This window comes from Semicossyphus pulcher, unplaced genomic scaffold (assembly GCF_022749685.1).
Source record: "Semicossyphus pulcher isolate SPU_LCO1_2020_fin unplaced genomic scaffold, fSemPul1.0.p SCAF_17, whole genome shotgun sequence".
Taxonomy (NCBI): domain Eukaryota; kingdom Metazoa; phylum Chordata; class Actinopteri; order Labriformes; family Labridae; genus Semicossyphus; species Semicossyphus pulcher.
Window position 1 is genome coordinate 26,273,004 of NW_027211681.1, and position 144,179 is coordinate 26,417,182.

The window sequence follows — 144,179 nt, forward strand, 5'->3', positions numbered from 1 at the left end:
CTCAGCCATTCGAGCTTGTATCCATTGACTTCCTACATCTGGATAAGTGCCGAGGTGGATATGAATACATATTGTTAATAGTAGATCATTACACGCGCTTTGCACAAGCCTACCCCACAACATCGAAATCTGCCAAGACTGTTGCTGATAAAATATTTAATGACTATGCACTGAAGTTTGGATTCCCTCTGAGAATTCACCACGACCAGGGAGGTGAATTCGAGAATCAATTGTTTGCACAGCTGAAGAAAAATTGTGGAGTGATGGGCTCTCGAACCACGCCGTATCACCCACAAGGCAACGGGCAAGTGGAACGGCTAAACAGAACACTGCTACAAATGCTAAGAACGCTCACAGAGAAACAAAAGTCAGATTAGAGAGAGTCATTGTCTAAGCTCATCTACGCATATAACAGTACCAGATGTGAAGTCACAGGTTTTTCCCCTTTTTACCTTCTGTTTGGCAGATCACCAAGGTGACCTGTTGACTTGTTATTTGGTTTGACCCCTGAGACTGGAACTGCTGATCATCGAGAGTACATGAAAAAGTGGAAACAACAGATGCAAGAGGCTTATGAGATCACAACAGCAAATGCAAAGAAATGTGCTGAAAGGAGCAAGAGGAATCATGATAACAAAGTCAGGAGTTCTGTTTTGCATGAGGGCGACCGTGTTCTCATCAGGAATATGACACCTAGAGGAGGGACAGGAAAGCTCAGGAATCACTGGGAAGATTGCATCCACAAAGTAATTCGTCAGGTGGGAAAAGACATGCCCATATATGAAGTGATACCTGAGCAAGGCAAAGCGAGAGGACGTAGGATCCTGCACCGTAACCTCCTGTTGCCATGTGACCATTTACCACTAGAAATTCAGCTGAAACCAGCTAAAGTGAAAAGACAAATCACAGCTCAGACTCATCGAGGCAAAGATCAAACAGACCAAGAGACAAACGATGATGATAGTGATGATGACGACTATGGGTACTATCTACTCAGACATCAGCCTGTGCCACAGCCCCAAGTCCACACAGACAGAGAGGATGCTGATGAAGGTGTCACACAGCTCGTGGAGGATGTTGAGCCTGAGCATCAGGACATGCACCAGCTGGAGCAGGACACAAGAGATCCACTGTCAGAAGAGGACATGTCAGTTCAAGAGGAGATTTCACTGGAGGAGAGAATGCCAGCAGCAGAGTCACCTGTTCAAAGTGAAGATCACAGTGTGGATGAACAACAGTACCAGCGACCAGTAAGAGAGAGACGGCCTCCAAGAGTCTTCACATATGATCAGCTCGGCCATCCCAGTTGCTGTGGCACCGGACTCCCAGATTACATGATGCACTACTATCCTCCCGCATCCTATGGAGCCATGCAAGCAGCAAGTACATGGACAGCTCCAGTACAGCACTGGAATTATCAGCCTGTTGTTGCACCGGGCTACTGAAAGAAGAAGACTCACTTACACACACACCATACACATATCATACACTCATTGCTGGACTGTTGGACACTGAGTGTTGATACACTTACACCTCTACATTATACACTCTTTGATGGACTGTTGGACACTGAGTGTTGATACACTTACATACACATATCATACATTCGTGGATGGACTCTTTCACAAACTGAGTATTGATGCAACTACATACACACACACTCATGGATGGACTGTTTCATGGACTGAGTGTTGACATACATGCACATATACATACCTTATACAGTCATAAATGGACTGATGGACAAGCAGAGTGCTGATACACATGTGTAACACACTCCTGGACTTTGAATAACCGAGTGATTGTATACAGACTGTAGAATGATTGATCTGATGATATTATGACATAGGTAAATGCTTTAAACATTACTCACCTGTTGGTTGAGATGTCGGGGACGACATCTGTGTTGTAGGGGAGTGTGTCATGGTTATAAAGTTGTGCATGATAAAAAGACCAAGCTTATGGCTGAAAACAATAATTCATGGTAAGATTTGATTAAAAACAATGTAATTCATGTTGTTCAAAGTGTAACATAATAATTCATTAGGAATAGTGATTAAAAATGGAATAATTCATTGTTTCATGTATTCTGAGCTAAAAGGGTTAAACCGTTGTTAAAAAGTAATAATAATTCATTGTTTCATGTATTCTGAGCTAAAAAGGTTAAAATGATGATTGATCATCTGTTCCGTGTTTAACTGCTTTTGCCTCGCAGGTCCAGAAACGACAACAGAGACAGTAACAACAGTAGTAGATAAAATAGTTTATTTTCTATCAGTTTTTGTTTACAATCTTTTACTTACCTTTTATGAGAATGCATTTGCATAAGTTATGTTTAAAAACTCAATTGTATTCTTCTATTTTCTTTGTCAAGTCTGTGGCGAATGTGCTGCACAGCGATCGATTGTTGATGCCTTTTTTTTGGCGTGTTGAGAGAGAAGCATGAGAGAAACGTGGCTAAAAAAGAAAATACACTGAATGGCGGCAAACGTGTGGTGTTCTTGTAGTTTTTCACCGTTTTTACTTTATCATTTTCCCCGGCAACGGGGCGTAACACTCACAGCTGAGTTTTTGGTGTTAAGTTTCTTTTTGTTATTATCGTGTTACTTTGTTTTCTTATAGATTCGTATTTGGTCTCTATCATTTAATTAGTTATTAGGTTTATTTCTTTGTCTGTTGGGTGTGAGTGTGCGTGGTGTAGTATCATTCTGTTTTAACTGTACAATCCATCTGCCTGAGTGTCCCATCACACGTGGTATTATAATTTTGTTTTCTTCTTTTCCAGGACAGGAGCGGGTGTAGCGTGCGGCAGACTCCCCCCGGTGGTGGTTCCCCTCTCACTTCCCTGAATTTGGTGTGGCACGTGGTGGTTAGTAGTGGGTTTATTTTGTTGGTTGCTTTGCTTTAGTCTGTCCGCCAAGCTAAGCCTTAGCCCTGTTCCTGCCATTTGTGTATGCTTTTACCACAATTTACAGTGCTTTGTTATTTTGACACTCAGGCCGTGCATTTGTGACATCTTTGTGTTCTTTTAGACCTATTCAATTATTTGAATTAATAAAACTTATTGTATGTGGAAGTCCGTCTCTCGTCCTCTTTAAACATATTGGTGTAACGAACCTGTGTGCTCTTCTAAAGTAAGAGTGGTTATTGTATTTCCTGGGGTGCAATTCCCCAGGTGGCGTTGCCTGGCTATTCTCGACTCTTCTCACTCCCTCCCTTCGGCCACACACATTTATTAGAGGTGTGGAATTGATGCAGCGTGAAGTTGGCGATCATGCATCGATGCAGGCAGTGACAGAACGTAAAGTTTGGGGAGATTAGCGGCTGCAGCACCGCGAGCCAGTGGCGGATTTAGCAATATGGGGGCCCAAGGCGAACACAGGCATGGGGCCCTCCGCATCCTTTGTTCTCCACCTTTTTCAATCCTTATTTATTGAGAGAGTCTCCTCAGGGAAATTCTGAGTGTCAAAAGCTTTATTTTCTGTATTCAGGTTTATTTTTATGCCCCAGTTTATGATATAAGTGTCATTATTTTTGTAAATGAAAACAAATTAATTCAAATAATAAATGTCTGGTACTTCAAGCCTGAATGTCACATTCTTGCAGGATTTGAAGGGCCATAATTCACATGGTAGTCTAATGTCGTCCATGCAGAGAGAGAGCTTTACTTCTTCACTGAAGCTGCTCTCTCTGCCTCCTGGCAGGATTATAATGACTTAGAAAGTTTTTACCATAATCAGAGGATTCACTTTACCTTTTATTTCAGCCAAATTTTATTTTATGTTTTGCTGAAAAGCAATTGCAGTTATACTTTTTTTCATGGTGAGTTTTAAAACGGACAATAAATAATGAAATAAATAATATTTCAACATACTGTGCACTAACGGACCTGAAGAGAGCGAGAGGGAGAGAGAGAGAGAGAGAGAGAGAGAGAGCACAAACATAAGAAAAGAAGTGCAGACATAAGTGGAAAACTGGTCATTTGATGATGAAGCCTGATGTAGCTCTGTGTAACTCTCAGGTTTATCAGTGAAGTTTGAACTAAACTGCAGCCTGGAGTCTCTGTTAACAGTGACGGACAGAGTGACGGAGTCAGACGGTGTCCACGTTTAATAATGGCCACAGTCACAGAACATCATATGAGTCTGTCCAGTCTTGATTAAAATCTCTGTTGTTGCTGTCAACTTTTCTCATTTTAGAGCACGCCATGTCTACTTTTCCCTGACTCACTTCTTTTCTCCCTCTGTGTCTTTAAAATAGATGCGCTCGTCAAAACTGTAAATAGGTCTCGGCCCAAAAACAATGCCATCCAGATCCGAATAAAAAAAGCATGGTCGTTAATTGTTTGGTACGGACATGAAAACACACTGCCTTTATCTGGTAGTCGGAGTCCATCCAACATAGTCTCACAAAATCCTGTGGGAAACACTGACCATCCACTTGTTAACTTTTGGCTCAGTGCATGATGGGTGAATGAACATGCAAATAGATGGTACTAATACTATAATACTAATATACTATATACCAGTGATGTGACCAAGTCATTTTTGCTCAAGTCCCAAGTAAGTCTCAAGTCATTTGGTCCAAGTCTCAAGCAAGTCTCGAGTCATTTTTTCAAGTCAAGGCTAGTCACAGGTTATACCAAGTCAAGTCAGGTCCTTAGTTAAGGCAAGTCAAGTCCAGAGTCAAGTCACTTTTTTTCCACCCAAGATCCAGCACTCTTACCTGTAGTCTCCGGTCTTTATAAAGAGAAAAGACAAGGTGTTAGTGGCTCATCTAATAATGATATTATTGGCCAATTTATATAACCTGTTCAAAAAGTATGACAATGAATTGTATCTGTATTATCTTGGCACAGACGCAGCCATGATGACGGGCTACTTGAATGCCATTTCAACTAACTATATTCAGAGGTTGAAATCAGTGAGGAAGTTACAGTTCAGGAGATTATTGTCTAATCTATAAATGTGCTCAAGTAACAGGAGGGAAGCAGGAGTTTGTGTTAAGCACACCAAGACGCTGAACAAAAAATGGAGGGAAAAACATGAACAAGCCCTGACACAGACATTATAAACCAGCGAACAAAACTATTTCTTCTCCAGTTACTTTTCTTTCTTTGCAGAGCAAAACCCAAAAAATACATAACATATAAAATGCAAAGCAGAGGATATATTCAAATATAATGTTACCAACATAGACAGGTATACATACAAAACAACTAGGCCCATTTACTGCAGTAAGAATAAAGAAAGCAGCAATGAACGCTACTTTGTAATGTAACGGTAGTATAAACAATTTAAAATGAGTGTACAAATAACGACAATAGAGGAAATGAAAAAGTTAGAAAATAAAACTAGTTTAGAGCATTGAAATGATTCTCCTTCAAAGCCCTGGAGATGGTGTGAAGATGGCTGGGTTTTGTTTTAGTTCACAATCTATTACAATCATTCATAAACACTTTACGTATCTGTTACAGTTGACTTAAATGCTAAGTCGTACACAAAGCATATACTGCCATAATTAGTATACCTGCGTTCTTGAACTAGCGTTTCCTGAGGAATGTGTTTTAATACTCAAAGTGGTTTCTTTTAAGGGTCTCCATGGATGAAAGTAGACTAGAGGTTCCTTGGTGCATGCTTTTTGGGGGGTTTGATGACTGTACTGTACAATGCAGCTGGATCCTCTGCAGCTTCCTCCCTGCTGGGTCTGAAGGAGAAATACATTGAATGTAGCATGTTAACAGGACAAAAGTTAAAAACAACATTATGAGAATTACAGTTCTTTGATCTTTTATAATATAATGTTGTAATGTGACGTGTTGTTTACCTCTGGGCTGTACTGGCACTGTTAAATTTCACAGCAGAATACTCAACCATCTCTTCTTCTTCTTCCTTCTTTTGTTTCTTGTGTCTTTTGGGCTTTGCTGGTGTGACGTTGGAGTAGATAGGATCAGCCTGCTCTTTGGAAAAGTTGACAGTGGCATATTCAAGATCACCCTCCCGCCTGGCCGTTTGTATCTGTGGACATTGGACAAATAGGTTCAATTATTTCTCTGTAGATGGAAATCTGAAAGACAGAATTTAAGGCTTGTGACACTTACAAAGACAGAAGTTAGAATTAATCAAGGCAAAAAAGAAAAGGGAGCTAGAGATTTGTATGTGAAACCAATGGTTTTATTGGTGTTCCAGTTCCTGGTCATTAATAACAGATGATAAATAGTTGTTATTTCTTCGAAGGGCAGTGATGACATTTTGTAGAACCAGTCTGACCCACTGTTCAAGTCTCTAGCTAGGTCTTTCATCCCTCAGGTCCATGTATTTCTGTAGCTCTCCAGGATTTGTAATTGTCCATCCGTCCAACAGATCCACTCATTTTCGCAACGGTCTTCGTCAACTGCTCCTGCAGCAACTTGCTCACCTGTTCTTCTCTCCTCAACTACCCACCACAGTATCTACACCAGCCCAAATCTACCTACTCCTGGTGTGTCAATGAATACTTTTACATGTATTAGAATTTTCGACCAATATTATCATATTATTATGATCATATTCCGACTCTGTTATGGGTCATGGTCCAGATACCTTATTCATATTGTAGCATTTTATAATTAAGATAAGTGGGATATGGTGATATTCAGTTCTAGGGAGCATTATCTGGGCATTTAAACAGCACATTCAACATATCTGTCCAGATCAGGTTCAAGACAAACCAACAAGCCTTCAGTTTGCAAGGATTGGCAATAGGCTCCAAGTAAATGTGAAAAACTGTGGAATATTATTTTTCCATTAGCCATGTAAGCAGCTTAAAAGGGATTGTCTTTGTTGGAATAAGACCCCGTTCAGACCTGGTATCAACATGTGGTCTTCGTGATCAGATCACAAGTGGACAGACTTAACTACAGGTCTGAACGCTCCCAGGATGGATTGAAGACACATTCAGATTTGATTACTCAGGCCACATACGGAAGTGGTCTGGGACACATTTATCCACATACGTCTAGTAGTGTGAACGCACACGTGTCCTGGGTCACATTAAGCACCACCCACTTTCCCCATATCCACGGGAACGATAACGGGAGACCTCTCCTTTCATTCCTGTCTGATGTAACATTTATCCGCTGTGTCTCTTAAGAATCGTTTTTTTCTGTGTGTTAATCGCGCGGATTTTTCTGTCTGTCTGTCTGTCTGTCTGTCACTGTTAACAGAGACTCCAGTCTGCTGTGTATCATACATTTGATAAACACAGAGCTGAGGAGGAACATCAGGCTTCATGATCTATTTCCACTTGTAACAAAGCTTTTACAGAGTGAATCCTTGTAGGCATTCCTTTTTGGGCTTAAATTGAAAACCGAGACACAAAAAGATACTTCCTTCTTTGAATTTATGAACTTCCTCACCTGTTCTCTGTTGTCTGGTCTCTCAACAGGCTCAGATGGATGCTTGGAGGCCTTCCTCTTTCTAGTAAGATATATTTAGAAAGTTAAACCATGGCAGTAATCTCAGTGGTATCTAATGCTTTTTGGTGAAACAGAACTGCTCACATGATCCATAGGAGGACACAGATGAATATGATAGCGAGGAAAATAGCAGAGACTGTGGCAGGAGCAATAAGTTTCCACGCTCCTGAAAGAAACAGTGATCATATTAAAAGGCTGACAATTGATTCGGGTCAAGCAGAAAGTTACCCCATTATATAATAATACAAACATATTCTTCCAACTTGATGTATTTTCTTTTGATGAAATTACAAAATAATGACCAAGACAAAAGTCAAACGTCCCTGATGCTGTGAAACCCTTGTCGAAGTCCCTGGATGGCATCCTGGATTCATATTGGAATTCTTTAGTTCCACATGGAGACTTCCACACTAAACATGGAGGAGGGTTATTGGGAAGAGTGGCTTTCCCAAACTGAACCACAGTGGTGGTTGTCATTGGACTGCTGTGCTAGTCATAGATTGGCCATAACAAACACAATATTTGAGCATAGGGAGGTTCATTGGTGCACTTGGTACCATAACACCATCGGACAAAGATCTATGGTTGCCTTTGTGGTTCCGTAAGATGATTCTAATCATGAAGGAAGGCTTCAAGCTTGGCTGACCTTGGGGTCTCCTGAAGCAGCAGGCAGGTACTAGGAGACCAAAAGGACCTCTGACCCAGAATAGGGAACTTTAAGGGGCTCCTGAGCCTGACCAACACATCCTCTGTTGGGTGAAGCCTAAGAGAGTCTAAGGACATGGGGGAAGTCCGACTTAGTATATCCCTAAAAGCTAATCAAGGCTGTTGCAAGTTCCAGGGGGTAGATGAGACATTGTTGGGCTGTCTTGGATGGCACACCTTGGGAAAAGTGTCAGACCGGGTTTTGGTTACCAATTTTTAAAAAAGGAGGACCAGACTGTATGCTCCAATTACCGCGATCACAAAAATAATATATACTATTTGGATATTCCAAATTAGGCCTTCCAAATGAAGCATCTTCTGATTCAGACATTTGGGTTAAGATGATACTTTTCCAGTTTTAGAAACTTTCTTTGGACTTGTCTTCAGCCCATTCTGAATATGTTTTTTGGGTTCTTTTTTGTTTGGAATTTGACAAATTACCAGAATATTTGTACATGTGGACATCGTACTGTCAGTCTAAGCTGTTGAGGCAGAAGGACAAAGTTGGGCTTCCAACTTCACAGATTGCTGGAAGTGCTGAATCAGGAGTTGACAATCAACATTGGCCTGTTTTAACCATAACAAGATCTTGCTGAACTTATGTAGTTTATGTTGTTAGCATAAAACTCAGATCATAACGTGTCGATTAATCTTGTTATTTAACAGGACAACTGTGTGCTTCCTCCTTCACATATGGAGGAGCTGTCAACATCTTACTTATACTGGAGTATGTCTGTGTGAAACTTACCCGCCACAACAGTCAGATGTACAGTGGAGTTACTACGTCCTCTTGTGTTCTTGGCTTCACAGTAATAATTCCCACTGTGTTCAGGTCCTGGGTTGCTGATGGTAAAAATGTGTCCTGAAGCTTTTGGTGAGTCATCATGCTCCTTGATCCAGGTGTAATTAGCTGGTGGGTTAGCTTCACTGCTACAGGTCAGAGTCACTGAACTGCCCTCCTCTATCTCAGCAGAGGGACTCACTGACACAGAGGGAAGCTTTGGAGCATCTGGAGGACAAAATATAGAGAGACAAACTCCATTAATATTTGAATGAATGATTTAAAGAACTTTTGTTCCATGAAAAGAAGAAAAGAGTCGCGTGGCTTACACTGGACATCTACGAACAGAAGTGAAGAATTGATTTCTCCGTAATTATTCGCACACTTGCAGTAGTAGTTCCTTCTATCATCGGAGCTGATGGAGGTAAAATGATAACTTCTCTCTGGTCCTAGAGGCTGTGTTTGGTTCTCCCTGTACCAGGTACATTTAGCTGCTGGTTTAGCATCACTGCTACAGGTCAGAGACACTGTACTGTTCTCTCTGATTTCACCAGAGGGGCTCACAGACACATCAGGAACCTTTGGAGCATCTGGAGGAGATAAAAATTAAATGAATAATGTGGCCTTCAAGCTGGGCCAGCTCAAGGCGTAGGCCATATAGGCAGTGAGCTAAGGCACCACTTTCTGGAGGCGCTGGTTTAGCGGGCCATCTGATGATCCCACAGCATGCTGTAATGAAATAAAGAGACAGCAGCAGAAAGAGGGGAGAGAAACAGCAGCAGATAATGGAGAAAGAGAGACAGCAGGAGCTGATACGAGGTAAACAGTGAAGACACTGCATGAACTGTATCTGAAAATGAATAAGATAAGGAAAAATATTTTAATATTACAATAAAACAATGGAAACTTTTTCAAATATAGTTAATAAATTAACTTGTCTAAAGTAAAATAAAAACGTTTTTTCAGGTACAAATTTAAATGACAACAATGTTTATCAAACCAAATTCCTGGTATGTGTAAACCTACCTGGCAATAAACCCAAATTCAGATTCTGATTTAATGTAATTAAGGTTTAAGGTAAAATGGCCTCATCCAGGTTGTTCAGAGAAGATCCCCCCGACCTCCATACCAAACAAGTTCCCCTTCCACCTCGATCTGTATAACACTACCAATCAATAGATGATGTTTGAAATGGATAACTGATTTAAAAAATGGCATGCAATATGAAAACCAATGACAATAGATGATTTGTACCTTCAGTGTCGGCATAATAATCTGTTCACTCACATTTCACATCAATTGAAACGGATTCAGATTCACTTCTCCCCAGCTGGTTCTGAGCTGCACAGTAATACTCTCCAGAGTCTGAGGCTGTGATGGACCTGAAGTAAAGTTGTGTCCCTGGGCTGCGAGGTTGATGTTCCACATGTCCATTCTTCTTGTGCCAGGTGTAAGTAGCTGCTGGTTTAGCATCACTGCTACAGGTCAGAGTCACCGAACTGCCCTCCACTATCTCAGCAGAGGGACTCACTGACACAGAGGGAAGCTTCGGACCATCTGAAAATGCATTAATAAATTAAAATTAAACAAAAACAGACATGAGTAAAACATATAAAAACCAAACATAAATAAAGACAACACTCATGTTGAATTTGATTGATTGAATAGTGAAGAACTATTTTAAGTAAGTAAACATCTTTATGTTGCTTTTTGTTTGAGCTGTTTCACTCACGTTTTACATTTAAAGAGATGTATTTAGATGTTTTTTCCCCGTGCTTGTTCTTAGCTTTACAGTTATACTGTCCAGAGTCAGAGGCCTGGATGGACCTGAAGACAAACTGTGACTTTTTAATAAGAAGTTGATCCCTCCAATGTCCAATCTTCTTGTACCAGGTGAATTCAGCTTCAGGCTTAGCATCACTGCTACAGGTCAGAGACACTGTACTGTTCTCTCTGATTTCACCAGAGGGGCTCACAGACACATCAGGAACCTTTGGGGCATCTGGAGGAGATAAAAATTAAATGAATAATGTGGCCTTCAAGCTGGGCCAGCTCAAGGCGTAGGCCATATAGGCAGTGAGCTAAGGCACCACTTTCTGGAGGCGCTGGTTTAGCGGGCCATCTGATGATCCCACAGCATGCTGTAATGAAATAAAGAGACAGCAGCAGAAAGAGGGGAGAGAAACAGCAGCAGATAAAGGAGAAAGAGAGACAGCAGGAGCTGATACGAGGTCAACAGTGAGGACACTGCATGAACTGTATCTGAAAATGAATAAGATAAGGAAAAATATTTTAATATTACAATAAAACAATGGAAACTTTTTCAAATATAGTTAATAAATTAACTTGTCTAAAGTAAAATAAAAACGTTTTTTCAGGTACAAATTTAAATGACAACAACGTTTATCAAACCGAATTCCTGGTATGTGTAAACCTACCTGGCAATAAACCCAAATTCAGATTCTGATTTAATGTAATTAAGGTTTAAGGTAAAATGGCCTCATCCAGGTTGTTCAGAGAAGATCCCCCCGACCTCCATACCAAACAAGTTCCCCTTCCACCTCGATCTGTATAACACTACCAATCAATAGATGATGTTTGAAATGGATAACTGATTTAAAAAATGGCATGCAATATGAAAACCAATGACAAGAGATGATTTGTACCTTCAGTGTCGTCATAATAATCTGTTCACTCACATTTCACATCAATTAAAACAGGTCCAGATTCACTTCTCCCCAGCTGGTTCTGAGCTGCACAGTAATACTCTCCAGAGTCTGAGGCTTTGATGGACCTGAAGTAAAGTTGTGTCCCTGTGCTGCGAGGTTGACGTTCCACATGTCCATTCTTCTTGTGCCAGGTGTAAGTAGCTGCTGGGTTAGCATCACTGCTACAGGTCAGACTCACAGAACTGCGCTCCTCTATCTCAGCAGAGGGCCTCACTGATACAGAGGTCCTCTTTGGAGCATCTTGAGATGAAAAAAATATATTTTGAACACAATACGGAAATTTCAATCTACAAATTTACAGAAGGTCAGAGCTGTCTCTAGTTGTTGGGTTTGCCAAGTAGCCAAAAGCCAGCATGAAGAAAGAACACGTGAGAGAATTAAACCTCAGCGTCTATAAAAGCACGATTCATATAATCTCATTATCTTTCATCCAGGCCTCCACCTAAATGATGTCTCATCACATTCTGCTTAACAAATCCGAATGTTGGATGGATAATGTGCTGTATAGTTAAAAGAGTGTGTCACTTTCTCACTGCCACAGTGCAGTAAACACACAGTGAACCACTGAAACTACAGAAAAAAGCGAATATAATCAGCAAAGTCAGCCTGAATGTTTCTTTTTTTAAAGGGTTGTTTCACTCACATTTCACATCAATGCTGGTGTATACAGATGTCGTCCTCCCCAGCCTGTTCCCAGCTGCGCAGTAATACTTTCCAGAGTCAGAGGCCTGGATGGAGCTGAAGACAAGCTTTGCTTCTTTACTGAGAGCTTGATAACCACGTTCCTTGTACCAGGTGTATTCAGCTGCTGGGTTAGCATCACTGCTACAAGTCAGAGTCACTGAACTGTTCTCAATAATTTGACCAGGGGGACTCACAGACACAGAAGAATCCTGTGGAGCATCTGGAGGAGAAAACATCTGTTTTAATGTCATGTGGACATTTTTATGCTTAAATTGTCAATACTAACATCCAAAAACTGATCAAATATTAGATATACATATCAGACATACAGGTATATTAGATGGAGCCATTTCCCATGAACATAAACACAGAAACATAGCGCTGTGTGGCATCACTTTGTGACAATAGATGATTTGTACCTTCAGTGTCGTCATAATAATCTGTTCACTCACATTTCACATCAATTAAAACAGGTCCAGATTCACTTCTCCCCAGCTGGTTCTGAGCTGCACAGTAATACTCTCCAGAGTCTGAGGCTTTGATGGACCAGAAGTTAAGTTGTGTCCCTGGGCTGCGAGGTTGACGTTCCACATGTCCATTCTTCTTGTGCCAGGTGTAAGTAGCTGCTGGGTTAGCATCACTGCTACAGGTCAGAGTCACTGAACTGCGCTCCTCTATCTCAGCAGAGGGCCTCACTGATACAGAGGTCCTCTTCGGAGCATCTTGAGAAGACAAAAATATTCATTTTAACACAATACAGACGTTTAAATCTTCATATGTTCATTACAGAAGGTCAGAGCTGTCTCTATCTGCTGGGTTTGTTTGGCTTTCTGGTTCAGGAGCCAATAGCCGGCATGAAGAAAGAACACGTGAGGATTAAACCTCAGTGTCTTTAAAACCACAATTTATATCATCTATTATTTTTCATCCAGGCCTCCAACTGTTGTTATATTCAGCTGAATAAATCAGAATGTTGATGGATAATTTGCTGTATAATTAAAAGAGTGTGTCACTTTCTTACTGACAAACTGCAGTAAACACACAGTGAACCACATGTCTTCATGTCCTCTAAGATTAAGTATCTTTTATTTTCTGATCAGACTGCAGATTCTCACAGACTGTAGCTGCTTTGAAATGTGAACACTTTGTAGGTTAACTACAGATTAATTTAGCAGTGAAGAATCTTCTCGTTCACCAGCTGCATGCTCCACTACCAACCACTGTCTCACCAGAGTGACTCACTAACACAGAGGGAAGCTTGAATGCATAACCCTGAACAGCGGAGTAAATCTGGGCGCCAACAAAGACTGAAACTACAGAAAAAGGGTCATTTCACTCACATGTCACATCAATGTTGGTGTCTCCAGAGGTCCTGCTCCCCAGCCTGTTGGCAGCTGCACAGTTGTACTTTCCAGAGTCAGAGGCCTGGATGGAGCTGAAGACAAGCTGAGCTTCTGTGTGGGGAGGCTGTGGGACATTTTCCTTGTACCAGGTGTAAGTAGCTGCTGGGTTAGCATCACTGCTACAGGTCAGAGTCACTGAACTGTTCTCAACTATTTGACCAGGGGGACTCACAGACACAGCAGGATCCTGTGGAGCATCTGGAGGAGAAAACATCTGTGTTTTAATGGACACTTGGATGCTTAAATTGTCAGTACTATGATCCAGTACCAGATCAAATATTATTATCAGCTGCACAGTAACACAGCAGAATATAAGTTGTGTTAGTGACACTGTGGATAAGACTCACACACTGCAGGAGAGCGGCATCGCTCACGTCCTTTAACAGCGCAGGAATATCTGTTTTTATTATTAACAGAGACTCTAAGAGAAGATCTCTCTTCATTCATTTTCACTCCATTATTGAACCAGACAAATGAGGTGTAACTGCTGCTGTGACACCTCAGGTCTGCATAATCCCATGATCCTTCCACCTTCACCTGCAGGTCTGAACATAAGAAAGAACTGAAATGTTATTTCAAAATAAACCAATAAAGTTCACAGATACAAACAAGATACAAAGCAGTGTTTACAAAAAACACCAATTATTCTGGTGAAACTGTTACCTGTGACAGACAAAGTGACTCCAGGTGAACCACTAAAACTTCCACGTGGTTGGTTTGTTGTGAATCTGAACTTGTACTCAGCTGAGTCGCTCTCTCTCAGGTCTGTGATTCTCAGAGTGCAGTCGTTCTCATGAAAAAGATACTGAACACGACCTGTGTAGTCTGAGTCTGTTCTCACATCCACAGGTCCATAATAATTCTCTTTAGTAAACCACAGGCTGCTTTGAACTTCAGTAGTTTGTTGATTCATTGTGGATGGGTATGTGTAGGTGCAGGGTATGTCCACTGTTGATCCTTTTAAAGCACAGATCTGAGTGGAAGAGTAAGTCACTCCAAAGCTCTGAACCACTGTAACACAGAGCACATCAGGAAGGAGAATTAAATTCATAACAACAGAGAAAAAGACAGAGATTTCATTAAGGTACTTCTTGTAGGGAGATCCAGAGGCTCCGATTTTCACTTTTTTTTTACTGTTCAAGCCAGGCACGTAGCTGTAGGCTGAATACGGTTTCAATTATCTGACTACTCCACCAATACAAATGAAATGATTCTTGTTCACCACATGATGATGATGATGATGATGATGATGATGATAGGTCAGATTGTTTGAGTAGCCGTGCACTTTGCAAATGCCAGATTGCGAGCCGCCCCTCCTTCTTTCACAGAGGAATGTTTCTGTTCAGAGGCCTACTGTCAGCTAGACAGCTGTTTTTAATGTAGGTTGAAATAAAAATCAGTTTGCTTAAGGTTGTCACAAATAGACGTGAGGAGGAGGAGAAAGTTCCGCCATCATTCTCAACACGACACACCTTCGCCAGCTTTCTCCTCAACGAGTGCAGCCAAGTAGCAACGACAGGGCTGCTCATTCAACCCTTTCCCCCGTCAGCAGCAGCATGTGATTTAGCACTCGATTCTCCAACGACGACATTTACTCACGACACACAGCGCTGTAACTTCAATCTCTAGACACGCCGATAGGATCGGTCAGAATCTAATTACAATTAAATAAAATGTGTTTTCTACACACCCGAAAGGTCCAACACAGGCGGTCGAGGTTCATACAGTGAAATAGTCTGAAATATGGCTGCATGCATGTGCGTGCTTTGTGGGCGCCGTGCCAGGCTAGGTTCACATCTCAGATACACCCCATTTCACCGATAAATCACTCGCGGTGACTTCGACTCATTAGGAGTCGCTAGTACTTCGACGGTCAACTAGCACGAGCACAACATACCTTTGATGCTATATTTCAACAAACGTTAATATAATAGCCTGAATGAATGTTAAATATGGCAACGTCAAAGAAAGAACTCACAGCAAAGCCTTTTAAAAGCTCCTGTGAGGAACTTTCTGTTTGTGTTGGTTTGGCGCCCCCTGTGGACAAAGCCGTACCTCTCATCTCTTTGCTGATTTTGTCCTGTACATGCTGAAGTTGTGGTTTTTTGACAAAACATCTCATCCTGCTTTCTTTAACAGTCTTACGCCGGGGACACACCGGACGAGGAAGCGCTGCGAAGCGCCGCGCAACGAAAATCGCGCACGAGCTGGAACACTTCCGTTCACACCAGACGTGCATTTCTCCGCGCCGGTCGACAAGCGCCTCTGCTCCTCAGCTGTCGTTTACTCACATTCGGAGCTGTTTTTTCATCATGCTCTCTCTCTCTGTTTGCGTGTGTGTTTTGACACCCTGCCCCCACCCCCTATAGCCAGGCCACTTTGTGTCTCTCTCTTTGTGTGTGTGTGTGTGTGTGTGTGTGTCTGTGTGTGTGCGTGCGTGTATCTTCATCTCTCTCGCGCTCTGTTTAGATACTGACAAATATATAAAAGCACACAAATATAACATCGCATTTGTCAATCGCTGTGTTTTATTTTGAAAATTGTTTGAATTTTGAAAATTGACCGGATTCTCTCGTTGTTTCATGTGTGACTTCCTGCCAGGATTGACGCGATCGCTCCCGGCTCGCGCAAAAAATAGACCAGGCGCCGAAACGATCGCTGCAGGGCGCGAGCCGGCCGCAGAGGTGCGCGCCGCGGCGCTTCTGATGTGAACGACACAATCGGTGAACATGGGCGCCGAAAGGAAACGGGCTCCGCTTCTCGGCGCTTAGCTGTAACCCTAACCCTAACCCTGGAAAATGTAGACAAAGGCAGCGTGCAGTCAATTGCCTCGTCTGACACGTCGTCCTCGTCTTTAACCACAGACGTCAGGTAAGGAGCAGATATGACACAGATCTGTGTGTTTCTCATGCCCTGTACCTGGCTCAATAACGTCGCGATCTGTACGTATTCCCGCGCACAGTTACTATACAGTATAAAATAGGTCTACGTCTCTACATGCTCTGAATGGCACGGGCAGGAGCTGTAACCTGCGATCAGTTCATCATAGTTTCTAATAACGCAGCGCGGGGAGGACAGACGTGGACCTGTGTGCTAATCACGCAGGTCTTTCTGTCCGTCTGTCCCTGTTAACAGAGACTCCAGTCTGCTGTGCGAGAGCTGAAGAGGAGCATCAGGCTTCATGATCAAACGAAGTTTCATGATCAGACTGATGTTTTTTCATCACTTCAGTCCGCGATCACCCGCTCCCTCCCTCCCTCCCTCCCTCCCTCCCTCCGTGCCCCTGGTCTCCCCCTCTCAGCGCTGCGAGTCTGCATCAGGTTTTGTTATGTGACAGTTTTAATGTTACTGAGCATGTTGGTGCCGGTGCACCTCCATCCATACGCTTTAATTAATGATGCTGCTGCGTCTGTCAGCTGTGTTTGTGTGAACATGTGGACCGCCGTGCCAGGCTATGCGATGAGCATAGCAAATCTTTGCCTTTGTGCCTGTGATGCATAAGGCTTGTAGGATTAAACTTTGGTGCATTCAGGCAAGTATAGTTGTAATGGCCTATTTTGGTTAACAAATGCGATACAGAACCTATTAAGTATGATTGGTCTCGGACGGGCTAGACCCACCTGATTTTCTCTTTGCCCACCCACACTGTGATTTCTGCCAACGCGCTGGTTCAAGCAACTTGCTGCACCTTAACAAACTATTTGAATCACATTTCACATTGATTAAGTTCTTCTCAGATCCCCCCCTCCCTCCTCCCCATATTGTTCTCAGTCAACTCACACACTGCAGGAGAGCGGTATCCCTCACGTCCTTTAACAGCGCAGGAGTAACTGTTACCATAAGCAGACCTTCTAAGAGAAGATGTCTCTTCAAACATTTTCACTCCATTACTGAACCAGACATATGAAGGATTATCAGCCACATTACAGCTGCTGTGACACTTCAGGTCTGCGTAGGTCGATGATGATGATCCTTCCATCTGCACCTGCAGGTCTGAACATGAGAAGAAAGAAGTGAAATGTTATTTCAAAATAAACCAATAAAGTTCACAGATACAAAAAACCCACAAAGATAAAGTAGTATTCACAAAAAACACCAAATATTCTGGTGAAACTGTTACCTGTGACAGACAAAGTGACTCCAGGTGAACCACTAAAACTTCCACCTGGTTGGTTTGTTATGAATCTGAACTTGTACTGAGCTGAGTCGCTCTCTCTCAGGTCTGTGATTCTCAGAGTGCAGTCGTTCTCATGAAAAACATACTGAACACGACCTGTGTAGTCTGAGTCTGTCGTCAGATCCACAGGTTCATTGTTTCTCCTCTTAGCAAACCACAGGCTGCTTTGAACTTCAGTCGTTTGTTGATTCATTGTGGATGGGTATGTGTAGGTGCAGGGTATGTCCACTGTTGATCCTTCTAAAGCACAGATCTGAGTGGAAGAGTAAGTCACTCTCCAGTCAGTCTCCCCCTGTACCACTGTAACACAGAGCACACCAGAAAAAACATTAAGATCATCACAACAGACGAAACACTCGACAATTACCTGTACAGGTGTTTCAATAAAGAAACCGGCTCCATGACTTCAATACATTTCCCAAAACTAGGTGGCAGTAAATCTTGAGTCTGAGGAAAGTGATGCATTTCTAAAGTGGTTGTTATTATATAATTTATTATTTTATTATTAAGGCACAGTAACACAGACATATAGAAGATCAAAGACAAAGTGTTAGAGATCAGGAACGCATGGAAACATCACACAGACAACAACCCGACCGATGTATCGGTCAGCTAGAGATGTTTCGGTCCTGAGCGATTCGTTCAAAAAGAACGAATCTTTTCAGTGAACGGAATGATCCGTTCACTTCCATGCATCAAATTCGTTCCTTTCGTTCACTTGGCTCCGCTCGCGGCTCTCCAGTGCCTCCCTTCTTCTTTTAGAAAACCAGACTGATAGATGTTAGCACGAGCCAATTGCCTTTTAGAGGAGGCCTGTTTGTATCAAATCAAATGTATCAAATGACCATCATTGGTTAGGAGAACGACTGAACGTATCGCTTGACCGAATGTCTCTCTCTCTCGCTCTCGTTCAGTGAACGAAGAATGGCCTTTGGAACGAAGGTGGATTAGGTGCATCTGTGCATACAAGTCAATTCACAGATGTGTAAACCACTGACAGATGAACACAAACTAAACTATGTTTATTTATTTAGAAATTATAATGTCAGAAGGTTTTGTAATGGGCAAGTTGGGCCAAGTAGACCAGTGAATGTAACGGGAGCCGTCATCGTTCATGAACGAGTGAGAGTGAGGGAGGAGTGACAACAGAACTGCGTCTGACTGAGCCTTTTAAAGGAGCGCTGTATGTAACACAAAGGTATTAGATATTAATTGGTTTAAAAAATGGGAAAAAACACAAATGTTTTGTTATCGTTCGTTAATTTTTTTTCATACAGCAGTGTTGGGGGAGACTCTGATTAAATATATTACATCCTAAGGCCCTGTGATATACAAGGAGCCTCATTCACCTCCATTAAACTTTAAAAACAACATAGAATAAAAACGGTGACGCAGACTCGCAGGGCTGAGAGGGAGAGAGCACCTGCACAGAGGGAGGGAGGCAGCGGGTCAGCGTGGACTGAAGTGATGAGGTGATATAAAAGTTTGATCATGAAGCCTGATATCATCTACAGCTCTGTGTAAAATATATGTAGTACACAGCAGACAGACAGAAAGACAGACAGATCTGAACACAGGTCCACGTTATTAAACGTCTGTTCTCCCCGCGCTGCGTTATAATGAACTGCTCGCAGGTTACAGCTCCTGCTCGTGTCATTCCAGCATGTGGAGAGACGTACTTTATTTTTTATATTAATTGTGTGCAGAAAATAAAGACAGAACGCGACCTTATTGTGGCAACCAATCAAGATCAGTCATTGTTATTCTATTCTATTATTATATATATTATTGATCACATGATCCTGAGTGTGAGTGCGATCTCACCTGTTTAGGCAGATGATTTAACACTGCATTGTAATTGGGAGATCGGTGGTGTCTAGGCCATTGCCTCTGTTAAGGGATGATTTTCTCATATTAGAAGCATATTAAAATTACAATGACCTGGATTACTGAGAACCTTCACACTAGCAAATACAGTTTGAGCGCAGAGGAGGGGCGAATGACCGGGTCCTCTCTCGGTCGTGAACGAACGAAATGAGTCCCAACAGGTCAGACATTCTGATCCTCGACCACGACAAACTAAGGCGGCGGGGGTATATCTTGCACACATCAGCAGTTCACATATGTTTACAGCACTGATGAACACAAACACAATTTTGTGTTGTTATATTGTGATGATTGAACAAGAAGACCAGTAATGCAACGGGAGCCGTACCGTTCATGAACGAGTGAGAGTGAGTGAGTTACGGGTAAACCGGAAATGTCACTGAACGACCTGGTGAACGGATGTAATGAACGAATCTTTCAGCTGAACGAGATCCGAAGATCCGGGTCACTGAAGTGAACGACAGCTGACATCTCTACGGTCAGCTGATTTCATCTGCTGATCATTGCATTTTGCAGAAATATCAGTATCAGCATATATATCATCCAACATGCTCCACTATTAATGACTTTCATTCTTGCAGTGCTGTGAGACAAAGTCATTACACCTCCTGACAAGCAGAGGGTATAACGTTTGGTTCATCAACAGGAGTACCAAGCTCCAAGTTATTCCACCATAATAGAGCTTGAGTGAAGAAATGTAACAGCTTCCTCACTCATGGTTATAAACCAGCACAAAAATGACAATTTCTAACATAAACTTAACAACTTAAACTACTCAGTCAGCACTAGGCGGCAGGCATGATGGGAAATGAGGACGTCCCTATCGCTGCCAGAGTGCGCGTCACAGCTGAGCAGAGCAGCACACACAGCGAAGGGAAGCAGCATATTATCTTTCCCATACAGAACGAAACATTGTGAACAACAAACTCACGTTAAAATCACAGTAATCAGCCAAAGAAAGCTTGCTTTCAGCGCACCGCTGTTTCTACCCTCTGCGCATCTAAACGGCACAGACGAGATTCCGTGTGTACAGTCTGGCTCTCAGTTAGTTTGAAGTTCGATAGTAATGAAGGTACAGGAGCTTTAAGCTCTATTTTCTGCTAGTTTCACAGCGGTTACGCTCTAAACAACAAGCTTACACGTCTACACCTCCGTACAACCCCGCAGGAAGAGACAGGGTTTTGTTTTAATAAGCCATCGTCGCGCTGCTGCCAGGTGTGTGCGTCTGTCTACTCCGCCCTCCGTCACACCTGCAGCTCCATACAGCAGTGAGACCCACGCGGACTGTTCTCATTCACAGAACGGCAAATGAAGACGTTTTGTGAAGTCTATTTCAAGTCTCATGAAGAAGTTCAAGTTACGGTGCTACAGACAGACAGAGAGCAGAGCAGAGAGACAGCCATGTCACCGTGATGCTACGTTTTGACTGAGTCCCGACCTGCGGACTGTTGGCTGAGCTCCAGACCTCTGCCCCGCGACAGACGGTCCATAGATCGTCCAAAATGCCCCAAACAGAGCAGAATAATAGGAATAGAAACACAGACGAAGGGCAGATCCTCTGCAGATACAGACACCAGCTCACACTTCTCCTGGATTATGATGTTGATTAAGAGGGAATATTTAATATGGAAAATCCTGCTTATTTAGCCTTTTATGACTATTATTAACAGCATCAGTCTGTCAAATGAGCTGGTCTGTGTTTAGTGACTTTTATCTTCAGCAGCACTGTGTGAAGGTGGGAAAGGTGGGTTCATTATGTGTATTTTAGTGTTATACTCACTTCTATTTAATTTGATCATTTATTTTAGTGCTATTAAAGCTGCTACAGAAACTCTATTTTATCTAAATTTTGTATGTCATGCAAATGTGACAATAACTTTTCAGATTTTGAATGTTATTCTTTTAATTATAACATATAATACCTACAATGAACACAAGTCCAGTATCGGTCAGGCTCTCGCAGACGTCAGTAAGTAACTTGATGCGCTGGCAAAGTTGGTTCCCCTTCTTCTCATTAAGTAAATACAGACTTCCGTAACTTAACTCTTAAGTTACTGAATCCTTCAGATGTACCACTGACAGCTCCAGCCTTACAGAACTACTCGTCATGTGCAATACTCCAAACCTCTCAAAAGTTCATGTAACATGATGCAAACAGATGTTTCATGTGTGAAAACATGAAACGCATCTAAAGACTTTGAAACATGAGGATACAGAACAATCTGTAAATACACAAGTGAATATGCTTTAAATGGTTTGTATCATTTAACGTCATATCTCACATTAAATCCAGAAAAGTGCACATTTAGGAAGTCTGTTCTTTTATAAAATGTTTAAAAACATATGAAGCCTGTTCTGAATAAGCTTAATAAATGTCTTACAATGTAAATGAGGATGTACAGTACCTGGCACAACGAGAAGGACGATAACCAACCCACTTGCTGCTGCTGCTTTTAAACTCATAGCTGCTCCTCTCATCCCTGTGTGACTTCAGAGAGAATAAAACACATCAGCAGGGACGGTAAAGAACCTTTGCAAATACATATCAGTCATATCAATGGATAATTCTACTTACAACAGGGAGAAGATGTTCTCTTCACAGAAAATGCTCCTTTGTGGTCATCAGAAGGCAGAAGTCAAGCTGTAGAAGTTGTCTGACTTCCTTCCTCTTTACATCATTAATCTGCATGAAAGAAGGTTCTCACTGACGTATTAATATTGAATAATAAGCAATATATGCTACTACCAATGCAACCCGGCACCGGATAAGCGGAAGATAATGGATGGATGGATGCTACTAAAAATGTTGGCTGAGCAACAATTGGACTAATATATCAAGTCATTTTACTGTAACTAACTACATCAGGTCACAGTCATTGCAGATTAAGAACAAAAGTAACACAAAGATCAAATGTGTGAAAATGTAGCCAAAGAAATGTGTGAAAACCGCAGCTGATGCAGAGGAGAAGTTACTGGGTGTGTCTGCGGGTGCAAACTGACAGAGCTCCATGTTGACAGAGATGTCTCTCTGACACAGGAAGAGATGCACGTTTAATCATGGTCCCAGGGTAAGGCAAGGGTTCGTTTGCACCAACCTGGTCTCACAGAAATTGTAATAGTACTTTGCACATGCGATGCACGCTGGCTCATAAAGAGTTTTTCCTCTTTATACACTGTGAAAGAGTTGTATATAAATTACCTGGCATTATCAGCAGATCTTGGACACAATCAATGACTGTTTATAAAGATGGACGACTTGTCTCCCCCTCCTCTTGTTGTAAAAAAAAAAAAAAGAAGCCAAAATACACAAAGTACAGCCCCTCATGCTACCAGAATAACACATCTAACTTACCAGAAAAAAACGGCAAAGATCCCTCAGAGGAGCTCAGTCTGCAGCAGAACAGCTTCTTGTGTTCTCTGGGGGGTTTTGGCTTCATTTTTGTACAACGTGAGGAGGTGGAGTCCATCTATATATACAGTCATTTGTTGTTGTTTCCCCCTTTTCACTTCTCAGTTTCTCTTTCTTCAGCATCTTCCCAATAATCAAAGTTTTATCTGACCTAATCCTTCAGGGACATATCTGAAGCTCGATGTCTCATCTCTCAATAGTAGAACTGAAAAAGCTTGTGTTTGGCTTCTCTGCAGGCAAACTCAACAACTAGCTAAAAGCATTGTGAAACATTATAACCTAATAAGGCTAAAGCTAACGTGGCTAATGTGTTAGAAGTCATTAAAAGTGAAACTTGCACATCCTGTATACGAGGAAACAGTGGAGCGGCTATCTGACAAAGTCGGCTGTTTGTTTCGTCTTTTTTTAAACAATGAAGATGGACATTTCTACTTCCTTATTAACAATGTGGGAAAAAAGTAAATAAATAAAACCCACTTACCATCTAGCGGTGGGATCGCACGGTTCAGCACGCAGGTGATCCGCGGACTGGCGTAAAGTTTAACATCATGGTGTGAAGGAAAGTTTTACTTACGTTAAATCCCTATTCAGAGGTACAGTGACAGGAGACAACAAAACATGATGTTTTTGCACCGATGCACATGTGGCAGGTTGAGTGCTGCTCCACCTCCACTCAATCAATACCACCTGTGCCTGATTGCGCAGCGGTGCCACCTGTTATTAGTCGCGCTTTCGCGGGTGCGCACACTATTGCCTGGCGTTCACTGAGAGAGGGCTTGCTGGCGTGCTCCGGTTGTTTGCCCCGAGCGGGATTTGTACGGTAGGCGAGTGTTGCTATACTTATAGACTGATTTTATTGTGCATCATGGTGTTACAGCTGCGGTGATTTTGTGACTCCATAGCGTTGTCGGCCGTGTTGATTGGTGCCGTTTTGTGAGGAGGTTGAGGAGTGTGGAGTCTGCTCTCTGCCCTCACCAGGAAAACCGTGAAGGTGTTTTGGGCCAGGGGTTAAGCTCTCTTCGCTCGGGTAAGCTGGCTCTTTTGTTAACGACGTCTGCTGGCTTATTGTCGTCGTGTTGAATTTGTCCTGCTCTCTGTCCTGCTGTAGCTGCTGAGGCCACAGTTTGTCTCTCCTCTTCCCCCTGCGCTCGGTGTGGGGCTGCGCTGCCACGGCTCGGTGACGCGGACTACCAGCTGGGCATCGTGAAGGACGGCTGTCCACGGCCCCCCAGCCCTGGTGCGGTCGCTTCGTCTCCGCCGTCTTCTTCTGCTGCTGCGTGATCTACATGTGGGTTAAAGGGACACAGTAATTCTGCCGTGTGCCCACGCAGCTCCGGGTTTTCCATCCCACCACAACTCTTATTGATTTGGTTAATTCCTTTCTGTCTTCGTTTATTTGGGTTTATTCGTTTGGGTTAAATATTTTCTTTTGTGGTTTATTTAGTTTAATATTCAGCTGTTGTGTTCGTGTGCTTATTGAAAGGGAATATTATTCCTGGTCCCTGCTCACAGCTGAGTTTTTGGTGTTAAGTTTCTTTTTGTTATTATCGTGTTACTTTGTTTTCTTATAGATTCGTATTTGGTCTCTATCATTTAATTAGTTATTAGGTTTATTTCTTTGTCTGTTGGGTGTGAGTGTGCGTGGTGTAGTATCATTCTGTTTTAACTGTACAATCCATCTGCCTGAGTGTCCCATCACACGTGGTATTATAATTTTGTTTTCTTCTTTTCCAGGACAGGAGCGGGTGTAGCGTGCGGCAGACTCCCCCCGGTGGTGGTTCCCCTCTCACTTCCCTGAATTTGGTGTGGCACGTGGTGGTTAGTAGTGGGTTTATTTTGTTGGTTGCTTTGCTTTAGTCTGTCCGCCAAGCTAAGCCTTAGCCCTGTTCCTGCCATTTGTGTATGCTTTTACCACAATTTACAGTGCTTTATTATTTTGACACTCAGGCCGTGCATTTGTGACATCTTTGTGTTCTTTTAGACCTATTCAATTATTTGAATTAATAAAACTTATTGTATGTGGAAGTCCGTCTCTCGTCCTCTTTAAACATATTGGTGTAACGAACCTGTGTGCTCTTCTAAAGTAAGAGTGGTTATTGTATTTCCTGGGGTGCAATTCCCCAGGTGGCGTTGCCTGGCTATTCTCGACTCTTCTCACTCCCTCCCTTCGGCCACACAGTTATTAGAGGTGTGGAATTGATGCAGCGTGAAGTTGGCGATCATGCATCGATGCAGGCAGTGACAGAACGTAAAGTTTGGGGAGATTAGCGGCTGCAGCACCGCGAGCCAGTGGCGGATTTAGCAATATGGGGGCCCAAGGCGAACACAGGCATGGGGCCCTCCGCATCCTTTGTTCTCCACCTTTTTCAATCCTTATTTATTGAGAGAGTCTCCTCAGGGAAATTCTGAGTGTCAAAAGCTTTATTTTCTGTATTCAGGTTTATTTTTATGCCCCAGTTTATGATATAAGTGTCATTATTTTTGTAAATGAAAACAAATTAATTCAAATAATAAATGTCTGGTACTTCAAGCCTGAATGTCACATTCTTGCAGGATTTGAAGGGCCATAATTCACATGGTAGTCTAATGTCGTCCATGCAGAGAGAGAGCTTTACTTCACTGAAGCTGCTCTCTCTGCCTCCTGGCAGGATTATAATGACTTAGAAAGTTTTTACCATAATCAGAGGATTCACTTTACCTTTTATTTCAGCCAAATTTTATTTTATGTTTTGCTGAAAAGCAATTGCAGTTATACTTTTTTTCATGGTGAGTTTTAAAACGGACAATAAATAATGAAACAAATAATATTTCAACATACTGTGCACTAACGGACCTGAAGAGAGCGAGAGGGAGAGAGAGCGAGAGAGAGAGAGAGCACAAACATAAGAAAAGAAGTGCAGACATAAGTGGAAAACTGGTCATTTGATGATGAAGCCTGATGTAGCTCTGTGTAACTCTCAGGTTTATCAGTGAAGTTTGAACTAAACTGCAGCCTGGAGTCTCTGTTAACAGTGACGGACAGAGTGACGGAGTCAGACGGTGTCCACGTTTAATAATGGCCACAGTCACAGAACATCATATGAGTCTGTCCAGTCTTGATTAAAATCTCTGTTGTTGCTGTCAACTTTTCTCATTTTAGAGCACGCCATGTCTACTTTTCCCTGACTCACTTCTTTTCTCCCTCTGTGTCTTTAAAATAGATGCGCTTGTCAAAACTGTAAATAGGTCCCGGCCCAAAAACAATGCCATCCAGATCCGAATAAAAAAAGCATGGTCGTTAATTGTTTGGTACGGACATGAAAACACACTGCCTTTATCTGGTAGTCGGAGTCCATCCACCATAGTCTCACAAAATCCTGTGGGAAACACTGACCATCCACTTGTTAACTTTTGGCTCAGTGCATGATGGGTGAATGAACATGCTAATAGATGGTACTAATACTATAATACTAATATACTATATACCAGTGATGTGACCAAGTCATCTTTGCTCAAGTCCCAAGTAAGTCTCAAGTCATTTGGTCCAAGTCTCAAGCAAGTCTCGAGTCATTTTTTCAAGTCAAGGCTAGTCACAGGTTATACCAAGTCAAGTCAGGTCCTTAGTTAAGGCAAGTCAAGTCCCGAGTCAAGTCACTTTTTTTCCACCCAAGATCCAGCACTCTTACCTGTAGTCTCCGGTCTTTATAAAGAGAAAAGACAAGGTGTTAGTGGCTCATCTAATAATGATATTATTGGCCAATTTATATAACCTGTTCAAAAAGTATGACAATGAATTGTATCTGTGTTATCTTGGCACAGACGCAGCCATGATGACGGGCTACTTGAATGCCATTTCAACTAACTATATTCAGAGGTTGAAATCAGTGAGGAAGTTACAGTTCAGGAGATTATTGTCTAATCTATAAATGTGCTCAAGTAACAGGAGGGAAGCAGGAGTTTGTGTTAAGCACACCAAGACACTGAACAAAAAATGAAGGGAAAAAAATGAACAAGCCCTGACACAGACATTATAAACCAGCGAACAAAACTATTTCTTCTCCAGTTACTTTTCTTTCTTTGCAGAGCAAAACCCAAAAAATACATAACATATAAAATGCAAAGCAGAGGATATATTCAAATATAATGTTACCAACATAGACAGGTATACATACAAAACAACTAGGCCCATTAACTGCAGTAAAAATAAAGAAAGCAGCAATGTACGCTACTTTGGAATGTAACCGTAGTATAAATAATTTCAAATGAGTGTACAAATAACGACAATAGAGGAAATGAAAAAGTTAGAAAATAAAACAAGTTTAGAGCATTGAAATGATTCTCCTTCCAAGCCCTGGAGATGGTGTGAAGATGGCTGGGTTTTGTTTTAGTTCATAATCTAATAAAATCATTCATAAACACTTTACGTATCTGTTACAGTTGACTTAAATGCTAAGTCGTACACAAAGCATATACTGCCATAATTAGTATACCTGCGTTCTTGAACTAGCGTTTCCTGAGGAATGTGTTTTAATACTCAAAGTGGTTTCTTTTAAGGGTCTCCATGGATGAAAGTAGACTAGAGGTTCCTTGGTGCATGCTTTTTGGGGGGTTTGATGACTGTACTGTACAATGCAGCTGGATCCTCTGCAGCTTCCTCCCTGCTGGGTCTGAAGGAGAAATACATTGAATGTAGCATGTTAACAGGACAAAATAAAGTTAAACACAAAATTATTAGAATTACAGTTCTTTGATCTTTTATAATATAATGTTGTAATGTGACGTGTTGTTTACCTCTGGGCTGTACTGGCACTGTTAAATTTCACAGCAGAATACTCAACCATCTCTTCTTCTTCTTCCTTCTTTTGTTTCTTGTGTCTTTTGGACTTTGCTGGTGTGACGTTGGAGTAGATAGGATCAGCCTGCTCTTTGGAAAAGTTGACAGTGGCATATTCAAGATCAGCCTCCCGCCTGGCCGGTTGTATCTGTGGACATTGGACAAATAGGTTCAATTATTTCTCTGTAGATGGAAATCTGAAAGACAGAATTTAAGGCTTGTGACACTTACAAAGACAGAAGTTAGAATTAATCAAGGCAAAAAAGAAAAGGGAGCTAGAGATTTGTATGTGAAACCAATGGTTTTATTGGTGTTCCAGTTCCTGGTCATTAATAACAGATGATAAATAGTTGTTATTTCTTCAAAGGGCAGTGATGACATTTTGTAGAACCAGTCTGACCCACTGTTCAAGTCTCTAGCTAGGTCTTTCATCCCTCAGGTCCATGTATTTCTGTAGCTCTCCAGGATTTGTAATTGTCCATCCGTCCAACAGATCCCCTCACTTTCTCAACGATCTTCGTCAACTGCTCCTGCAGCAACTTGCTCACCTGTTCCTCTCTCCTCAACTACCCACCACAGTATCTACACCAGCCCAAATCTACCTACTCCTGGTGTGTCAATGAATACTTTTACATGTATTAGAATTTTCGACCAATATTATCATATTATTATGATCATATTCCGACTCTGTTATGGGTCATGGTCCAGATACCTTATTCATATTGTAGCATTTTATAATTAAGATAAGTGGGATACGGTGATATTCAGTTCTAGGGAGCATTATCTGGGCATTTAAACAGCACATTCAACATATCTGTCCAGATCAGGTTCAAGATCCTTTTTAATGTCAGCTCTGTGCATTGTAAACAAACCAACAAGCCTTCAGTTTGCAAGGATTGGCAATAGGCTCCATGTAAATGTGAAAAGCTGTGGAATACTACTTTTCCATTAGCCATTTAAGCAGCTTAAAAGGGATTGTCTTTGTTGGAATAAGACCCCGTTCAGACCTGGTATCAACATGTGGTCTTCGTGATCAGATCACAAGTGGACAGACTTAACTACAGGTCTGAACGCTCCCAGGATGGATTGAAGACACATTCAGATTTGATTACTCAGGCCACATACAGAAGTGGTCTGGGACACATTTATCCACATACGTCTAGTAGTGTGAACACACACGTGTCCTGGGTCACATTAAGCACCACCCACTTTCCCCATATCCACGGGAACGATAACGGGAGACCTCTCCTTTCATTCCTGTCTGATGTAACATTTATCCGCTGTGTCTCTTAAGAATCGTTTTTTTCTGTGTGTTAATCGTGCGGATCTTTCTGTCTGTCTGTCTGTCTGTCTGTCTGTCACTGTTAACAGAGACTCCAGTCTGCTGTGTATCATACATTTGATAAACACAGAGCTGAGGAGGAACATCAGGCTTCATGATCTATTTCCACTTGTAACAAAGCTTTTACAGAGTGAATCCTTGTAGGCATTCCTTTTTGGTCTTAAATTGAAAACCGAGACACAAAAAGATACTTCCTTCTTTGAATTTATGAACTTCCTCACCTGTTCTCTGTTGTCTGGTCTCTCAACAGGCTCAGATGGATGCTTGGAGGCCTTCCTCTTTCTGGTAAGATATATTTAGAAAGTTAAACCATGGCAGTAATCTCAATGGTATCTAATGCTTTTTGGTGAAACAGAACTGCTCACATGATCCATAGGAGGACACAGATGAATATGATAGCGAGGAAAATAGCAGAGACTGTGGCAGGAGCAATAAGTTTCCACGCTCCTGAAAGAAACAGTGATCATATTAAAAGGCTGACAATTGATTCGGGTCAAGCAGAAAGTTACCCCATTATATAATAATACAAACATATTCTTCCAACTTGATGTATTTTCTTTTGATGAAATTACAAAATAATGACCAAGACAAAAGTCAAACATCCCTGATGCTGTGAAACCCTTGTCGAAGTCCCTGGATGGCATCCTGGATTCATATTGGAATTCTTTAGTTCCACATGGAGACTTCCACACTAAACATGGAGGAGGGTTATTGGGAAGAGTGGCTTTCCCAAACTGAACCACAGTGGTGGTTGTCATTGGACTGCTGTGCTAGTCATAGATTGGCCATAACAAACACAATATTTGAGCATAGGGAGGTTCATTGGTGCACTTGGTACCATAACACCATCGGACAAAGATCTTTGGTTGCCTTTGTGGTTCCGTAAGATGATTCTAATCATGAAGGAAGGCTTCAAGCTTGGCTGACCTTGGGGTCTCCTGCAGGCAGCAGGCAGGTACTAGGAGACCAAAAGGACCTCTGACCCAGAATAGGGAACTTTAAGGGGCTCCTGAGCCTGACCAACACATCCTCTGTTGGGTGAAGCCTAAGAGAGTCTAAGGACATGGGGGAAGTCCGACTTAGTATATCCCTAAAAGCTAATCAAGGCTGTTGCAAGTTCCGGGGGGTAGATGAGACATTGTTGGGCTGTCTTGGATGGCACACCTTGGGAAAAGTGTCAGACCGGGTTTTGGTTACCAATTTTTAAAAAAGGAGGACCAGACTGTATGCTCCAATTACCGCGATCACAAAAATAATATATACTATTTGGATATTCCAAATTAGGCCTTCCAAATGAAGCATCTTCTGATTCAGACATTTGGGTTAAGATGATACTTTTCCAGTTTTAGAAACTTTCTTTGGACTTGTCTTCAGCCCATTCTGAATATGTTTTTTGGGTTCTTTTTTGTTTGGAACTTTGACAAATTACCTGAATATTTGTACATGTGAACATCGTACTGTCAGTCTAAGCTGTTGAGGCAGAAGGACAAAGTTGGGCTTCCAACTTCACAGATTGCTGGAAGTGCTGAATCAGGAGTTGACAATCAACATTGGCCTGTTTTAACCATAACAAGATCTTGCTGAACTTATGTAGTTTATGTTGTTAGCATAAAACTCAGATCATAACGTGTCGATTAATCTTGTTATTTAACAGGACAACTGTGTGCTTCCTCCTTCACATATGGAGGAGCTGTCAACATCTTACTTATACTGGAGTATGTCTGTGTGAAACTTACCTGCCACAACAGTCAGATGTACAGTGGAGTTACTACGTCCTCTTGTGTTCTTGGCTTCACAGTAATAATTCCCACTGTGTTCAGGTCCTGGGTTGCTGATGGTAAAAATGTGTCCTGAAGCTTTTGGAGAGTCATCATGCTCCTTGATCCAGGTGTAATTAGCTGGTGGGTTAGCTTCACTGCTACAGGTCAGAGTCACTGAACTGCCCTCCACTATCTCAGCAGAGGGACTCACTGACACAGAGGGAAGCTTTGGACCATCTGGAGGACAAAATATAGAGAGACAAACTCCATTAATATTTGAATGAATGATTTAAAGAACTTTTGTTCCATGAAAAGAAGAAAAGAGTCGCATGGCTTACACTGGACATCTACGAACAGAAGTGAAGAATTTATTTCTCCGTAATTATTCGCACACTTGCAGTAGTAGTTCCTTCTATCATCGGAGCTGATGGAGGTAAAATGATAACTTCTCTCTGGTCCTAGAGGCTGTGTTTGGTTCTCCCTGTACCAGGTACATTTAGCTGCTGGTTTAGCATCACTGCTACAGGTCAGAGACACTGTACTGTTCTCTCTGATTTCACCAGAGGGGCTCACAGACACATCAGGAACCTTTGGAGCATCTGGAGGAGATAAAAATTAAATGAATAATGTGGCCTTCAAGCTGGGCCAGCTCAAGGCGTATGCCATATAGGCAGTGAGCTAAGGCACCACTTTCTGGAGGCGCTGGTTTAGCGGGCCATCTGATGATCCCACAGCATGCTGTAATGAATTAAAGAGACAGCAGCAGAAAGAGGGGAGAGAAACAGCAGCAGATAATGGAGAAAGAGAGACAGCAGGAGCTGATACGAGGTAAACAGTGAGGACACTGCATGAACTGTATCTGAAAATGAATAAGATAAGGAAAAATATTTTAATATTACAATAAAACAATGGAAACTTTTTCAAATATAGTTAATAAATTAACTTGTCTAAAGTAAAATAAAAACGTTTTTTCAGGTACAAATTTAAATGACAACAACGTTTATCAAACCAAATTCCTGGTATGTGTAAACCTACCTGGCAATAAACCCAAATTCAGATTCTGATTTAATGTAATTAAGGTTTAAGGTAAAATGGCATCATCCAGGTTGTTCAGAGAAGATCCCCCCGACCTCCATACCAAACAAGTTCCCCTTCCACCTCGATCTGTATAACACTACCAATCAATAGATGATGTTTGAAATGGATAACTGATTTAAAAAATGGCATGCAATATGAAAACCAATGACAATAGATGATTTGTACCTTCAGTGTCGGCATAATAATCTGTTCACTCACATTTCACATCAATTGAAACGGATCCAGATTCACTTCTCCCCAGCTGGTTCTGAGCTGCACAGTAATACTCTCCAGAGTCTGAGGCTGTGATGGACCTGAAGTAAAGTTGTGTCCCTGTGCTGTAAGGTTGACGTTCCACATGTCCATTCTTCTTGTGCCAGGTGTAAGTAGCTGCTGGGTTAGCATCACTGCTACAGGTCAGACTCACAGAACTGCGCTCCTCTATCTCAGCAGAGGGCCTCACTGATACAGAGGTCCTCTTTGGAGCATCTTGAGATGAAAAAAATATATTTTGAACACGATACGGAAATTTCAATCTACAAATTCACAGAAGGTCAGAGCTGTCTCTAGTTGTTGGGTTTGCCAAGTAGCCAAAAGCCAGCATGAAGAAAGAACACGTGAGAGAATTAAACCTCAGCGTCTATAAAAGCACGATTCATATAATCTCATTATCTTTCATCCAGGCCTCCACCTAAATGATGTCTCATCACATTCTGCTTAACAAATCCGAATGTTGGATGAATAATTTGCTGTATAGTTAAAAGAGTGTGTCACTTTCTCACTGCCACAGTGCAGTAAACACACAGTGAACCACTGAAACTACAGAAAAAAGCGAATATAATCAGCAAAGTCAGCCTGAATGTTAATTTTTTTAAAGGGTTGTTTCACTCACATTTCACATCAATGCTGGTGTATACAGATGTTGTCCTCCCCAGCCTGTTCCCAGCTGCGCAGTAATACTTTCCAGAGTCAGAGGCCTGGATGGAGCTGAAGACAAGCTTTGCTTCTGTACTGAGAGGTTGATAACCACGTTCCTTGTACCAGGTGTATTCAGCTGCTGGTTTAGCATCACTGCTACAGGTCAGAGTCACTGAACTGTTCTCAATAATTTGACCAGGGGGACTCACAGACACAGAAGAATCCTTTGGAGCATCTGGAGGAGAAAACATCTGTTTTAATGTCATGTGGACATTTTTATGCTTAAATTGTCAATACTAACATCCAATAACTGATCAAATATTAGATATACATATCAGACATACAGGTATATTAGATGAAGCCATTTCCCATGAACATAAACACAGAAACATAGCGCTGTGTGGCATCACTTTGTGACAATAGATGATTTGTACCTTCAGTGTCGTCATAATAATCTGTTCACTCACATTTCACATCAATTAAAACAGGTCCAGATTCACTTCTCCCCAGCTGGTTCTGAGCTGCACAGTAATACTCTCCAGAGTCTGAGGCTTTGATGGACCAGAAGGAAAGTTGTGTCCCTGGGCTGCGAGGTTGACGTTCCACATGTCCATTCTTCTTGTGCCAGGTGTAAGTAGCTGCTGGGTTAGCATCACTGCTACAGGTCAGAGTCACAGAACTGCGCTCCTCTATCTCAGCAGAGGGCCTCACTGATACAGAGGTCCTCTTTGGAGCATCTTGAGAAGACAAAAATATTCATTTTAACACAATACAGACGTTTAAATCTTCATATGTTCATTACAGAAGGTCAGAGCTGTCTCTATCTGCTGGGTTTGTTTGGCTTTCTGGTTCAGGAGCCAATAGCCAGCATGAAGAAAGAACACGTGAGGATTAAACCTCAGTGTCTTTAAAACCACAATTTATATCATCTATTATTTTTCATCCAGGCCTCCAACTGTTGTTATATTCAGCTGAATAAATCAGAATGTTGATGGATAATTTGCTGTATAGTTAAAAGAGTGTGTCACTTTCTTACTGACAAACTGCAGTAAACACACAGTGAACCACATGTCTTCATGTCCTCTAAGATTAAGTGTCTTTTATTTTCTGATCAGACTGCAGATTCTCACAGACTGTAGCTGCTTTGAAATGTCGACACATTGTAGGTTAACTACAGATTAATTTAGCAGTGAAGAATCTTCTCGTTCACCAGCTGCATGCTCCACTACCAACCACTGTCTCACCAGAGTGACTCACTAACACAGAGGGAAGCTTGAATGCATAACCCTGAACAGCGGAGTAAATCTGGGCGCCAACAAAGACTGAAACTACAGAAAAAAGCAAATATAATCAGCAAAGTCAGCCTGAATGTTTATTTTATTAAGGGTTGTTTCACTCACATTTCACATCAATGCTGGTGGATACAGATGTCCTCGTCCCCAGCCTGTTCACAGCTGCACAGAAATACTTTCCAGAGTCAGAGGCCTGGATGGAGCTGAAGACAAGCTTTGCTTCTGTACTGACAGCTTGATTACCACGTTCCTTGTACCAGGTGTATCCAGCTGTTGGGTTAGCATCGCTGCTACAGGTCAGAGTCACATAATTGTTCTGTCTGATTTCACCAGAAGGACTCACAGACACAGAAGAATCCTTTGGAGCGTCTGGAGAAGATGATGTGAATATAGTTAAGTTAAAGTCACAGTATGGAGGATTAAGTGGCATAAAGTGAGAGGTTGCAAATTGCAACTAACTGATGACCTCTCCCCTCGCCTCACTGTCCCCTCCAAGCATGTTGGAGAACCTACTGAGACCAAATGCTAAAGGTCCTGAAAAAGAAATTGAGCCAACATGGCGGACACTGTGGTGGAGCAACTGCATCCCCTGTTTAAAGGGCTCATTCTAAGACAACAAATACACATTGATTCTTGTTTTCAAGTGATTTCACATGAGCAAAAACATACTGATAAGTAACAAAAGTAGGAGTGTAAATGTTTCACACTTTTGCTATAACTTGAAAATCCAGCACAGGACCTGATGGAGTGAGGGTTTCTTCTTCACACATAATGTCTTCAAGCAATTTGCTGCCACTGAACAAGCTGTTCAACTCACATTTCACAATTATGGAGACGTGTTGAGACTTCCTCCCCAGCTTGTTCTCAGCTGCACAGTAATACTCTCCAGATTCATGGGACTGGATGGACCTGAAGAGAAGCTGCGGTCCTTCACTGAGATATTGAAGGTTTTGAATTCCATTCTCCTTGTACCAGGTGTAAGTAGCTGCTGGGTTAGCTTCACTGCTACAGGTCAGAGTCACAGCCGTGCCCTCCACTATCTCAGCAGGACTCACTGACACAGAGGGAAGCTTTGGACCATCTGGAGGAAAATATATAGAGAACCTGGTAAAGAAAATTGTACTATGATTTAAGTAGAAAATAAGAGTTAAATAACAGAATATAAGTTGTGTTAGTGACACTGTGGAGTAAACTCACACACTGCAGGAGAGCGGTAATCCTCACGTCCTTTAACAGCGCAGGAATATCTGTTTTCATCATTAACAGAGACTCTAAGAGAAGATGTCTCTTCATCCATTTTCACTCCATTACTGAACCAGACATATGAAGGATTATCAGCCACATTACAGCTGCTGTGACACCTCAGCTCTACCTGAGTTGATGATCCTTCCACCTGCACCTGCAGGTCTGAACATGAGAAGAAAGAAGTGAAATGTTATTTCAAAATAAACCAATAAAGTTCACAGATACAAAAAACCCACAAAGATAAAGTAGTATTCACAAAAAACACCAAATATTCTGGTGAAACTGTTACCTGTGACAGACAAAGTGACTCCAGGTGAACCAGTAAAACTTCCACCTGGTTGGTTTGTTGTGAATCTGAACTTGTACTCAGCTGAGTCGCTCTCTCTCAGGTCTGTGATTCTCAGAGTGCAGTTGTTCTCATGAAAAAGATAATGACTAATACTCTTTAGTAAACCACAGGCTGCTTTGAACTTCAGTAGTTTGTTGATTCATTGTGGATGGGTATGTGTAGGTGCAGCTGATGTCCACTGTTGATCCTTTTAAAGCACAGATCTGAGTGGAAGAGTAAGTCACTCTCCAGTCAGTCTCCCCCTGTACCACTGTAACACAGAGCACATCAGGAAACACAATCAACATGCATGACTTGAATTATCACAGAGTCTGTGCTTTTCTTTGGAAAGTTTACTCTGTGGTCAGGTTGCTGCTGAGTTAAGTGTGAAAACTAAAGAGAAATGCAGAACACTGAGGCGTGAGAAACTGTACTGTGTGGTTCAGATGTAAGATGCTAAAAGATGAAGTTCAAACAGTGTCTTGAGACTTCACAGTGACACAAGTTCACCTTTCAAAAAACTTTACAATGATCAAAGTTTCTATTTATAGAAATAAAAACTGATCGTGCACCACATGAGCTGAAGCCTCTGCAACCAGGGTCGGCTACAGAAAAGAGATACAAAGGGTGTCAGGTTTTTAACGAGTAAGGAGGGAACAGTTATAAACGTGTACAATAATATTTTCAGTTTACAGCATGTACAAGTTTTTCACACAGAGCTTCTTTATCCAAAAAACAGGAGCAGAAGATGTTGATGTTGGACACATTTCTGTCTACAGAGTTAAACAACACAAAACCAATGTTTGTAGCGTTTCTTGCTTTCCTGTGATCAACATTTTCCACACTTTAACCCACATTTATCAGCCCACATTTTCCCAGAATCCCCTCTTTTAATGCAATGAATTTAACTGTAGATATAAGGTACCTGTCAGAGAGAGAAGGAAGATGACCAATCCACTCGCTGCTGCAGTTAAACTCCTCATTGCTCCTCTCATCTTTCTGTGTGACTTTAGGGACCAAAAAAGCAGATAAACTAATAAGTATACAGAAATAAAACAGAATGACACATATTGATTATTATTTTTACTTACAAAGATGAAGGACGTCGTCGTCAAAGATGTCTTTCTTCTGCAGTCAGTCAGCAGAAGACAGAATTGTGAGGCTTGTTTCCTTCCTCTTTACGACTAAAATACATCAGGTGTCAAATGCTAGCTAACACCTACATCACCAGGAAGTTAGATTGTTTTAAGCTAAGTTAAGAGAGACTTAAAAAAGACTAGTGACACAGCTTGTTGGTTTCAAACCTGTTTGCTGCATAAATCACAAGAAAAGAGCAAAAAGAGAAGAGGAAAACAGACGAGTTTAATTTCTTCTGCACTGCAGCAGTATGTGATAAAAAAAGGTCACATGCTGAGAACAGAGTTTATTTTAACTATTGATAAATATGTAAAATACACATGACTCACTCACAGTCGCTCTCACGCTGTATCACAAAGCACATATTAAACAACAATCACTTATATTGATGATCAATATTTACACATGGCCTCTACAGTTCATCTCTGTGTGCACTGAGGCAGGAGGCCTCACAGTCTGCAGGTGAGGAGAAGGAACAGGACTGATTGGACCTGTGAACCACGAGGCAGTGTGACTGAACAGGATGAAAATCAGACAGATTATTAAATATAAGAGAGGAGGTAACAATGAAGTGTAACTTTTGTCTCGCTTAGTTTCTTCTCTGTTCACTCTGTGGTCAGGTCGCTGCTGTTTGTAGAGAGAAGCTGAACACAGACGTGGAGAGACTCTCATGCCTGTTAGTTTGAACACAACAGAAAAAAACAACCAAACCTCAGAGTGTGCAACAAAATAAAACAACACCTCAGACGTCTGAAGAGATGGACACAATTGCAGGTAAGAGAGTGAATATGTTATCTTGGTGAACTGCTCCTTTAAAGCAGGATGTAGAGGGAGCAGTCAGGCTGATGAAGCCTGAATGTGCCACTGAAACTTCTCCACTAGAGGACAGTGAAACATCACATACTGAATCAGGACCCTGACAACATTTTACCTTCCAGCTCTGATTGTTGAGTCCAATTTGTTTAACCGTTTGAACTTTATTTGTTATGATTGACAACATTTGCATTTGAACTTGTTTACCACAGATACTTCATTCATAACCTACTCTGTTAGGATGAAGGACCCAGGTATTTTAAATGGACCAAGAGGAGGTTTAGAGTTCAAACATGACCTTCTGTGGTCTGTGTACCTTCATCTCAGCAACATCCCACATCATAATAAACACTGTGGCACATTTCATCCTGACAGACACAAAATGTGAGAAACAAGCAGAAGCTAAAGAACAGATCTGAGTTGTATTGTCTTGATAGCTGTTGAAGAAAATAATGCTTAAAATTGATGTGAAATTTACTTTAAAGCTGAATCCAAATCATTTAGCTCTCTAATGTTTCCGACCACAGAGTTTAAAAACAGATCCGTCACCTGTTGTGGACGCTGGCTGTTTATGTGAATCAGACACAGGAATACTTTGACCATCTAGCAAACTGTGGTTCTACTGAGCTTCTCTTGGATATAAATGTGTGACAATCTAAACTCTTAGCAAACCAGGACGCTGATCAGAATATTTTAAAGTATTTATTATTTATTAATTCAAATCAAATGTTACTTTAAAAACAATCAAAGCAATACATTTATTTTCACATGTAGTCACGTGAGATACAATGACAGTGAAATTTTATCCCTACAACAACTCTCAGCGCAGCATCGGGGTCACTGAGAACGCAGCCGGAATTAAATCCCACCACATGATCTCAATGTTTCCTACCATGCAGAGGTGGATGTAAAGATTGTCTTGCTTGTCTGTGTGATAATAGGATAGTTTTATCCTCTCCGCTTCTTCCATAATGTTTACTTTAATCTTTACATTGGAAATCTACGTCCATAGCAGAGTCTCTCCCGTCCTTTTCAGGCAGGGTTATTGTGAGAGTTTACCTGCAGAGAAGGCTCTCTCCTGCAGGTCAGACCCTCTGCAGACCCCAGCTCTCCCTTCGAGGTTCTTTTTTTTCCTCGTTTTTCTTTGTAATTACTGGTAATGGTGGTATACGGGGACATCACCTGCTAAACGTGGAACATGATTGGCACGCACCGTTCTTCCATCCTGGTTCTTTTGTGAGAGTTTACCTCCAGAGAAGGCTCTCTTCTGCAGGGGAAAGCCCATGTAGGCCCCAGCTCTCCTTTCGAGGTTCTTTTTCTTTCCCTGTGTCTTTGAAATTACTGGTAATGGTGGTATACGGGGACATGACCTGCTAAACAGGGACCGTTCTCCTGTCCTGGTTCTTTTGGGCCTCGTAGTCAAATATCATCACAGTGCAAAATTATTTGTAGAAGCACAAATAATACAGTATTTGCAAAACTTAAACATTAAGAGCACAAATGTAGCAGAGCGAAAAGAGAGGCTGCTGTAGAGGTCCTTAAAGGAACAAGATAATTACCTTCTAAAGGACAGACAAGCTTGCATATAAAGCAGTGATTAATAAGTCACAATGTCACACACCACCTAACCATCAGCTGATCTAAATATTAATGTTTGACACCTCCACATGATTCAGTTTAAGCTGCCATGGCCACATTCTTCTAACCCTTCTGCTCCATGCTGATGCTAACTCTCTGTGCTGCTGACTCGTACATGCTGAAAACTGAATATGAAAACTTTTGCAGTAGAAGGTAAATGTTTCCACTCCCCCTACATCCTTCACATCCTCGCTCTCCACAGTGAGTCATGCCTCTGGTTCATCTGCATCTGAAGAAAATCACATAAAACTAAAGTTATACTCGTAACTGTGACAATAAAACTGTAGTCGCACGTTTTTATTCGTTGCAGGAGGCTCTGACCTGACTGGACTTCACACCGTGTCTTCCTGCTCCTCTGCGTCTTCTGTCAGTGCTGCAGTGACGGCCTTCAAGTCTGAGACGTCCTCATACTCAGCACCAGAGTCTAACTGAAGACAGATGATACGATTTAATTAAGAATCTATTTATTCATGTTTCAAAGACACTCTCTCTCTCACCTCTATCGTCTCTGCAAAGCTCAGAGTCTTCTTCCTGGATTGAGTCAAAACACAAAAATGACAAAACTCATCACAGAAATTCACAACTATAAAACTAAAGGGAGTTAAAGGAGCTAAATGAAAGAGAGGTGAGTGAACTGGTGGATTTTAATGGTTTTACCTCGTCCACACAATCAGGAGAAGCAGAGGAATCACCAGCAAGAGCACCAGAGTCAGCCTGATGATGTTCATGATTAATGTGGAATTCCCTTCAAATAAAGACAGATATGTGATCAACCTCACTCCAACTGTCTGGGAATGAAGACAGGACCTTTTCTTTACATCAGTTATCAGATGCTACTTATTAACATCAATCTGGTCTGGTGCAGTGAACAGGTGTGTGTGTAGCTGAATTCAAAATTTTACCCGCGGCCACAATCAGATGTACAGTGGAGTTACTACGTCCTCTTTTGTTCTGGGCTTCACAGTAATAATTCCCACTGTGTTCAGCTGTGAAGTCAGTGATGGTGAAGATCTGTCCTGAAACTGAAGTTGAGTCTCCATTCTCCTTGTGCCAGGTGTAAGTAGCTGCTGGGTTAGCATCACTGCTACAGGTCAGATTCACTGAGCTGCCCTCCACTACCTCAGCAGATGGACTCACTGACACAGAGGGAAGCTTTGGTGCATCTGGTGGATTAGATGAACTTATTAATGACTGTGTGCTGATCTGATTTTTCTTTTTGTTTGGCAGTTCACATAATTTTTAATCTAGCATTAACTGGATGGCCCTGAACTGACTTGTATTTACTAAGACAACACATGTAGCACGCTGTGGTTCATACGTAATCATGGGGACCATATTTATAATTTTGACCAAGTTGAAACACTAAGGCTGCTTTAATACAGATGTGAAGACAGAACCAGGAACAGATGTGAATGGTTTTACAGATATAGACTGAGATGGACCCAGTATTGCAGGGTGTCACATAAAGCAAATCAATAATATTTGGGCCATCTTTGCCGGCAGTGTGATGTAGCCTTCAAGTGATCATTTTTGATCTGCCATTATTTGATGCACACTATCTAAATACACTGAAACAAAGCTGACCACAACACTTGCTATGTAAGTACTGTAAACTTTCTACAGCTACACTCATCTACAAGTCTCATCTAGTAGGAGTTGTCTTGTAGTAGAGGCACACTGCCTCTCAAACATCTACAGAAGTGAGAAGGCCTTACCTGCAAAGCCAATCCTTTCCTAACCAGATACAACACGACTGATTTCAGCCATATGTTCCTTTAAAAACTATATTCACTCACATTTCACATCAATGAGGACGTGTTCAGATTTTCTCTGTCCCAGCTCGTTCTCAGCAGCACAGTAATACTCTCCAGAGTCAGAGGCCTGGATGGAGCTGAAGACAAGTTGTGGCTCGAAACTGAAAGGCTGAAAGTCGGGATTCCCATTCTTCTTGTACCAGGTGTAATTAGCAGTTGGGTTAGCATCAGTGCTACAGGTCAGATTCACAGATCTGTTCTCCAGTATCTCACCAGATGGACTCAGCACTGAACAAACCTTTGGAGCATCTGGAGGAGACATCGACATGCAGTACTTAGAGATAAGAGCATTTTATCACACCAAGGGTTTCTTTTTGACTTGTTTTGTTTCTCTTTTTATATTTTTGTCACAGTGGATGCTGATCTTTTTGTTGTTGAATCTAAAAACTGTATAATTAATGGGTGAGGTGAGTCAACCTTTAGTTTAGTTTTAGGAATAAAAACCCAGTCTCTTTTTAAACACTTTCTTCATACTGACAACTGTGGCTTCATCATTGACATACATTAATACATTTATTTTAAAAAACTGTTCTGCTTATTTATATCTGCACTGTAGCTTCTATTACTGTAGCTCTTATATTTTGGCACCTGTTTTAGCGGTTTTTATTTTATCTTGAATTGTCTTGTTGCTGAAATGTGCTATATAAATACATTGCCTTGATATCTTTACAATATCTTTACTTTGCAGTGTGTTTTTAATCCCGAAACAGTGAAGTAAACTCACACACTGACGGAGAGGGAACATTTTCATGTCCTGTAACAGCACAGGAGATTTCTGCTTCCGGAGAAAACCGGCCTTTATAGGATCTCTCGTACACGGACATTCTCTGATTATTCTTGAACCAGATGTAGGAATAACGACCAGGTGGACTGCAGCTGCTGTGACACCTCAGTTCTGCCTCAACATCATTCTGGTGGAGTCTTATCCTGGTGACCTGTACCTGAAAAGCTGGATCTGAGAACAGGAGACATTACCATTATCACTGGTTTTAGGTAAACTAAATGATGGATGTAGCTACACATCAACACAACAGATACAATTCGTAGGAATCATAGCAAGCATGCAAAGGGCCTGTGTCCACATAGCATTTATTTCCTACAGAAGGGTGCTTGCAGGGTGCTGACAAGTATCACCTGTGCTGGATTTTACTGTCCAGCTCATTTGTTTTCTCACCTCTTTGTTTGAGGTTGTTCTTTCACTGTGAGCAAGAAACCAAGGATGCTGCCCTTCGTACTTTGTCTGGATGAGTTTAACTATGACCACTGTCACTCGATGTGGGTGCATGACACGATTCGTCAGAGACCAAAACACAGTGAACTTCACCTTGCCAAAATCTCTAACAAGACGGGACTGTTTCAGGGGGATCTGCTCCCAAATGCTGCTTTCTTTCTCTATAATGATCATTTTTTGGACATATGGTCCAGCTCGGCCAAATCAAGCTTCTCCTCCATCCTTCTTTCAGAAAAGATAGAGCTTCTTCCTGAAAAGTTCAGTGATTTTAAAATGAAAGTACTCAAAGTGCCTCAAAAAAGGCAAAGCCCTCTGAACAAAGACACTGGATGCTGCACTTTCCTCCAGGCGGCTGTATGCTCATGACCTAATCGGAAACTATTGAAAAAAGATGTGGGGTTTCTGAGAATAACAGGCACATACACAGGCCCTTAGTGTGTTTACTTATACAACAGTAATGTTAAAACATATTGATGATGGTCAACCATTATCACCATGTTCAGTATTCTTCAATGTGCAGGGTATTTTCATCAGTTTGTGTTTATGAGTACCTGTGACAGTCAGAGATGTACCAGGTAAACTGCTCCTCCATTCAAAGTATCCTGCTTTGAATGTAAAGCGATACTGGGATGAATCGCTCTCTCTCAGGTCAGTGATTCTCAGAGTGGAGCGTCCTCTCTCTGTTTCAAGGACCTGAAAACGAGGGTCCTCAGGTCTTGAGTTATGCCACCACTTTTGATTAGGTTCAGTAGTGAACCAGTGTTTTGAGTTATCATCATTTCTGTAACTGTTGTAAGTACAAGAAATGTCCACTGATGAGCCTTTTATGGCACAGATGCTTCTGGCAGTATACGTCACTCTGTTACAGCTTTTACCACCGACACCTGTAGGATAAAAAAAAAACTGTTAACCTCTTTTAAAAAAGAGCTGGTGAGGAGTCACAATAGTGGTCGGCATGTAAAAATACAAGTAGTTATAAAGCTCCACCAGATGCTGTTATGTTAGTAGCAAATGAAGTGAGGTAAACTCACACGCTGGAGGAGAAGCGAAATCCTCCTGTCCTTTTAAGGCACAGGAATAGCTGTCTATATAACTAAACGGGACTGAAAAAGATGAAGTTTTTGTTGTCATCTCTCGTCCATTTTTGTACCAGACGTAGGAGGAATGAGCAGGAAGAGGACAACTGCTTTGACACAGAACATTCCGGCTATTATATCTGCTGACCTGCACACTGAGATCTGGATCTTTAAAGAAGAAACAGTTATGTTAGAAAACACTGTCAACATACACAAAACATTGATGTAGTTATTTTTTACATGTTAAATCAAAATGTTACCTGTGACGGACAGAGTGACTCCAGGATCACCGGTATATCTTCCACTTGGTGTGTTTGTTGTGAATCTGAACTTGTACACAGCAGAGTCGCTCTTCTTTAGGTCTGTGATTCTCAGTGTGTGTCTCTGAAAGTTCCCATCGCTGTATGTCACACGAGTTGTGTACTTTGAGTCTGTTGTCAGATCTACGGGTTCTCCGTCTTGGACATTAGTAAACCAGATTTTTTTTTCAATTTTAGTACTTTGGCCATCTTTCCAGTATGGGTATGTGTAGGTGCAGCTTAGTTCCACTGTTGATCCTGTAACAGCACAGATCTGAGTAGCAGTGTAAGTCACTCCCCAGTCATCCGAACCCTGCACCACTGTAACATAGAGCACATCAGCTGTTTTTTATTATACATGTTTTTCATATAGCCCTGATGCTGACTGCTGACCAGTCCAGGGTGTACTCCACCTCTCGCTCAATGACAGCTGGGAAATCTAGAAATTATTCAGTTGTACATCAGAAATGATCATGCCATGTAACAGTTAAAGACGTACACACTCTCTGCAGCTAATTTTAAAAGCATAGAGGCAGGACAACGATTTAGAGGTTGCAGTGAAGCAATGTAGTGCAGCTCAGGCCTTTAAGACAGTACTTAGTGAACTGGATAAAAAAAGAGCTGAGGATCGAACATTTCAGAAGGGTGTAGTGCATGAAAAAAGTCTGCTGCTTTTCTTTCCGTGGCGAGGCTGCAGCAGAGTGTGAAGAGAAATGTATAACACTGAGGCGTGGTCAACTACTGCGATAGAGAGAGAGCGAGATAACAGCAGCTACCGGTGTTTAATTAAGTCACTTAAATGAGCTTTTATTTCCTGTGAAAAGTGTAATTATAAAAATATAGCAGTATTCAGAAATGAGGAAAAACGTCTCATTTTATTTCTGCATTGACTGGACATGTAACCACAGCTATTGTTAGCTTCTTCTGAAAATAGTAATTTGCAGACTGAGAGAAAACTCTCTCAGTCTGGGCAATGTTTGCATGTCACGACCAGTGGTGGACAAAGTACACAACTTCATTACTTGAGTCAAAGTATAGATACTCAGATATTCGTCCAGTACAAGTGAAAGTTGCTCCGTCAAATTATTACTTGAGAACTTACTGGAGAACTTACTCCTAAAAATACTTAAGTATTCAAACTACTTTTAAAAAAAATCTTAAAACATTGTATTTTCACAATGCATGAGTCCAGTGAAGAATACATGGGTGTACATTCTGCTATGTTCTGTTTATTTAGAAAACATTATTCACATTTTTAAACTCACATGTTACAGATTCACAGATTCGCAGCTCCAAAATAAAAGGAACAATAATAAGAAACACCAAAAATATCTGACGACCAGGGAAAATGTCAGCCGTAGCATCGTTAGCACCACTAAATGAACCGCCTGATCTGAGTGACCTTTGCTCTACTTTCAACCATGGAGACGCGTGAGGTACAGGTACGGCAACACCACTTAGACAAACCTCACGCAGAACTTCACGAACACGGTTTGTTGTCTTTTGGATTTCAGAAAAGAAAAGAAAATTCAGCAGCTAACTTCAGAGCGAAAGTAACGAGAACATTCGGTAACACTTTCTTTGAAGGGGTGTGCATAAGACTGACATTTTTAATGCAAAGTTGACATTGTTTGAGATCAATCTGAGTTAAATTTGCATTTAAAAAGGACATAATTGACCGAATGACACTTAATGACAACAGTCATGAACATTCATAAAGACTCATTCATGTTCATGGTTATGGTTATGAAGGTGTCATGTCAGTCTTACGCACACTCCTTCAAAGAAAGTGTTACCGAACATTCATAGTCAAATGAACGATATTTGCCTGTCAAATGTAGCAAAGTAAAAGTAATAATTTTCCCCCAAAAATAAAGTAAATCTGTAAAGTACAGATACCCAAAAAATGTACTTCCGTACAGCACTCAAGTACACACACTACGTTACTGTCCAACCCTGGTCACAACTCAGGGTTTAGCCGTCTCCTGGATGACAGCCCTGTGTTTGACCTTCTGCTTTACAAAGCACAGTAGGGCGGGACTATGAGGAACTCTAAAATAACCCTGTGAACCTTTGAAATATCTGAATTTTTTTGCACATAGATGCGTCAATATGTTCATCACTTAGTTGCTTATTTACTTACTCTGTCGGGCTACTACTGTGCATGTTTAAGCAGTGTTCAACTAAAATCAGCTGCCTGCTGGAAAGGGGGCTGATGTGAGCCATGAGAACAAACCAGAAAGCAAAGTCCCGACCCAATAACCAAAACAATACCGGTATAAATTCTGCCTTCAGGGACCTATCAGCCTTTAAATTGACGCTAGTGCTGCAAACGGTGGCTGAAGTTGAGTTTTGAAGATTGCAGCACGATCCATTCATACGTCATCCACTCAAACACAGCTCTACTACCTTTAACGGTAAACAGACTGCACTCACATAGCACTTTCCTCTTCTTGCGACCACTCAGAGCTGCTCTTACACTACATGTCACATTCACCCATTCACACACTGATGGCAAATCTCCATTCAGATGTATGCCAATTAATACCCGACGGCTCTGGCACCGGGAGCAATTTGGGGTTCAGTGTCTTGCCCGAGGACACTTCGACATGTTACTGCAGCTGTCAGGGATCGAACCCCCAACCTTCTCATTGAGAGACGACCGACTCTAGCACTGAGCCACAGCCGCCCACAATGGTGCACCATTCTTTAGTTCAGAATTGTCATAATATAAAGGTAGAAGTCTACAGAGTCTGCTGCTAACACAGGGTCAATTGTAAACAAGTGCACTTCAATTTACAGAAAGAAAAGGTCATTCTTGGTGTCGCAGGGATAGAAGCACATTGCATCACACATCAAATATTTAGTATTAAAACTGCCCTCTGAGTTTCTGTAGTGTGTTTCTGACTTACAGTATAAATATAAAAAGGTACAGTACCTGACACAGATAGAAGGAAGACAACAAATCCACTTGCTGCTGCTGCTGCTGCTGCTGCTGCTGCTGCTGCTGCTGCTGCTGCTAAAGTCATAGCTGCCGCTCAGGTCTCTGTTAGATCAGCAGGAAGATCACATGAGAAATACTGAATGTCAGTTTGTCACATTAGACATGTGTAGGCTACTAGCAAAAAAGGAGAATGTGGTCTTTGAAGGTCTGAGGTTGGTAACGTTGTGAAAAAACGTTTCAAGCTGTAAAGAGACAGGCCTGCTGCCTTCCTCTCTACAGCATCAATATGCATGAGCAGTCATATGACTGTAAATCCCCAAGTTGAAATGGAGAAATTGTTCTCACTTTTGTTATGCAAATGATGCAAGGAGTTCTTAAAATATACTGTAGTTTCCAGAAATGCCAGTGATAGCGTCATTTTGTGGCAAGTTGGGACTCTGAGTTCAGAATTAAAAAGCTTTTCTAAAATGTAGTTCAAGAAACGTCTCATTTAGTTCGGACCATTTTTCAAGACTGTTTACATATGGCAGGTAGCGTTTGATTGACATCTGCGTGGTTCATTAGCACAGCAACAGAACCTGAGACAATCAGCTTTTCGCAGCTCCTAAACAGTATGTGTGACCAGCCTGATTCAGAATTAAGAGGAAGCAGAAGACATCTGAAATCAATCAGTAACATATGTTTCACTTATGTAAATTATGATAAGTATACCCAATTCAAATCAGGAAATCAGGAAATTTTCAGAAATGTAATTAAGAATATTTATAATTTTAATTACTTGAACACTTTTTAGATACTAGCTTTTATGTACTTAAGACCGTTTTTTAACTAGTTAGAAGGTTATTGTGAATTTAGGCTTCCAGTGCCTTTAAAGCAATTCTTACCTTTCTGGCATTTTTACGCTTTTTTTTTGTAATCATAAAATGCTCCTAATAAGCGCAATAAAATGTAAAAGAAATCAACTAGGCGTTGAAACTCATCAATATTTAATTGTCATATATTTCTGATAAAAGTCTGACCAATCATTTTATTCGGTCCGAGTAAATTGATTTGCCGAGCTTCCTGTCCGTCATCCGTCGCCGCGTCCCTCCCAGTTGCTCCACTGTCACGGCTCGCAAGTCGCGCGCCTCTCTGGTAGAGCAGTAGAGCGGTGAGAGAGAGCAAGGAACGGAGAACTGACAATGACTGACCAAGGCGAGCCGCCACTTCCATCATCAGCTGCCCCCACAGAGAAAATTATCAGGACAAAGAAGACTATTTCACAAAAAGCTGCCTTAAAGAAAGAGCTTGATGCGGCAAGAGGCAAGACTGGAGTCAACATCGGCTCTGCTTTCCAGCAATGGAGGAGGCTAATGCAGCTACATCCGGAGCTAAAAAGAGATGAGATGGTCGCGGAGTTTCTGCTGGACAGGTACTTTTAGTTTGCCTAATCCTAGAACACCTTGTCTGGTGGTTCCGGGCCTCTCCTCAGCAGATTCCCCACTCTGCATCACCCCACGGCCCTGCTGCTCCTACCCTGGCAGCCCCTGGAAGGACCTGCCCTTCTCGGGGCTCTTAGACCTCCTGTGCTGGTTCCTGCTGTAGGCTGCTGCTGTCGGCCCCTGCCTCTGAAGATCCGGAACGTAGTCGGGATCTCCAACCACACTCTCCTCCAAGAAGCACCACAATTTAAAAAAAGAAAGAGCCTTTTACTTTGTGACTATATAACATAAAGTTAAAAGAAAAAAATGTTGAAGCTAAACGTCTGAACGAGGGCTAAAGTTAGCTACCGTTAGCTGACAAAACAGGTTCTCAACAAAGTTAACCTGTAAACAAAACTGCTTCAACTGCTCCTAATTTTATGACAAACGTTACCGGGACAATTCAGGCAAGGTAAGACGTTATGACAGCAAGAAAATATTAATTCTGCCGAAAAACGACGCATTTGACTGTAAACAAACAGGCGATGAAATGCTATAATTACGATAGTAACGTTGGTAGTTCGTCAGACTACAAAAGGTAACTAAACGTTACGAGGGAGGGAATTTTATTTTATACCACATGCAGAATTTAATATTATTTAATTACTGTTGGTTAGTTTTCACTTACCTGTGCCTCTGACTCTGACTCTGACTCCATTGACCCGTTTCACTCGCGCTACTTCTCTCACCGCACACGTCAGGGATGCATGGAGGAGGAGGGAGGGAGGGAGGGGAGCGTCAGAGGTCAGGCATGGGGAAGAGGGTGGGACTTTGAAGGGAGGCGGAGTTGTTCTTGTTCAAATTTTAACTAAGTGCTGAGGGACATGCCAGAAAGGTAAGAATTGCTTTAAGAGGGAATATTTAATATGGAAAATCCTGCTTATTTAGCCTTTTATGACTATTATTAACAGCATCAGTCTGTCAAATGAGCTGGTCTGTGTTTAGTGACTTTTATCTTCAGCAGCACTGTGTGAAGGTGGGAAAGGTGGGTTCATTATGTGTGTTTTAGTGTTATACTCACTTCTATTTAATTTGATCATTTATTTTAGTGCTATTAAAGCTGCTACAGAAACTCTATTTTATCTGAATTTTGTATGTCATGCAAATGTGACAATAACTTTTCAGATTTTGAATGTTATTCTTTTAATTATAACATATAATACCTACAATGAACACAAGTCCAGTATCGGTCAGGCTCTCACAGACGTCAGTAAGTAACTTGATGCACTGGCAAAGTTGGTTCCCCTTCTTCTCATTAAGGAAATACAGACTTCCGTAACTTAACTCTTAAGTTACTGAATCCTTCAGATGTACCACTGACAGCTCCAGCCTTACAGAACTACTCATCATGTGCAATACTCCAAACCTCCCAAAAGTTCATGTAACAGGATGCAAACAGATGTTTCATGTGTGAAAACATGAAACACATCTAAAGACTTTGAAACATGAGGATACAGAACAATCTGTAAATACACAAGTGAATATGCTTTAAATGGTTTGTATCATTTAACGTCATATCTCACATTAAATCCAGAAAAGTGCACATTTAGGAAGTCTGTTCTTTTATAAAATGTTTAAAAGCATATGAAGCCTGTTCTGAATAAGCTTAATAAATGTCTTACAATGTAAATGAGGATGTACAGTACCTGGCAAAACGAGAAGGACGATAACCAACCCACTTGCTGCTGCTGCTTTTAAACTCATAGCTGCTCCTCTCATCCCTGTGTGACTTCAGAGAGAATAAAACACATCAGCAGGGACGGTAAAGAACCTTTGCAAATACATATCAGTCATATCAATGGATAATTCTACTTACAACAGGGAGAGGATGTTCTCTTCACAGAAAATGCTCCTTTGTGATCATCAGAAGGCAGAAGTCAAGCTGTAGAAGTTGTCTGACTTCCTTCCTCTTTACACCATTAATTTGCATGAAAGAAGGTTCTCACTGACGTATTAATATTGAATAATAAGCAATATATGCTACTACCAATGCGACCCGGCACCGGATAAGCGGAGGATAATGGATGGATGGATGCTACTAAAAATGTTGGCTGAGCAACAATTGGACTAATATATCAAGTCATTTTACTGTAACTAACTACATACTGTATCAGGTCACAGTCATTGCAGATTAAGAACAAAAGTAACACAAAGATCAAATGTGTGAAAATGTAGCCAAAGAAATGTGTGAAAACAGCAGCTGATGCAGAGGAGAAGTTACTGGGTGTGTCTGCGGGTGCAAACTGACAGAGCTCCATGTTGACAGAGATGTCTCTCTGACACAGGAAGAGATGCACGTTTAATCATGGTCCCAGGGTAAGGCAAGGGTTCGTTTGCACCAACCTGGTCTCACAGAAATTGTAATAGTACTTTGCACATGCGATGCACGCTGGCTCATAAAGAGTTTTTCCTCTTTATACACTGTGAAAGAGTTGTATATACATTACCTGGCATTATCAGCAGATCTTGGACACAATCAATGACTGTTTATAAAGATGGACGACTTGTCTCCCCCTCCTCTTGTTGTAAAAAAAAAAAAAAAAAGAAGCCAAAATACACAAAGTACAGCCCCTCATGCTACCAGAATAACACATCTAACTTACCAGAAAAAAACGGCAAAGATCCCTCAGAGGAGCTCAGTCTGCAGCAGAACAGCTTCTTGTGTTCTCTGGGGGGGTTTTGGCTTCATTTTTGTACAACGTGAGGAGGTGGAGTCCATCTATATATACAGTCATTTGTTGTTGTTTCCCCCTTTTCACTTCTCAGTTTCTCTTTCTTCAGCATCTTCCCAATAATCAAAGTTTTATCTGACCTAATCCTTCAGGGACATATCTGAAGCTCGATGTCTCATCTCTCAACAGTAGAACTGAAAAAGCTTGTGTTTGGCTTCTCTGCAGGCAAACTCAACAACTAGCTAAAAGCATTGTGAAACATTATAACCTAATAAGGCTAAAGCTAACGTGGCTAATGTGTTAGAAGTCATTAAAAGTGAAACTTGCACATCCTGTATACGAGGAAACAGTGGAGCGGCAATCTGACAAAGTCGGCCGTTTGTTTCGTCTTTTTTTAAACAATGAAGATGGACATTTCTACTTCCTTATTAACAATGTGGGAAAAAAGTAAATAAATAAAACCCACTTACCATCTAGCGGTGGGATCGCACGGTTCAGCACGCAGGTGATCCGCGGACTGGCGTAAAGTTTAACATCATGGTGTGAAGGAAAGTTTTACTTACGTTAAATCCCTATTCAGAGGTACAGTGACAGGAGACAACAAAACATGATGTTTTTGCACCGATGCACATGTGTGTGCGTGTGGTCTCTGTGGTTTGCTATGGAGGAGGAGCTGCAGCAGCTCAGAGAACTAGTGGCACAGCTTAAAGCAGATAATGAGCAGCTGTCTTGGGCGAGGGACGCTTCCCAGGCCAGTTCCAGCAGAGCTGACCGCACTCCTATCACTTCAGGTGATAATCCTCCAGCTGCAGGGGCCAGCGCCACGGTCACTGAACGGCTGATTGTTATACCTAGAGACCGTAGATGTCCCATGTTTAATGGTAGGACAGGTATAGGTATAGTTGAGTGGAAAGAGGAGCTACAGGCATGTATGCGTGCCCGCCACCTGTCGGTTCGCAATCAGGCCTTCTTCCTCGTTGACCATCTGGAAGGGGAGGCCAGAGAGGAGATTAAGTATCGCCCCCGTGTGGAAAGAGAGGATCCAGCCAAGGTTTTGGCTATCTTGACTTAGCTTTATGGCTGCGTTCGGTCATATGTAACCTTACAGCAAACTTTCTTTTCCAGGAAGCAGCAGGAAGGGGAGACATTACTTGAGTTTTCCTTGGCTCTGATGGCCCTCATGGAGCGTGTCAAGCAGTCAGCACCTGATGCCCTGCCTAACGCAGAACTTCTCCTTCGCGATCAGTTCGTGGAGCACGTGCTTGATGGTGCCCTTCGCAGGGAATTGAAGCAGTTGGTTCGCCGCTGCCCTACTTCTTCTCTGCTTGATGTACGTGGAGAGGCCATTAGATGGGAGAGGGAGGGGTCCCCAAGGGCTGCTAGGGAACGTAGCCACTCCCTTCCTTCGGCCTACGGCCTACAGTACGGAGTACAGGGTAGTTCTCGCCCCGCCCCTCTTGTCTCGCCCCATGACTCAGAGTTGAGTGAGGTGAAGGGACTCTTGAAGCGTCAACAGGAACAGCTTGACCAGCTTGCCCAGACCATGGCTTCTTTGCAGACCCGTCCTTTTCCCCCTCGGCCTCTTCGCAACGGGCCTTTGATTTGCCGAAGGTGTCAACAGCAAGGCCATTATGCCAGCGAATGTGACGGGAAGCGGGTTCCCTCTCGTCCCCGTTCTGGCTCTGCCACTGGCTGATCTTCTAATGTGGCTGGGTTTTCCCGCTCCGCATTCCAGCCGGAAAACTGAAGCCCGCTGAGCTGGGGAGCCAAAGCTCAGATGGGGAGGTTGGAGGCTCACAACCAGATCTTATCGATCGAATAATGGCGCCCTGTCCACATATTGATGTTTTAATGGGTGGGGTCACTGTCCCATGCTTGTTGGACAGTGGGTCCATGGTGTCCACGATCCCTGAGAGGTTCTTTGTAGAACATTTCGCGCCCTGGGGCCAAGAGCGCCTTCGGTCTTGTAATTGGCTGCAGTTGCGGGCAGCCAATGGGCTTTGTATTCCTTACATCGGTTACTTGGAGCTGCCTGTGACATTGTGTGGGAAGGTGGTCCCTGGTTGTGGCATCTTGGTGGTGAGAGACCCTCCTGATGCTGCCTCTGCTGCCCCTGGGATCTTGGGGAGCAACATCATCCATCGATGTTATCGGGAACTCTTTGCAGTGTATGGTCCTGCTCTTTTTAACTCTCCCTCAGTGGTTCAAGCCCCAGGTCCAGTCCTTGAAGCCCTGCAACGGTGCCATCGGGCCGCCTCGGAACCTCAGAGGAACATCACTGGTTCCGCCAGGGTCCGAGGCAGACGGGCCACACGCATATCTGGCGGAGTAATGGAACTTGTGGCAACCACTTGTCCGAAGCAACTGGATGGTCAGACCGTGCTGTTTGAACCAGAGTCCAGCCTGCCAGCGGGGCTGCTGGCTTCCCCTTGTCTTGTTCGGGTTACCCGTGGTACAGCTTACGTCCCAGTGGTCAATGTGGGGACGACTGACGTCCTCCTCTATCTACGTACTGGCCTTGGCGCTTTAAGTAGTGCCCAGGTCGTCAGCTTGCCGGCCGGTGTAACCGAGGTGAAGCCCACTACAGCCTCAGTTTCTTCCCAGGCAGCTGCTGGTGTGGCCCCGGGCGGGGTAGAAGCCGTGGACCTGTCTGCTTTAGGAGAGCGAGAGCAGATGGAGGTGCAGGCTCTGCTGCAAAAATATCGTGCTGTTTTCTCCGCCCATGATGGTGATTTGGGTTGTACCAACCTTATCTCTCATGAAATCCCCTTGCTTGATAATGCGCCAGTGAGACAGCGGTACCGACAAATTCCTCCCTCTGAGTATGAGGAGGTGAAGGCTCACATTGATCAGTTGCTTGAAGCCAAGGTGATCCAGGAAAGCAATAGCCCCTTTGCTTCCCCCATTGTCCTCGTCCGTGAAAAGGATGGTACGTATGTGTGTTGACTACCGTCTGCTTAATAGCAAGACACGGAAGGACGCCTTCCCTCTACCTCGCATTGAGGAAAGCCTTGATGCCCTTGCGGGAGCTCGCTCGTTCACCACCCTGGACTTAGCAAGTGGGTACAATCAGGTCCCTGTTGCAGAGCAGGACAAGCCCAAGACGGCCTTTTGCACACCCTTTGCTCTCTTTGAGTGGAACCGTATGCCATTCGGCTTGTCCAACGCTCCAGGCACCTTTCAAAGACTGATGCAAAGGATGTTTGGGGATCAACAGTGCCAATCCCTGCTCTTGTATTTAGATGACATTATTGTATTCTCTTCTTCAGTCTCACAACACCTGCAGCGACTGGAGGTGGTTCTTAGTCGGCTGCAGAGGGAAGGCTTGAAGGTCAAACTTGAAAAATGTGCCTTTTTCCAGAAGGAGGTACGTTATCTGGGGCACATCATCTCCAGTCAAGGAGTTTCCACTGACCCTGCCAAGATCGAGGCAGTGGCAAAATGGCAGCGTCCCCGCCAATTGCCAGAGCTGCGCTCTTTCTTGGGGTTTGCCAGCTATTACAGGCGGTTTGTGGGGTTCGCTAAGCTGGCGAGCCCCCTGCATAAGCTAGCGGCAGAACTTGCAGGTGCCCGGTCCAAGCGAGTCTCTGGGCGGGATCTGAGCTCTTCATGGACGCCCCAGTGTGAACAAGGCTTTGAGGCCTTAAAGGCTAAGTTGGTTTCGGCCCCAGTGTTGGCCTATGCAGACTTTTCACAGCCGTTCATCTTGGAGATTGATGCGAGTCACAATGGCCTGGGGGCCGTCCTTTCGCAGGAGACTGATCATGGTGTTCGGCCGATAGCATATGCCAGCAGAGGCCTTCGACACGCTGAGCGCAACATGGATAACTACAGTTCCATGAAATTAGAGTTTCTTGCGCTTAAGTGGGCAATGGGAGAAAAGTTCCGGGAGTATTTGTTGGGGCACAAATTTGGTTTTCACAGACAACAACCCGTTGAGCTACCTTAATTCAGCTTAGTTGGGGGCCACAGAGCAGCGGTGGGCGTCCCAGCTAGCTGCCTTTGATTTTGAGATCAAGTATCGCTCTGGGCGCGTCAATAAGAACGCGGATGCTCTCTCCCGACAGTATCTGTCAGGGTCCAGCCTGGCTGAACATGCGCTACCTGGCACTGCATTCCCATCGCTCTCCCAGCCAACTTCAGACCCAACCCTAGTGGTGCCTGCAGCCCAGTCGATGGTGTCTGCTTCCGGGGCCACTCCCCATTGAACCTCCGTTCCTTGCAGGAGACGGATTCTCTTTTGCGTGACCATTTTCTGCCCTTTTGGAGGAGGCGGGCTAAGCCTACTCGTGAGGAGAGGCAGCAACTTCCCCCTTCGGCTTTGACGCTCCTGAAACAGTGGGATCGCTTGGTCGAGCAGGAGGGTGTATTGTACCGCCGGACTTTCCGTTCGGATGGGGGGGAGGAGTACCTCCAGCTTGTCCTACCTGCTGTCCTTAAGGAGGAGACCCTGACCCAGTTGCACCAAAACCATGGTCACCAAGGTATCGAGCGCACCACTGAATTGGTGCGACAGCGCTCTTACTGGCCAGGGATGTCCGTTGACATCAAGCAGTGGGTCCAGACATGTGAACGTTGCCAGGTTGCCAAGGATTCGGGGTCAGTGCCCCATAGTTTTATGGGTCATGTTCTGGCGTCTCGGCCAAACGAGATCGTCGCCATCGACTTTACGTTGCTGGAACCCTCGCGGAACGGGTTGGAGAACGTGTTGGTAATGACTGATGTGTTCAGCAAGTACACTGTGGCGGTCCCAACCCGGGATCAGCAGGCAGTAACTGTGGCTCGGGTCTTGCTGACCAAATGGTTTTTCCGGTTTGGTGTCCCAACTCGTATTCATTCTGACCAAGGTCGGAGCTTTGAGAGCTCCTTGATCCAACAGCTCTGTCGCTTGTACGAGGTAGACAAATCGCGAACAACTCCTTACCACCCAGCCGGCAACGGGCAGTGTGAGCGATTTAATCGAACTCTCCATGACCTCTTGCGGACATTGCCGGCCTCCCGGAAGCGGGATTGGGTTTCCTGTCTCCCGCAAGTGTTGTTTTGTTATAACACTACGCCACATCAAAGTACAGGAGAGTCACCTTTCTTTTTGATGTTTGGTCGAGAGCCTCGGCTCCCCGTGGACTTTCTTTTGGGCCGGGTCCGGGACCCAGAGCCGGGGGAAGTACAGGACTGGATGACTGAGCATCAGGCAAGGCTCAAGGTGGCATTTGAGAATGCTCGTGAGCGGTTGTTGGCTGCTGCAGGTCGACGCAAAGAGCGGCACGATCGGCACGTTCGGGAGGCCCCTCTGCAGGTGGGCCAGCTGGTTTACCTCCGAGACCTTGGTGTTAGGGGTCGACACAAGCTCCATGACAAGTGGAGCCCAGTGACTTACCAGGTGCTGAGAGCCCCATCCGGAGACGGAGCGGTTTACACCATTGCCCCTGTAGAGGAGTTGCATAGGGCTCGGCAAGTGCACCGAGACATGCTGAAGGCCCAGGTCGTGTCCGGTGCTCACTCTCCTAGGGCGTTGTCTCCACCCGCTTCAGCAGCGCTCCTGGGCTCCTCTGATTCATCTGAAGATGGTGAGCTATGGCTGCTGGCCCGTGAAACTTCTGCACCTTCGGCCGCCGAGGCACCAGTCCAACCCCGCTCTACGGGGCTTGCTGTGACGACCCCAGTAGACGCTCAGCCTGACCCAGGCTAAAGTCCGGTTGCCGCTCCTTCTAGTGGTCAGTCCAGACCCTCTCCGTTAGCTTGGCGTCGAACTGGCCGTTCCACCGCCGGTCAACATTCCAACGTTCATCGTCTTCCCCAGCCTGCTGGCATCAGGGGTAATAGGGTACTTGAACCTGCACTGCCGGTGGTAAACGCCCAGTCTGTCCTGTTTAGGCCTTGGTCCTAGCTGTGGTGTGCTTAACTAGTAGTTCGTCGTCGGGGCGACGACGCAGAGAGGGGGGGTGGAATGTGGCAGGTTGAGTGCTGCTCCACCTCCACTCAATCAATACCACCTGTGCCTGATTGCGCAGCGGTGCCACCTGTCATTAGTCGCGCTTTCGCGGGTGCGCACACTATTGCCTGGCGTTCACTGAGAGAGGGCTTGCTGGCGTGCTCCGGTTGTTTGCCCCGAGCGGGATTTGTACGGTAGGCGAGTGTTGCTATACTTATAGACTGATTTTATTGTGCATCATGGTGTTACAGCTGCGGTGATTTTGTGGCTCCACAGCGTTGTCGGCCGTGTTGATTGGTGCCGTTTTGTGAGGAGGTTGAGGAGTGTGGAGTCTGCTCTCTGCCCTCACCAGGAAACCGTGGAGGTGTTTTGGGCCAGGGGTTAAGCTCTCTTCGCTCGGGTAAGCTGGCTCTTTTGTTACAGACGTCTGCTGGCTTATTGTCCTCGTGTTGAATTTGTCCTGCTCTCTGTCCTGCTGTAGCTGCTGAGGCCACAGTTTGTCTCTCCTCTTCCCCCTGCGCTCGGTGTGGGGCTGCGCTGCCACGGCTCGGTGACGCGGACTACCAGCTGGGCATCGTGAAGGACGGCTGTCCACGGCCCCCCAGCCCTGGTGCGGTCGCTTCGTCTCCGCCGTCTTCTTCTGCTGCTGCGTGATCTACATGTGGGTTAAAGGGACACAGTAATTCTGCCGTGTGCCCACGCAGCTCCGGGTTTTCCATCCCACCACAACTCTTATTGATTTGATTAATTCCTTTCTGTCTTCGTTTATTTGGGTTTATTCGTTTGGGTTAAATATTTTCTTTTGTGGTTTATTTAGTTTAATATTCAGCTGTTGTGTTCGTATGCTTATTGAAAGGGAATATTATTCCTGGTCCCTGCTCACAGCTGAGTTTTTGGTGTTAAGTTTCTTTTTGTTCATTATTATCGTGTTACTTTGTTTTCTTATAGATTCGTATTTGGTCTCTATCATTTAATTAGTTATTAGGTTTATTTCTTTGTCTGTTGGGTGTGAGTGTGCGTGGTGTAGTATCATTCTGTTTTAACTGTACAATCCATCTGCCTGAGTGTCCCATCACACGTGGTATTATAATTTTGTTTTCTTCTTTTCCAGGACAGGAGCGGGTGTAGCGTGCGGCAGACTCCCCCCGGTGGTGGTTCCCCTCTCACTTCCCTGAATTTGGTGTGGCACGTGGTGGTTAGTAGTGGGTTTATTTTGTTGGTTGCTTTGCTTTAGTCTGTCCGCCAAGCTAAGCCTTAGCCCTGTTCCTGCCATTTGTGTATGCTTTTACCACAATTTACAGTGCTTTATTATTTTGACACTCAGGCCGTGCATTTGTGACATCTTTGTGTTCTTTTAGACCTATTCAATTATTTGAATTAATAAAACTTATTGTATGTGGAAGTCCGTCTCTCGTCCTCTTTAAACATATTGGTGTAACGAACCTGTGTGCTCTTCTAAAGTAAGAGTGGTTATTGTATTTCCTGGGGTGCAATTCCCCAGGTGGCGTTGCCTGGCTATTCTCGACTCTTCTCACTCCCTCCCTTCGGCCACAATTGGCGTTGCCGGCAGGATGCACTGTTAGAGGACAGAGACGTGACTTCCTTTTTTTTTTTTGTTTGTTTGTTGTTACTATTGTGCGCTTTTCCCTTTCTTTGGTTATTGTGGTGTTGTGTTAGAGTTTGTGGTGGTGTGTGGAGGTAGCGGTGGAGGCGGAGCGGCAGCATTTTTTTTGGCCAGTTAGTAACATCCGGTCTCCATTTCGAGGGTTGTGCGTGTGGTCTCTGTGGTTTGCTATGGAGGAGGAGCTGCAGCAGCTCAGAGAACTAGTGGCACAGCTTAAAGCAGATAATGAGCAGCTGTCTTGGGCGAGGGACGCTTCCCAGGCCAGTTCCAGCAGAGCTGACCCCACTCCTATCACTTCAGGTGATAATCCTCCAGCTGCAGGGGCCAGCGCCACGGTCACTGAACGGCTGATTGTTATACCTAGAGACCGTAGATGTCCCATGTTTAATGGTAAGACAGGTATAGGTATAGTTGAGTGGAAAGAGGAGCTACAGGCATGTATGCGTGCCCGCCACCTGTCGGTTCGCAATCAGGCCTTCTTCCTCGTTGACCATCTGGAAGGGGAGGCCAGAGAGGAGATTAAGTATCGCCCCCGTGTGGAAAGAGAGGATCCAGCCAAGGTTTTGGCTATCTTGACTGAGCTTTATGGCTGCGTTCGGTCATATGTAACCTTACAGCAAACTTTCTTTTCCAGGAAGCAGCAGGAAGGGGAGACATTACTTGAGTTTTCCTTGGCTCTGATGGCCCTCATGGAGCGTGTCAAGCAGTCAGCACCTGATGCCCTGCCTAACGCAGAACTTCTCCTTCGCGATCAGTTCGTGGAGCACGTGCTTGATGGTGCCCTTCGCAGGGAATTGAAGCAGTTGGTTCGCCGCTGCCCTACTTCTTCTCTGCTTGATGTACGTGGAGAGGCCATTAGATGGGAGAGGGAGGGGTCCCCAAGGGCTGCTAGGGAACGTAGCCACTCCCTTCCTTCGGCCTACGGCCTACAGTACGGAGTACAGGGTAGTTCTCGCCCCGCCCCTCTTGTCTCGCCCCATGACTCAGAGTTGAGTGAGGTGAAGGGACTCTTGAAGCGTCAACAGGAACAGCTTGACCAGCTTGCCCAGACCATGGCTTCTTTGCAGACCCGTCCTTTTCCCCCTCGGCCTCTTCGCAACGGGCCTTTGATTTGCCGAAGGTGTCAACAGCAAGGCCATTATGCCAGCGAATGTGACGGGAAGCGGGTTCCCTCTCGTCCCCGTTCTGGCTCTGCCACTGGCTGATCTTCTAATGTGGCTGGGTTTTCCCGCTCCGCATTCCAGCCGGAAAACTGAAGCCCGCTGAGCTGGGGAGCCAAAGCTCAGATGGGGAGGTTGGAGGCTCACAACCAGATCTTATCGATCGAATAATGGCGCCCTGTCCACATATTGATGTTTTAATGGGTGGGGTCACTGTCCCATGCTTGTTGGACAGTGGGTCCATGGTGTCCACGATCCCTGAGAGGTTCTTTGTAGAACATTTCGCGCCCTGGGGCCAAGAGCGCCTTCGGTCTTGTAATTGGCTGCAGTTGCGGGCAGCCAATGGGCTTTGTATTCCTTACATCGGTTACTTGGAGCTGCCTGTGACATTGTGTGGGAAGGTGGTCCCTGGTTGTGGCATCTTGGTGGTGAGAGACCCTCCTGATGCTGCCTCTGCTGCCCCTGGGATCTTGGGGAGCAACATCATCCATCGATGTTATCGGGAACTCTTTGCAGTGTATGGTCCTGCTCTTTTTAACTCTCCCTCAGTGGTTCAAGCCCCAGGTCCAGTCCTTGAAGCCCTGCAACGGTGCCATCGGGCCGCCTCGGAACCTCAGAGGAACATCACTGGTTCCGCCAGGGTCCGAGGCAGACGGGCCACACGCATATCTGGCGGAGTAATGGAACTTGTGGCAACCACTTGTCCGAAGCAACTGGATGGTCAGACCGTGCTGTTTGAACCAGAGTCCAGCCTGCCAGCGGGGCTGCTGGCTTCCCCTTGTCTTGTTCGGGTTACCCGTGGTACAGCTTACGTCCCAGTGGTCAATGTGGGGACGACTGACGTCCTCCTCTATCTACGTACTGGCCTTGGCGCTTTAAGTAGTGCCCAGGTCGTCAGCTTGCCGGCCGGTGTAACCGAGGTGAAGCCCACTACAGCCTCAGTTTCTTCCCAGGCAGCTGCTGGTGTGGCCCCGGGCGGGGTAGAAGCCGTGGACCTGTCTGCTTTAGGAAAGCGAGAGCAGATGGAGGTGCAGGCTCTGCTGCAAAAATATCGTGCTGTTTTCTCCGCCCATGATGGTGATTTGGGTTGTACCAACCTTATCTCTCATGAAATCCCCTTTCTTGATAATGCGCCAGTGAGACAGCGGTACCGACAAATTCCTCCCTCTGAGTATGTGGAGGTGAAGGCTCACATTGATCAGTTGCTTGAAGCCAAGGTGATCCAGGAAAGCAATAGCCCCTTTGCTTCCCCCATTGTCCTCGTCCGTGAAAAGGATGGTAGTCTACGTATGTGTGTTGACTACCGTCTGCTTAATAGCAAGACACGGAAGGACGCCTTCCCTCTACCTCGCATTGAGGAAAGCCTTGATGCCCTTGCGGGAGCTCGCTCGTTCACCACCCTGGACTTAGCAAGTGGGTACAATCAGGTCCCTGTTGCAGAGCAGGACAAGCCCAAGACGGCCTTTTGCACACCCTTTGGTCTCTTTGAGTGGAACCGTATGCCATTCGGCTTGTCCAACGCTCCAGGCACCTTTCAAAGACTGATGCAAAGGATGTTTGGGGATCAACAGTGCCAATCCCTGCTCTTGTATTTAGATGACATTATTGTATTCTCTTCTTCAGTCTCACAACACCTGCAGCGACTGGAGGTGGTTCTTAGTCGGCTGCAGAGGGAAGGCTTGAAGGTCAAACTTGAAAAATGTGCCTTTTTCCAGAAGGAGGTACGTTATCTGGGGCACATCATCTCCAGTCAAGGAGTTTCCACTGACCCTGCCAAGATCGAGGCAGTGGCAAAATGGCAGCGTCCCCGCCAATTGCCAGAGCTGCGCTCTTTCTTGGGGTTTGCCAGCTATTACAGGCGGTTTGTGGAGGGGTTCGCTAAGCTGGCGAGCCCCCTGCATAAGCTAGCGGCAGAACTTGCAGGTGCCCGGTCCAAGCGAGGCTCTGGGCGGGATCTGAGCTCTTCATGGACGCCCCAGTGTGAACAAGGCTTTGAGGCCTTAAAGGCTAAGTTGGTTTCGGCCCCAGTGTTGGCCTATGCAGACTTTTCACAGCCGTTCATCTTGGAGATTGATGCGAGTCACAATGGCCTGGGGGCCGTCCTTTCGCAGGAGACTGATCATGGTGTTCGGCCGATAGCATATGCCAGCAGAGGCCTTCGACACGCTGAGCGCAACATGGATAACTACAGTTCCATGAAATTAGAGTTTCTTGCGCTTAAGTGGGCAATGGGAGAAAAGTTCCGGGAGTATTTGTTGGGGCACAAATGTGTGGTTTTCACAGACAACAACCCGTTGAGCTACCTTAATTCAGCTTAGTTGGGGGCCACAGAGCAGCGGTGGGTGTCCCAGCTAGCTGCCTTTGATTTTGAGATCAAGTATCGCTCTGGGCGCGTCAATAAGAACGCGGATGCTCTCTCCCGACAGTATCTGTCAGGGTCCAGCCTGGCTGAACATGCGCTACCTGGCACTGCATTCCCATCGCTCTCCCAGCCAACTTCAGACCCAGCCCTAGTGGTGCCTGCAGCCCAGTCGATGGTGTCTGCTTCCGGGGCCACTCCCCATTGAACCTCCGTTCCTTGCAGGAGACGGATTCTCTTTTGCGTGACCATTTTCTGCCCTTTTGGAGGAGGCGGGCTAAGCCTACTCGTGAGGAGAGGCAGCAACTTCCCCCTTCGGCTTTGACGCTCCTGAAACAGTGGGATCGCTTGGTCGAGCAGGAGGGTGTATTGTACCGCCGGACTTTCCGTTCGGATGGGGGGGAGGAGTACCTCCAGCTTGTCCTACCTGCTGTCCTTAAGGAGGAGACCCTGACCCAGTTGCACCAAAACCATGGTCACCAAGGTATCGAGCGCACCACTGAATTGGTGCGACAGCGCTCTTACTGGCCAGGGATGTCCGTTGACATCAAGCAGTGGGTCCAGACATGTGAACGTTGCCAGGTTGCCAAGGATTCGGGGTCAGTGCCCCATAGTTTTATGGGTCATGTTCTGGCGTCTCGGCCAAACGAGATCGTCGCCATCGACTTTACGTTGCTGGAACCCTCGCGGAACGGGTTGGAGAACGTGTTGGTAATGACTGATGTGTTCAGCAAGTACACTGTGGCGGTCCCAACCCGGGATCAGCAGGCAGTAACTGTGGCTCGGGTCTTGCTGACCAAATGGTTTTTCCGGTTTGGTGTCCCAACTCGTATTCATTCTGACCAAGGTCGGAGCTTTGAGAGCTCCTTGATCCAACAGCTCTGTCGCTTGTACGAGGTAGACAAATCGCGAACAACTCCTTACCACCCAGCCGGCAACGGGCAGTGTGAGCGATTTAATCGAACTCTCCATGACCTCTTGCGGACATTGCCGGCCTCCCGGAAGCGGGATTGGGTTTCCTGTCTCCCGCAAGTGTTGTTTTGTTATAACACTACGCCACATCAAAGTACAGGAGAGTCACCTTTCTTTTTGATGTTTGGTCGAGAGCCTCGGCTCCCCGTGGACTTTCTTTTGGGCCGGGTCCGGGACCCAGAGCCGGGGGAAGTACAGGACTGGATGACTGAGCATCAGGCAAGGCTCAAGGTGGCATTTGAGAATGCTCGTGAGCGGTTGTTGGCTGCTGCAGGTCGACGCAAAGAGCGGCACGATCGGCACGTTCGGGAGGCCCCTCTGCAGGTGGGCCAGCTGGTTTACCTCCGAGACCTTGGTGTTAGGGGTCGACATAAGCTCCATGACAAGTGGAGCCCAGTGACTTACCAGGTGCTGAGAGCCCCATCCGGAGACGGAGCGGTTTACACCATTGCCCCTGTAGAGGAGTTGCATAGGGCTCGGCAAGTGCACCGAGACATGCTGAAGGCCCAGGTTGTTTCCGGTGCTCACTCTCCTAGGGCGTTGTCTCCACCCGCTTCAGCAGCGCTCCTGGGCTCCTCTGATTCATCTGAAGATGGTGAGCTATGGCTGCTGGCCCGTGAAACTTCTGCACCTTCGGCCGCCGAGGCACCAGTCCAACCCCGCTCTACGGGGCTTGCTGTGACGACCCCAGTAGACGCTCAGCCTGACCCAGGCTAAAGTCCGGTTGCCGCTCCTTCTAGTGGTCAGTCCAGACCCTCTCCGTTAGCTTGGCGTCGAACTGGCCGTTCCACCGCCGGTCAACATTCCAACGTTCATCGTCTTCCCCAGCCTGCTGGCATCAGGGGTAATAGGGTACTTGAACCTGCACTGCCGGTGGTAAACGCCCAGTCTGTCCTGTTTAGGCCTTGGTCCTAGCTGTGGTGTGCTTAACTAGTAGTTCGTCATCGGGGCGACGACGCAGAGAGGGGGGGTGGAATGTGGCAGGTTGAGTGCTGCTCCACCTCCACTCAATCAATACCACCTGTGCCTGATTGCGCAGCGGTGCCACCTGTCATTAGTCGCGCTTTCGCGGGTGCGCACACTATTGCCTGGCGTTCACTGAGAGAGGGCTTGCTGGCGTGCTCCGGTTGTTTGCCCCGAGCGGGATTTGTACGGTAGGCGAGTGTTGCTATACTTATAGACTGATTTTATTGTGCATCATGGTGTTACAGCTGCGGTGATTTTGTGGCTCCACAGCGTTGTCGGCCGTGTTGATTGGTGCCGTTTTGTGAGGAGGTTGAGGAGTGTGGAGTCTGCTCTCTGCCCTCACCAGGAAACCGTGGAGGTGTTTTGGGCCAGGGGTTAAGCTCTCTTCGCTCGGGTAAGCTGGCTCTTTTGTTACAGACGTCTGCTGGCTTATTGTCCTCGTGTTGAATTTGTCCTGCTCTCTGTCCTGCTGTAGCTGCTGAGGCCACAGTTTGTCTCTCCTCTTCCCCCTGCGCTCGGTGTGGGGCTGCGCTGCCACGGCTCGGTGACGCGGACTACCAGCTGGGCATCGTGAAGGACGGCTGTCCACGGCCCCCCAGCCCTGGTGCGGTCGCTTCGTCTCCGCCGTCTTCTTCTGCTGCTGCGTGATCTACATGTGGGTTAAAGGGACACAGTAATTCTGCCGTGTGCCCACGCAGCTCCGGGTTTTCCATCCCACCACAACTCTTATTGATTTGATTAATTCCTTTCTGTCTTCGTTTATTTGGGTTTATTCGTTTGGGTTAAATATTTTCTTTTGTGGTTTATTTAGTTTAATATTCAGCTGTTGTGTTCGTGTGCTTATTGAAAGGGAATATTATTCCTGGTCCCTGCTCACAGCTGAGTTTTTGGTGTTAAGTTTCTTTTTGTTCATTATTATCGTGTTACTTTGTTTTCTTATAGATTCCTATTTGGTCTCTATCATTTAATTAGTTATTAGGTTTATTTCTTTGTCTGTTGGGTGTGAGTGTGCGTGGTGTAGTATCATTCTGTTTTAACTGTACAATCCATCTGCCTGAGTGTCCCATCACACGTGGTATTATAATTTTGTTTTCTTCTTTTCCAGGACAGGAGCAGGTGTAGCGTGCGGCAGACTCCCCCCGGTGGTGGTTCCCCTCTCACTTCCCTGAATTTGGTGTGGCACGTGGTGGTTAGTAGTGGGTTTATTTTGTTGGTTGCTTTGCTTTAGTCTGTCCGCCAAGCTAAGCCTTAGCCCTGTTCCTGCCATTTGTGTATGCTTTTACCACAATTTACAGTGCTTTATTATTTTGACACTCAGGCCGTGCATTTGTGACATCTTTGTGTTCTTTTAGACCTATTCAATTATTTGAATTAATAAAACTTATTGTATGTGGAAGTCCGTCTCTCGTCCTCTTTAAACATATTGGTGTAACGAACTTGTGTGCTCTTCTAAAGTAAGAGTGGTTATTGTATTTCCTGGGGTGCAATTCCCCAGGTGGCGTTGCCTGGCTATTCTCGACTCTTCTCACTCCCTCCCTTCGGCCACACAGTTATTAGAGGTGTGGAATTGATGCAGCGTGAAGTTGGCGATCATGCATCGATGCAGGCAGTGACAGAACGTAAAGTTTGGGGAGATTAGCGGCTGCAGCACCGCGAGCCAGTGGCGGATTTAGCAATATGGGGGCCCAAGGCGAACACAGGCATGGGGCCCTCCGCATCCTTTGTTCTCCACCTTTTTCAATCCTTATTTATTGAGAGTCTCCTCAGGGAAATTCTGAGTGTCAAAAGCTTTATTTTCTGTATTCAGGTTTATTTTTATGCCCCAGTTTATGATATAAGTGTCATTATTTTTGTAAATGAAAACAAATGAATTCAAATAATTGTCTGGTACTTCAAGCCTGAATGTCACATTCTTGCAGGATTTGAAGGGCCATAATTCACATGGTAGTCTAATGTCGTCCATGCAGAGAGAGAGCTTTACTTCTTCACTGAAGCTGCTCTCTCTGCCTCCTGGCAGGATTATAATGACTTAGAAAGTTTTTACCATAATCAGAGGATTCACTTTACCTTTTACTTCAGCCAAATTTTATTTTATGTTTTGCTGAAAAGCAATTGCAGTTATACTTTTTTTCATGGTGAGTTTTAAAACGGACAATAAATAATGAAATAAATAATATTTAAACATACTGTGCACTAAATGACCTGAAGAGAGCAAGAGGGAGAGAGAGAGAGAGCACAAACATAAGAAAAGAAGTGCAGACATAAGTGGAAAACTGGTCATTTGATGATGAAGCCTGATGTAGCTCTGTGTAACTCTCAGGTTTATCAGTGAAGTTTGAACTAAACTGCAGCCTGGAGTCTCTGTTAACAGTGACGGACAGAGTGACGGAGTCAGACGGTGTCCGCGTTTAATAATGGCCACAGTCACAGAACATCATATGAGTCTGTCCAGTCTTGATTAAAATCTCTGTTGTTGCTGTCAACTTTTCTCATTTTAGAGCACGCCATGTCTACTTTTCCCTGACTCACTTCTTTTCTCCCTTTGTGTCTTTAAAATAGATGCGCTCGTGAAAACTGTAAATAGGTCCCGGCCCAAAAACAATGCCATCCAGATCCGAATAAAAAAAGCATGGTCGTTAATTGTTTGGTACGGACATGAAAACACACTGCCTTTATCTGGTAGTCGGAGTCCATCCACCATAGTCTCACAAAATCCTGTGGGAAACACTGACCATCCACTTCTTAACTTTTGGCTCAGTGCATGATGGGTGAATGAACATGCTAATAGATGGTACTAATACTATAATACTAATATACTATATACCAGTGATGTGACCAAGTCATCTTTGCTCAAGTCCCAAGTAAGTCTCAAGTCATTTGGTCCAAGTCTCAAGCAAGTCTCGAGTCATTTTTTCAAGTCAAGGCTAGTCACAGGTTATACCAAGTCAAGTCAGGTCCTTAGTTAAGGCAAGTCAAGTCCCGAGTCAAGTCACTTTTTTTCCACCCAAGATCCAGCACTCTTACCTGTAGTCTCCGGTCTTTATAAAGAGAAAAGACAAGGTGTTAGTGGCTCATCTAATAATGATATTATTGGCCAATTTATATAACCTGTTCAAAAAGTATGACAATGAATTGTATCTGTATTATCTTGGCACAGACGCAGCCATGATGACGGGCTACTTGAATGCCATTTCAACTAACTATATTCAGAGGTTGAAATCAGTGAGAAAGTTACAGTTCAGGAGATTATTGTCTAATCTATAAATGTGCTCAAGTAACAGGAGGGAAGCAGGAGTTTGTGTTAAGCACACCAAGACACTGAACAAAAAATGAAGGGAAAAACATGAACAAGCCCTGACACAGACATTATAAACCAGCGAACAAAACTATTTCTTCTCCAGTTACTTTTCTTTCTTTGCAGAGCAAAACCCAAAAAATACATAACATATAAAATGCAAAGCAGAGGATATATTCAAATATAATGTTACCAACATAGACAGGTATACATACAAAACAACTAGGCCCATTAACTGCAGTAAGAATAAAGAAAGCAGCAATGTACGTTACTTTGGAATGTAACAGTAGTATAAATAATTTAAAATGAGTGTACAAATAACGACAATAGAGGAAATGAGAAAGTTAGAAATTAAAACAAGTTTAGAGCATTGAAATGATTCTCCTTCAAAGCCCTGGAGATGGTGTGAAGATGGCTGGGTTTTGCTTTAGTTCACAATCTAATACAATCATTCATAAACACTTTACGTATCTGTTACAGTTGACTTAAATGCTAAGTCGTACACAAAGCATATACTGCCATAATTAGTATACCTGCGTTCTTGAACTAGCGTTTCCTGAGGAATGTGTTTTAATACTCAAAGTGGTTTCTTTTAAGGGTCTCCATGGATGAAAGTAGACTAGAGGTTCCTTGGTGCATGCTTTTTGGGGGGTTTGATGACTGTACTGTACAATGCAGCTGGATCCTCTGCAGCTTCCTCCCTGCTGGGTCTGAAGGAGAAATACATTGAATGTAGCATGTTAACAGGACAAAATAAAGTTAAAAACAACATTATGAGAATTACAGTTCTTTGATCTTTTATAATATATTGTTGTAATGTGACGTGTTGTTTACCTCTGGGCTGTACTGGCACTGTTAAATTTCACAGCAGAATACTCAACCATCTCTTCTTCTTCTTCCTTCTTTTGTTTCTTGTGTCTTTTGGGCTTTGCTGGTGTGACGTTGGAGTAGATAGTAACAGACTGCTCTTTGGAAAAGTTGACAGTGGCATATTCAAGATCAGCCTCCCGCCTGGCCGGTTGTATCTGTGGACATTGGACAAATAGGTTCAATTATTTCTCTGTAGATGGAAATCTGAAAGACAGAATTTAAGGCTTGTGACACTTACAAAGACAGAAGTTAGAATTAATCAAAGCAAAAAAGAAAAGGGAGCTAGAGATTTGTATGTGAAACCAATGGTTTTATTGGTGTTCCAGTTCCTGGTCATTAATAACAGATGATAAATAGTTGTTATTTCTTCAAAGGGCAGTGATGACATTTTGTAGAACCAGTCTGACCCACTGTTCAAGTCTCTAGCTAGGTCTTTCGTCCCTCAGGTCCATGTATTTCTGTAGCTCTCCAGGATTTGTAATTGTCCATCCGTCCAACAGATCCCCTCATTTTCGCAACGGTCTTCGTCAACTGCTCCTGCAGCAACTTGCTCACCTGTTCCTCTCTCCTCAACTACCCACCACAGTATCTACACCAGCCCAAATCCACCTGCTCCTGGTGTGTCAATGAATACTTTTACATGTATTAGAATTTTCGACCAATATTATCATATTATTATGATCATATTCCGACTCTGTTATGGGTCATGGTCCAGATACCTTATTCATATTGTAGCATTTTATAATTAAGATAAGTGGGATATGGTGATATTCAGTTCTAGGGAGCATTATCTGGGCATTTAAACAGCACATTCAACATATCTGTCCAGATCAGGTTCAAGATCCTTTTTCATGTCAGCTCTGTGCGTTGTAAACAAACCAACAAGCCTTCAGTTTGCAAGGATTGGCAATAGGCTCCAAGTAAATGTGAAAAACTGTGGAATATTATTTTTCCATTAGCCATGTAAGCAGCTTAAAAGGGATTGTCTTTGTTGGAATAAGACCCCGTTCAGACCTGGTATCAACATGTGGTCTTCGTGATCAGATCACAAGTGGACAGACTTAACTACAGGTCTGAACGCTCCCAGGATGGATTGAAGACACATTCAGATTTGATTACTCAGGCCACATACGGAAGTGGTCTGGGACACATTTATCCACATACGTCTAGTAGTGTGAACGCACACGTGTCCTGGGTCACATTAAGCACCACCCACTTTCCCCATATCCACGGGAACGATAAGGGGAGACCTCTCCTTTCATTCCTGTCTGATGTAACATTTATCCGCTGTGTCTCTTAAGAATCGTTTTTTTCTGTGTGTTAATCGCGCGGATCTTTCTGTCTGTCTGTCTGTCTGTCTGTCTGTCTGTCTGTCACTGTTAACAGAGACTCCAGTCTGCTGTGTATCATACATTTGATAAACACAGAGCTGAGGAGGAACATCAGGCTTCATGATCTATTTCCACTTGTAACAAAGCTTTTACAGAGTGAATCCTTGTAGGCATTCCTTTTTGGTCTTAAATTGAAAACCGAGACACAAAAAGATACTTCCCTCTTTGAATTTATGAACTTCCTCACCTGTTCTCTGTTGTCTGGTCTCTCAACAGGCTCAGATGGATGCTTGGAGGCCTTCCTCTTTCTAGTAGGATATATTTAGAAAGTTAAACCATGGCAGTAATCTCGATGGTATCTAATGCTTTTTGGTGAAACAGAACTGCTCACATGATCCATAGGAGGACACAGATGAATATGATAGCGAGGAAAATAGCAGAGACTGTGGCAGGAGCAATAAGTTTCCACGCTCCTGAAAGAAACAGTGATCATATTAAAAGGCTGACAATTGATTCAGGTCAAGCAGAAAGTTACCCCATTATATAATAATACAAACATATTCTTCCAACTTGATGTATTTTCTTTTGATGAAATTACAAAATGATGACCAAGACAAAAGTCAAACGTCCCTGATGCTGTGAAACCCTTGTCGAAGTCCCTGGATGGCATCCTGGATTCATATTGGAATTCTTTAGTTCCACATGGAGACTTCCACACTAAACATGGAGGAGGGTTATTGGGAAGAGTGGCTTTCCCAAACTGAACCACAGTGGTGGTTGTCATTGGACTGCTGTGCTAGTCATAGATTGGCCATAACAAACACAATATTTGAGCATAGGGAGGTTCACTGGTGCACTTGGTACCATAACACCATCGGACAAAGATCTATGGTTGCCTTTGTGGTTCCGTAAGATGATTCTAATCATGAAGGAAGGCTTCAAGCTTGGCTGACCTTGGGGTCTCCTGCAGGCAGCAGGCAGGTACTAGGAGACCAAAAGGACCTCTGACCCAGAATAGGGAACTTTAAGGGGCTCCTGAGCCTGACCAACACATCCTCTGTTGGGTGAAGCCTAAGAGAGTCTAAGGACATGGGGGAAGTCCGACTTAGTATATCCCTAAAAGCTAATCAAGGCTGTTGCAAGTTCCAGGGGGTAGATGAGACATTGTTGGGCTGTCTTGGATGGCACACCTTGGGAAAAGTGTCAGACCGGGTTTTGGTTACCAATTTTTAAAAAAGGAGGACCAGACTGTATGCTCCAATTACCGCGATCACAAAAATAATATATACTATTTGGATATTCCAAATTAGGCCTTCCAAATGAAGCATCTTCTGATTCAGACATTTGGGTTAAGATGATACTTTTCCAGTTTTAGAAACTTTCTTTGGACTTGTCTTCAGCCCATTCTGAATATGTTTTTTGGGTTCTTTTTTGTTTGGAACTTTGACAAATTACCTGAATATTTGTACATGTGAACATCGTACTGTCAGTCTAAGCTGTTGAGGCAGAAGGACAAAGTTGGGCTTCCAACTTCACAGATTGCTGGAAGTGCTGAATCAGGAGTTGACAATCAACATTGGCCTGTTTTAACCATAACAAGATCTTGCTGAACTTATGTAGTTTATGTTGTTAGCATAAAACTCAGATCATAACGTGTCGATTAATCTTGTTATTTAATAGGACAACTGTGTGCCTCCTCCTTCACATATGGAGGAGCTGTCAACATCTTACTTATACTGGAGTATGTCTGTGTGAAACTTACCTGCCACAACAGTCAGATGTACAGTGGAGTTACTACGTCCTCTTGTGTTCTTGGCTTCACAGTAATAATTCCCACTGTGTTCAGGTCCTGGGTTGCTGATGGTAAAAATGTGTCCTGAAGCTTTTGGTGAGTCATCATGCTCCTTGATCCAGGTGTAATTAGCTGGTGGGTTAGCTTCACTGCTACAGGTCAGAGTCACAGAACTGCCCTCCACTATCTCAGCAGAGGGACTCACTGACACAGAGGGAAGCTTTGGACCATCTGGAGGACAAAATATAGAGAGACAAACTCCATTAATATTTGAATGAATGATTTAAAGAACTTTTGTTCCATGAAAAGAAGAAAAGAGTCGCGTGGCTTACACTGGACATCTACGAACAGAAGTGAAGAATTGATTTCTCCGTAATTATTCACACACTTGCAGTAGTAGTTCCTGCTATCATCGGAGCTGATGGAGGTCAAATGATAACTTCTCTCTGGTCCTAGAGGCTGTGTTTGGTTCTCCCTGTACCAGGTACATTTAGCTGCTGGTTTAGCATCACTGCTACAGGTCAGAGTCACAGAACTGCCCTCCACTACCTCAGCAGAGGGACTCACTGACACAGAGGGAAGCTTTGGACCATCTGAAAATGCATTAATAAATTAAAATTAAACAAAAACAGACATGAGTAAAACATATAAAAACCAAACATAGATAAAGACAACACTCATGTTGAATTTGATTGATTGAATAGTGAAGAACTATTTTAAGTAAGTAAACATCTTTATGTTGCTTTTTGTTTGAGCTGTTTCACTCACGTTTTACATTTAAAGAGATGTATTTAGATGTATTTTCCCCGTGCTTGTTCTTAGCTTTACAGTAATACTGTCCAGAGTCAGAGGCCTGGATGGACCTGAAGACAAACTGTGACTTTTTAATAAGAAGTTCATCACTCCAAGGTCCAATCTTCTTGTACCAGGTGAATTCAGCTTCAGGCTTAGCATCACTGCTACAGGTCAGAGACACTGTACTGTTCTCTCTGATTTCACCAGAGGGGCTCACAGACACATCAGGAACCTTTGGAGCATCTGGAGGAGATAAAAATTAAATGAATAATGTGGCCTTCAAGCTGGGCCAGCTCAAGGCGTAGGCCATATAGGCAGTGAGCTAAGGCACCACTTTTTGGAGGCGCTGGTTTAGCGGGCCATCTGATGATCCCACAGCATGCTGTAATGAATTAAAGAGACAGCAGCAGAAAGAGGGGAGAGAAACAGCAGCAGATAATGGAGAAAGAGAGACAGCAGGAGCTGATACGAGGTCAACAGTGAGGACACTGCATGAACTGTATCTGAAAATGAATAAGATAAGGACAAATATTTTAATATTACAATAAAACAATGGAAACTTTTTCAAATATAGGTAATAAATTAACTTGTCTAAAGTAAAATAAAGTTTTTTCAGGTACAAATTTAAATGACAACAACGTTTATCAAACCAAATTCCTGGTATGTGTAAACCTACCTGGCAATAAACCCAAATTCAGATTCTGATTTAATGTAATTAAGGTTTAAGGTAAAATGGCATCATCCAGGTTGTTCAGAGAAGATCCCCCCGACCTCCATACCAAACAAGTTCCCCTTCCACCTCGATCTGTATAACACTACCAATCAATAGATGATGTTTGTGATGGATAACTGATTTAAAAAATGGCATGCAATATGAAAACCAATGACAATAGATGATTTGTACCTTCAGTGTCGTCATAATAATCTGTTCACTCACATTTCACATCAATTGAAACGGATTCAGATTCACTTCTCCCCAGCTGGTTCTGAGCTGCACAGTAATACTCTCCAGAGTCTGAGGCTGTGATGGACCAGAAGGAAAGTTGTGTCCCTGGGCTGCGAGGTTGACGTTCCACATGTCCATTCTTCTTGTGCCAGGTGTAAGTAGCTGCTGGGTTAGCATCACTGCTACAGGTCAGACTCACAGAACTGCGCTCCTCTATCTCAGCAGAGGGCCTCACTGATACAGAGGTCCTCTTTGGAGCATCTTGAGATGAAAAAAATATATTTTTAACACGATACGGAAATTTAAATCTACAAATTTACAGAAGGTCAGAGCTGTCTCTAGTTGTTGGGTTTGCCAAGTAGCCAAAAGCCAGCATGAAGAAAGAACACGTGAGAGAATTAAACCTCAGCGTCTATAAAAGCACGATTCATATAATCTCATTATCTTTCATCCAGGCCTCCACCTAAATGATGTCTCATCACATTCTGCTTAACAAATCCGAATGTTGGATGAATAATTTGCTGTATAGTTAAAAGAGTGTGTCACTTTCTAACTGCCACAGTGCAGTAAACACACAGTGAACCACTGAAACTACAGAAAAAAGCGAATATAATCAGCAAAGTCAGCCTGAATGTTTCTTTTTTTAAAGGGTTGTTTCACTCACATTTCACATCAATGCTGGTGGATACAGATGTTGTCCTCCCCAGCCTGTTCACAGCTGCGCAGTAATACTTTCCAGAGTCAGAGGCCTGGATGGAGCTGAAGACAAGCTTTGCTTCTGTACTGAGAGGTTGATAACCACGTTCCTTGTACCAGGTGTATTCAGCTGCTGGTTTAGCATCACTGCTACAGGTCAGAGTCACTGAACTGTTCTCAATAATTTGACCAGGGGGACTCACAGACACAGAAGAATCCTTTGGAGCGTCTGGAGGAGAAAACATCTGTTTTAATGTCATGTGGACATTTTTATGCTTAAATTGTCAATACTAACATCCAATAACTGATCAAATATTAGATATACATATCAGACATACAGGTATATTAGATGAAGCCATTTCCCATGAACAGAAACACAGAAACATAGCGCTGTGTGGCATCACTTTGTGACAATAGATGATTTGTACCTTCAGTGTCGTCATAATAATCTGTTCACTCACATTTCACATCAATTAAAACAGGTCCAGATTCACTTCTCCCCAGCTGGTTCTGAGCTGTACAGTAATACTCTCCAGAGTCTGAGGCTTTGATGGACCAGAAGGAAAGTTGTGTCCCTGGGCTGCGAGGTTGACGTTCCACATGTCCATTCTTCTTGTGCCAGGTGTAAGTAGCTGCTGGGTTAGCATCACTGCTACAGGTCAGAGTCACAGAACTGCGCTCCTCTATCTCAGCAGAGGGCCTCACTGATACAGAGGTCCTCTTTGGAGCATCTTGAGAAGACAAAAATATTCATTTTAACACAATACAGACGTTTAAATCTTCATATGTTCATTACAGAAGGTCAGAGCTGTCTCTATCTGCTGGGTTTGTTTGGCTTTCTGGTTCAGGAGCCAATAGCCAGCATGAAGAAAGAACACGTGAGAGAATTAAACCGCAGTGTCTTTAAAACCACAATTTATATCATCTATTATTTTTCATCCAGGCCTCCAACTGTTGTTATATTCAGCTGAATAAATCAGAATGTTGATGGATAATTTGCTGTATAGTTAAAAGAGTGTGTCACTTTCTTACTGACAAACTGCAGTAAACACACAGTGAACCACATGTCTTCATGTCCTCTAAGATTAAGTATCTTTTATTTTCTGATCAGACTGCAGATTCTCACAGACTGTAGCTGCTTTGAAATGTGAACACTTTGTAGGTTAACTACAGATTAATTTAGCAGTGAAGAATCTTCTCGTTCACCAGCTGCATGCTCCACTACCAACCACTGTCTCACCAGAGTGACTCACTAACACAGAGGGAAGCTTGAATGCATAACCCTGAACAGCGGAGTAAATCTGGGCGCCAACAAAGACTGAAACTACAGAAAAAAGCAAATATAATCAGCAAAGTCAGCCTGAATGTTTATTTTATTAAGGGTTGTTTCACTCACATGTCACATCAATGTTGGTGTCTCCAGAGGTCCTCGTCCCCAGCCTGTTGGCAGCTGCACAGTTGTACTTTCCAGAGTCAGAGGCCTGGATGGAGCTGAAGACAAGCTGAGCTTCTGTGTGGGGAGGCTGTGGGACATTTTCCTTGTACCAGGTGTAAGTAGCTGCTGGGTTAGCATCACTGCTACAGGTCAGAGTCACTGAACTGTTCTCAACTATTTGACCAGGGGGACTCACAGACACAGCAGGATCCTGTGGAGCATCTGGAGGAGAAAACATCTGTGTTTTAATGGACACTTGGATGCTTAAATTGTCAGTACTATGATCCAGTACCTCATCAAATATTATTATCAGCTGCACAGTAACACAGCAGAATATAAGTTGTGTTAGTGACACTGTGGATGAGACTCACACACTGCAGGAGAGCGGCATCCCTCACGTCCTTTAACAGCGCAGGAATATCTGTTTTTATTATTAACAGAGACTCTAAGAGAAGATCTCTCTTCATTCATTTTCACTCCATTATTGAACCAGACAAATGAGGTGTAACTGCTGCTGTGACACCTCAGGTCTGCATAATCCCATGATCCTCCCACCTTCACCTGCAGGTCTGAACATAAGAAAGAACTGAAATGTTATTTCAAAATAAACCAATAAAGTTCACAGATACAAACAAGATACAAAGCAGTGTTTACAAAAAACACCAAATATTCTGGTGAAACTGTTACCTGTGACAGACAAAGTGACTCCAGGTGAACCACTAACACTTCCACCTGGTTGGTTTGTTGTGAATCTGAACTTGTACTCAGCTGAGTCGCTCTCTCTCAGGTCTGTGATTCTCAGAGTGCAGTCGTTCTCATGAAAAAGATACTGAACACGACCTGTGTATTTTGACTCTGTTCTCACATCCACAGGTCCATAATAATTCTCTTTAGTAAACCACAGGCTGCTTTGAACTTCAGTAGTTTGTTGATTCATTGTGGATGGGTATGTGTAGGTGCAGGGTATGTCCACTGTTGATCCTTTTAAAGCACAGATCTGAGTGGAAGAGTAAGTCACTCCAAAGCCCTGAACCACTGTAACACAGAGCACATCAGGAAGGAGAATTAAATTCATAACAACAGAGAAAAAGACGGAGATTTCATTAAGGTACTTCTTGTAGGGAGATCCAGAGGCTCCGATTTTCACTTTTTTTTTACTGTTCAAGCCAGGCACGTAGCTGTAGGCTGAATACGGTTTCAATTATCTGACTACTCCACCAATACAAATGAAATGATTCTTGTTCACCACATGATGATGATGATGATGATGATGATGATGATAGGTCAGATTGTTTGAGTAGCCGTGCACTTTGCAAATGCCAGATTGCGAGCCGCCCCTCCTTCTTTCACAGAGGAATGTTTCTGTTCAGAGGCCTACTGTCAGCTAGACAGCTGTTTTTAATGTAGGTTGAAATAAAAATCAGTTTGCTTAAGGTTGTCACAAATAGACGTGAGGAGGAGGAGAAAGTTCCGCCATCATTCTCAACACGACACACCTTCGCCAGCTTTCTCCTCAACGAGTGCAGCCAAGTAGCAACGACAGGGCTGCTCATTCAACCCTTTCCCCCGTCAGCAGCAGCATGTGATTTAGCACTCGATTCTCCAACGGCGACATTTACTCACGACACACAGCGCTGTAACTTCAATCTCTAGACACGCCGATAGGATCGGTCAGAATCTAATTACAATTAAATAAAATGTGTTTTCTACACACCCGAAAGGTCCAACACAGGCGGTCGAGGTTCATACAGTGAAATAGTCTGAAATATGGCTGCATGCATGTGCGTGCTTTGTGGGCGCCGTGCCAGGCTAGGTTCACATCTCAGATACACCCCATTTCACCGATAAATCACTCGCGGTGACTTCGACTCATTAGGAGTCGCTAGTACTTCGACGGTCAACTAGCACGAACACAACATACCTTTGATGCTATATTCAACAAACGTTAATATAATAGCCTGAATGAATGTTAAATATGGCAACGTCAAAGAAAGAACTCACAGCAAAGCCTTTTAAAAGCTCCTGTGAGGAACTTTCTGTTTGTGTTGGTTTGGCGCCCCCTGTGGACAAAGCCGTACCTCTCATCTCTTTGCTGATTTTGTCCTGTACATGCTGAAGTTGTGGTTTTTTGACAAAACATCTCATCCTGCTTTCTTTAACAGTCTTACGCCGGGGACACACCGGACGAGGAAGCGCTGCGAAGCGCCGCGCAACGAAAATCGCGCGCGAGCTGGAGCACTTCCGTTCACACCAGACGCGCATTTCTCCGTGCCGCTCGACAAGCGCCTCTGCTCCTCAGCTGTCGTTTACTCACATTCGGAGCTGTTTTTTCATCATGCTCTCTCTCTCTGTTTGCGTGTGTGTTTTGACACCCTGCCCCCACCCCCTATAGCCAGGCCACTTTGTGTCTCTCTCTTTGTGTGTGGGTGTGTGTGCGTGCGTGTGTGTATCTTCATCTCTCTCGCGCTCTGTTTAGATACTGACAAATATATAAAAGCACACAAATATAACATCGCATTTGTCAATCGCGGTGTTTTATTTTGAAAATTGTTTTAATTTTGAAAATTGACCGGATTCTCTCGTTGTTTCATGTGTGACTTCCTGCCAGGATTGACGCGAACGCTCCCGGCTCACGCAAAAAATAGACCAGGCGCCAAAACGATCACTGCAGGGCGCGAGCCGGCCGCAGAGGTGCGCGCCGCGGCGCTTCTGATGTGAACAACACAATCGGTGAACATGGCGTCGAAAGGAAACGGGCTTCGCTTCTCGGCGCTTAGCGGCTATTCGCGGCACTTCCGCCTCCAGTGTGTTCCCGGCGTTAGTATAACTCACTTTAAATTTTTGCCCTGGAAAATGTAGACAAAGGCAGCGTGCAGTCAATCGCCTCGTCTGACACCAACCCCCCCCCAGCAGTCGCAGGCATTAAAAATAACTTTATAGAAATAATCAGTCTTGTCACTGATGGTCTGGTTTGCTTTTGAACGTCATATAGAGTCATCCGAATTAATTTCACTCGTTTCATGACCAGTGAAAAACTCCTCACAGGAGCTTTAACCACAGACGTCAGGTAAGGAGCAGATATGACACAGATCTGTGTGTTTCTCATGCCCTGTACCTGGCTCAATAACGTCGCGATCTGTCCGTATTCCCGCGCACAGTTACTATACAGTATAAAATAGGTCTACGTCTCTACATGCTCTGAATGGCATGGGCAGGAGCTATAACCTGCGATCAGTTCATCATAGTTTCTAATAACGCAGCGCGGGGAGGACAGACGTGGATCTGTGTGCTAATCACGCAGGTCTTTCTGTCCGTCTGTCCCTGTTAACAGAGACTCCAGTCTGCTGTGCGAGAGCTGAAGAGGAGCATCAGGCTTCATGATCAAACGAAGTTTCATGATCAGACTGATGTTTTTTCATCACTTCAGTCCGCAATCACCCGCTCCCTCCCTCCCTCCCTCCCTCCCTCCCTCCGTGCCCCTGGTCTCCCCCTCTCAGCGCTGCGAGTCTGCATCAGGTTTTGTTATGTGACAGTTTTAATGTTACTGAGCATGTTGGTGCCGGTGCACCTCCATCCATACGCTTTAATTAATGATGCTGCTGCGTCTGTCAGCTGTGTTTGTGTGAACATGTGGACCGCCGTGCCAGGCTATGCGATGAGCATAGCAAATCTTTGTCTTTGTGCCTGTGATGCATAAGGCTTGTATGATTAAACTTTGGTGCATTCAGGCAAGTATAGTTGTAATGGCCTATTTTGGTTAACAAATGCGATTCAGAACCTATTAAGTATGATTGGTCTCGGACGGGCTAGACCCACCTGATTTTCTCTTTGCCCACCCACACTGTGATTTCTGCCAACGTGCTGGTTCAAGCAACTTGCTGCACCTTAACAAACTATTTGAATGACATTTCACATTGATTAAGTTCTTCTCAGATCCCCCCCTCCCTCCTCCCCATATTGTTCTCAGTCAACTCACACACTGCAGGAGAGCGGTATCCCTCACGTCCTTTAACAGCGCAGGAGTAACTGTTACCATAAGCAGACCTTCTAAGAGAAGATGTCTCTTCAAACATTTTCACTCCATTACTGAACCAGACATATGAAGGATTATCAGCCACATTACAGCTGCTGTGACACTTCAGGTCTGCGTAGGTCGATGATGATGATCCTTCCATCTGCACCTGCAGGTCTGAACATGAGAAGAAAGAAGTGAAATGTTATTTCAAAATAAACCAATAAAGTTCACAGATACAAAAAACCCACAAAGATAAAGTAGTATTCACAAAAAACACCAACTATTCTGGTGAAACTGTTACCTGTGACAGACAAAGTGACTCCAGGTGAACCAGTAAAACTTCCATCTTGTTGGTTTGTTGTGAATCTGAACTTGTACTCAGCTGAGTCGCTCTCTCTCAGGTCTGTGATTCTCAGAGTGCAGTCGTTCTCATGAGAAAGATACTGAACACGACCTGTGTAGTCTGAGTCTGTCGTCAGATCCACAGGTCCATTGTTTCTCCTCTTAGCAAACCACAGGCTGCTTTGAACTTCAGTAGTTTGTTGATTCATTGTGGATGGGTATGTGTAGGTGCAGGGTATGTCCACAGTTGATCCTTTTAAAGCACAGATCTGAGTGGAAGAGTAAGTCACTCTCCAGTCAGTCTCCCCCTGTACCACTGTAACACAGAGCACACCAGAAAAAACATTAAGATCATCACAACAGACGAAACACTCGACAATTACCTGTACAGGTGTTTCAATAAAGAAACCGGCTCCATGACTTAAATACATTTCCCAAAACTAGGTGGCAGTAAATCTTGAGTCTGAGGAAAGTGATGCTTTTCTAAAGTGGTTGTTATTATATAATTTATCTATTTATTATTTTATTATTAAGGCACAGTAACACAGACATATAGAAGATCAAAGACAAAGTGTTAGAGATCAGGAATGCATGGAAACATCACACAGACAACAACCCGACCGATGTATCGGGTCAGCTGATTTCATCTGCTGATCATTGCATTTTGCAGAAATATCAGTATCAGCATATATATCATCCAACATGCTCCACTATTAATGACTTTCATTCTTGCAGTGCTGTGAGACAAAGTCATTACACCTCCTGACGAGCAGAGGGTATAACGTTTGTTTCATCAACAGGAGTACCAAGCTCCAAGTTATTCCACCATAATAGAGCTTGAGTGAAGAAATGTAACAGCCTCCTCACTCATGGTTATAAACCAGCACAAAAATGACAATTTCTAACATAAACTTAACAACTTAAACTACTCAGTCAGCACTAGGCGGCAGGCATGATGGGAAATGAGGACGTCCCTATCGCTGCCAGAGTGCGCGTCACAGCTGAGCAGAGCAGCACACACAGCGAAGGGGAGCAGCATATTATCTTTCCCATACAGAACGAAACATTGTGAACAACAAACTCACGTTAAAATCACAGTAATCAGCCAAAGAAAGCTTGCTTTCAGCGCACCGCTGTTTCTACCCTCTGCGCATCTAAACGGCACAGACGAGATTCCGTGTGTACAGTCTGGCTCTCAGTTAGTTTGAAGTTCGATAGTAATGAAGGTACAGGAGCTTTAAGCTCTATTTTCTGCTAGTTTCACAGCGGTTACGCTCTAAACAACAAGCTTACACGTCTACACCTCCGTGCAACCCCGCAGGAAGAGACAGGGTTTTGTTTTGATAAGCCATCGTCGCGCTGCTGCCAGGTGTGTGCGTCTGTCTACTCCGCCCTCCGTCACACCTGCAGCTCCATACAGCAGTGAGACCCACGCGGACTGTTCTCATTCACAGAACGGCAAATGAAGACGTTTTGTGAAGTCTATTTCAAGTCTCATAACGAAGTTCAAGTTACGGTGCTACAGACAGACAGAGAGCAGAGCAGAGAGACAGCCATGTCACCGTGATGCTACGTTTTGACTGAGTCCCGACCTGCGGACTGTTGGCTGAGCTCCAGACCTCTGCCCCGCGACAGACGGTCCATAGATCGTCTGAATTTTGTATGTCATGCAAATGTGACAATAACTTTTCAGATTTTGAATGTTATTCTTTTAATTATAACATATAATACCTACAATGAACACAAGTCCAGTATCGGTCAGGCTCTCACAGACGTCAGTAAGTAACTTGATGCACTGGCAAAGTTGGTTCCCCTTCTTCTCATTAAGGAAATACAGACTTCCGTAACTTAACTCTTAAGTTACTGAATCCTTCAGATGTACCACTGACAGCTCCAGCCTTAGAGAACTACTCGTCATGTGCAATACTCCAAACCTCTCAAAAGTTCATGTAACATGATGCAAACAGATGTTTCATGTGTGAAAACATGAAACACATCTAAAGACTTTGAAACATGAGGATACAGAACAATCTGTAAATACACAAGTGAATATGCTTTAAATGGTTTGTATCATTTAACGTCATATCTCACATTAAATCCAGAAAAGTGCACATTTAGGAAGTCTGTTCTTTTATAAAATGTTTAAAAACATATGAAGCCTGTTCTGAATAAGCTTAATAAATGTCTTACAATGTAAATGAGGATGTACAGTACCTGGCACAACGAGAAGGACGATAACCAACCCACTTGCTGCTGCTGCTTTTAAACTCATAGCTGCTCCTCTCATCCCTGTGTGACTTCAGAGAGAATAAAACACATCAGCAGGGACGGTAAAGAACCTTTGCAAATACATATCAGTCATATCAATGGATAATTCTACTTACAACAGGGAGAGGATGTTCTCTTCACAGAAAATGCTCTTTTGTGGTCATCAGAAGGCAGAAGTCAAGCTGTAGAAGTTGTCTGACTTCCTTCCTCTTTACATCATTAATCTGCATGAAAGAAGGTTCTCACTGACGTATTAATATTGAATAATAAGCAATATATGCTACTACCAATGCAACCCGGCACCAGATAAGCGGAAGATAATGGATGGATGGATGGATGCTACTAAAAATGTTGGCTGAGCAACAATTGGACTAATATATCAAGTCATTTTACTGTAACTAACTACATACTGTATCAGGTCACAGTCATTGCAGATTAAGAACAAAAGTAACAAAAAGATCAAATGTGTGAAAATGTAGCCAAAGAAATGTGTGAAATCAGCAGCTGATGCAGAGGAGAAGTTACTGGGTGTGTCTGCGGGTGCAAACTGACAGAGCTCCATGTTGACAGAGATGTCTCTCTGACACAGGAAGAGATGCACGTTTAATCATGGTCCCAGGGTAAGGCAAGGGTTCGTTTGCACCAACCTGGTCTCACAGATATTGTAATAGTACTTTGCACATGCGATGCACGCTGGCTCATAAAGAGTTTTTCCTCTTTATACACTGTGAAAGAGTTGTATATACATTACCTGGCATTATCAGCAGATCTTGGACACAATCAATGACTGTTTAAAACGATGGACGACTTGTCTCCCCCTCCTCTTGTTGTAAAAAAAAAAAAAAAAAAAAAGAAGCCAAAATACACAAAGTACAGCCCCTCATGCTACCAGAATAACACATCTAACTTACCAGAAAAAACGGCAAAGATCCCTCAGAGGAGCTCAGTCTGCAGCAGAACAGCTTCTTGTGTTCTCTGGGGGGTTTTGGCTTCATTTTTGTACAACGTGAGGAGGTGGAGTCCATCTATATATACAGTCATTTGTTGTTGTTTCCCCCTTTTCACTTCTCAGTTTCTCTTTCTTCAGCATCTTCCCAATAATCAAAGTTTTATCTGACCTAATCCTTCAGGGACATATCTGAAGCTCGATGTCTCATCTCTCAACAGTAGAACTGAAAAAGCTTGTGTCTGGCTTCTCTGCAGGCAAACTCAACAACTAGCTAAAAGCATTGTGAAACATTATAACCTAATAAGGCTAAAGCTAACGTGGCTAATGTGTTAGAAGTCATTAAAAGTGAAACTTGCACATCCTGTATACGAGGAAACAGTGGAGCGGCTATCTGACAAAGTCGGCTGTTTGTTTCGTCTTTTTTTAAACAATGAAGATGGACATTTCTACTTCCTTATTAACAATGTGGGAAAAAAGTAAATAAATAAAACCCACTTACCATCTCGCGGTGGGATCGCACGGTTCAGCACGCAGGTGATCCGCGGACTGGCGTAAAGTTTAACATCATGGTGTGAAGGAAAGTTTTACTTACGTTAAATCCCTATTCAGAGGTACAGTGACAGGAGACAACAAAACATGATGTTTTTGCACCGATGCACAGTTATTAGAGGTGTGGAATTGATGCAGCGTGATGCAGAAGTTGGCGATCATGCATCGATGCAGGCAGTGACAGAACGTAAAGTTTGGGGAGATTAGCGGCTGCAGCACCGCGAGCCAGTGGCGGACTTAGCAATATGGGGGCCCAAGGCGAACACAGGCATGGGGCCCTCCGCATCCTTTGTTCTCCACCTTTTTCAATCCTTATTTATTGAGAGTCTCCTCAGGGAAATTCTGAGTGTCAAAAGCTTTATTTTCTGTATTCAGGTTTATTTTTATGCCCCAGTTTATGATATAAGTGTCATTATTTTTGTAAATGAAAACAAATTAATTCAAATAATAATTGTCTGGTACTTCAAGCCTGAATGTCACATTCTTGCAGGATTTGAAGGGCCGTAATTCACATGGTAGTCTAATGTCGTCCATGCAGAGAGAGAGCTTTACTTCTTCACTGAAGCTGCTCTCTCTGCCTCCTGGCAGGATTATAATGACTTATAAAGTTTTTACCATAATCAGAGGATTCACTTTACCTTTTATTTCAGCCAAATTTTATTTCATGTTTTGCTGAAAAGCAATTGCAGTTATACTTTTTTTCATGGTGAGTTTTAAAACGGACAATAAATAATGAAATAAATAATATTTAAACATACTGTGCACTAACGGACCTGAAGAGAGCGAGAGGGGGAGAGAGAGAGAGAGAGAGAGATCACAAACATAAGAAAAGAAGTGCAGACATAAGTGGAAAACTGGTCATTTGATGATGAAGCCTGATGTAGCTCTGTGTAACTCTCAGGTTTATCAGTGAAGTTTGAACTAAACTGCAGCCTGGAGTCTCTGTTAACAGTGACAGACAGAGTGACGGAGTCAGACGGTGTCCACGTTTAATAATCGCCACAGTCACAGAACATCATATGAGTCTGTCCAGTCTTGATTAAAATCTCTGTTGTTGCTGTCAACTTTTCTCATTTTAGAGCACGCCATGTCTACTTTTCCCTGACTCACTTCTTTTCTCCCTCTGTGTCTTTAAAATAGATGCGCTTGTCAAAACTGTAAATAGGTCTCGGCCCAAAAACAATGCCATCCAGATCTGAATAAAAAAAGCATGGTCGTTAATTGTTTGGTACGGACATGAAAACACACTGCCTTTATCTGGTAGTCGGAGTCCATCCACCATAGTCTCACAAAATCCTGTGGGAAACACTGACCATCCACTTGTTAACTTTTGGCTCAGTGCATGATGGGTGAATGAACATGCTAATAGATGGTACTAATACTATAATACTAATATACTATATACCAGTGATGTGACCAAGTCATCTTTGCTCAAGTCCCAAGTAAGTCTCAAGTCATTTGGTCCAAGTCTCAAGCAAGTCTCGAGTCATTTTTTCAAGTCAAGGCTAGTCACAGGTTATACCAAGTCAAGTCAGGTCCTTAGTTAAGGCAAGTCAAGTCCCGAGTCGTCACTTTTTTTCCACCCAAGATCCAGCACTCTTACCTGTAGTCTCCGGTCTTTATAAAGAGAAAAGACAAGGTGTTAGTGGCTCATCTAATAATGATATTATTGGCCAATTTATATAACCTGTTCAAGAAGTATGACAATGAATTGTATCTGTATTATCTTGGCACAGACGCAGCCATGATGACGGGCTACTTGAATGCCATTTCAACTAACTATATTCAGAGGTTGAAATCAGTGAGAAAGTTACAGTTCAGGAGATTATTGTCTAATCTATAAATGTGCTCAAGTAACAGGAGGGAAGCAGGAGTTTGTGTTAAGCACACCAAGACACTGAACAAAAAATGAAGGGAAAAACATGAACAAGCCCTGACACAGACATTATAAACCAGCGAACAAAACTATTTCTTCTCCACTTACTTTTCTTTCTTTGCAGAGCAAAACCCAAAAAATACATAACATATAAAATGCAAATCAGAGGATATATTCAAATATAATGTTACCAACACAGACAGGTATACATACAAAACAACTAGGCCCATTAACTGCAGTAAGAATAAAGAAAGCAGCAATGAACGCTACTTTGGAATGTAACAGTAGTATAAATAATTTAAAATGAGTGTACAAATAACGACAATAGAGGAAATGAAAAAGTTAGAAAATAAAACAAGTTTAGAGCATTGAAATGATTCTCCTTCAAAGCCCTGGAGATGGTGTGAAGATGGCTGGGTTTTGTTTTAGTTCACAATCTATTACAATCATTCATAAACACTTTACGTATCTGTTACAGTTGACTTAAATGCTAAGTCGTACACAAAGCATATACTGCCATAATTAGTATACCTGCGTTCTTGAACTAGCGTTTCCTGAGGAATGTGTTTTAATACTCAAAGTGGTTTCTTTTAAGGGTCTCCATGGATGAAAGTAGACTAGAGGTTCCTTGGTGCATGCTTTTTGGGGGGTTTGATGACTGTACTGTACAATGCAGCTGGATCCTCTGCAGCTTCCTCCCTGCTGGGTCTGAAGGAGAAATACATTGAATGTAGCATGTTAACAGGACAAAATAAAGTTAAAAACAAAATTATGAGAATTACAGTTCTTATCTTTAAGTAATATAATGTCATGTGAGGCGTTGTTTACCTCTGCGCTGTACTGGCACTGTTAAATTTCACAGCAGAGTACACAACCATCTCTTCTCCCTTTTCTTTCTTGCGTCTTGTGTGTGTGATGTTGGAGTAGATAGGATCAGCCTGCTTTTTGGAAAAGTGGACAGTGGCATATAGAACATCACCGTCCTGCTCTGGTGCTTGTATCTGTGGACAGTGGACAAATAGGTTCAATTATTTCTCTGTAGATGGAAATCTGAAAGACAGTATTTAAGGCTTGTGTCACTTACAAAGACAGAAGTTAGAATTAATCAAAGCAAAAAAGGAAAGTGAGCCAGAAATTTGTATTTGAAACCAATGGTTATTGGTGTTTCAGTTCCTGGTCATTAATAGCAGATGATAAATAGTTATGCTACAATGTTACAGTTTCATTTAGCAGACGCTTTTGTACAAAGCGACGTACATCTGAGAGTTAATACAACACAAGCAACGGACAGCTTCAAGTGAGATCGGTCAGCATAAAGAGCTGGGTCTTTAGCTTCTTCTTAAAGGTCAAAGGGACTCTGCAGACCGATTGGAGTTTGGTAGCTCGTTCCACCATCTGGGGACGACTGAGGAGAAGAGTCTAGTTTGAGACTTAGGGCCCTGTTGTGATGGGAGTACCAGGCGCCTGTCATTGGCAAAGCGTAGTGGGTGGGACGGAGTGTGGACCTGGATGAGGGCGTTCAGGTAGGCAGGAGCCGTTTCTGTTGCTGTTTTGTAAGCGAGCAAAAGGATTTGAATTTGATGCGAGCGCAGACTGGGAGCCGAGCAGACTTAGTGGGTATGAGTTCAGTTTGTCCAAGCTGGATATTGATCAGTGTTTGCATAGAGGGACTGGCTGGGATGACAAGGAGCTCAGTCTTGTATAGTTTGAGTTGAAGATGGCGTTCTTTCATCCATTTAGAGATATCGGCAAGGCCTGACGAGATCCATGCCGAGACCGTAGTGTCGTCTGGTGGAAATGACAGGAAGAGCTGGATATCGTCCACATAGCACTGGTATGAGAAACCATGGGAGCGGATGATTGCATCAAATGAGGTGGTATATATTGAAAAGACAAGGGGACCGAGCACCGACCCTTGAGGCACCCCAGTGGATAAGCTGTGGGTTTTGGACACTTCTCCTTTCAAGATACTCTAAAAGATCTCCCTGAGAGGTAGGACATGAACCAGAGGAGGGCAGATCCTGAGATACCAAGCTCAGAGAGAGTAGAGAGGAGGATTTGGTGGTTCACTGTGTCAAAGGCGACTGACAGATCCAGCAGCAATTGAGCTGAGGACTGTCCAGCAGCTTTAGACAGACGCAGTGATTCCGTTACTGACAGAAGTGCCATTTTGGTAGAGTGGCCCCTAAAGGCAGTGATGACATTTTGTAGAACCAGTCTGACCCACTGTTCAAGTCTCTAGCTAGGTCTTTCATCCCTCAGGTCCATGTATTTCTGTAGCTCTCCAGGATTTGTAATTGTCCATCCGTCCAACAGATCCCCTCACTTTCTCAACGATCTTCTTCAACTGCTCCTGCAGCAACTTGCTCACCTGTTCCTCTCTCCTCAACTACCCACCACAGTATCTACACCAGCCCAAATCCACCTGCTCCTGGTGTGTCAATGAATACTTATACATGCATTGAAATTTTCCACCAATATTCCAAATATGATCATATTCCGACTCTGTTATGGGTAATAGTCCATATGCCTTATTCATATTGTAGCATTTATAATTAAGATGATGTGGCCGGAGCACTGTGTACCCCCTCTCGCAGCAGGGCGCTGTGTTGTGTTATCGGGAGCACTGATTGATGGGCGGCACCACGCCGCTATATAGAGTGTCCATACCTGGCGCGCCTCTCTCTCTCCTTTTCCGGATCTGCTGGTCCCTGGTGGTGGCTGTGGCCTGCCGTGGTGGAGCTTGGGTGGCGTGGCTGTGGTTTGGTGCTGTCGTGCCTGTTGGCGCATCTGCTGTTGCGGTGCGTGTTTCCTCCCGCAGCGCACAGGTAAAGCGCACAGTTGCTTCTTTCTCCCATTCAATGTGCTGAAATGCGTAATGGTGACAGTCTTCTCTTGATGCAGACTGTGGTGGCGTGGGGCCGGGTAAGTTGGCGTTGTCCGCCTTTTCTTTTATAATCTGTTTCTCCGCTCCCGGCTGATTGTAATGATTTTATGCTGCAGCCTGGAGTATCCCTCCTCTCGTCCTCTGTGATGCTGTGCCGGTGAGGCCGAAGTAGTTTAACCCACTGCTGCAGCTTCCTGGACGGCACTGCTGTTTTGGCTCTGCTCTCTTCTCTTTGACCCGTTGTGGCCTCTTCTGGACTCTCCCTGTTTTAGCCTTTGGGTTTGTGCGGCGCTGTGTGGCCCGGTTGACTCCCCGTGGCCATTGCGCTCTTCACTGAGCTGGCGCCTGGACTCGGAATTGCCACTAAATTTTATTGATTTATTAATTAGGTTGTTAATGTGATTTATTTTGTATGTTTGTAGTTTATTATGTGTACTGGTTTTTTGGTTTCTGTTTCTTTTATTACTTAATTGTTGTTTGGGTGTGTGTGTGTGTGTGTGTGTGTGTGTGTGTGTGTGTATGCGCGCGTGTGCGTGTATGTGTGTGTGTGTGTGTGTGTGTGTGTATGCGCGTGCGTGCGTGTATGTGTGTGTGTGTGTCAGCTGTTGATCACTGAGGCCGTTTTCATTTTCCCTCTCTGTTTGTGGACAGGCTCTGTGGGCCCAAGGCGGCGACCCAACCCCTGTTGGTGGGTTTTTCTCACCGATCCCCAGTTGCGTGTGTGTGCAGTGCCACGGGTGTTTTGATTTAGTTTCTCCTCCTCCCTTGATTTTGGTTCTGGGCGCCGTGGTAAGCCTCAGCTCCGTCCACTCATCCATCCATTCCCCCTCCCTTGGCCCAAGTGTTTTCATGACGTGCAAACAGCTGTCAATTTGTGAATTTTATTGATTTGTAAAATAAAGTATTTTTGTATATTTTCTACAACAGTCTCTTGCCCTGTGGTAATTTTGGACCTTGCGTGACCTTACAAAAATTATTATATTAAAATTATTATAACGCAACTCCCCAGGTGGCGTTGTTGGTACACACACCTTTTTCCACCCTCCACTTGCCACAATAAGTTGGATATGGTGATATTCAGTTCTAGGGAGCATTATCTGGGCATTTAAACAGCACATTCAACATATGTGTCCAGATCAGGTTCAAGATCCTTTTTAATGTCAGCTCTGTGCGTTGTAAACAAACCAACAAGCCTTCAGTTTGCAAGGATTGGCAATAGGCTGCATGAAAATTGAAAACCGAGACACAAAAAGATACTTCCTTCTTTGAATTTATGAACTTCCTCACCTGTTCTCTGTTGTCTGGTCTCTCACCAGGCTCAGATGGATGTTTGGAGGCCTTCCTCTTTCTGGTAAGATATATTTAGAAAGTTAAACCACGGTAGTCACCTCAATACTTAAATGAAACAATCTGGATGTTGATCAATTATTTTGTGAAACAAAACTGCTCACATGATCCATAGGAGGACACAGATGAATATGATGGCGAGGAAAATAGCAGAGACTGTGGCAGGAGCAATACGTTTCCACGCTCCTGAAAAAACAGTGATCATATTAAAAGGCTGACTATTGATTCGGGTCAAGCAGAAAGTTACCCCATTTTATAATAATACAAACATATTCTTCAACTTCCAATTACAAAATGATGACCGAGACAAATGTCAAACGTCCCTGATGCTGTGAAACCCTTGTTGGAGTCCCTGGATGGCGTCCTGGATTCATATTGGAATTCTTTAGTTCCACATGGAGACCTCCACACTCAAGTGGGCAACAGTGGAGAAACATGGAGGAGGGTTATTGGGAAGAGTTTCTTCAAACTGAACCAGAGTGGTGGTTGTTATTGGACTTCTGTGCAAGTTGTAGATTGGCTATAACAAACACCATGTTTGAGCATAGGGAGGTTCAAAGGTGGACTTTGTACCATAACACCTTTGGACAAAGATCTATGGTTGCCTTTGGTGTTTTGTGAGATTAATCTCATTGCCTTAACCTGTAGTGAGGGTAAAATGGGTGGTGACAACCTGAAACCTGCTGGTGGACACCAGTGCTGAAGGAGGGTGCCGAGCTTCAGACGGAGGCCTTCAAGCTTGGGGGGCCCAGGGGTCTCCTGAAGCAGCAGGCAGGTACTAGAAGGCCAAATGGACCTCTGCCACAGAAAAGGGAACTTTAAGGAGCTGCTGAGACTGACGATAAATCACGGAAACAACCGAGAGAAGGATGAAGGAAATGAACCGTCTGACACAGATCGAGGTACTGGTGACTGAGGTGAAGTTCAGAAAGAACATGTAAACAATATGGACACAGCAGGGGTTGCAAACAGAAGAACAAGTTGTTACAGCATTCAGGTAGTTCACCAGCAGTGCCAGTGTACCTATCAGCAGCATTACGCACGAGTGTCTCCTCTCGTATAAATGGTTTACAGAAACCACAGTGATAACTTCACATGGCTGAATGTTCAATCAGAGGTCTCCCCACTCCAGGATATTATCTAATAAAATATTGATCGGTGCAAACGCAAGCTTTTTAATTGATGTGGTATGGTTATGATTAACTTGGCCCGCACGTTTTTTGGGACTGATTAAATGGATATGTAATGATGTGTTTTGTAAGGGCAGCCACTGGCTTTATTTGTAGTTTTTGACTTTGCTTGTCACCTCCACCAGGATATTTTCACTACTTGAACATATGGATCGTGTAAATGAGCAAAGGCAGAGTGTGCAACACCGCGGAGTCTCTGGTGCGCACTGAGCACCTGACGCCACATTCCTGATTATTAGTTCATTCAAGTCACGTTATCTCCATTAAAACTAAAAATCCTACTTGTCTATACAAACACTGTGTAAGAAGGTATTAATGAAAACCACAGAAGCTCTATTTCACATTTTATTTAATTTAATTCAGGAGACGGTCTCTCCTCTGCGCTCCGAGGGGACTGTGAAGGTGAGACAGTGCTGATCAAATACTAAGTGGACTTTTATTTAATATTTGCATCTATTTTTTCAAATCTTTTTTATAGATCACAACTTTTGCGTGGAGAGTGGTGTGCGCCACTTTCAGGCCCCGTTTTGTGCGTATGCAACAGTTATAAATGAGACCCCAGGACTTGAGGGTAAGAAAAAGACAATCAGCATGGGCCTGTATTAACCATAACAAGATCTTGCTGTTACTTACCATTTAGGCAAACTAAAAAATATATTGATTGCAGATCACAAATTGATCAATCAATCTTGTTATTGAACAGCACAACTGTGTCCTTCCTCCTTCACATGTGGGGCAGCTATCAACATCTTGTTACTCAAACTGGATTTTTTATTTTTATCTGACCCCGATGCAGGTTTAAGACTTATGATGCAGCCTGTGTGAAACTTACCTGCCACAACAGTCAGATGTACGGTGGAGTTGCTACGTCCTCTTCTGTTTTGGGCGTAACAGTAATAATTCCCACTGTGTTCAGGCCTTGTGTCGCTGATGGTAAAAATGTGTCCTGAAGCTTTTGGTGAGTCATCATGCTCCTTGTACCAGGTGTAATTAGCTGCTGGGTTAGCTTCACTGCTACAGGTCAGAGTCACTGAACTGCCCTCCACTATCTCAGCAGAGGGACTCACTGACACAGAGGGAAGCTTTGGACCATCTGATGATGCATAAATAAATAACAAATAAAAAATAAATTACATATAAAAAACAAAGTATATACATTTCTTTAGTGGTATGTGTCTTTTTTATATTGCTTATTATTTTAGCTGTTTCACTCACAGTGAACATTAATAGAGATGTTTTCGGATGTCTTCGCCCCGTGCTTGTTCTTAGCTGTACAGTAATACTCTCCAGAGTCAGATGACTGGATGGAGCTGAAGACGAGCTGTGGTTGTTTAATGAGAGGTTGACGACCATTCTTCTTGTACCAGGTGTATTCAGCTTCAGGCTTAGCATCACCTCTACAGGTAAGAGCCACAGAACTGTTCTCTCTGATTTCACCAGAGGGACTCACAGACACATCAGGAACCTTTGGAGCATCTGGAGGAGATAAAAATTAAATGAATAATGTGGCCTTCAAGCTCGGCCAGCTCAAGGCGTAGGCCATATAGGCAGTGAGCTAAGGCACCACTTTCTGGAGGCGCTGGTTTAGCGGGCCATCTGATGATCCCACAGCATGCTGTAATGAAATAAAGAGACAGCAGCAGAAAGAGGGGAGAGAAACAGCAGCAGATGATGGAGAAAGAGAGACAGTTGTTGTGTTGTGTTGGGAATAATATTAAAATAAAACATATGCAGTATAGACATCTCCTAGGGCTACGCTTTCGAAGAGGCTCCGGTTTAGCGGGCCATACTCCTCTGATGATCCGACAGCATTTGCTTAAGTAATAAAGACAGACAGACAGCAGCATCTGATGGAGAAAGAGAGGAGAACAACAGCAGCAGATGATGGAGAGAGAGCTAGCAGCAGATAACCACCTACTGTAGATCTGTGTAACAATAGCAAATCAATAGATGAGGTCTGTAATAGATAACTAATTTAAAAAATGGCATGCGATACAAAAAAACTAGCGCTGCTTATAATCTCATTATCTTTCATCCAGGCCTCCACCTGTCAGTTCTGGGTTTAGATTTATCTTTTGCTTACTTGCATTGAACATGACAGTCATTCACACACTGTGTTCGTGAATGATGTCCCCAACTGTCATTAAACTTCAGCTTCATTATGTATGATGGATAATTTGATGTATAGTTAAGAGTGCGTTACTTTTTACTAACAAAATGCAGTAACACACAGTGAACCACATGTCTTCATGAGATTTAGTATCTTTTATTTTCTGACCAGATTTCAGATTCTCACAGACTGTAGCTGCTTTGAAATGTGAACACTTTGTAGGTTAACCACAGATTAACTTAGCAGTGAAGAATCTTCACCAGCTGCACGCTCCACGACCATCCACTGTCTCACCAGAGTGACTCACTAACACAGAGGGAAGCTTGAATGCTTTGAAAGAGATAGAGTAAAATAAAATGACAGATTTCTGATGATGTAAAAACCCTGAACAGTGTCGTAAATCTGGGCGCCAACAAAAACTAAAAGTACAGAAAAAAAATTACGTTTAATCAGCAAAGTCAGCCTGACTGACAAACCTGAATGTTTCTTTTATTAAGGGTTGTTTCACTCACATTTCACATCAATGCTGGTGGATACAGATGTCCTCGTCCCCAGCCTGTTCGCAGCTACACAGTAATACTTTCCAGAGTCAGAGGCCTGGATGGAGCTGAAGACAAGCTGTGTGTCTTCACTGGGAGGTTGACGGCCACCTTCCTTGTACCAGGTGTATTTAGCTGCTGGGCTAGCTTCACTGCTACAGGTCAGATTCACTGAGCTGTTCTCTCTGATTTCACCAGTGGGACTCACAGACACAGTTGGAACCTTCGGAGGATCTGGAACCAATGAAACAAAATGTGTTGAATTTTTTTAGTGCCAGAAGTTGATGTGTGTGTGGAAGCATCTGAATCTTGATAGGTGGTTGACCCTGAACATCTGTGCAGATGTGGATGCAACGCTGTGAAAAAGTGCTGCTCTAAAACAGTGCAAGATAAGCAAATGATCAATACAACTTAAAGAGACAGACAGACAGACAGACAGACAGACAGACAGACGGACAGACAGACAGAGCTGTGGTTTACTTACATTCAACATTAACAGAGAACTTTGTAGATGTCTTCCTCCCCAGCTCGTTCTCAGCTGTACAGTAATACTCTCCAGAGTCAGAGGCCTGGATGGACCTGAAGACAAGCTCTGGTCCTGAACTGAGACGATGAAGATTCAGAAGTCGATTAATTTTGTACCAGGTGTATCGAGCTGCTGGGTTAGCATCACTGCTACAGGTCAGATTCACTGATGTGCCCTCCACTATCTTAGCAGAGGGACTCACTGACACAGAGGGAAGCTTCGGAGCATCTGGAGGAGAAAACACAATATGTAATGACACATTTAATTCTAGATGAGTTTCACATCAGAAACTTTTTTAAATTGACATTAGTTCAGACACAAAACTGGTAGAAATCAAACCTAAAGCTCATCAACATCACAGATATAAAGAACTGTTCGGCAGTGCTGAAGGCCTGAGAACAAGGAAGTGATCCTGGTTTAGTGTTTGTGGAGACTGTTAACTGATAAATCAATTTTAAAGACATAATGATGCTGACTTGTGTCGCTAAATTTCAAGTGTAAGCTTCTGATATGGCTGAATTTTGTAGTGCAGACAGAGGAGAAGAGATTATTATACAATATCTCTACAATCTCACGGGGCAAAGACTTTTTTCACTCAATTCTGCCCATTAAATCAGCAAATATCACTGAGGTTCATGCAGTTAAAGCAACTGGGAGCAACTTTCATTGTGTGTCGATCTTGGCGACCCCTGTGGACACACCGGTACATCTCATCTCTCTGCTGATCTTGTCCTGTACATGTGTTTGTAGTGTGTTCTGATGAAAAATCTCCTCCTGCTGTCTTTTAACAGTCAATCGTATCACTCACTATAAAACTTTGCTGTACAAAATGTAAACAAAGGCTGTAAATCACCTCGTCTGAGACCGACCTGGTGGCAGCCGTGACAGGACTTAAAATAACTATATATAAAAAGTCAACTGCTTTTGTAGGTAGGTCATAACCAGCTAAAAACTCCTCACAGCAGCTTTAACGTACAGGAGTTTAATGTCAGTGGAAGACTGTGAATGTACTCACACACTGAAGGAGAGGGGAACTTCTCATATCCTCGTACAGCACAGGAAAATCTGTCTGTATCACCAACCTGGCCTGGCTTATAATATAGTGAATATTCACGTTTAATTTTCTGTCCGTTCTTGATCCAGACGTAGGAAGAAGCACCAGGACAACTGTTGAGACACTGCAAACGCAAAGACCCATGTAGACCATATCTGCTCACCTGCACCTGGAGATCTGAACATGTGTAGAAATGGCAGTTCATTAATTTGCACGTGTGCACAATCATTTACAGTATTTTCGAAAAAGGTGAAATTATAAAATAAATAGTTGAATATTTTAGTGAAAACTTTACCTGTGACAGACAGGGTGACTCCATCATGACCAACATATGTGTCTTGGTTTGTTATGATCCTGAACATGTACTCAGCTGAGTCGCTCTCTCTCAGGTCTGTGATTCTCAGAGTGCATCTGTTCCCCTCACAGTGATTCTGCACACGACCTGAATACTTTGATTCTGTTTCAACATCTATATATTCACGACCTTCTCTTCTGGTGAACCAGAATTTTTTCTCAACTTTGTTATCCTTCTTATTTACTCTTGATGGGTATGTGTAGGTGCAGCTGATGTTCACTGTTGATCCTTTTGAGGCACAGATCTTAGTAGGAGAGTATGTCACTCTCCAGCCATTCTGACCCTGTACCACTGTAACACAGAGCACATCAGGAAACACAATCAACATGCATGACTTGAATTATTACAGAGTCTGTGCTTTTCTTTGGAAAGTTTACTCTGTGGTCAGGTTGCTGCTGAGTTAAGTGTGAAAACCAAAGAGAAATGCAGAACACTGAGGCATGAGAAACTGTACTGTGTGGTTCAGATGTAAGATGCTAAAAGATGAAGTTCAAACAGTGTCTTGAGACTTCACAGTGACACAAGTTCACCTTTCAAAAAACTTCACAATGATCAAAGTTTCTATTTATAGAAATAAAAACTGATCGTGCACCACATGAGCTGAAGCCTCTGCAACCAGGGTCGGCTTCAGAAAAGAGATACAAAGGGTGTGTTTTATGCAATGAATTTAACTGTAGATATAAGGTACCTGTCAGAGAGAGAAGGAAGATGACCAATCCACTCGCTGCTGCAGTTAAACTCCTCATTGCTCCTCTCATCTTTCTGTGTGACTTTAGGGACCAAAAAAGCAGATAAACTAATAAGTATACAGAAATTAAACAGAATGACACATATTGATTATTATTTTTACTTACAAAGATGAAGGACGTCGTCTTCAAAGATGTCTTTCTTCTGCAGTCAGTCAGCAGTTATAAGGCTTGTTTCCTTCCTCTTTACATGATTTAAATACATGAGGAGCTGAGTTAAGAGTCAAGAGAGACTTAAGTTAAGAGAGACTTAAAAAAAAAACTAGTGACACAGCTTGTTGGTTTTAAACCTGTTTGCTGCATAAATCACAAGAAAAGAGCAAAAAGAGAAGAGGAAAACAGGTGTGTTTCATTTCCTCTGCACTGCAGCAGTATGTGATAAAAAAAGGTCACATGCTGAGAACAGAGTTTATTTTAACTATTGTGTCATGAGTTATTCTAGTTTAGCTATGATTTTGATTAGTATTTTGGGCTCAGATATTATTTCCTGTTTTACTTTGTCACTTTCTCTCTTGGTGTCATGAGTTCTTATTGTTTAGTTTTGTATTTAGTTTTTTTCTTTGTTTTTGTTACAATTTAGTCTTGTTTAGTCAAGTATTTTATGTGTGTTTCATGGGTTTAGATCATTTCCTGTTTTACTTTGTCACCGTGTCTCTTGTGTTGATCCACTTCCTGCCTTTGTGTTTCCCGCTTGTTTGATTACGTGCCCTGCCCTTATTGTTTTCACCTGCCCCTTGATTGTCTCACCTGTGTCTGATCAGTCTCACCTCCTAAGTTTATTTAGTCTTTGTGCTCCCTTGTCTCAGTGTCAGTTTGTCGTTTCATAGTTACTTTCCCAAGTATACCTTATGTTGTATGTTGTATATTTTCTCAAGTATGCGTTATGTTGTAAGTGTACGAACATCAATGTACTAGTAACTATACTATAAGGGGATGTATAGATATATATACTTCTAGTCCACTTTTTAGTTTATGAAAGTATACTATAATAAGTGTAAGAGCCATATTCATGTTTTTGGGAAAGCTGTTTTGTTTTTGTGCCACTGGGTGTCGCTGCACTATTGCTTAAGGTAAAGGTATAAAAGGTGTGGTGATAGTAAATGTAGGTGTGTGTTTGACCCCGGAAGGGCAAACGGTTTTTGACCGCTGTGACGACAGGCGGCATGGCAAACCGCAGCTGTATCGTTTGTATTTGTTTGATCGATCGTAAAAGGAAACTGAATGCTGTATTAACGCTGCATGGTGATTGAAATAAAATGGATTGTATTATGCAAACTTAAGACGTCTGCAGAGATCTTATTGGAAACACCAAAGCAAACGGTATCGTATAGAACTGTACAGCGCGTCAGCCAGGTCACTCCTGGGAGCCAAACACATCGGCAGCTTTAGTACTAGACTAAGCTTCTATAACAAGTGTTCCCCATTGCAAGAAAATATCACAATTTTATATAGGCTTGCCATTGCCAAGTTATGTGGAAATCTAAGTACCTGCTTCTGGTCTTACAGATGTTTTTTGGTTGAGTTCTGTATCACAGTCAAATATATGTCAGACTAAGCAGAGATACAACAGTGCGGTACACTTGAAAGATGGTACAATGTGTTTAACTGATGACTTGAGTCATTCATAAACAGAAGTGTGCACTTCAAAGCTTGTAACAGACTTGATTCACTCTGGCTGATATTTTACAGCCATTACCAGAATATACAGTATATATATGTAGAATTCTTAAAGTGTACTTTCATAAACTAAAAACTGGTACACTAACTAGTGCTGACTGAGTTGTTTAAGTTTGCTATCTTATGTTCCAAAATGCAAAAACAATTTTTCATTAGTGTTTGAAATGTGTCTGTTCAGAACATATGTTCTGAATATGGCTTTAGTTGGTAATTGTCATTTTTGAGCTGGTTTATAGTTGCAACCATGAGTGAGGGGGCTGTTACATTTCATGAGTCCAGCTGCATTTTCACAGGTATTGTGGTGTGTCCCACATGTTGGAGAGGAATTCCTTATGTCCTCCACTTGTTAGGAGGTGTAATGCCCTATCCTCCCAGTAGTCCAGACAAAATAATTCATTGCCTTTGGAGTAAAATGGAGGATATGTTCGCTGATACTGGTAGTATATAACTGGTAAAAGGACAGTGTACTTATAGGTTTACTTGCTGTATACTTGGAAATATACTTTCATGAACTAAAAAGTTGACAAGAAGTATATAACTAGTATATATGTTCACATATATTATATATTATATATGTTGTTTATACTATAGTCCACATGATAGTTGCAGTACAAAAAAAAACTAAAAAAGTTTACTACTCTTACACTTACTTAAAATAATATACTTTATGTACTTAAAAGTTGGCCAATTTAGACCCCTACAAGTATACTACTAGTACATTGCTGTTAGTATACTTCTGTTTGACTGAACAGTGAGTGAAAATCCGACAGATTATTAAATATAAGAGAGGAGGTAACAATGAAGTGTAACTTTTGTCTTGGTTAGTTTCTTCTCTGTTCACTCTGTGGTCAGGTCGCTGCTGTTTGTAGAGAGAAGCTGAACACAGACGTGGAGAGACTCTCATGCCTGTTAGTTTGAACCCAACAGAAAAAAACAACCAAACCTCAGAGTGTGCAACAAAATAAAACAACACCTCAGACGTCTGAAGAGATGGATACCATTGCAGGTAAGAGAGTGAATATGTTATTTTGGTGAACTGCTCCTTTAAAGCAGGACGTAGAGTGAGCAGTCAGGCTGATGAAGCCTGAATGTGCCACTGAAACTTCTCCACTAGAGGACAGTGAAACATCAGATACTGAATCAGGACCCTGACAACATTTTACCTTCCAGCTCTGATTGTTGAGTCCAATTTGTTTAACCGTTTGAACTTTATTTGTTATGATTGACAACTTTTGCATTTGAACTTGTTTACCACAGATACTTCATTCATAACCTACTCTGTTAGGATGAAGGACCCAGGTATTTTAAATGGACCAAGAGGAGGTTTAGAGTTCAAACATGACCTTCTGTGGTCTGTGTACCTTCATCTCAGCAACATCCCACATCATAATAAACACTGTGGCACATTTCATCCTTACAGACACAAAATGTGAGAAACAAACAGAAGCTAAAGAACAGATCTGAGTTGTATTGTCTTGATAGCTGTTAAAGAAAATAATATTTAAAACTGATGTGAAACTTCCTTTAAAGCTGAATCCAAATCATTTAGCTCTCTAATGTTTCCGACCACAGAGTTTAAAAACAGATCCGTCACCTGTTGTGGACGCTGGCTGTTTATGTGAATCAGACACAGGAATACTTTGACCATCTAGCAAACTGTGGTACTACTGAGCTTCTCTTGGATATAAATGTGTGACAATCTAAACTCTTAGCAAACCAGGACGCTGATCAGAATATTTTCAAGTATTTATTATTTATTAATTCAAATCAAATGTTACTTTAAAAACCATCAAATCAATACATTTATTTTCACATGTAGTCACGTGAGATACAATGACAGTGAAATTTTATCCCTACAACAACTCTCAGCGCAGCATCGGGGTCACTGAGAACGCAGCCGGAATTAAATCCCACCACATGATCTCAATGTTTCCTACCATGCAGAGGTGGATGTAAAGATTGTCTTGCTTGTCTGAGTGATAATAGGATAGTTTTATCCTCCCCGCTTCTTCCATAATGTTTACTTTAATTTTTACGTTGGAAAACTACGTCCATAGCAGAGTCTCTCCCGTCCTTTTCAGGCAGGGTTATTGTGAGAGTTTACCTCCAGAGAAGGCTCTCTCCTGCAGGGCAGACCCTCTGCAGACCCCAGCTCTCCCTTCGAGGTTCTTTTTCTTTCTTTGTGTCTTTGAAATTACTGGTAATGGTGGTATACGGGGACATGACCTGCTAAACAGGGACCGTTCTCCTGTCCTGGTTCTTTTGTGCCTCGTAGTCAAATATCATCACAGTGCAAAATTATTTGTAGAAGCACAAATAATACAGTATTTGCAAAACTTAAACATTAAGAGCACAAATGTAGCAGAGCGAAAAGAGAGGCTGCTGTAGAGGTCCTTAAAGGAACAAGATAATTACCTTCTAAAGGACAGACAAGCTTGCATATAAAGCAGTGATTAATAAGTCACTATGTCACACATCACCTAACCATCAGCTGATCTAAATATTAATGTTTGACACCTCCACATGATTCAGTTTAAGCTGCCAAGGCCACATTCTTCTAACCCTTCTGCTCCATGCTGATGTTAACTCTCTGTGCTGCTGACTCGTACATGCTGAAAACTGAATATGAAATCTTTTGCAGTAGAAGGTAAATGTTTCCACTCCCCCTACATCCTTCACATCCTCACTCTCCACAGTGAGTCATGCCTCTGGTTCATCTGCATCTGAAGAAAATCACATAAAACTAAAGTTATAGTCGTAACTGTGACAATAAAACTGTAGTCGCACGTTTTTATTCGTTGCAGGAGGCTCTGACCTGACTGGACTTCACACCGTGTCTTCCTGCTCCTCTGTGTCTTCTGTCTGTGCTGCAGTGACGGCCTTCAGGTCTGAGACGTCGTCATACTCAGCACCAGAGTCTAACTGAAGACAGATGATAAGATTTAATTAAGAATCTATTTATTCATGTTTCAAAGACACTCTCTCTCTCTCACCTCTATCGTCTCTGCAAAGCTCAGAGTCTTCTTCCTGGATTGAGTCAAAACACAAAAATGACAAAACTCATCACAGAAATTCACAACTATAAAACTAAAGGAAGTTAAAGGAGCAAAATGAAAGAGAGGTGAGTGAACTGGTGGATTTTAATGGTTTTACCTCGTCCACACAATCAGGAGAAGCAGAGGAATCACCAGCAAGAGCACCAGAGTCAGCCTGATGATGTTCATGATTAATGTGGAATTCCCTTCAAATAAAGACAGATATGTGATCAACCTCACTCCAACTGTCTGGGAATGAAGACAGGACCTTTTCTTTACATCAGTTATAAGATGCTACTTATTAACATCAATCTGGTCTGGTGCAGTGAACAGGTGTGTGTGTAGCTGAATTCAAAATCTTACCAGCTGCCACAATCAGGTGTAAGGTGGAGTTATGACGTCCTCTTGTGTTCTGGGCTTCACAGTAATAATTCCCAACGTGTTCAGCTGTGAACTCAGTGATGGTGAAGATCTGTCCTGAATCTTTTGGTGAGTCATCATGCTCCTTGTACCAGGTGTAATTAGCTGCTGGGTTAGCTTCACTGCTACAGGTCAGAGTCACAGCCGTGCCCTCCACTATCTCAGCAGGACTCACTGACACAGAGGGAAGCTTTGGACCATCTGGAGGAAAATATATAGAGAACCTGGTAAAGAAAATTGTACTATGATTTAAGTAGAAAATAAGAGTTAAATAACAGAATATAAGTTGTGTTAGTGACACTGTGGAGTAAACTCACACACTACAGGAGAGCGGTAATCCTCACGTCCTTTAACAGCGCAGGAATATCTGTTTTCATCATTAACAGAGACTCTAAGAGAAGATGTCTCTTCATCCATTTTCACTCCATTACTGAACCAGACATATGAAGGATTATCAGCCACATTACAGCTGCTGTGACACCTCAGCTCTGCCTGAGTTGATGATCCTTCCACCTGCACCTGCAGGTCTGAACATGAGAAGAAAGAAGTGAAATGTTATTTCAAAATAAACCAATAAAGTTCACAGATACAAAAAACCCACAAAGATAAAGTAGTATTCACAAAAAACACCAAATATTCTGGTGAAACTGTTACCTGTGACAGACAAAGTGACTCCAGGTGAACCACTAACACTTGCACCTGGTTGGTTTGTTGTGAATCTGAACTTGTACTCAGCTGAGTCGCTCTCTCTCAGGTCTATGATTCTCAGAGTGCAGTCGTTCTCATGAAAAAGATACTGAACACGACCTGTGTAGTCTGAGTCTGCGGTCAGATCCACAGGTCCATAATAATTCTCTTTAGTAAACCACAGGCTGCTTTGAACTTCAGTAGTTTGTTGATTCATTGTGGATGGGTATGTGTAGGTGCAGGGTATGTCCACTGTTGATCCTTCTAAAGCACAGATCTGAGTGGAAGAGTAAGTCACTCTCCAGTCAGTCTCCCCCTGTACCACTGTAACACAGAGCACATCAGGAAACACAATCAACATGTATGACTGGAATTATCACAGAGTCTGTGCTTTTCTTTGGAAAGTTTACTCTGTGGTCAGGTTGCTGCTGAGTTAAGTGTGAAAACCAAAGAGAAATGCAGAACACTGAGGCGTGAGAAACTGTACTGTGTGGTTCAGATGTAAGATGCTAAAAGATGAAGTTCAAACAGTGTCTTGAGACTTCACAGTGAAACAAGTTCACCTTTCAAAAAACTTTACAATGATCAAAGTTTCTATTTATAGAAATAAAAACTGATCGTGCACCACATGAGCTGAAGCCTCTGCAACCAGGGTCGGCTTCAGAAAAGAGATACAAAGGGTGTCAGGTTTTTAACGAGTAAGGAGGGAACAGTTATAAATGTGTACAATAATATTTTCAGTTTACAGCATGTACAAGTTTTTCACACAGAGCTTCTTTATCCAAAAAACAGGAGCAGAAGATGTTGATGTTGGACACATTTCTGTCTACAGAGTTAAACAACACAAAACCAATGTTTTTAACGTTTCTCGCTTTCCTGTGATCAACATTTTCCACACTTTAACCCACATTTATCAGCCCACATTTTCCCAGAATCCTCTCTTTTAATGCAATGAATTAAACTGTAGATATAAGGTACCTGTCAGAGAGAGAAGGAAGATGACCAATCCACTCGCTGCTGCAGTTAAACTCCTCATTGCTCCTCTCATCTTTCTGTGTGACTTTAGGGACCAAAAAAGCAGATAAACTAATAAGTATACAGAAATTAAACAGAATGACACATATTGATTATTATTTTTACTAACAAAGATGAAGGACGTCGTCGTCAAAGATGTCTTTCTTCTGCAGTCAGTCAGCAGAAGACAGAATTGTGAGGCTTGTTTCCTTCCTCTTTACACGACTAAAATACATCAGGTGTCAGATGCCAGCTAACACCTACATCACCAGGAAGTTAGATTGTTTTAAGCTAAGTTAAGAGAGACTTAAAAAAACTAGTGACACAGCTTGTTGGTTTCAAACCTGTTTGCTGCATAAATCACAAGAAAAGAGCAAAAAGAGAAGAGGAAAACAGACGAGTTTAATTTCTTCTGCACTGCAGCAGTATGTGATAAAAAAAGGTCACATGCTGAGAACAGAGTTTATTTTAACTATTGAAAAATATGTAACATACACATGACTCACTCACAGTCGCTCTGACGCTGTATCACAAAGCACATATTAAACAACAATCACTTATATTGATGATCAATATTTACACATGGCCTCTACAGTTCATCTCTGTGAGCACTGAGGCAGGAGGTCTCACAGTCTGCAGGTGAGGAGAAGGAACAGGACTGATTGGACCTGTGAACCACGAGGCAGTGTGACTGAACAGGATGAAAATCAGACAGATTATTAAATATAAGAGAGGAGGTAACAATGAAGTGTAACTTTTGTCTTGGTTAGTTTCTTCTCTGTTCACTCTGTGGTCAGGTCGCTGCTGTTTGTAGAGAGAAGCTGAACACAGACGTGGAGAGACTCTCATGCCTGTTAGTTTGAACCCAACAGAAAAAAACAACCAAACCTCAGAGTGTGCAACAAAATAAAACAACACCTCAGGCGTCTGAAGAGATGGATACCATTGCAGGTAAGAGAGTGAATATGTTATCTTGGTGAACTGCTCCTTTAAAGCAGGACGTAGAGGGAGCAGTCAGGCTGATGAAGCCTGAATGTGCCACTGAAACTTCTCCACTAGAGGACAGTGAAACATCAGATACTGAATCAGGACCCTGACAACATTTTACCTTCCAGCTCTGATTGTTGAGTCCAAATTGTTTAACCGTTTGAACTTTATTAGTTATGATTGACAACATTTGCATTTGAACTTGTTTACCACAGATACTTCATTCATAACCTACTCTGTTAGGATGAAGGACCCAGGTATTTTAAATGGACCAAGAGGAGGTTTAGAGTTCAAACATGACCTTCTGTGGTCTGTGTACCTTCATCTCAGCAACATCCCACATCATAATAAACACTGTGGCACATTTCATCCTTACAGACACAAAATGTGAGAAACAAGCAGAAGCTAAAGAACAGATCTGAGTTGTATTGTCTTGATAGCTGTTGAAGAAAATAATACTTAAAATTGATCTGAAATTTACTTTAAAGCTGAATCCAAATCATTTAGCTCTCTAATGTTTCCGACCACAGAGTTTAAAAACAGATCCGTCACCTGTTGTGGACGCTGGCTGTTTATGTGAATCAGACACAGGAATACTTTGACCATCTAGCAAACTGTGGTACTACTGAGCTTCTCTTGGATATAAATGTGTGAAAATCGAAACTCTTAGCAAACCAGGACGCTGATCAGAATATTTTCAAGTATTTATTATTTATTAATTCAAATCAAATGTTACTTTAAAAACAATCAAATCAATACATTTATTTTCACATGTAGTCACGTGAGATACAATGACAGTGAAATTTTATCCCTACAACAACTCTCAGCGCAGCATCGGGGTCACTGAGAACGCAGCCGGAATTAAATCCCACCACATGATCTCAATGTTTCCTACCATGCAGAGGTGGATGTAAAGATTGTCTTGCTTGTCTGAGTGATAATAGGATAGTTTTATCCTCCCCGCTTCTTCCATAATGTTTACTTTAATTTTTAAGTTGGAAAACTACGTCCATAGCAGAGTCTCTCCCGTCCTTTTCAGGCAGGGTTATTGTGAGAGTTTACCTCCAGAGAAGGCTCTCTCCTGCAGGGCAGACCCTCTGCAGACCCCAGCTCTCCCTTCGAGGTTCTTTATTCCCCCTTGTTTTTCTTGAAATTACTGGTAATGGTGGTATACGGGGACATCACCTGCTAAACGTGGAACATGATTGGCTAGCACCGTTCTACCATCCTGGTTCTTTTGTGAGACTTTACCTCCAGTGAAGACTCTCTTCTGCAGGGGAAAGCCCATGTAGGCCCCAGCTCTCCTTTCGAGGTTCTTTTTCTTTCTTTGTGTCTTTGAAATTACTGGTAATGGTGGTATACGGGGACATGACCTGCTAAACAGGGAACGTTCTCCTGTCCTGGTTCTTTTGTGCCTCGTAGTCAAATATCATCACAGTGCAAAATTATTTGTAGAAGCACAAATAATACAGTATTTGCAAAACTTAAACATTAAGAGCACAAATGTAGCAGAGCGAAAAGAGAGGCTGCTGTAGAGGTCCTTAAAGGAACAAGATAATTACCTTCTAAAGGACAGACAAGCTTGCATATAAAGCAGTGATTAGTAAGTCACTATGTCACACACCACCTAACCATCAGCTGATCTAAATATGAATGTTTGACACCTCCACATGATTCAGTTTAAGCTGCCATGGCCACATTCTTCTAACCCTTCTGCTCCATGCTGATGTTAACTCTCTGTGCTGCTGACTCGTACATGCTGAAAACTGAATATGAAATCTTTTGCAGTAGAAGGTAAATGTTTCCACTCCCCCTACATCCTTCACATCCTCGCTCTCCACAGTGAGTCATGTCTCTGGTTCATCTGCATCTGAAGAAAATCACAAAAAACTAAAGTTATAGTCGTAACTGTGACAATAAAACTGTAGTCGCACGTTTTTATTCGTTGCAGGAGGCTCTGACCTGACTGGACTTCACACCGTGTCTTCCTGCTCCTCTGTGTCTTCTGTCTGTGCTGCAGTGACGGCCTTCAAGTCTGAGACGTCCTCATACTCAGCACCAGAGTCTAACTGAAGACAGATGATAAGATTTAATTAAGAATCTATTTATTCATGTTTTAAAGACACTCTCTCTCTCTCACCTCTATCGTCTCTGCAAAGCTCAGAGTCTTCTTCCTGGATTGATTCAAAACACAAAAATGACAAAACTCATCACAGAAATTCACAACTATAAAACTAAAGGAAGTTAAAGGAGCTAAATGAAAGAGAGGTGAGTGAACTGGTGGATTTTAATGGTTTTACCTCGTCCACACAATCAGGAGAAGCAGAGGAATCACCAGCAAGAGCACCAGAGTCAGCCTGATGATGTTCATGATTAATGTGGAATTCCCTTCAAATAAAGACAGATATGTGATCAACCTCACTCCAACTGTCTGGGAATGAAGACAGGACCTTTTCTTTACATCAGTTATAAGATGCTACTTATTAACATCAATCTGGTCTGGTGAAGTGAACAGGTGTGTGTGTAGCTGAATTCAAAATCTTACCTGCCGCCACAATCAGGTGTAAGGTGGAGTTATGACGTCCTCTTGTGTTCTGGGCTTCACAGTAATAATTCCCACTGTGTTCAGGTCCTGGGTTGCTGATGGTAAAAATGTGTCCTGAAGCTTTTGGTGAGTCATCATGCTCCTTGATCCAGGTGTAATTAGCTGGTGGGTTAGCTTCACTGCTACAGGTCAGAGTCACTGAACTGCCCTCCACTATCTCAGCAGAGGGACTCACTGACACAGAGAGAAGCTTTGGACCATCTGGAGGACAAAATATAGAGAGACAAACTCCATTAATATTTGAATGAATGATTTAAAGAACTTTTGTTCCATGAAAAGAAGAAAAGAGTCGCGTGGCTTACACTGGACATCTACGAACAGAAGTGAAGAATTGATTTCTCCGTAATTATTCGCACACTTGCAGTAGTAGTTCCTTCTATCATCGGAGCTGATGGAGGTAAAATGATAACTTCTCTCTGGTCCTAGAGGCTGTGTTTGGTTCTCCCTGTACCAGGTACATTTAGCTGCTGGTTTAGCATCACTGCTACAGGTCAGAGTCACAGAACTGCCCTCCACTATCTCAGCAGAGGGACTCACTGACACAGAGGGAAGCTTCAGACCATCTGAAAATGCATTAATAAATTAAAATTAAACAAAAACAGACATGAGTAAAACATATAAAAACCAAACATAAATAAAGACAACACTCATGTTGAATTTGATTGATTGAATAGTGAAGAACTATTTTAAGTAAGTAAACATCTTTATGTTGCTTTTTGTTTGAGCTGTTTCACTCACGTTTTACATTTAAAGAGATGTATTTAGATGTATTTTCCCCGTGCTTGTTCTTAGCTTTACAGTTATACTCTCCAGAGTCAGAGGCCTGGATGGACCTGAAGACAAACTGTGACTTTTTAATAAGAAGTTCATCACTCCAAGGTCCAATCTTCTTGTACCAGGTGAATTCAGCTTCAGGCTTAGCATCACTGCTACAGGTCAGAGTCACTGTACTGTTCTCTCTGATTTCACCAGAGGGGCTCACAGACACATCAGGAACCTTTGGAGCATCTGGAGGAGATAAAAATTAAATGAATAATGTGGCCTTCAAGCTGGGCCAGCTCAAGGCGTAGGCCATATAGGCAGTGAGCTAAGGCACCACTTTCTGGAGGCGCTGGTTTAGCGGGCCATCTGATGATCCCACAGCATGCTGTAATGAAATAAAGAGACAGCAGCAGAAAGAGGGGAGAGAAACAGCAGCAGATAATGGAGAAAGAGAGACAGCAGGAGCTGATACGAGGTAAACAGTGAGGACACTGCATGAACTGTATCTGAAAATGAATAAGATAAGGAAAAATATTTTAATATTACAATAAAACAATGGAAACTTTTTCAAATATAGTTAATAAATTAACTTGTCTAAAGTAAAATAAAAACGTTTTTTCAGGTACAAATTTAAAAGACAACAACGTTTATCAAACCAAATTCCTGGTATGTGTAAACCTACCTGGCAATAAACCCAAATTCAGATTCTGATTTAATGTAATTAAGGTTTAAGGTAAAATGGCATCATCCAGGTTGTTCAGAGAAGATCCCCCCGACCTCCATACCAAACAAGTTCCCCTTCCACCTCGATCTGTATAACACTACCAATCAATAGATGATGTTTGAAATGGATAACTGATTTAAAAAATGGCATGCAATATGAAAACCAATGACAAGAGATGATTTGTACCTTCAGTGTCGGCATAATAATCTGTTCACTCACATTTCACATCAATTGAAACGGATCCAGATTCACTTCTCCCCAGCTCGTTCTGAGCTGCACAGTAATACTCTCCAGAGTCTGAGGCTGTGATGGACCTGAAGTAAAGTTGTGTCCCTGGGCTGCGAGGTTGACGTTCCACATGTCCATTCTTCTTGTGCCAGGTGTAAGTAGCTGCTGGGTTAGCATCACTGCTACAGGTCAGACTCACAGAACTGCGCTCCTCTATCTCAGCAGAGGGCCTCACTGATACAGAGGTCCTCTTTGGAGCATCTTGAGATGAAAAAAATATATTTTTAACACGATACGGAAATTTCAATCTACAAATTTGCAGAAGGTCAGAGCTGTCTCTAGTTGTTGGGTTTGCCAAGTAGCCAAAAGCCAGCATGAAGAAAGAACACGTGAGAGAATTAAACCTCAGCGTCTATAAAAGCACGATTCATATAATCTCATTATCTTTCATCCAGGCCTCCACCTAAATGATGTCTCATCACATTCTGCTTAACAAATCCGAATGTTGGATGGATAATTTGCTGTATAGTTAAAAGAGTGTGTCACTTTCTCACTGCCACAGTGCAGTAAACACACAGTGAACCACTGAAACTACAGAAAAAAGCGAATATAATCAGCAAAGTCAGCCTGAATGTTAATTTTTTTAAAGGGTTGTTTCACTCACATTTCACATCAATGCTGGTGTATACAGATGTTGTCCTCCCCAGCCTGTTCCCAGCTGCGCAGTAATACTTTCCAGACTCAGAGGCCTGGATGGAGCTGAAGACAAGCTTTGCTTCTTTACTGAGAGGTTGATAACCACGTTCCTTGTACCAGGTGTATTCAGCTGCTGGTTTAGCATCACTGCTACAAGTCAGAGTCACTGAACTGTTCTCAATAATTTGACCAGTGGGACTCACAGACACAGAAGGATCCTTTGGAGCATCTGGAGGAGAAAACATCTGTTTTAATGTCATGTGGACATTTTTATGCTTAAATTGTCAATACTAACATCCAATAACTGATCAAATATTAGATATACATATCAGACATACAGGTATATTAGATGGAGCCATTTCCCATGAACATAAACACAGAAACATAGCGCTGTGTGGCATCACTTTGTGACAATAGATGATTTGTACCTTCAGTGTCGTCATAATAATCTGTTCACTCACATTTCACATCAATTAAAACAGGTCCAGATTCACTTCTCCCCAGCTGGTTCTGAGCTGCACAGTAATACTCTCCAGAGTCTGAGGCTTTGATGGACCTGAAGTAAAGTTGTGTCCCTGGGCTGCGAGGTTGACGTTCCACATGTCCATTCTTCTTGTGCCAGGTGTAAGTAGCTGCTGGGTTAGCATCACTGCTACAGGTCAGAGTCACTGAACTGCGCTCCTCTATCTCAGCAGAGGGCCACACTGATACAGAGGTCCTCTTCGGAGCATCTTGAGAAGACAAAAATATTCATTTCAACACAATACAGACGTTTAAATCTTCATATGTTCATTACAGAAGGTCAGAGCTGTCTCTATCTGCTGGGTTTGTTTGGCTTCCTGGTTCAGGAGCCAATAGCCGGCATGAAGAAAGAACACGTGAGAGAATTAAACCTCAGTGTCTTTAAAACCACAATTTATATCATCTATTATTTTTCATCCAGGCCTCCAACTGTTGTTATATTCAGCTGAATAAATCAGAATGTTGATGGATAATTTGCTGTATAATTAAAAGAGTGTGTCACTTTCTTACTGACAAACTGCAGTAAACACACAGTGAACCACATGTCTTCATGTCCTCTAAGATTAAGTGTCTTTTATTTTCTGATCAGACTGCAGATTCTCACAGACTGTAGCTGCTTTGAAATGTGAACACTTTGTAGGTTAACGACAGATTAATTTAGCAGTGAAGAATCTTCTCGTTCACCAGCTGCATGCTCCACTACCAACCACTGTCTCACCAGAGTGACTCACTAACACAGAGGGAAGCTTGAATGCATAACCCTGAACAGCGGAGTAAATCTGGGCGCCAACAAAGACTGAAACTACAGAAAAAAGCGAATATAATCAGCAAAGTCAGCCTGAATGTTTCTTTTATTAAGGGTTGTTTCACTCACATTTCACATCAATGCTGGTGTATACAGATGTTGTCCTCCCCAGCCTGTTCCCAGCTGCACAGAAATACTTTCCAGTGTCAGAGGCCTGGATGGAGCTGAAGACAAGCTTTGCTTCTGTACTGACAGCTTGATTACCACGTTCCTTGTACCAGGTGTATTCAGCTGCTGGGTTAGCATCACTGCTACAGGTCAGAGTCACAGCCGTGCCCTCCACTATCTCAGCAGGACTCACTGACACAGAGGGAAGCTTTGGACCATCTGGAGGAAAATATATAGAGAACCTGGTAAAGAAAATTGTACTATGATTTAAGTAGAAAATAAGAGTTAAATAACAGAATATAAGTTGTGTTAGTGACACTGTGGAGTAAACTCACACACTACAGGAGAGCAGTAATCCTCACGTCCTTTAACAGCGCAGGAATATCTGTTTTCATCATTAACAGAGACTCTAAGAGAAGATGTCTCTTCATCCATTTTCACTCCATTACTGAACCAGACATATGAAGGATTATCAGCCACATTACAGCTGCTGTGACACCTCAGCTCTGCCTGAGTTGATGATCCTTCCACCTGCACCTGCAGGTCTGAACATGAGAAGAAAGAAGTGAAATGTTATTTCAAAATAAACCAATAAAGTTCACAGATACAAAAAACCCACAAAGATAAAGTAGTATTCACAAAAAACACCAAATATTCTGGTGAAACTGTTACCTGTGACAGACAAAGTGACTCCAGGTGAACCACTAAAACTTCCACCTGGTTGGTTTGTTGTGAATCTGAACTTGTACTCAGCTGAGTCGCTCTCTCTCAGGTCTGTGATTCTCAGAGTGCAGTCGTTCTCATGAAAAACATACTGAACACGACCTGTGTAGTCTGAGTCTGTCGTCAGATCCACAGGTTCATTGTTTCTCCTCTTAGCAAACCACAGGCTGCTTTGAACTTCAGTAGTTTGTTGATTCATTGTGGATGGGTATGTGTAGGTGCAGGGTATGTCCACTGTTGATCCTTCTAAAGCACAGATCTGAGTGGAAGAGTAAGTCACTCCAAAGCCCTGAACCACTGTAACACAGAGCACATCAGGAAGGAGAATTAAATTCATAACAACAGAGAAAAAGACGGAGATTTCATTAAGGTACTTCTTGTAGGGAGATCCAGAGGCTCCGATTGGAGGTCCAATTGGACTCCAGGTGGTGTCTAGGCCATTGCCTCTGTTAAGGATGATTTTCTCATATTAGAAGCATATTAAAATTACAATGACCTGGATTACTGAGAACCTTCACACTAGCAAATACAGTTTGAGCGCAGAGGAGGGGCGAATGACCGGGTCCTCTCTCGGTCATGAACGAACGAAATGAGTCCCAACAGGTCAGACATTCTGATCCTCGACCACGACAAACTAAGGCGGCGGGGGTATATCTTGCACACATCAGCAGTTCACATATGTTTACAGCACTGATGAACACAAACACAATTTTGTGTTGTTATATTGTGATGATTGAACAAGAAGACCAGTAATGCAATGGGAGACGTATCGTTCATGAACGAGTGAGAGTGAGTGAGTTATGGGTAAACCGGAAATGTCACTGAACGACCTGGTGAACAAATGTAATGAACGAATCTTTCAGCTGAACGAGATCCAAAGATCCGGGTCACTGAAGTGAACGACAGCTGACATCTCTACGGTCAGCTGATTTCATCTGCTGATCATTGCATTTTGCAGAAATATCAGTATCAGCATATATATCATCCAACATGCTCCACTATTAATGACTTTCATTCTTGCAGTGCTGTGAGACAAAGTCATTACACCTCCTGACAAGCAGAGGGTATAACGTTTGTTTCATCAACAGGAGTACCAAGCTCCAAGTTATTCCACTATAATAGAGCTTGAGTGAAGAAATGTAACAGCCTCCTCACTCATGGTTATAAACCAGCACAAAAATGACAATTTCTAACATAAACTTAACAACTTAAACTACTCAGTCAGCACTAGGCGGCAGGCATGATGGGAAATGAGGACGTCCCTATCGCTGCCAGAGTGCGCGTCACAGCTGAGCAGAGCAGCACACACAGCGAAGGGGAGCAGCATATTATCTTTCCCATACAGAACGAAACATTGTGAACAACAAACTCACGTTTAAATCACAGTAATCAGCCAAAGAAAGCTTGCTTTCAGCGCACCGCTGTTTCTACCCTCTGCGCATCTAAACTGCGCAGACGAGATTCCGTGTGTACAGTCTGGCTCTCAGTTAGTTTGAAGTTCGATAGTAATGAAGGTACAGGAGCTTTAAGCTCTATTTTCTGCTAGTTTCACAGCGGTTACGCTCTAAACAACAAGCTTACACGTCTACACCTCCGTACAACCCCGCAGGAAGAGACAGGGTTTTGTTTTAATAAGCCATCGTCGCGCTGCTGCCAGGTGTGTGCGTCTGTCTACTCCGCCCTCCGTCACACCTGCAGCTCCATGCAGCAGTGAGACCCACGCGGACTGTTCTCATTCACAGAACGGCAAATGAAGACGTTTTGTGAAGTCTATTTCAAGTCTCATAAAGAAGTTAAAGTTACGGTGCTACAGACAGACAGAGAGCAGAGCAGAGAGACAGCCATGTCACCGTGATGCTACGTTTTGACTGAGTCCCGACCTGCGGACTGTTGGCTGAGCTCCAGACCTCTGCCCCGCGACAGACAGTCCATAGATCGTCTGAATTTTGTATGTCATGCAAATGTGACAATAACTTTTCAGATTTTGAATGTTATTCTTTTAATTATAACATATAATACCTACAATGAACACAAGTCCAGTATCGGTCAGGCTCTCACAGACGTCAGTAAGTAACTTGATGCGCTGGCAAAGTTGGTTCCCCTTCTTCTCATTAAGGAAATACAGACTTCCGTAACTTAACTCTTAAGTTACTGAATCCTTCAGATGTACCACTGACAGCTCCAGCCTTAGAGAACTACTCGTCATGTGCAATACTCCAAACCTCTCAAAAGTTCATGTAACATGATGCAAACAGATGTTTCATGTGTGAAAACATGAAACACATCTAAAGACTTTGAAACATGAGGATACAGAACAATCTGTAAATACACAAGTGAATATGCTTTAAATGGTTTGTATCATTTAACGTCATATCTCACATTAAATCCAGAAAAGTGCACATTTAGGAAGTCTGTTCTTTTATAAAATGTTTAAAAACATATGAAGCCTGTTCTGAATAAGCTTAATAAATGTCTTACAATGTAAATGAGGATGTACAGTACCTGGCACAACGAGAAGGACGATAACCAACCCACTTGCTGCTGCTGCTGCTGCTTTTAAACTCATAGCTGCTCCTCTCATCCCTGTGTGACTTCAGAGAGAATAAAACACATCAGCAGGGACGGTAAAGAACCTTTGCAAATACATATCAGTCATATCAATGGATAATTCTACTTACAACAGGGAGAGGATGTTCTCTTCACAGAAAATGCTCCTTTGTGGTCATCAGAAGGCAGAAGTCGAGCTGTTAAAATTGTCCGACTTCCTTCCTTGTTACATCATCAATATGCAATATATATCAAGTAGATTTACTGTAACTAACTACATACTGTATCAGGTCACAGTCATTGCAGATTAGGAACAAAAGTAACACAAAGATCAAATGTGTGAAAATGTAGCCAAAGAAATGTGTGAAATCAGCAGCTGATGCAGAGGAGAAGTTACTTGGTGTGTCTGCGGGTGCAAACTGACAGAGCTCCATGTTGACAGAGATGTCTCTCTGACACAGGAAGAGATGCACGTTTAATCATGGTCCCAGGGTAAGGCAAGGGTTCGTTTGCACCAACCTGGTCTCACAGAAATTGTAATAGTACTTTGCACATGCGATGCACGCTGGCTCATAAAGAGTTTTTCCTCTTTATACACTGTGAAAGAGTTGTATATAAATTACCTGGTATTTTCAGCAGATCTTGGACACAATCAATGACTGTTTAAAACGATGGACGACTTGTCTCCCCCTCCTCTTGTTGTAAAAAAAAATACCAAGCCAAAATACACAAAGTACAGCCCCTCATGCTACCAGAATAACACATCTAACTTACCAGAAGAAACAGCAAAGATCCCTCAGAGGAGCTCAGTCTGCAGCAGAACAGCTTCTTGTGTTCTCTGGGGGGTTTTGGCTTCAATTTTGTACAACGTGAGGAGGTGGAGTCCATCTATATATACAGTCATTTGTTGTTGTTTCCCCCTTTTCACTTCTCAGTTTCTCTTTCTTCAGCATCTTCCCAATAATCAAAGTTTTATCTGACCTAATCCTTCAGGGACATATCTGAAGCTCGATGTCTCATCTCTCAACAGTAGAACTGGAAAAGCTTGTGTTTGGCTTCTCTGCAGGCAAACTCAACAACTAGCTAAAAGCATTGTGAAACATTATAACCTAATAAGGCTAAAGCTAACGTGGCTAAGGTGTTAGAAGTAATTAAAAGTGAAACTTGCACATCCTGTATACGAGGAAACAGTGGAGCGGCTATCTGACAAAGTCGGCTGTTTGTTTCATCTTTTTTTAAACAATGAAGATGGACATTTCTACTTCCTTATTAACAATGTGGGGAAAAAGTAAATAAATAAAACCCACTTACCATCTAGCGGTGGGATCGCACGGTTCAGCACGCAGGTGTTCCGCGGACTGGCGTAAAGTTTAACATCATGGTGTGAAGGAAAGTTTTACTTACGTTAAATCCCTATTCAGAGGTACAGTGACAGGAGACAACAAAACATGATGTTTTTGCACCGATGCACAGTTATTAGAGGTGTGGAATTGATGCAGCGTGATGCGGAAGTTGGCGATCATGCATCGATGCAGGCAGTGACAGAACGTAAAGTTTGGGGAGATTAGCGGCTGCAGCACCGCGAGCCAGTGGCGGACTTAGCAATATGGGGGCCCAAGGCGAACACAGGCATGGGGCCCTCCGCATCCTTTGTTCTCCACCTTTTTCAATCCTTATTTATTGAGAGTCTCCTCAGGGAAATTCTGAGTGTCAAAAGCTTTATTTTCTGTATTCAGGTTTATTTTTATGCCCCAGTTTATGATATAAGTGTCATTATTTTTGTAAATGAAAACAAATTAATTCTAATAAATGTCTGGTACTTCAAGCCTGAATGTCACATTCTTGCAGGATTTGAAGGGCCATAATTCACATGGTAGTCTAATGTCGTCCATGCAGAGAGAGAGCTTTACTTCTTCACTGAAGCTGCTCTCTCTGCCTCCTGGCAGGATTATAATGACTTAGAAAGTTTTTACCATAATCGGAGGATTCACCTTACCTTTTATTTCAGCCAAATTTTATTTTATGTTTTGCTGAAAAGCAATTGCAGTTATACTTTTTTTCATGGTGAGTTTTAAAACGGACAATAAATAATGAAATAAATAATATTTAAACATACTGTGCACTAACGGACCTGAAGAGAGCGAGAGGGAGAGAGAGAGAGAGAGAGAGAGCACAAACATAAGAAAAGAAGTGCAGACATAAGTGGAAAACTGGTCATTTGATGATGAAGCCTGATGTAGCTCTGTGTAACTCTCAGGTTTATCAGTGAAGTTTGAACTAAACTGCAGCCTGGAGTCTCTGTTAACAGTGACGGACAGAGTGACGGAGTCAGACGGTGTCCACGTTTAATAATGGCCACAGTCACAGAACATCATATGAGTCTGTCCAGTCTTGATTAAAATCTCTGTTGTTGCTGTCAACTTTTCTCATTTTAGAGCACGCCATGTCTACTTTTCCCTGACTCACTTCTTTTCTCCCTCTGTGTCTTTAAAATAGATGCGCTCGTCAAAACTGTAAATAGGTCCCGGCCCAAAAACAATGCCATCCAGATCCGAATAACAAAAGCATGGTCGTTAATTGTTTGGTACGGACATGAAAACACACTGCCTTTATCTGGTAGTCGGAGTCCATCCACCATAGTCTCACAAAATCCTGTGGGAAACACTGACCATCCACTTGTTAACTTTTGGCTCAGTGCATGATGGGTGAATGAACATGCTAATAGATGGTACTAATACTATAATACTAATATACTATATACCAGTGATGTGACCTTGATGTGAAGTCATCTTTGCTCAAGTCCCAAGTAAGTCTCAAGTTATTCGGTCCAAGTCTCAAGCAAGTCTCGAGTCATTTTTTCAAGTCAAGGCTAGTCACAGGTTATACCAAGTCAAGTCAGGTCCTTAGTTAAGGCAAGTCAAGTCCCAAGTCAAGTCACTTTTTTTCCACCCAAGATCCAGCACTCTTACCTGTAGTCTCCGGTCTTTATAAAGAGAAAAGACAAGGTGTTAGTGGCTCATCTAATAATGATATTATTGGCCAATTTATATAACCTGTTCAAAAAGTATGACAATGAATTGTATCTGTATTATCTTGGCACAGACGCAGCCATGATGACGGGCTACTTGAATGCCATTTCAACTAACTATATTCAGAGGTTGAAATCAGTGAGAAAGTTACAGTTCAGGAGATTATTGTCTAATCTATAAATGTGCTCAAGTAACAGGAGGGAAGCAGGAGTTTGTGTTAAGCACACCAAGACACTGAACAAAAAATGAAGGGAAAAACATGAACAAGCCCTGACACAGACATTATAAACCAGCGAACAAAACTATTTCTTCTCCAGTTACTTTTCTTTCTTTGCAGAGCAAAACCCAAAAAATACATAACATATAAAATGCAAAGCAGAGGATATATTCAAATATAATGTTACCAACATAGACAGGTATACATACAAAACAACTAGGCCCATTAACTGCAGTAAGAATAAAGAAAGCAGCAATGAACGCTACTTTGGAATGTAACGGTAGAATAAATAATTTAAAATGAGTGTACAAATAACGACAATAGAGGAAATGAAAAAGTTAGAAAATAAAACAAGTTTAGAGCATTGAAATGATTCTCCTTCAAAGCCCTGGAGATGGTGTGAAGATGGCTGGGTTTTGTTTTAGTTCACAATCTATTACAATCATTCATAAACACTTTACGTATCTGTTACAGTTGACTTAAATGCTAAGTCGTACACAAAACATATACTGCCATAATTAGTATACCTGCGTTCTTGAACTAGCGTTTCCTGAGGAATGTGTTTTAATACTCAAAGTGGTTTCTTTTAAGGGTCTCCATGGATGAAAGTAGACTAGAGGTTCCTTGGTGCATGCTTTTTGGGGGGTTTGATGACTGTACTGTACAATGCAGCTGGATCCTCTGCAGCTTCCTCCCTGCTGGGTCTGAAGGAGAAATACATTGAATGTAGCATGTTAACAGGACAAAATAAAGTTAAAAACAACATTATGAGAATTACAGTTCTTATCTTTAAATAATATAATGTTGTAATGTGAGGCGTTGTTTACCTCTGGGCTGTACTGGCACTGTTAAATTTCACAGCAGAGTACACAACCATCTCTTCTCCCTTTTCTTTCTTGCGTCTTGTGTGTGTGATGTTGGAGTAGATAGGATCAGCCTGCTTTTTGGAAAAGTGGACAGTGGCATATAGAACATCACCGTCCTGCTCTAGTGCTTGTATCTGTGGACATTGGACAAATACGTTCAATGATTGCTCTGTAGATGGAAATCTGAAAGACAGTATTTAAGGCTTGTGTCACTTACAAAGACAGAAGTTAGAATTAATCAAAGCAAAACAGGAAAGTGAGCCAGAAATTTGTATTTGAAACCAATGGTTTTATTGGTGTTTCAGTTCCTGGTCATTAATAGCAGATGATAAATAGTTATGCTACAATGTTACAGTTTCATTTAGCAGACGCTTTTGTACAAAGCGACGTACATCTGAGAGTTAATACAACACAAGCAATGGACAGCTTCAAGTGAGATCGGTCAGCATAAAGAGCTGGGTCTTTAGCTTCTTCTTAAAGGTCAAAGGGACTCTGCAGACCGATTGGAGTTTGGTAGCTCGTTCCACCATCTGGGGACGACTGAGGAGAAGAGTCTAGTTTGAGACTTAGGGCCCTGTTGTGATGGGAGTACCAGGCGCCTGTCATTGGCAAAGCGTAGTGGCTGGGACGGAGTGTGGACCTGGATGAGGGCGTTCAGGTAGGCAGGAGCCGTTTCTGTTGCTGTTTTGTAAGCGAGCAAAAGGATTTGAATTTGATGCGAGCGCAGACTGGGAGCCAGGCAGACTTAGTGGGTATTACTTTTGTCCAAGATGGATATTGATCAGTGTTTGCATAGAGGGACTGGCTGGGATGACAAGGAGCTCAGTCTTGTATAGTTTGAGTTGAAGATGGCGTTCTTTCATCCATTTAGAGATATCGGCAAGGCCTGATGAGATCCATGCCAAGACCGTAGTGTCGTCTGGTGGAAATGACAGGAAGAGCTGGATATCGTCCACATAGCACTGGTATGAGAAACCATGGGAGCGGATGATTGCATCAAATGAGGTGGTATATATTGAAAAGACAAGGGGACCGAGCACCGACCCTTGAGGCACCCCAGTGGATAAGCTTTGGGTTTTGGACACTTCTCCTTTCAAGATACTCTAAAAGATCTCCCTGAGAGGTAGGACATGAACCAGAGGAGGGCAGATCCTGAGATACCAAGCTCAGAGAGAGTAGAGAGGAGGATTTGGTGGTTCACTGTGTCAAAGGCGACTGACAGATCCAGCAGCAATAGAGCTGAGGACTGTCCAGCAGCTTTAGCCAGACGCAGTGATTCCGTTACTGACAGAAGTGCCATTTTGGTAGAGTGGCCCCTAAAGGCAGTGATGACATTTTGTAGAACCAGTCTGACCCACTGTTCAAGTCTCTAGCTAGGTCTTTCATCCCTCAGGTCCATGTATTTCTGTAGCTCTCCAGGATTTGTAATTGTCCATCCGTCCAACAGATCCCCTCACTTTCTCAACGATCTTCGTCAACTGCTCCTGCAGCAACTTGCTCACCTGTTCCTCTCTCCTCAACTACCCGCCACAGTATCTACACCAGCCCAAATCCACCTGCTCCTGGTGTGTCAATGAATACTTTTACATGCATTGAAATTTTCCACCAATATTCCAAATATGATCATATTCCGACCCTGTTATGGGTAATAGTCCATATGCCTTATTCATATTGTAGCATTTATAATTAAGATGATGTGGCCGGAGCACTGTGTACCCCCTCTCGCAGCAGGGTGCTGTGTTGTGTTATCGGGAGCACTGATTGATGGGCGGCACTGCGCCGCTATATAGAGTGTCCATACCTGGCGCGCCTCTCTCTCTCCTTTTCCGGATCTGCTGGTCCCTGGTGGTGGCTGTGGCCTGCCGTGGTGGAGCTTGGGTGGCGTGGCTGTGGTTTGGTGCTGTCTTGCCTGTTGGCGCATCTGCTGTTGCGGTGCGTGTTTCCTCCCGCAGCGCACAGACTGTGGTGGCGTGGGGCCGTGTTGTCCCGCTGGTAGCCCCTCTGGGTGTGATTGTGCCTCCATGTGCCTGGAGTATCCCTCCTCTCGTCCTCTGTGATGCTGTGCCGGTGAGGCCGAAGTAGTTTAACCCACTGCTGCAGCTTCCTGGACGGCACTGCTGTTTTGGCTCTGCTCTCTTCTCTTTGACCCGTTGTGGCCTCTTCTGGACTCTCCCTGTTTTAGCCCTTGGGTTTGTAGCCAGTCATACGTCACCCTACAACAGGCTTTCTTTTCTCGGCACCAACAGGAAGGGGAGACACTGCAGGAGTTCTCCTTAGCTCTCATGGCTTTGATGGCGCAGGTTGAGCATCATGCACCGGATGGAATGCCCAATGCTGATGCTCTTCTTAGGGATCAGTTCATAGAGCATGTTCTTGACAGCTCCCTCCGTCGGGAGCTGAAGCAGTTGGTCCGTCGCCAACCCACCATCACCCTGTTGGAGCTGCGGAGCGAGGCAATTAGATGGGAGAGGGAGGGCCTTCCAGGTGGCACTAGAGGTCGTAGCTCGTCATTGCCAAGCTCTTATGGCCTCCAATATGGAGTGCAAGGCCGTCTCCAACCAGTCACTCAGGTTGCTCCCCAAGGGCCAGGCTTGGGCGAGGTAATGGATCTCTTAAAGCGTCAGCAGGAGCAGCTGAATCAGCTTGCCCAGACAGTAGCTTCTTTGCAGGCCCCTCTCCCACCAGGTCCGGTGTCTCGCTCTGTAATTTGCAGGAGGTGCCAGCAGCCTGGCCATTTCGCCCGAGAGTGTGACCGTGAGCGGGCTCACCCTCGTCAGCGTGTTAACTTTGCCACTGGTTTCAACCCAAATGCTGCCATGCCCTCTCATTCTTCCCAGCAGTCGGGAAACTGAAGCCCACTGAGCTGCCGAGCCACAGCTCAGTTGGAGAACCCACAGGCTCACAGCCGGAGGTGGCAGCTGACTTGATTGCTCCTTGTCCACACGTTAATGTTTCCATTGGAGGAGCCAGTGTTGAGTGCTTGGTGCATACTGGTTCCATGGTGTCCACCATCACCGAAAGTTTCTTTTTGGCACAGTTTGAACCTTGGGGCCATGACCGCCTTCACTCTTGCCATTGGTTGCAGCTGCGTGCGGCTAATGTCTTAGCCATTCCGTACATTGGCTATTTGGAGTTGGATGTGGAATTGTGTGGCAAGGTGATGCCCGGCTGTGGGATTCTTGTTGTGAGAGACCCCCCTGGTGCTGAATCTTTTGTCCCTGGGATCTTGGGGATGAACGTAATTCGCAGGTGCTATCGAGAGCTTTTTGGTGTGTTTGGGTCCTCTCTGTTTGAGTCTTCCCCTGTGTCAGGAGCACCTGGTCCGGTTGTGGCAGCCCTACAAAAGTGCCACCAGTCTGCGATCCAGGTCACACCGAGCCTCACTGGTTCGGTGAGGGTCCGAGGCAAGCGGGTGGTGCGCATACCTGGTGGGGTAATGAAAATGGTCGCTGCCACCTGCTCAGAACAGTTTTCCACTCTGAGCACCCTGTTCGAGCCTCCGGAGTCTGGCCTGCCAGCGGGGCTGTTGGCTTCACCATGTGTGTTAAAGGTTGTGCGGGGTACAGTGCGTGTCCCAGTTGTTAATGTGTGGACAACTGAGGTCCTGCTGTATCCCCGGACTAGTCTTGGTGCATTGAGTGCTGCTCAGCCTACCTGCAGGGGTGACTGAAGTGGGGTCAACTGCGGCCACTGTGTCCTCTCAGACAGCCACCCCTTCAGCTCTTGACCGGATGGGGCCACTGGATCTATCTGCCTTAACTGAGCAGGAACAGGCCAGTGTGAGGTCCTTGCTGCATAAGTACAGCTCAGTCTTTGCAGTTCATGATGAGGATTTGGGGTGCACCAATTTCCTCTCACACGATATACCTCTGCTTGACGATGTGCCTATCCGGCAGAGGTATCGGCGCATCCCTCCCTCGGAGTACGAGGCCGTGAAGGAGCATATTAACCAGCTGCTCGAGTCACAGGTCATTCGTGAGAGCAGTAGTCCATACGCATCCCCCATTGTTCTGGTAAGGAAGAAGGATGGGAGTTTGCAGTTGTGTGTGGACTACCGCCTCCTCAACAGCAAAACCAGAAAGGATGCTTTCCCGCTGCCTCGCATTGAGGAAAGCTTGGACGCCCTTTCTGGGGCCCGCTGGTTCTCTACCATCGACCTCGCCAGTGGGTACAATCAGGTGCCAATGGCTGAGCAGGCCTTTTGCACCCCCTTTGGTCTTTTTGAGTTCAATCGAATGCCCTTTGGCCTCTGTAATGCCCCAAGCACCTTCCAGCGGCTGATGCAGAGGATGTTTGGCAATCAGCAGGGTCAATCCCTGCTACTTTACCTTGATGACATCATTGTTTTCTCATCCCCTGTCGATCAACATCTGCAGCGGCTGGAGATGGTGCTTGGTCGGCTCCAGAGGGAAGGCCTGAAAGCCAAAGTGGAAAAGTGTGCCTTTTTCCAACAGCAGGTGGCATACTTGGGACATGTCATCTCAAATCAGGGAGTTTCCACAGATCCCAAGAAGGTTGAGGCTGTGGCTAACTGGCAGCGCCCCCGTTACATCTCTGAGCTGCGCTCCTTTTTGGGTTTTGCCAGCTACTATCGGCGGTTTGTTGAGGGCTTTGCCAAGCTGGCCAAGCCCTTGCATCAGTTGGTGGCTGACCTTGCAGGCACCAAGTCAAGGAAGGGGTGTAGTCAGGCCTTTGGGGCTGCATGGACACCTCAGTGTGAGGAGGGCTTCAGGGCTTTGAAGTCCAAGCTGGTCTCAGCCCCAGTGCTGGCTTATGCCAATTTTTCGCGCCCTTTTATCCTCGAGATTGATGCTAGCCATAGTGGGCTTGGTGCTGTGCTCTCGCAGCAGACAGACGGTGGTGTGAGACCAGTGGCTTACGCCAGCAGGGGTCTCCGGCCCACTGAGCGAAATATGTCCAACTATAGCTCCATGAAGCTGGAGTTTCTTGCGCTCAAGTGGGCCGTTGCGGAGAAGTTCCGGGAGTATTTGTTAGGGCACAAGTTTATTGTGTATACCGACAATAACCCGTTGAGCCATCTCCAGTCCGCCAAACTTGGAGCTGCAGAGCATAGGTGGGCTGCCGAGCTTGCTGCTTTTGATTTTGAAATCAAGTACCGTTCAGGCCGCAGCAACAGGAACGCAGACGCGTTGTCGCGACAGTACATACCTGTTGTCAATTTAGCTGCTCCATCCTTGCCTGGCACATTGGTCCCCAGCAGCCATCATCAAAGTCCACGTCATGATCCTGTTGTGGTGGCCCGTCAATCTCTGGTTTCAGTTCTTCCATCTCACTCTGCATCTGATCTGCATTCGATGCAGGAAGATGATCCTCTGTTGGAGGAGGTGTTGGTCTTTTGGCGCAGAGGGTCCCTCCCTACCTCCATTGAGAGGCAGCGACTTTCAAAGCCCGCCATGGCTCTTCTGCGCCAGTGGGACCGCCTGGTAGAGGAAGATGGCGTGCTCTTCCGTCGGGTGTTCCGCTCAGACGGGGGAGAAGAGTCTCTCCAACTTCTCTTGCCTGCGGCTCTTAAACAGGAGACTCTTCACCAGCTCCACCAGGAGCACGGTCACCAAGGCATAGAGAGGACCACAGAGTTGGTCCGTCAGCGTTGTTATTGGCCAGGGATGTCGTCGGATATTAAGAACTGGGTCCAGAAGTGTGAGCGCTGCCAAGTCGCTAAGGACTCAGGGCAGGTGCCACACAGTTATATGGGCCATCTGCTTGCCTCGCGGCCTAACGAGATCCTGGCCCTCGACTTCACGCTGCTTGAGCCCTCTCGTAATGGGTTAGAAAATGTCTTGGTCTTAACCGACGTGTTCAGTAAGTTTACAGTGGCTGTCCCCACCCGGGACCAACGGGCCTCAACTGTGGCCCAGGTTTTGGTGTCCGAATGGTTTTATAGGTTTGGTGTTCCAAGCCGCATTCATTCAGACCAAGGCAGGAGTTTTGAGAGTTCCTTGATCCACCAGCTCTGCTCTTTGTACGGTGTTGCAAAGTCCCGTACTACCCCCTACCATCCGGCGGGCAATGGTCAATGCGAGCGGTTCAATCGAACTCTCCATAACCTCCTGCGTACTCTGCCAACCTCCCGGAAACGGGACTGGGCTTCCTGTCTGCCTCAGGTGCTCTTTTGTTACAACACCACGGCACATCAGGGCACCGGTGAGTCACCTTTTTATTTGATGTTCGGGCAGGAGCCTTGGCTTCCGGTGGACTTCCTACTGGGTCGAGTCCAGGAACCTGTGCCTGGTGAGGTACAGGACTGGGTGGCTGAACATCAGGCTAGACTTTGAGTGGCATTTGAGGGTGCTCGAGAGCGGCTGTTGGCTGCAGCTGGCCGACGAAAGGAGAGGCATGATCAGCGGGTCCGGGATGCACCTCTTCCTGTGGGCCAGCTTGTGTACTTGAGGGACCATGGCGCCAGAGGTCAACACAAGATCCGAGACCTCTGGAGCTCGGTGGTCCACCAGGTTGTGAGGGCCCCTTCTGGTGATGGAGCAGTTTACACCGTGGCCCCGGTGAGTGATCTGTGTAAGACCCGAAATGTGCATCGGGACATGCTGAAGGCTGTAGTCCCGTCTGAGGCTGTAGCTTTCCCTTCTGCTGCCCCAGTTGCGCCACTGCCGCAGGCCAGGCCCAGCGCAGTGATGCCTCTGAGTCATGGAGGTCCCTCACATCCAGCTTCCTCGCTGTCCCCCTCTGACCAGCCGAGTATTAGCCAGCAGGTCCTGCGTCGAACCGCTCGTTCTACCGCTGGCTGTCACCCAAATGTCCACCATCTTCCGCAGCCAGCTGGTCCTCAGGGCCATGCGGCTAACAGACCCCAAGACCCTGTGTCTAATTCCCAAATAGCAGTCTTTAGACCTTGGTGTTAGCTGGCTGGTTTTCTGTCCATCGTCGGGTCGACGATGCAAAAGGTGGGGGTAGATGTGATGTTATCGGGAGCACTGATTGATGGGCGGCACCACGCCGCTATATAGAGTGTCCATACCTGGCGCGCCTCTCTTTCTCCTTTTCCGGATCTGCTGGTCCCTGGTGGTGGCTGTGGCCTGCCGTGGTGGAGCTTGGGTGGCGTGGCTGTGGTTTGGTGCTGTCGTGCCTGTTGGCGCATCTGCTGTTGCGGTGCGTGTTTCCTCCCGCAGCACACAGGTAAAGCGCACAGTTGCTTCTTTCTCCCATTCAATGTGCTGAAATGCGTAATGGTGACAGTCTTCTCTTGATGCAGACTGTGGTGGCGTGGGGCCGGGTAGGTTGGCGTTGTCCGCCTTTTCTTTTATAATCTGTTTCTCCGCTCCCGGCTGATTGTAATGATTTTATGCTGCAGCCTGGAGTATCCCTCCTCTCGTCCTCTGTGATGCTGTGCCGGTGAGGCCGAAGTAGTTTAACCCACTGCTGCAGCTTCCTGGACGGCACTGCTGTTTTGGCTCTGCTCTCTTCTCTTTGACCCGTTGTGGCCTCTTCTGGACTCTCCCTGTTTTAGCCTTTGGGTTTGTGCGGCGCTGTGTGGCCCGGTTGACTCCCTGTGGCCATTGCGCTCTTCACTGAGCTGGCGCCTGGACTCGGAATTGCCACTAAATTTTATTGATTTATTAATTAGGTTGTTAATGTGATTTATTTTGTATGTTTGTAGTTTATTATGTGTACTGGTTTTTTGGTTTCTGTTTCTTTTATTACTTAATTGTTGTTTGGGTGTGTGTGTGTATGCGCGTGCGTGCGTGTATGTGTGTGTGTGTCAGCTGTTGATCACTGAGGCCGTTTTCATTTTCCCTCTCTGTTTGTGGACAGGCTCTGTGGGCCCAAGGCGGCGACCCAACCCCTGGTGGTGGGTTTTTCTCACCGATCCCCAGTTGCGTGTGTGTGCAGTGCCACGGGTGTTTTGATTTAGTTTCTCCTCCTCCCTTGATTTTGGTTCTGGGCCGCCGTGGTAAGCCTCAGCTCCGTCCACTCATCCATCCATTCCCCCTCCCTTGGCCCAAGTGTTTTCATGACGTGCAAACAGCTGTCAATTTGTGAATTTTATTGATTTGTAAAATAAAGTATTTTTGTATATTTTCTACAACAGTCTCTTGCCCTGTGGTAATTTTGGACCTTGGGTGACCTTACAAAAATTATTATATTAAAATTATTATAACTATTTCCTGGGGCGCAACTCCCCAGGTGGCGTTGTTGGTACACACACCTTTTTCCACCCTCCACTTGCCACAATAAGTTGGATATGGTGATATTCAGGTTTAGGGAGCATTATCTGGGCATTTAAACAGCACATTCAACATATGTGTCCAGATCAGGTTCAAGATCCTTTTTAATGTCAGCTCTGTGCGTTGTAAACAAACCAACAAGCCTTCAGTTTGCAAGGATTGGCAATAGGCTGCATGAAAATTGAAAACCGAGACACAAAAAGATACTTCCTTCTTTGAATTTATGAACTTCCTCACCTGTTCTCTGTTGTCTGGTCTCTCACCAGGCTCAGATGGATGTTTGGAGGCCTTCCTCTTTCTGGTAAGATATATTTAGAAAGTTAAACCACAGTAGTCACCTCAATACTTAAATGAAACAATCTGGAAGTTGATCAATTATTTTGTGAAACAAAACTGCTCACATGATCCATAGGAGGACACAGATGAATATGATGGTGAGGAAAATAGCAGAGACTGTGGCAGGAGCAATAAGTTTCCACGCTCCTGAAAAAACAGTGATCATATTAAAAGGCTGACAATTGATTCGGGTCAAGCAGAAAGTTACCCTATAGAATAATAATACAAACACATTCTTCAACTTCCAATTACAAAATGATGACCGAGACAAATGTCAAACGTCCCTGATGCTGTGAAACCCTTGTTGGAGTCCCTGGATGGCGTCCTGGATTCATATTGGAATTCTTTAGTTCCACATGGAGACCTCCACACTCAAGTGGGCAACAGTGGAGAAACATGGAGGAGGGTTATTGGGAAGAGTTTCTTCAAACTGAACCAGAGTGGTGGTTGTTATTGGACTTCTGTGCAAGTTGTAGATTGGCTATAACAAACACCATGTTTGAGCATAGGGAGGTTCAAAGGTGGACTTTGTACCATAACACCTTTGGACAAAGATCTATGGTTGCCTTTGGTGTTTTGTGAGATTAATCTCATTGCCTTAACCTGTAGTGAGGGTGAAATGGGTGGTGGCAACCTGAAACCTGCTGGTGGACACCAGTGCTGAAGGAAGGTGCCCAGCTTCAGACGGAGGCCTTCAAGCTTGGGGGGCCCAGGGGTCTCCTGAAGCAGCAGGCAGGTACTAGAAGGCCAAATGGACCTCTGCCACAGAAAAGGGAACTTTAAGGAGCTGCTGAGACTGACGATGAATCACGGAAACAACCGAGAGAAGGATGAAGGAAATGAACCGTCTGACACAGATTGAGGTACTGGTGACTGAGGTGAAGTTCAGAAAGAACATGTAAACAATATGGACACAGCAGGGGTTGCAAACAGAAGAACAAGTTGTTACAGCATTCAGGTAGTTCACCAGCAGTGCCAGTGTACCTATCAGCAGCATTATGCACGAGTGTCTCCTCTCGTATAAATGGTTTACAGAAACCACAGTGATAACTTCACATGGCTGAATGTTCAATCAGAGGTCTCTCCACTCCGGGATATTATCTAATAAAATATTGATCGGTGCAAACGCAAGCTTTTTAATTGATGTGGTATGGTTATGATTAACTTGGCCCGCACGTTTTTTGGGACTGATTAAATGGATATGTAATGATGTGTTTTGTAAGGGCAGCCACTGGCTTTATTTGTAGTTTTTGACTTTGCTTGTCACCTCCACCAGGATATTTTCACTACTTGAACATATGGATCGTGTAAATGAGCAAAGGCAGAGTGTGCAACACGCGGAGTCTCTGGTGCGCACTGAGCACCTGACGCCACATTCCTGATTATTAGTTCATTCAAGTCACGTTATCTCCATTAAAACTAAAAATCCTACTTGTCTATACAAACACTGTGTAAGAAGGTATTAATGAAAAACACTGAAGCTCTATTTCACATTTTATTTTATTTAATTCAGGAGACGGTCTCTCCTCTGCGCTCAGAGGGGACTGTGAAGGTGAGACAGTGCTGATCAAATACTAAGTGGACTTTTATTTAATATTTGCATCTATTTTTTCAAATCTTTTTTATAGATCACAACTTTTGCGTGGAGAGTGGTGTGCGCCACTTTCAGGCCCCGTTTTGTGCGTACGCAACAGTTATAAATGAGACCCCAGGACTTGAGGGTAAGAAAAAGACAATCAGCATGGGCCTGTATTAACCATAACAAGATCTTGCTGTTACTTACCATTTAGGCAAACTAAAAAATATATTGATTGCAGATCACAGTGTAAGTCAATCAATCTTGTTATTGAACAGCACAACTGTGTCCTTCCTCCTTCACATGTGGGGCAGCTATCAACATCTTGTTACTCAAACTGGATTTTTTATTTTTATCTGACCTCATGCATGTTTAAGACTTATGATGCAGCCTGTGTGAAACTTACCTGCCACAACAGTCAGATGTACGGTGGAGTTGCTACGTCCTCTTCTGTTTTGGGCGTAACAGTAATAATTCCCACTGTGTTCAGGCCTTGTGTCGCTGAAGGTAAAAATGTGTCCTGAAGCTTTTGGTGAGTCATCATGCTCCTTGTACCAGGTGTAATTAGCTGCTGGGTTAGCATCACTGCTACAGGTCAGAGTCACTGAACTGCCCTCCACTATCTCAGCAGAGGGACTCACTGACACAGAGGGAAGCTTTGGACCATCTGATGATGCATAAATAAATAACAAATAAAAAATAAATTACATATAAAAAACAAAGTATATACATTTCTTTAGTGGTATGTGTCTTTTTTATATTGCTTATTATTTTAGCTGTTTCACTCACAGTGAACATTAATAGAGATGTTTTCGGATGTCTTCGCCCCGTGCTTGTTCTTAGCTGTACAGTAATACTCTCCAGAGTCAGATGACTGGATGGAGCTGAAGACGAGCTGTGGTTGTTTAATGAGAGGTTGACGACCATTCTTCTTGTACCAGGTGTATTCAGCTTCAGGCTTAGCATCACCTCTACAGGTAAGAGCCACAGAACTGTTCTCTCTGATTTCACCAGAGGGACTCACAGACACATCAGGAACCTTTGGAGCATCTGGAGGAGATAAAAATTAAATGAATAATGTGGCCTTCAAGCTCGGCCAGCTCAAGGCGTAGGCCATATAGGCAGTGAGCTAAGGCACCACTTTCTGGAGGCGCTGGTTTAGCGGGCCATCTGATGATCCCACAGCATGCTGTAATGAAATAAAGAGACAGCAGCAGAAAGAGGGGAGAGAAACAGCAGCAGATGATGGAGAAAGAGAGACAGTTGTTGTGTTGTGTTGGGAATAATATTAAAATAAAACATATGCAGTATAGGCATCTCCTAGGGCTACGCTTTCGAAGAGGCTCCGGTTTAGCGGGCCATACTCCTCTGATGATCCGACAGCATTTGCTTAAGTAATAAAGACAGACAGACAGCAGCATCTGATGGAGAAAGAGAGGAGAACAACAGCAGCAGATGATGGAGAGAGAGCTAGCAGCAGATAACCACCTACTGTAGATCTGTGTAACAATAGCAAATCAATAGATGAGGTCTGTAATAGATAACTAATTTAAAAAATGGCATGCGATACAAAAAAACTAGCGCTGCTTATAATCTCATTATCTTTCATCCAGGCCTCCACCTGTCAGTTCTGGGTTTAGATTTATCTTTTGCTTACTTGCATTGAACATGACAGTCATTCACACACTGTGTTCGTGAATGATGTCCCCAACTGTCATTAAACTTCAGCTTCATTATGTATGATGGATAATTTGATGTATAGTTAAGAGTGCGTTACTTTTTACTAACAAAATGCAGTAACACACAGTGAACCACATGTCTTCATGAGATTTAGTATCTTTTATTTTCTGACCAGATTTCAGATTCTCACAGACTGTAGCTGCTTTGAAATGTGAACACTTTGTAGGTTAACCACAGATTAACTTAGCAGTGAAGAATCTTCACCAGCTGCACGCTCCACGACCATCCACTGTCTCACCAGAGTGACTCACTAACACAGAGGGAAGCTTGAATGCTTTGAAAGAGATAGAGTAAAATAAAATGACAGATTTCTGATGATGTAAAAACCCTGAACAGTGTCGTAAATCTGGGCGCCAACAAAAACTAAAAGTACAGAAAAAAAATTACGTTTAATCAGCAAAGTCAGCCTGACTGACAAACCTGAATGTTTCTTTTATTAAGGGTTGTTTCACTCACATTTCACATCAATGCTGGTGGATACAGATGTCCTCGTCCCCAGCCTGTTCGCAGCTACACAGTAATACTTTCCAGAGTCAGAGGCCTGGATGGAGCTGAAGACAAGCTGTGTGTCTTCACTGGGAGGTTGACGGCCACCTTCCTTGTACCAGGTGTATTTAGCTGCTGGGCTAGCTTCACTGCTACAGGTCAGATTCACTGAGCTGTTCTCTCTGATTTCACCAGTGGGACTCACAGACACAGTTGGAACCTTCGGAGGATCTGGAACCAATGAAACAAAATGTGTTGAATTTTTTTAGTGCCAGAAGTTGATGTGTGTGTGGAAGCATCTGAATCTTGATAGGTGGTTGACCCTGAACATCTGTGCAGATGTGGATGCAACGCTGTGAAAAAGTGCTGCTCTAAAACAGTGCAAGATAAGCAAATGATCAATACAACTTAAAGAGACAGACAGACAGACAGACAGACAGACGGACAGACAGACAGAGCTGTGGTTTACTTACATTCAACATTAACAGAGAACTTTGTAGATGTCTTCCTCCCCAGCTCGTTCTCAGCTGTACAGTAATACTCTCCAGAGTCAGAGGCCTGGATGGACCTGAAGACAAGCTCTGGTCCTGAACTGAGACGATGAAGATTCAGAAGTCGATTAATTTTGTACCAGGTGTATCGAGCTGCTGGGTTAGCATCACTGCTACAGGTCAGATTCACTGATGTGCCCTCCACTATCTTAGCAGAGGGACTCACTGACACAGAGGGAAGCTTCGGAGCATCTGGAGGAGAAAACACAATATGTAATGACACATTTAATTCTAGATGAGTTTCACATCAGAAACTTTTTTAAATTGACATTAGTTCAGACACAAAACTGGTAGAAATCAAACCTAAAGCTCATCAACATCACAGATATAAAGAACTGTTCGGCAGTGCTGAAGGCCTGAGAACAAGGAAGTGATCCTGGTTTAGTGTTTGTGGAGACTGTTAACTGATAAATCAATTTTAAAGACATAATGATGCTGACTTGTGTCGCTAAATTTCAAGTGTAAGCTTCTGATATGGCTGAATTTTGTAGTGCAGACAGAGGAGAAGAGATTATTATACAATATCTCTACAATCTCACGGGGCAAAGACTTTTTTCACTCAATTCTGCCCATTAAATCAGCAAATATCACTGAGGTTCATGCAGTTAAAGCAACTGGGAGCAACTTTCATTGTGTGTCGATCTTGGCGACCCCTGTGGACACATCGGTACATCTTATCTCTCTGCTGATCTTGTCCTGTACATGTGTTTGTAGTGTGTTCTGATGAAAAATCTCCTCCTGCTGTCTTTTAACAGTCAATCGTATCACTCACTATAAAACTTTGCTGTACAAAATGTAAACAAAGGCTGTAAATCACCTCGTCTGAGACCGACCTGGTGGCAGCCGTGACAGGACTTAAAATAACTATATATAAAAAGTCAACTGCTTTTGTAGGTAGGTCATAACCAGCTAAAAACTCCTCACAGCAGCTTTAACGTACAGGAGTTTAATGTCAGTGGAAGACTGTGAATGTACTCACACACTGAAGGAGAGGAGAACTTCTCATATCCTCGTACAGCACAGGAAAATCTGTCTGTATCACCAACCTGGCCTGGCTTATAATATAGTGAATATTCACGTTTAATTTTCTGTCCGTTCTTGATCCAGACGTAGGAAGAAGCACCAGGACAACTGTTGAGACACTGCAAACGCAAAGACCCATGTAGACCATATCTGCTCACCTGCACCTGGAGATCTGAACATGTGTAGAAATGGCAGTTCATTAATTTGCACGTGTGCACAATCATTTACAGTATTTTCGAAAAAGGTGAAATTATAAAATAAATAGTTGAATATTTTAGTGAAAACTTTACCTGTGAGAGACAGGGTGACTCCAGGACTACCATAATACTTGTTTAGGTTTGTTATGAACCTGAACATGTACTCAGCTGAGTCGCTCTCTCTCAGGTCTGTGACTGTCAGAGTGCATCTGTTCCCCTCACAGTGATTCTGCACACGACCTGAATACTTTGATTCTGTTTCAACATCTATATATTCACGACCTTCTATTCTGGTGAACCAGAATTTTTTCTCAACTTTGTTATCCTTCTTATTTACTCTTGATGGGTATGTGTAGGTGCAGCTGATGTTCACTGTTGATCCTTTTGCGGCACAGATCTTAGTAGGAGAGTACGTCACTCTCCAGCCATTCTGACCCTGTACCACTGTAACACAGAGCACATCAGGAAACACAATCAACATGCATGACTTGAATTATCACAGAGTCTGTGCTTTTCTTTGGAAAGTTTACTCTGTGGTCAGGTTGCTGCTGAGTTAAGTGTGAAAACTAAAGAGAAATGCAGAACACTGAGGCGTGAGAAACTGTACTGTGTGGTTCAGATGTAAGATGCTAAAAGATGAAGTTCAAACAGTGTCTTGAGACTTCACAGTGACACAAGTTCACCTTTCAAAAAACTTTACAATGATCAAAGTTTCTATTTATAGAAATAAAAACTGATCGTGCACCACATGAGCTGAAGCCTCTGCAACCAGGGTCGGCTTCAGAAAAGAGATACAAAGGGTGTGTTTTATGCAATGAATTTAACTGTAGATATAAGGTACCTGTCAGAGAGAGAAGGAAGATGACCAATCCACTCGCTGCTGCAGTTAAACTCCTCATTGCTCCTCTCATCTTTCTGTGTGACTTTAGGGACCAAAAAAGCAGATAAACTAATAAGTATACAGAAATTAAACAGAATGACACATATTGATTATTATTTTTACTTACAAATCAAGGACGTCGTCTTCAAAGATGTCTTTCTTCTGCAGTCAGTCAACAGTTATAAGGCTTGTTTCCTTCCTCTTTACATGATTAAAATACATGAGGAGCTGAGTTAAGAGTTAAGAGAGACTTAAGTTAAGAGAGACTTAAAAAAAAAACTAGTGACACAGCTTGTTGGTTTCAAACCTGTTTGCTGCATAAATCACAAGAAAAGAGCAAAAAGAGAAGAGGAAAACAGGTGTGTTTCATTTCCTCTGCACTGCAGCAGTATGTGATAAAAAAAGGTCACATGCTGAGAACAGAGTTTATTTTAACTATTGTGTCATGAGTTATTCTAGTTTAGCTATGATTTTGATTAGTATTTTGGGCTCAGATATTATTTCCTGTTTTACTTTGTCACTTTCTCTCTTGGTGTCATGAGTTCTTATTGTTTAGTTTTGTATTTAGTTTTCTTTGTTTTTGTTACAATTTAGTCTTGTTTAGTCAAGTATTTTATGTGTGTTTCATGGGTTTAGATCATTTCCTGTTTTACTTTCTCACCGTGTCTCTTGTGTTGATCCACTTCCTGCCTTTGTGTTTCCCGCTTGTTTGATTACGTGCCCTGCCCTTATTGTTTTCACCTGCCCCTTGATTGTCTCACCTGTGTCTGATCAGCCTCACCTCCTAAGTTTATTTAGTCTTTGTGCTCCCTTGTCTCAGTGTCAGTTTGTCGTTTCATAGTTACTTTCCCAAGTATACGTTATGTTGTATGTTGTATATTTTCTCAAGTATACGTTATGTTGTAAGTGTACGAACATCAATGTACTAGTAACTATACTATAAGGGGATGTATAGATATATATACTTCTAGTCCACTTTTTAGTTTATGAAAGTATACTATAATAAGTGTAAGAGCCATATTCATGTTTTTGGGAAAGCTGTTTTGTTTTTGTGCCACTGGGTGTCGCTGCACTATTGCTTAAGGTAAAGGTATAAAAGGTGTGGTGATAGTAAATGTAGGTGTGTGTTTGACCCCGGAAGGACAAACGGTTTTTGACCGCTGTGACGACAGGCGGCATGGCAAACCGCAGCTGTATCGTTTGTATTTGTTTGATCGATCGTAAAAGGAAACTGAATGCTGTATTAACGCTGCATGGTGATTGAAATAAAATGGATTGTATTATGCAAACTTAAGACGCCTGCAGAGATCTTATTGGAAACACCAAAGCAAACGGTATCGTATAGAACTGTACAGCGCGTCAGCCAGGTCACTCCTGGGAGCCAAACACATCGGCAGCTTTAGTACTAGACTAAGCTTCTATAACAAGTGTTCCCCATTGCAAGAAAACATCACAATTTTATATAGGCTTGCCATTGCCAAGTTATGTGGAAATCTAAGTACCTGCTTCTGGTCTTACAGATGTTTTTTGGTTGAGTTCTGTATCACAGTCAAATATATGTCAGACTAAGCAGAGATACAACAGTGCGGTACACTTGAAAGATGGTACAATGTGTTTAACTGATGACTTGAGTCATTCATAAACAAAAGTGTGCACTTCAAAGCTTGTAATAGACTTGATTCACTCTGGCTAATATTTTACAGCCATTACCAGAATATACAGTATATATATGTAGAATTCTTAAAGTGTACTTTCATAAACTAAAAAGTGGACTAGTAATGCAAAGCTAACTGGTACACTAACTAGTGCTGACTGAGTTGTTTAAGTTTCCTATCTTATGTTCCAAAATGCAAAAACAATTTTTCATTAGTGTTTGAAATGTGTCTGTTAAGAACATATGTTCTGAATATGGCTTTAGTTGGTAATTGTCATTTTTGAGCTGGTTTATAGTTGCAACCATGAGTGAGGGGGCTGTTACATTTCATGAGTCCAGCTGCATTTTCACAGGTATTGTGGTATGTCCCACATGTTGGAGAGGAACTCCTCATGTCCTCCACTTGTCAGGAGGTGTAATGCCCTATCCTCCCAGTAGTCCAGACAAAATAATTTATTGCCATTGGAGTAAAATAGAGGATATGTTCGCTGATACTGGTAGTATATAACTGGTAAAAGGACAGTGTACTTATAAGTTTACTTGCTGTATACTTGGAAATATACTTTCATGAACTAAAAAGTTGACAAGAAGTATATAACTAGTATATATGTTCACATATATTATATATTATATATGTTGTTTATAGTATAGTCCACATGATAGTTGCAGTACAAAAAAAAACTAAAAAAGTTTACTACTCTTACACTTACTTAAAATAATATACTTTATGTACTTAAAAGTTGGCCAATTTAGACCCCTACAAGTATACTACTAGTACATTGCTGTTAGTATACTTCTGTTTGACTGAACAGTGAGTGAAAATCCGACAGATTATTAAATATAAGAGAGGATGAGGAAGTGTAACTTCTTTATTGGTTCGTTTCTTCTCTGTTCACTCTGTGGTCAGGTCGCTGCTGTTTGTAGAGAGAAGCTGAACACAGACGTGGAGAGACTCTCATGCCTGTTGGTTTGAACCCAACAGAAAAAAACAACCAAACCTCAGAGTGTGCAACAAAATAAAACAACACCTCAGACGTCTGAAGAGATGGATACCATTGCAGGTAAGAGAGTGAATATGTTATCTTGGTGAACTGCTCCTTTAAAGCAGGACGTAGAGGGAGCAGTCAGGCTGATGAAGCCTGAATGTGCCACTGAAACTTCTCCACTAGAGGACAGTGAAACATCAGATACTGAATCAGGACCCTGACAACATTTTACCTTCCAGCTCTGATTGTTGAGTCCAATTTGTTTAACCGTTTGAACTTTATTTGTTATGATTGACAACATTTGCATTTGAACTTGTTTACCACAGATACTTCATTCATAACCTACTCTGTTAGGATGAAGGACCCAGGTATTTTAAATGGACCAAGTGGAGGTTTAGAGTTCAAACATGACCTTCTGTGGTCTGTGTACCTTCATCTCAGCAACATCCCACATCATAATAAACACTGTGGCACATTTCATCCTTACAGACACAAAATGTGAGAAACAAGCAGAAGCTAAAGAACAGATCTGAGTTGTATTGTCTTGATAGCTGTTAAAGAAAATAATACTTAAAATTGATGTGAAATTTACTTTAAAGCTGAATCCAAATCATTTAGCTCTCTAATGTTTCCGACCACAGAGTTTAAACAGATCCGTCACCTGTTGTGGACGCTGGCTGTTTATGTGAATCAGACACAGGAATACTTTGACCATCTAGCAAACTGTGGTACTACTGAGCTTCTCTTGGATATAAATGTGTGAAAATATAAACTCTTAGCAAACCAGGACGCTGATCAGAATATTTTCAAGTATTTATTATTTATTAATTCAAATAAAATGTTACTTTAAAAACAATCAAATCAATACATTTATTTTCACATGTAGTCACGTGAGATACAATGACAGTGAAATTTTATCCCTACAACAACTCTCAGCGCAGCATCGGGGTCACTGAGAACGCAGCCGGAATTAAATCCCACCACATGATCTCAATGTTTCCTACCATGCAGAGGTGGATGTAAAGATTGTCTTGCTTGTCTGAGTGATAATAGGTTAGTTTTATCCTCTCCACTTCTTCCATAATGTTTACTTTAATCTTTACATTGGAAAACTACGTCCATAGCAGAGTCTCTCCCGTCCTTTTCAGGCAGGGTTATTGTGAGAGTTTACCTCCAGAGAAGGCTCTCTCCTGCAGGGCAGACCCTCTGCAGACCCCAGCTCTCCCTTCGAGGTTCTTTTTCTTTCTTTGTGTCTTTGAAATTACTGGTAATGGTGGTATACGGGGACATGACCTGCTAAACAGGGACCGTTCTCCTGTCCTGGTTCTTTTGGGCCTCGTAGTCAAATATCATCACAGTGCAAAATTATTTTTAGAAGCACAAATAATACAGTATTTGCAAAACTTAAACATTAAGAGCACAAATGTAGCAGAGCGAAAAGAGAGGCGGCTGTAGAGGTCCTTAAAGGAACAAGATAATTACCTTCTAAAGGACAGACAAGCTTGCATATAAAGCAGTGATTAATAAGTCACTATGTCACACACCACCTAACCATCAGCTGATCTAAATATTAATGTTTGACACCTCCACATGATTCAGTTTAAGCTGCCAAGGCCACATTCTTCTAACCCTTCTGCTCCATGCTGATGTTAACGCTCTGTGCTGCTGACTCGTACATGCTGAAAACTGAATGTGAAATCTTTTGCAGTAGAAGGTAAATGTTTCCACTCCCCCTACATCCTTCACATCCTAACTCTCCACAGTGAGTCATGCCTCTGGTTCATCTGCATCTGAAGAAAATCACATGAAACTAAAGTTATAGTCGTAACTGTGACAATAAAACTGTAGTCGCACGTTTTTATTCGTTGCAGGAGGCTCTGACCTGACTGGACTTCACACCGTGTCTTCCTGCTCCTCTGTGTCTTCTGTCTGTGCTGCAGTGACGGCCTTCAAGTCTGAGACGTCCTCATACTCAGCACCAGAGTCTAACTGAAGACAGATGATAAGATTTAATTAAGAATCTATTTATTCATGCTTCAAAGACACACTCTCTCTCTCTCACCTCTATCGTCTCTGCAAAGCTCAGAGTCTTCTTCCTGGATTGAGTCAAAACACAAAAATGACAAAACTCATCACAGAAATTCACAACTATAAAACTAAAGGAAGTTAAAGGAGCTAAATGAAAGAGAGGTGAGTGAACTGGTGGATTTTAATGGTTTTACCTCGTCCACACAATCAGGAGAAGCAGAGGAATCACCAGCAAGAGCACCAGAGTCAGCCTGATGATGTTCATGATTAATGTGGAATTCCCTTCAAATAAAGACAGATATGTGATCAACCTCACGCCAACTGTCTGGGAATGAAGACAGGACCTTTTCTTTACATCAGTTATCAGATGCTACTTATTAACATGTGAATCTGGTCTGGTGCAGTGAACAGGTGTGTGTGTAGCTGAATTCAAAATCTTACCTGCCGCCACAATCAGGTGTAAGGTGGAGTTATGACGTCCTCTTGTGTTCTTGGCTTCACAGTAATAATTCCCACCGTGTTCAGCTGTGAACTCAGTGATGGTGAAGATCTGTCCTGAAGCTTTTGGTGAGTCATCATGCTCCTTGTACCAGGTGTAATTAGCTGCTGGTTTAGCTTCACTGCTACAGGTCAGAGTCACTGAACTGCCCTCCACTATCTCAGCAGAGGGACTCACTGACACAGAGAGGGGCTTTGGAGCATCTGGAGGACAAAATATAGAGAGACAAACTCCATTAATATTTGAATGAATGATTTAAAGAACTTTTGTTCCATGAAAAGAAGAAAAGAGTCGCATGGCTTACACTGGACATCTACGAACAGAAGTGAAGAATTGATTTCTCCGTAATTATTCGCACACTTGCAGTAGTAGTTCCTTCTATCATCGGAGCTGATGGAGGTAAAATGATAACTTCTCTCTGGTCCTAGAGGCTGTGTTTGGTTCTCCCTGTACCAGGTACATTTAGCTGCTGGTTTAGCATCACTGCTACAGGTCAGAGACACTGTACTGTTCTCTCTGATTTCACCAGAGGGGCTCACAGACACATCAGGAACCTTTGGAGCATCTGGAGGAGATAAAAATTAAATGAATAATGTGGCCTTCAAGCTGGGCCAGCTCAAGGCGTAGGCCATATAGGCAGTGAGCTAAGGCACCACTTTCTGGAGGCGCTGGTTTAGCGGGCCATCTGATGATCCCACAGCATGCTGTAATGAATTAAAGAGACAGCAGCAGAAAGAGGGGAGAGAAACAGCAGCAGATAATGGAGAAAGAGAGACAGCAGGAGCTGATACGAGGTCAACAGTGAGGACACTGCATGAACTGTATCTGAAAATGAATAAGATAAGGACAAATATTTTAATATTACAATAAAACAATGGAAACTTTTTCAAATATAGTTAATAAATTAACTTGTCTAAAGTAAAATAAAAACGTTTTTTCAGGTACAAATTTAAATGACAACAACGTTTATCAAACCGAATTCCTGGTATGTGTAAACCTACCTGGCAATAAACCCAAATTCTGATTCTGATTTAATGTAATTAAGGTTTAAGGTAAAATGGCCTCATCCAGGTTGTTCAGAGAAGATCCCCCGACCTCCATACCAAACAAGTTCCCCTTCCACCTCGATCTGTATAACACTACCAATCAATAGATGATGTTTGAAATGGATAACTGATTTAAAAAATGGCATGCAATATGAAAACCAATGACAATAGATGATTTGTACCTTCAGTGTCGGCATAATAATCTGTTCACTCACATTTCACATCAATTGAAACGGATCCAGATTCACTTCTCCCCAGCTGGTTCTGAGCTGCACAGTAATACTCTCCAGAGTCTGAGGCTGTGATGGACCAGAAGTAAAGTTGTGTCCCTGGGCTGCGAGGTTGACGTTCCACATGTCCATTCTTCTTGTGCCAGGTGTAAGTAGCTGCTGGGTTAGCATCACTGCTACAGGTCAGAGTCACTGAACTGCGCTCCTCTATCTCAGCAGAGGGCCTCACTGATACAGAGGTCCTCTTTGGAGCATCTTGAGATGAAAAAAATATATTTTTAACACGATACGGAAATTTCAATCTACAAATTTACAGAAGGTCAGAGCTGTCTCTAGTTGTTGGGTTTGCCAAGTAGCCAAAAGCCAGCATGAAGAAAGAACACGTGAGAGAATTAAACCTCAGCGTCTATAAAAGCACGATTCATATAATCTCATTATCTTTCATCCAGGCCTCCACCTAAATGATGTCTCATCACATTCAGCTTAACAAATCCGAATGTTGGATGGATAATTTGCTGTATAGTTAAAAGAGTGTGTCACTTTCTCACTGCCACAGTGCAGTAAACACACAGTGAACCACTGAAACTACAGAAAAAAGCGAATATAATCAGCAAAGTCAGCCTGAATGTTAATTTTTTTAAGGGTTGTTTCACTCACATTTCACATCAATGCTGGTGGATACAGATGTTGTCCTCCCCAGCCTGTTCCCAGCTGCACAGTAATACTCTCCAGAGTCTGAGGCTTTGATGGACCTGAAGTAAAGTTGTGTCCCTGGGCTGCGAGGTTGACGTTCCACATGTCCATTCTTCTTGTACCAGGTGTAAGTAGCTGCTGGGTTAGCATCACTGCTACAGGTCAGAGTCACTGAACTGTTCTCAATAATTTGACCAGGGGGACTCACAGACACAGCAGGATCCTTTGGAGCATCTGGAGGAGAAAACATCTGTGTTTTAATGGACACTTGGATGCTTAAATTGTCAGTACTATGATCCAGTACCTGATCAAATATTATTATCAGCTGCACAGTAACACAGCAGAATATAAGTTGTGTTAGTGACACTGTGGATGAGACTCACACACTGCAGGAGAGCGGCATCCCTCACGTCCTTTAAAAGCGCAGGAATATCTGTTTTTATTATTAACAGAGACTCTAAGAGAAGATCTCTCTTCATTCATTTTCACTCCATTATTGAACCAGACAAATGAGGTGTAACTGCTGCTGTGACACCTCAGGTCTGCATAATCCCTTGATCCTCCCACCTTCACCTGCAGGTCTGAACATAAGAAAGAACTGAAATGTTATTTCAAAATAAACCAATAAAGTTCACAGATACAAAAAACAAGATATAAAGCAGTGTTTACAAAAAACACCAATTATTCTGGTGAAACTGTTACCTGTGACAGACAAAGTGACTCCAGGTGAACCAGTAAAACTTCCACCTTGTTGGTTTGTTGTGAATCTGAACTTGTACTCAGCTGAGTCGCTCTCTCTCAGGTCTGTGATTCTCAGAGTGCAGTCGTTCTCATGAAAAAGATACTGAACACGACCTGTGTAGTCTGAGTCTGTTCTCACATCCACAGGTTCATAATAATTCTCTTTAGTAAACCACAGGCTGCTTTGAACTTCTGTAGTTTGTTGATTCATTTTGGATGGGTATGTGTAGGTGCAGGGTATGTCCACTGTTGATCCTTTTAAAGCACAGATCTGAGAGGAAGAGTAAGTCACTCCAAAGCTCTGAACCACTGTAACACAGAGCACATCAGGAAGGAGAATTAAATTCATAACAACAGAGAAAAAGACGGAGATTTCATTAAGGTACTTCTTGTAGGGAGATCCAGGGGCTCCGATTTTCACTTTTTTTTTACTGTTCAAGCCAGGCACGTAGCTGTAGGCTGAATACGGTTTCAATTATCTGACTACTCCACCAATACAAATGAAATGATTCTTGTTCACCACATGATGACGATGATGATGATGATGATGATGATAGGTCAGATCGTTTGAGTAGCCGTGCACTTTGCAAATGCCAGATTGCGAGCTGCCCCTCCTTCTTTCACAGAGGAATGTTTCTGTTCAGAGGCCTACTGTCAGCTAGACAGCTGTTTTTAATGTAGGTTGAAATAAAAATCAGTTTGCTTAAGGTTGTCACAAATAGACGTGAGGAGGAGGAGAAAGTTCCGCCATCATTCTCAACACGACACACCTTCACCAGCTTTCTCCTCAACGAGTGCAGCCAAGTAGCAACGACAGGGCTGCTCATTCAACCCTTTCCCCCGTCAGCAGCAGCATGTGATTTAGCACTCGATTCTCCAACGGCGACATTTACTCACGACACACAGCGCTGTAACTTCAATCTCTAGACACGCCGATAGGATCGGTCAGAATCTAATTACAATTAAATAAAATGTGTTTTCTACACACCCGAAAGGTCCAACACAGGCGGTCGAGGTTCATACAGTGAAATAGTCTGAAATATGGCTGCATGCATGTGCGTGCTTTGTGGGCGCCGTGCCAGGCTAGGTTCACATCTCAGATACACCCCATTTCACCGATAAATCACTCGCGGTGACTTCGACTCATTAGGAGTCGCTAGTACTTCGACGGTCAACTAGCACGAACACAACATACCTTTGATGCTATATTTCAACAAACGTTAATATAATAGCCTGAATGAATGTTAAATATGGCAACGTCAAAGAAAGAACTCACAGCAAAGCCTTTTAAAAGCTCCTGTGAGGAACTTTCTGTTTGTGTTGGTTTGGCGCCCCCTGTGGACAAAGCCGTACCTCTCATCTCTTTGCTGATTTTGTCCTGTACATGCTGAAGTTGTGGTTTTTTGACAAAACATCTCATCCTGCTTTCTTTAACAGTCTTACGCCGGGGACACACCGGACGAGGAAGCGCTGCGAAGCGCCGCGCAACGAAACATCGCGCGCGAGCTGGAGCACTTCCGTTCACACCAGACGCGCATTTCTCAGTGCTGGTCGACAAGCGCCTCTGCTCCTCAGCTGTCGTTTACTCACATTCGGAGCTGTTTTTTCATCATGCTCTCTCTCTCTGTTTGCGTGTGTGTTTTGACACCCTGCCCCCACCCCCTATAGCCAGGCCACTTTGTGTCTCTCTCTTTGTGTGTCTGTGTGTGTGTGCGTGTGTGTGTGTGTGCGTGTGTGTATCTTCATCTCTCTCGCGCTCTGTTTAGATACTGACAAATATATAAAAGCACACAAATATAACATCGCATTTGTCAATCGCTGTGTTTTATTTTGAAAATTGTTTGAATTTTGAAAATTGACCGGATTCTCTCGTTGTTTCATGTGTGACTTCCTGCCAGGATTGACGCGATCGCTCCCGGCTCGCGCAAAAAATAGACCAGGCGCCGAAACGATCGCTGCAGGGCGCGAGCCGGCCGCAGAGGTGCGCGCCGCGGCGCTTCTGATGTGAACGACACAATCGGTGAACATGGCGCCGAAAGGAAACGGGCTCCGCTTCTCTGCGCTTAGCGGCTATTTGCGGCGCTTCCGCGTCCGGTGTGTTCCCGGCGTTAGTATAACTCACTTTAAATTTATGCCCTGGAAAATGTAAACAAAGGCAGCGTGCAGTCAGTCGCCTCGTCTGACACCTCCCCCCCCCGCCAGCAGTCTCAGGCATTAAAAATAACTTTATAGAAATAATCAGTCTTGTCACTGATGGTCTGGTTTGCTTTTGAACGTCATATAGAGTCATCAGAATTAATTTCAGTCTGTTTCATGACCAGTGAAAAACTCCTCACAGGAGCTTTAACCACAGACGTCAGGTAAGGAGCAGATATGACACAGATCTGTGTGTTTCTCATGCTCTGTACCTGGCTCAATAACGTCGCGATCTGTCCGTATTCCCGCGCACAGTTACTATACAGTATAAAATAGGTCTACGTCTCTACATGCTCTGAATGGCACGGGCAGGAGCTGTAACCTGCGATCAGTTCATCATAGTTTCTAATAACGCAGCGCGGGGAGGACAGACGTGGATCTGTGTGCTAATCACGCAGGTCTTTCTGTCCGTCTGTCCCTGTTAACAGAGACTCCAGTCTGCTGTGCGAGAGCTGAAGAGGAGCATCAGGCTTCATGATCAAACGAAGTTTCATGATCAGACTGATGTTTTTTCATCACTTCAGTCCGCAATCACCCGCTCCCTCCCTCCCTCCCTCCCTCCCTCCGTGCCCCTGGTCTCCCCCTCTCAGCGCTGCGAGTCTGCATCAGGTTTTGTTATGTGACTGTTTTAATGTTACTGAGCATGTTGGTGCCGGTGCACCTCCATCCATACGCTTTAATTAATGACGCTGCTGCGTCTGTCAGCTGTGTTTGTGTGAACATGTGGACCGTCGTGCCAGGCTATGCGATGAGCATAGCAAATCTTTGTCTTTGTGCCTGTGATGCATAAGGCTTGTATGATTAAACTTTGGTGCATTCAGGCAAGTATAGTTGTAATGGCCTATTTTGGTTAACAAATGCGATTCAGAACCTATTAAGTATGATTGGTCTCGGACGGGCTAGACCCACCTGATTTTCTCTTTGCCCACCCACACTGTGATTTCTGCCAACGCGCTGGTTCAAGCAACTTGCTGCACCTTAACAAACTATTTGAATGACATTTCACATTGATTAAGTTCTTCTCAGATCCCCCCCTCCCTCCTCCCCATATTGTTCTCAGTAAACTCACACACTGCAGGAGAGCGGTATCCCTCACGTCCTTTAACAGCGCAGGAGTAACTGTTACCATAAGCAGACCTTCTAAGAGAAGATGTCTCTTCAAACATTTTCACTCCATTATTGAACCAGACATATGAAGGATTATCAGCCACATTACAGCTGCTGTGACACCTCAGCTCTGCGCGGGTCGATGATGATGATCCTTCCACCTGCACCTGCAGGTCTGAACATGAGAAGAAAGAAGTGAAATGTTATTTCAAAATAAACCAATAAAGTTCACAGATACAAAAAAACCCACAAAGATAAAGTAGTATTCACAAAAAACACCAAATATTCTGGTGAAACTGTTACCTGTGACAGACAAAGTGACTCCAGGTGAACCACTAAAA

At 43.3% G+C, this 144,179-nt stretch overlaps 5 protein-coding genes and 1 long non-coding RNA gene across 6 annotated transcripts; all 6 read right to left on the reverse strand.

Annotated features, from left to right (window-relative positions):
• Positions 1-5,615: 5,615 nt before the first annotated feature.
• LOC138595065 (B-cell receptor CD22-like) lies at positions 5,616-21,312 on the reverse strand. Its single transcript, XM_069666383.1, has 10 exons — positions 21,261-21,312; positions 17,879-18,235; positions 17,596-17,751; positions 13,696-13,956; positions 12,841-13,077; positions 12,315-12,575; positions 8,910-9,170; positions 8,103-8,113; positions 5,827-6,017; positions 5,616-5,706 (listed from the first exon to the last, which is right to left on the reverse strand). Exons 1-10 carry the CDS (start codon positions 21,310-21,312, stop codon positions 5,616-5,618), a joined length of 1,878 nt encoding a protein of 625 aa, XP_069522484.1.
• Positions 21,313-24,102: 2,790 nt separating this feature from the next.
• On the reverse strand, positions 24,103-39,241 carry LOC138595066 (B-cell receptor CD22-like). Its single transcript, XM_069666384.1, is given in 14 exon segments — positions 24,103-24,513; positions 27,184-27,190; positions 28,002-28,192; positions 29,608-29,668; positions 29,752-29,833; positions 31,123-31,383; positions 33,116-33,376; positions 33,642-33,878; positions 34,542-34,685; positions 35,392-35,514; positions 35,631-35,840; positions 35,968-36,116; positions 36,118-36,277; positions 39,205-39,241. Coding segments are annotated over 14 exon segments (2,334 nt in total).
• Positions 39,242-39,926: 685 nt separating this feature from the next.
• On the reverse strand, positions 39,927-44,320 carry LOC138595067 (B-cell receptor CD22-like). The gene is made up of 9 exons (XM_069666385.1): positions 43,976-44,320; positions 43,671-43,883; positions 43,191-43,523; positions 42,133-42,363; positions 41,391-41,657; positions 40,497-40,757; positions 40,252-40,339; positions 40,092-40,125; positions 39,927-40,022 (listed from the first exon to the last, which is right to left on the reverse strand). Exons 2-9 carry the CDS (start codon positions 43,768-43,770, stop codon positions 39,927-39,929), a joined length of 1,410 nt encoding a protein of 469 aa, XP_069522486.1. The 5' UTR covers positions 43,771-43,883; positions 43,976-44,320.
• A 26,217-nt stretch (positions 44,321-70,537) lies between these two features.
• LOC138595069 (B-cell receptor CD22-like) lies at positions 70,538-105,124 on the reverse strand. The gene is made up of 13 exons (XM_069666386.1): positions 105,088-105,124; positions 101,803-102,159; positions 101,466-101,675; positions 101,177-101,349; positions 93,309-93,414; positions 91,519-91,779; positions 79,580-79,936; positions 79,297-79,452; positions 75,225-75,485; positions 74,323-74,559; positions 73,797-74,057; positions 71,362-71,622; positions 70,538-70,680 (listed from the first exon to the last, which is right to left on the reverse strand). The coding sequence occupies exons 1-13, from the start codon at positions 105,122-105,124 to the stop codon at positions 70,538-70,540; spliced, it is 2,820 nt and encodes a 939-aa protein (XP_069522487.1).
• Positions 105,125-106,408: 1,284 nt separating this feature from the next.
• Positions 106,409-107,432, reverse strand: LOC138595142 (uncharacterized). The gene is made up of 3 exons (XR_011308454.1): positions 107,180-107,432; positions 106,744-107,004; positions 106,409-106,642 (listed from the first exon to the last, which is right to left on the reverse strand). It is a non-coding gene; the product is annotated as an uncharacterized lncRNA (long non-coding RNA).
• Positions 107,433-126,944: 19,512 nt separating this feature from the next.
• LOC138595070 (B-cell receptor CD22-like) lies at positions 126,945-139,905 on the reverse strand. The gene is made up of 6 exons (XM_069666387.1): positions 139,827-139,905; positions 139,120-139,356; positions 138,130-138,390; positions 130,481-130,750; positions 128,188-128,448; positions 126,945-126,964 (listed from the first exon to the last, which is right to left on the reverse strand). Exons 1-6 carry the CDS (start codon positions 139,903-139,905, stop codon positions 126,945-126,947), a joined length of 1,128 nt encoding a protein of 375 aa, XP_069522488.1.
• Positions 139,906-144,179: the final 4,274 nt, after the last annotated feature.

Bases quoted from the DNA above. Each gene is read 5' to 3' on its own strand.
- LOC138595065 (XM_069666383.1), bottom strand. From the start codon at position 21,312: ATGGACCGTCTGTCGCGGGGCAGAGGTCTGGAGCTCAGCCAACAGTCC. The intron at 9,171-12,314 runs GTGAGTGAAACA...TTTGTCCTCCAG, and splicing joins CACCAGCATTGATGTGAAAT to ATGCTCCAAAGCTTCCCTCT. The intron at 5,707-5,826 runs GTAAACAACACG...TTTCTCCTTCAG, and splicing joins AGTGCCAGTACAGCCCAGAG to ACCCAGCAGGGAGGAAGCTG.
- LOC138595067 (XM_069666385.1), bottom strand. From the start codon at position 43,770: ATGACAACAAAAACTTCATCTTTTTCAGTCCCGTTTAGTTATATAGAC. The intron at 40,340-40,496 runs GTAAAATTTTGA...CTTTATTTGAAG, and splicing joins ACATCTGATTGTGGCCGCGG to GGAATTCCACATTAATCATG. The intron at 40,126-40,251 runs GTAAAACCATTA...GACTCAATCCAG, and splicing joins CTCCTGATTGTGTGGACGAG to GAAGAAGACTCTGAGCTTTG.
- LOC138595069 (XM_069666386.1), bottom strand. From the start codon at position 105,124: ATGGGCTTTCCCCTGCAGAAGAGAGTCTTCACTGGAG. The intron at 93,415-101,176 runs GCTGAACACGTT...GAAGACACACAG, and splicing joins TCACCATCACTGAGTTCACA to CTTGTCTTCAGCTCCATCCA. The intron at 79,453-79,579 runs GTAACAGTTTCA...TCTCATGTTCAG, and splicing joins AGTCACTTTGTCTGTCACAG to ACCTGCAGGTGCAGATGGAA.
- LOC138595070 (XM_069666387.1), bottom strand. From the start codon at position 139,905: ATGGACATGTGGAACGTCAACCTCGCAGCCCAGGGACACAACTTTACT. The intron at 138,391-139,119 runs GTGAATCTGGAT...TATCTCCTCCAG, and splicing joins TCAGAACCAGCTGGGGAGAA to ATGCTCCAAAGGTTCCTGAT. The intron at 128,449-130,480 runs GTAAGTAAACCA...ATGCATCATCAG, and splicing joins GTTCTCTGTTAATGTTGAAT to ATGGTCCAAAGCTTCCCTCT.